The sequence below is a fragment of the Gopherus evgoodei genome, chromosome 1 (assembly GCF_007399415.2).
Source record: "Gopherus evgoodei ecotype Sinaloan lineage chromosome 1, rGopEvg1_v1.p, whole genome shotgun sequence".
Taxonomy (NCBI): domain Eukaryota; kingdom Metazoa; phylum Chordata; order Testudines; family Testudinidae; genus Gopherus; species Gopherus evgoodei.
The window spans coordinates 52,090,362-52,227,884 of NC_044322.1; the positions used below are offsets into that span (position 1 = coordinate 52,090,362).

The 137,523-nt window shown below is 44.3% G+C and overlaps 2 protein-coding genes across 3 annotated transcripts; both read right to left on the bottom strand.

The window, feature by feature from the left end:
• Positions 1–16,573: 16,573 nt before the first annotated feature.
• THSD1 (thrombospondin type 1 domain containing 1) lies at positions 16,574–53,620 on the bottom strand. The gene is made up of 6 exons (XM_030564093.1): positions 53,507–53,620; positions 49,528–49,843; positions 44,428–44,566; positions 33,418–34,380; positions 25,770–25,928; positions 16,574–20,205 (listed from the first exon to the last, which is right to left on the bottom strand). Exons 3-6 carry the CDS (start codon positions 44,483–44,485, stop codon positions 18,809–18,811), a joined length of 2,577 nt encoding a protein of 858 aa, XP_030419953.1. The 5' UTR covers positions 44,486–44,566; positions 49,528–49,843; positions 53,507–53,620; the 3' UTR covers positions 16,574–18,808.
• Positions 53,621–63,165: 9,545 nt separating this feature from the next.
• VPS36 (vacuolar protein sorting 36 homolog) lies at positions 63,166–92,799 on the bottom strand. Of its 2 annotated transcripts, none has more exons than XM_030564114.1 (14): positions 92,604–92,799; positions 91,659–91,727; positions 83,995–84,065; positions 81,409–81,523; positions 80,689–80,778; positions 78,729–78,815; positions 74,736–74,768; positions 74,541–74,618; positions 73,877–74,011; positions 72,754–72,783; positions 69,863–69,927; positions 68,837–68,921; positions 65,687–65,763; positions 63,166–65,604 (listed from the first exon to the last, which is right to left on the bottom strand). In XM_030564114.1, exons 1-14 carry the CDS (start codon positions 92,697–92,699, stop codon positions 65,511–65,513), a joined length of 1,125 nt encoding a protein of 374 aa, XP_030419974.1. In that variant the 5' UTR covers positions 92,700–92,799; the 3' UTR covers positions 63,166–65,510. The 2 variants fall into 2 exon arrangements, with proteins under 2 accessions (XP_030419974.1, XP_030419965.1); XM_030564105.1 differs by having other exon boundaries at positions 72,718–72,783; positions 92,604–92,798.
• Between the last annotated feature and the right edge of the window lie 44,724 nt (positions 92,800–137,523).

Here is a 137,523-nt window from a genome sequence, read left to right on the forward strand (position 1 = left end):
TGGAACACATATCCCTATCTTGGCACCGGAACACCAGGGCACCCAGTACATAAACCGCAAGGGGTACTTTTCAATGGTGCTACAAGCACTGGTGGATCACAAGGGACGTTTCACCAACATCCACGTGGGATGGCCGGGAAGGGTTCATGATGCTCGTATCTTCAGGAACACTACTTTGTTTAAATGGCTGCAGCAAGGGAATTACTTCCCAGACCAGAAAATAACAGTTGGGGATATTGAAATGCCTGTAGTTGTCCTGGGGGACCTAGGCTACTCCTTGATGCCATGGCTCATGAAGCCATACACAGGCAGCCTGAACAGTAGTCAGGAGTTGTTCAACTACAGGCTGAGCAAGTGCAGAATGGTGGCAGAATGTGCATTTGGCCATTTGAAGGGTACGCTGGTGCACATTACTGACTCGCTCAGACCTCAGCGAAACCAATGTTCCCTTTGTTATTGCTGCTTGCTGTGTGCTCCACAGTATCGGTGAGAGTAAGGGGGAGACCTTTATGGTGGGGTGGGAGGCTGAGGCAAATCACCTGGCTGCTGATTACGCACAGCCAGACACCAGGGTGATTAGAAGAGCACACAAGGAAGCGGTGTGCATCAGAGAAGCTTTGAAAATGAGTTTCATCACGGGCTAGGGTACGGTCTGACTGCTGTGTTTGTTTCCCCTTGATGAACCCCGCCGCCCTTGATTGACTGATTCCCTGTAAGCAACCCACCTTCCCACTTCAATTACAGCTTGCTTAAGGAAATAAAGTCACTATCATTTAAAAATCATGTATTCTTTATTAATTCATTATAAAAAGAGGGAGAGAACTGACAAGGTAGCCCGGGTGTGGTTTGGGAGGAGGATAGGAGGGAAGGAAAAGGCCACTAAAAAAATTTCAAAGTAATGACAGCCTTTTGGTTGGGCTGTCCACGGGGGTGGAGTGGGCGGGTGCATGGAGCCTCCCCCCACGCGTTCTTACATGTCTAAGTGCGGAGGATGTGGAACATGGTGAGGGGTGAGGATGGTTACACAGGGGCTGCAGCAGCACTCTGTGATCCTGCTGCTGTTCCTGAAGCTCCACCAGATGCCGGAGCATGTCAGTTTAATCATGCAGCAGCCTCAGCGTTGCGTCATGCCTCCTCTGATCTTCCTGCCACCACCTCTCATCTCGAGTGTCCCTCCTGTCCTCACGTTCACTGGCATCTTTCCTGTTATTTGACACCAGGTCCTTCCACTCATTCAGATGAGCTCTTTCATTGCGGGTCACTTCCATGATTTCCGAGAACATTTCGTCTCGCGTCTTTTTTTTCCACCACCTTATCCAGATAGCCTTCAGGATGGAGGAGGGAGGCTTGAAACATTTGCAACTGCATGAGGGAGGGAAAAAAGGGAGAGAAGTATTTAAAAAGATACATTATACAGAACAATGGTTATACTCTTTCACAGTGAACAACACTATTCACCTTACATAGCACATGTGATTTCACTACAAGGTCGCATTTTGCATCTTAATATTGAGTGCCTGTGGCTCTGGTGTTAGAGATCTCACAGACGCAGGTCCGGGCAGCAGAATTCAGCTTGCATGCATCCATGGTAAGCCATTGTCTTTCGGCTTCTGCAGCCTTCATTAATACAGTGCCCTACTTTCCTAAATACCAAGCAAAGCCCGTTCAGTGCTGCTTCTTTCCTGTTAACATGCAGCAGCAGAAACCAACCTCCCATCCAATTCTCTGGGATGATCGCTTTACCCCTCCCCCCCACCGCGTGGCTGGTATCATGGAAGATCACTGCTAGCCAAACGCGAAAAAGCTCAGCGCCAATCACCACCCCCGTCCCGGCCCCGCTTGGCTACCTGCAAGGAAGGATTTCTTTTAAGCAACAGGCAAACAGCCCAGCAGGAATGGCCATCTCTGTCCGCTTAATTAAATTCCTGAATTTCAACTAGGTTACCATGAACAATATCACTCTCCTGATGATAACACAGCGAGATAAAGAACAGATGTTGCTTGAATGCCAGCAAACACCGGGACCATAGGCAGCTAGGCTATGTCACGCAATGATACCAGATTACTTGCTACAGGCATGGCATGGTCAAGTGTCCTACCATGGAGGATGGAATAAGGCTGCCCTGCCCAGAAACCTTCTGCAAAGGCTTTTGGAGTACCTCCAGGAGACCTTCATGAAGATGTCCCTGGAGGATTTCTGCTCCATCCTCAGACATGTTAACAGACTTTTCCAATAACTGTACTGGCCGCGAATGCATCCCAAGTCCTCAGGGCAAATTAATCATTTAAAAAACACTTGCTTTTAAACCATGTTTTATATTTACAAAGGTACACTCACCAGAGGTCCCTTCCATGGCTTCATTGTCTGGCCTAGTGGCTTGGGAGGGCTGGGAGGGTAATTCCGTCAGGGTGAGAAAAAGCTCCTGGCTGTTGGGGAGAATGGAATGCTGTGTGCTCTCTGCAAGCTCATCATCCTCCTCATCTTCCCCGTCCGCAGAATCCTCAGCCATGGCTGAGATTACCACCCCCACCTCGGAATCCACGGACAGGGGTGGGGTACTGGTGGCGGACCCCCCGAGAATTGCATGCAGCTCAGTGTAGAAGCGGCATGTTTTCGGCCCTGCCCCGGACCTTACGTTTGCTTCTTTGGTTTTCTAGTAGGCTTGTCTGAGCTCCTTAACTTTCACATGGCACTGTACTGAGTCCCTAGTGTGGCCTCTCTCCATCATGGCCTTGGAAATTTTTTCAAATGTTTTTTCATTTCAGCTTTTGGAACGGAGTTCTGTTAGCACGGAATCCTCTCCCCATATAGCGGTCAGATCCAGTACCTCCTGTGCAGTCCATGCTGGAGCTATTTTTCGATTCTCCGGAGACTGCATTGTTACCTTTGCTGATGAGCTCTGCATCAGTGATTTCCTTACACCCCCCCTGAATTTCCCCAATACCCCCCTCAAGTTTTGTGAGCTAGTTACATACCAATTTAGTGACTGTTTGGAAATCTGAATTTAAACTGAAACATTAATACACACTTTAAAAGCTTATACAGTGTATGATAAAATATCTGTAACTGAAAAAGTATAATAGATTTGAAAAGCATGAACATAGACTAGCTTCCTTGCTTCCTTATGCAGCTGTTGTTTTTTATGATGTCAGTGCACTCATTTCGGTGATGTTGGACAACCTAATAATTTCAAATGATGATTTGTAAGCAAAGTCTAAATGAGCTCTCCCTGACAGCTAGTGATGAGCTGGGGCTGTGGGGAAAGGCTTCAGGGCTCGATTATATTTACATTCACACCTAATCTACCTAGGTATCCAGCAAACAGGGCTGTGTTGTCCAAGTGATAGATTTTGCCTGGGGTTGGGTTACAAACCACTTGAATGTGCAGGGAATGAGGGATGAAATGTTGTTCTTATTGTATGAGTAAAGGGCAGTAGAACTGTACTTAGCCTGTGATGATTTGAAGGCATCAAGAGAGAGGGTGGGGACCTGTCCCTCTCCACTGTTTAAAGACAGAGCTGATTAGGCTCCATAGATAGTCTTTTGTTCTGTTAAGTGACCACTGCATCTGAAATCACTGACAATCAGGTCTAAGTGCTTAGTCCTGTTGTGGGGACAGTGTTCCTGTGGGTACAGTGTTTTTGTGTAAGAGACAACCCTAGACTGCACTAGCAGTGAGCGAGGTTCCCACACTGAGAGCTCAGCTGAAATCACTGAGAGCTGGTAGAACCTTAAGAGACCAACTCGCAGAGGTCACAGTGGCAGGTGGCAGCCGAAGGTGACTGTGCAGGGCCATTGGCAACAGAGTGGTGGAGTGAACGGTGGCACAACGAACAGACATGGCCAGAGCGAACAGTGAGCAGCTGGAGGAACAAGCAAGGTGCCTTCTTGTCCCCCACCTGGAAGGTGTACTCACATGAAAGCACCTCTGAACTCTGAGTCTCCATTGACCAAGGACAACACCAGGGAGTGGAGTGCAGTAGAGGGAAAAGTGAGGGGCATGTTAAATAAACATTTGTTTGATGGACTATATTTTAGTCACTTTGCTCCAGAATGCTAGATTTGTGACTGGGAATGGAAACTTATATAAATATGTTTCCTAGTAGGCCAAGATTTTAAAAATGCATTATTTGGCAAGGTTGTTATCTCACATTGTTGCTATCTTGGGAGGTCATTATGTTGGGGAGTTTCTGTACTAAACATTTTTATTATTATAATTAATTTTTACATAAGAATGGTCATAGTGGGTCAGACCAATGGTCCATATAGCCCAGTACCCTGTCTTACAACAGTGGTCAAGGCCAGGTGCTTCAGAGGGAATGAACAGAACAGGTAATCATCAAGTGCCCATGCCTTGTTGCCCATTCCCAGCTTCTGGCAAACAGGCTAGGGACACTCAGAGCATGGTGTTGCATCCCTCCCCATCCTGGCTAATAGCCACAGATGGACGTGTTCTCCAGGAATTCATCTAGTTCTTTTTATAATCCTGTTATAGTTTTGGTCTTCACAGCATCCCCTGGCAAAGAGTTCCCTGGATTGACTTTATACTGTGTGAAGAAGTACTCCCTTTTGTTTTTTTAAAACCTGCTGCCTATTAATTTCATTGGGTGACTGCTAGTTCTTCTGTTATGTGAAGGATTAGATAAAATTTCCTTATTCACTTTCTTTGCACCAGTCAAGATTTTGTAGACCTCTATCATATCCCCATTAGTCATCTCTTTTCTAAGCTGAAAATTCCCAGTCACTTTAATCTCTCCTCCTGTTTCATACTCCTGATCATTTTAGTTGCCCATCTCTGTACCTTTTCCAATTTCAATATATATTTTTTAGGTTGAGTGACCAGATCTGCACACACTATTCAAGGTGTGCACGTACTATGGATTTATACAGATGCAATGTGATATTTTCTGTCTTATTATCTATCCCTTTCTTAGTGATTTCCAACATTGTTTGCTTTTGTGACTGTTGCTGCACATTGAGTGGATGTTTCCAGAGAACTATCCACAATGACTCCAAGATCTCTTTCATGAGTGTTAACAGCTAATTCAGATGCCATCATTTTGTATGTATAGTTGAGATTGTTTTCCAATGTGCATTACTTTGCATTTATCAACATTGAATTTCATCTGCCATTTTGTTGCCCAGTCACCCAGTTTTGTGAGATCCCTTCGTAGCTCTTCGCAGTCTGCCTGGGACTTAACTATCTTGAATAGTTTTGTATCATCTGCAAATTTTGCCACCTCACTGTTTACCTATTTTTCGAGATGAATATGTTGAACAGTACTGGTCCCAGTACTGAACCCTCAAGGATACCACTATTTATCTCTCTCCATTCTGAAAACTGATAATTTATTCCTACCTTTTGTTTCCCATCTTTTAACCAGTTACTGATCCATGAGAGGACTTTCCTTTACCCCATGATGGCTTACTTTTCAAAAGTCAATTTAAATACTTTAAAAAAATTATTTTTTTTTTAGAAATCTATATTTGTTATGTGTTTTGGTGTTACTTGCATTTTCCTTATGTTAAATTTGCATTATCCTAACAAAACATTTACTTTATTCACTTTCTTCACATCAATCAAGATTTTATAGACCTCTAGCATATCCCCCCTTAGTCGTCTCTTTTCTAAGCTGAAAATTCCCAGTCATTTTAAATTTCTCCTCCTGTTTCATACTCCTGATCATTTGAGTTGCCCATCTCTGTACTTTTTGCATTTCCAGCATGTCTTTTTTGGGATGGGGTAACCAGATCTGCACACAGTATTCAAGGTGTACACATACCATGGATTTATATAGAGGCAATATGATTTTTTCTGTCTTATCTATCCCTTTCTTAAAAAAGCAAAGGTTTCAGAGTAGCAGCTGTGTTAGTCTGTATCTGCAAAAAGAACATAAGCTTTCGTGGGCTACATCCGATGAAGTGGACTGTAGCCCATGAAAGCTTATGCTCAGATAAATTTGTTAGTCTCTAAGGCGCCACAAGTACTCCTGTTCTTTTTAAAAAAGCAAACAGAATGTTGGGAACCATTGGCTGCCGCTGCACATTGAGTGGATGTTTTCAGAGAATTATCCACAATGACTCCAAGATCTTTCTTGAGTGGTAACAGCTAATTCAGACTCCTTCATTTTGTATGTATAGTTGAGATTGTTTTCCAATGTGCATTACTCTGCATTTATCAACATTGAATTTCATCTGCCATTTTTGTTGACCAGTCACCCAGTTTTATGAGATCCCTTTGTAATTCTTTGCAGTCTGCCTAGGACTTAACTATCTTGAATAGTTTGTATCATCTGCAAATTTTGTCACCTCACTGCTTACCCATTTTTCCAGATCATTTATGAGTATGTTGAACAGTAATAGTCCCAGTACCGACCCCTCAAGGATACCACTATTTATCTCTCTCCATTCTGACAATTGATAATTTAGTTCTACCCTTTGTTTCCCATCTTCTAACCAGTTACTGATCCATGACAGGACTTTCCTCTTACCCCATGATGGCTTACTTTTCAAAAGTCAATTTAAATGAAATACTTTTTTTTTAAATGTATATTTGTTTAGAAATCTAGACCTGTTATGTGTTTTGGTGTAACTTGCATTATTCTTATGTTAAATTTGCATAATCCTAACAAAAAATTTTCTTTATTCATATCTTTTTTATATATCTCATTGGTCCTGACACCCCCTCTGTAAATTCAAACACCCCCCCTAATTTCAATTCCTGAGGAAACCACTGCTCTGCATGGTCACCTGTGCTGGTGAGCTCTCCATGCTGGCCAAACAGGAAATGAAATTCAAAAGTTCGAGGAGCTTTTCCTGTCTACCTGGCCAGTGCATCCGAGTTCAGATGGCTGTCCAGAGCGGTCACAATGGTGCACTGTGGGATACCACCCGGAGGTCAATACCGTCGATTTGTGGCCACACTAACCCTAGGCTGAGTTCCTCTAGCCCCAGAACCAGATACGCGCACACACACACATACTCTCTCTCTCTCCCCCTACCTGAGTGGACCAGGTCAATCAGCACTTTCAAGCTGACCCCTTATATGTCCCTGGACTCAGTGGGCTGGGTCAAGCCGCACTTTCAAGCTGCCCCCGATTATGTGCCACAGTAATCACACCGGAATAGAGTCAGTCTGAGCAGGCTGGGTCGAACAGCACTTCCAGGCTGCCACTCTTATGTGCCCCTCGACTCAGCGGACTGGGTTAAGCAGCTCTTTCTAGCTGCCACCCTCATATGTCACAGATTCAGCATGTCCCTATCCCCACTTTCACGTTATAATTGTACTGGTAGTAACCCACTTGATGAGCAAATCCCACAGTATTTTTGGGCCCTACAGGGATCCTTAGTTTAGGTAAGAGAAGTGTTGCTACACAGTAAATGGGGAAACTAAAAACACAACAGAGTAAAGCTCGGGGGGGGGAGGGGCAAAGCAATGCTCTTAACCATACAAGTTATTTATTGAATAATAGTGATAACCACACAAGGAGAGCCTAAATAAACATAACAGTTACATTATTAGAGGTTACAAAAGTCATATATAGAAAACTATACCTGCCTAAGGTAGAAAAGAAAACAAAGAGAGAGAGAGAGAGCGCTGGGATCTCACCAATCCATGACACTTGAACTGGTCGGGGTTCCCAGGTGATGATGGTAGCTCAGGGTCCTGAGTGCTGGAGACAGGCAGAGCCCCCAGCACGGTCAGTCAGGAGAAGATGAAATCCCAGTGGAACTGATGCAGAGTTGGATCCATGTATCAGAACACTTACTGGAGTGTGAGTAAGGGTTTTTTTGTAGGGAAACAAAAATGGTTCAAGGGAGAACACTAGATTTGTTTATGGGTAAACTGATGACTCAAGGGTTTTCTTTAGGCTAGACAATAGGGGCTGGTCACTCCTAGCTATGGGTGGTGTTCCTTCCAGGGAGCTCACAATGCAATTAGGCTGCTTTAGTATTTTGGATATCAACCAAGGATTCATTACTAGAATTGGTCTGATAACTGCTAAGCTGATGTGTGCAGGCGTAGATTCATTAACATCTGGAGCAGAGATCCCCCAGGCTGTAGCGCTTCCCTGCTTTTCTGGTCCCAGAGTTCAGTGTGGTTCTTGCCTTGGAATCTCTGTTCTCCATTCTGTATGTTAATGGAGATGCCTCCCTGTCCCATCTTTGATTTAGATGAGGCTAGGGGAGTTGCCTTAATCTTGTCACCCTTGTCAGGAGGGGGTCTTGGTGTGTCTCCCACCGCCCTTCACTGCTCTCTGATCGGTTTTGGTTCAAGCAGATGCTGGGGAGGGTGTCCTTCATGAGTCAGACAGGCTGGATACTGCACCTGGTTCCCCAAGAACACAGAGCTGATTGGTATCAAGGGACAATGATTTACATTGATACACAACTGGTAAATAGCTGAAGCAGTAAACATGTTAAAAGCCTGATCTTGAGCCCAGTGAAGTCAGTGGAAAGCCTTTCATTATTAATGTTAATGAGCTTTGGATTGGGCCTGAATATTGGGTGTGTTTTAAAACACTTTACAGTCTGTAATCAATCTAGGCTGGCCATTTACAGTGGCGAGTTAATATAAAAACTGGTCCTAACACTATGTTACACAGATTAACTCACCAAAGCCCACTCCTGAACTGGCAGAACATTCACAACACAGTGTGGTGGAACAGGCCCAGAGCAACTGGTGACTCACCACCTCCCATAAGTCAGACCTGCCCTCACTGCAGCTGGCTGAGGTAACAGCCAAAAGATGCTATTTGAGTAAGCAGGGAAAGTTTAACCACCTACAACTAAATCCTGAACAACTCCCTCACTATACTATAGCAATGAGCCACACAAGGCTGTGTGTTAGCAGGCTATATGTGCATGCCATGGGTGTGTCTGCCTCATGCCTTCGACAACCCACTGCTCTACTAATGCACACCTGATGTGCCTTACGGGTGCTATCCTTTTAAATTGTTTTCTTTAAAAAAAAATACCAATGCCTTAAAACATTATGTCTCCTTGCATGCTGAAAAATAGCTCCTAGTAAAAGTCTCAGCTAAACTAGGCTGGAGAAGGATATAAATATAATTTCCCCTTCCTAATTGGAACATACTGCTTGTGAGTTCATTTTCTCTCACTCTCTGTTTCTCTCTCTCTCTAGCCCTTTTTCAGGCAGATTCTTTGAAGTCTTTGGATCATTGTCCCTCCTCCTGCTCCCCATCTCTGGATCCTGGCTGACACTTCCTCAGCAATTTGTTGCCATGCCATGCCATGCCATGTTGGCATAACTCATATTTTAGTGTACAAATGATGGTCCTGATTCTGCAATGTATATAAGAACACAAGAATAGCTGTACTGGGTCTGACCAAAGGTCCATCCAGCCCAGTATCCTGTCTACCGACAGTGGCCAATGACAGGTGCCCCAGAGGGAGTGAACCTAACAGATAATGATCAAGTGATCGCTCTCCTGCTGTCCATCACCACCCTCTGACAAACAGAGGCTAGGGACACTATTCCTTACCCATCCTGGCTAATAGCCATTAATTTACTTAACCTCCATGAATGTATACAGTTCTCTTTTAAACCCTGTTTATAGTCCTAGCCTTCACAACCTCCTCAGGCAAGGAGTTCCACAAATTGACTGTGAGCTGTATGAAGAACATCCTTTTATTTGTTTTAAACCTGCTGCTCAATAATTTAATTTGGTGACCTCTAGTTCTTATATTATGGGAACAAGTAAGTAACTTTTCCTTATTCACTTTCTCCACATCACTCATGTTTTTATATACCTCTATCGTATCCCCCCTTAGTCACCTCTTTTCCAAGCTGAAAAGTCCTAGCCTCTTTAGTCTCTCCTCATATGGGACCCATTCCAAACCCCTAATCATTTTAGTTGCCCTTTTCTGAACTTTTTCTGGTGCCAGTATATCTTTTTTGAGATGAGGCGACCACATCTGTACCCAGTACTCCAGATGTGGCCATACCATGGATTTATATAAGGGCAATAGGATACTTTCCATCTTATTCTCTATCCCCTTTTCAATGATTCCTAACACCTGGTTTGCTTTTTTGACTGCCACTGCACACTGTGTGGACATCTTCAGAGAACTATCCACGATGACTCCAAGATCTTTTTCCTGATTAGTTGTAGCTAAATTAGCCCCATCATATTGTATGTATAGTTGGGGTTATTTTTCCCAATGAGCATTACTTTACATTTATCCACATTAAATTTCATTTGCCATTTTGTTGCCCAATCACTTAGTTTTGTGAGATCTTTTTGAAGTGCCTCACAGTCTGCTTTGGTCTTAACTATCTTGAGCAGTTTAGTATCATCTGCAAACTTTTCCACCTCACTTTTTACCCCTTTCTCCAGATCATTTAAGAATAAGTTGAATGGGATTGGTCCTAGGACTGACCCTAGGGGAACACGACTAGTTTCCCCTCTCCATTCTGAAAATTTACCATTTATTCCTACCCTCTGTTCCCTATCTTTTAACCAGTTCTCAATCCATGAAAGGCTCTTCCCTCTTATCCCATGATAAATTAATTTACGTAAGAGCCTTTGGTGAGGGACCTTGTCAAAGGCTTTCTGGAAATCTAAGTACACTATATCCACTAGATCCTAATCTAAGTACACTTGTCCATATGTTTGTTGACCCCTTCAAAGAACTCTAATAGATTAGTAAAACATGATTTCCCTTTACAGAAACCATGTTGAATTTTGCCCAACAATTTATGTTCTTCTATGTGTCTGACAATTTTATTCTTTACGATTATTTCAACTAATTTGCCAGGTGCTGACATTGCCGAGATCACCTGTCATAAACCTAGTCCCAGATTTGGACCTTAGCGTCCAAAATATGGGGGTTAGCATGAAAACCTCCAAGCTTAGTTACCAGCTTGGACCTGGTAAAGCTGCCACCACCCAAAAAATTAGAGTGTTTTGGGGCACTCTGGTCCCCCAAAAAACCTTCCCTGGGGACCCCAAGACCCAAATCCCTTGAGTCTCACAACAAAGGGAAATAAATCTTTTCCCTTCCCCCCTCCAGGTGTTCCTGGAGAGAGACACAGAAGCAAGCTCCGTGAATCTAAACAGAGGGACTCCACCCTCTCCGTTCCCAGTCCTGGAAAACAGAATTACTTCCCTCTTCACCCAGAGGGAATGCAAATTCAGGCTAGTAAATCTAACACACACAGATTTCCCTCTGACTTCTTCCTCCCACCAATTCCCTGGTGAGCTGCAGACTCAATTCCCTGGAGTTCCCCACTAAAGAAAAACTCCAACAGGTCTTAAAAGAAAGCTTTATATAAAAAGAAAGAAAAAATACATAAAAATGGTCTCTCTGTATTAAGGTGACAAATACAGGGTCATTTGCTTAAAAGAATATTGAATAAACAGCCTTATTCAAAAAGAATACAATTCAAAGCACTCCAGCAACTATAGACATGTAAATACAAAAGAAAAAAACAATAACCCTTATTGTTTTTATGAACTCTGTACTCACAACTTGGAAACAGAAGATTAGAAAGCAGGAAATAGAAATCCTCTCATAGCTGAGAGAGCATACAGGCAGAAGACCAAGAACAAAGGACTCACACACAAACTTCCCTCCACCCAGAGTTGAAAAAATCCTGTTTCCTGATTGATCCTCTGGTCAGGTGCTTCAGATACTTCTTTCCAGGTGAAAGAGACGTTAACCCTTAGCTATCTGTTTATGACACGCCCCCCAAATTGCAGACAGTGGGGAAGCTCACTGGCGGCGATTTCCTCCTAGAACTTTAAAATAAACAGATTAATACAACACATGCACCTTTACATATACCACTAAGTATATAACTAACAGACTTCTACATTTTAAGAACACTTTTTAACTACTGGATTCTGGGAAACTCTCACGGGAGAGTGCATCAGCTACTTTGTTAGAAGCTCCTGAGATGTGCTGAATTTCAAAATCAAAATCTTGGAGAGCTAAACTCCAATGAAGAAGTTTCTTGTTGTTCCCCTTGGCAGTATGAAGCCACTTTAGTGCAGCATGGTCAGTTTGTAGCTGGAACCGCCGTCCCCAAACATATGGGCGTAGCTTTTACAGGGCGTACACAATGGCATAGCATTCCTTTTCACTGACTGACCAGTGACTTTCCCTCTCAGACAGTTTCTTGCTGAGAAACACGACAGGATGGAAGTTGTGATCTGTTGCTTCCTGCATGAGAACTGCTCCTATACCACGCTCAGATGCATCCGTGGTTACTAGGAATGGCTTGTCAAAATCCGGGGCCCTGAGTACAGGGTCAGACATGAGCGTCGCCTTAAGCTGGGTAAAGGCCTTTTGACACTCATCAGTCCACTTAACTGCATTTGGCTGGGTCTTTTTGGTCAGGTCGGTCAGTGGGGCAGCGATTTGGCTATAGTGTGGTACAAATCGCCTGCAGTATCCGGCCAAGCCTAAGAAGGATTGGACCTGTTTCTTTGACCTTGGGACAGGCCACTTTTGGATAGCATCCACCTTGGCCTGTAGGGGGTTTATGGTTCCTTGACCCACCTGGTGCCCCAGGTAAGTCACTCTGTTTTGGCCTATTTGACACTTTTTGGCCTTAACAGTTAGTCCAGCCTGCCTGATGCGCTCAAAGACCTTTTCCAGGTGTAGTAGGTGTTCGGGCCAGGAGTCTGAAAAAATGGCCACATCATCGAGGTAGGCAACTGCATATTCTCCCAGTCCTGCAAGTAGACCATCTACCAGACTCTGGAAGGTGGCGGGTGCATTTCGAAGCCCGAAAGGAAGGACATTAAATTCATACACCCCCGCATGGGTGACGAATGCTGATCTCTCCTTGGCAGGTTCATCTAGCGGTACTTGCCAGTACCCCTTGGTTAAGTCTATTGTAGAGATGAACTGGGCACGTCCCAACTTCTCCAATAGCTCATCGGTGCGTGGCATTGGATAGTTGTCTGGACGAGTTACCGCATTTAGCTTACAGTAGTCCACGCAAAAGCATATTTCCCCATCTGGTTTGGGTACCAGAACCACTGGAGATGCCCATGCACTGGTAGATGAGCGGATTATACCCATCTGTAGCATGTTCTGGATCTCCCGTTCTATAGCAGCTTGGGCATGAGGAGACACCCAGTAGGGTAGGGTTCTAATGGGGTGAGCATTACCTGTGTCAATGGAGTGGTATGCCCGTTCAGTCCGTCCTGGGGTGGCTGAGATCAATGGGGCGAAGCTAGTGGACAGCTCCTTGATTTGTCGCCGCTGCAGACGTTCCAGGGTGGTTGAGAGGTTCACCTCTTCCACGCCACTGTCTTTTTTCCCGTCGTAGTAGACACCGTCAGGCCACTCAGCATCATCTCCCCGGACTGTAAACTGACAAACCTGTAAGTCTCTGGAATAGAAAGGCTTGAGAGAATTAACATGGTACACTCTGGACTTTAGTGAGGAATTGGGAAATGCTATAAGGTAGTTCACAGTTCCCAGGCGCTCTTGGACCGTGAATGGCCCTTCCCATGATGCTTCCATCTTATGGGCCTGTTGCGCCTTCAAGACCATAACCTGGTCTCCTACCTTGAAGGAACGTTCTCTGGCATGTCTGTCATACCAGGCCTTTTGCTCTTCCTGAGCATCCTTTAGGTTCTCTTTAGCAAGGGCTAAGGAGTGTCGGAGGGTGTTTTGTAGGTTGCTTACAAAGTCCAGAATGTTAGTTCCTGGAGAAGGCGTAAACCCCTCCCATTGCTGCTTCACCAACTGTAATGGCCCCTTAACCTCGTGACCATATACAAGTTCAAATGGTGAAAACCCTAAACTGGGATGTGGCACAGCCCTGTAGGCAAACAGCAACTGATGCAACACTAGGTCCCAATTATTGGAGTATTCGTTGACGAATTTACGTATCATGGCCCCCAAAGTTCCATTAAACCTTTCCACCAGGCCATTGGTTTGATGGTGGTACGGGGTGGCAACCAAGTGGTTCACCCCATGCATTTCCCACTAAAGAAAAACTCCAACAGGTCTTAAAAGAAAGCTTTATATAAAAAGAAAGAAAAAATACATAAAAATGGTCTCTCTGTATTAAGGTGACAAATACAGGGTCATTTGCTTAAAAGAATATTGAATAAACAGCCTTATTCAAAAAGAATACAATCCAAAGCACTCCAGCAACTATAGACATGTAAATACAAAAGAAAAAAACAATAACCCTTATTGTTTTTATGAACTCTGTACTCACAACTTGGAAACAGAAGATTAGAGAGCAGGAAATAGAAATCCTCTCATAGCTGAGAGAGCATACAGGCAGAAGACCAAGAACAAAGGACTCACACACAAACTTCCCTTCACCCAGAGTTGAAAAAATCCTGTTTCCTGATTGGTCCTCTGGTCAGGTGCTTCAGATACTTCTTTCCAGGTGAAAGAGACGTTAACCCTTAGCTATCTGTTTATGACATCACCTCTAAAACCCTTTTAAAATATTGGTGTTACATTAGCTATCTTCCAGTCATTGGATACAGAAGCCAATTTAAAGGACAGGTTACAAACCATAGTAGTTCCACAATTTCACATTTGAGTTCTTTCAGAACTCTTGGGTGAATGCCATCTGGTCCCAGTGACTTATTACTGTTAAGTTTATCAATTAATTCAAAAAAAGTGACATCTCAATCTGTGACATTTCCGCAGATTTCTCACCTATAAAAGCTGGCTCAGGTTTGGGAATCTCCCTAACATCCTCAGCCATGAAGACTGAAGCAAAGAATTCTATTAGTTTCTCCGCAATGACTTTATCGTCTTTAAGTGCTTCTTTTGTATCTCGATCATCCAGGGGCCCCACCGGTTGTTTACAGGCTTCCTGCTTCTGAGGTACTTAAAAAACATTTTGTTATTACCTTTGGCGTTTTTGGCTAGCCGTTCTTCAAACTCCTTTTTCTTATTACATTTTTACACTTCATTTGGCAGTTTTTATGCGCCTTTCTATTTACCTCACTAGGCTCTGACTTCCACTTTTTAAAAGATGCCTTTTTATCTCCCACTGCTTCTTTTACATGCTTGTTAAGCCACAGTGGCTCTTTTGTTAGTTCTTTTACTGTCTTTCTTAATTTGGGGTATACATTTAAGTTAGTCTTCTATTATGGTGTCTTTGAAAAGTGTCCATGCAGCTTGTAGGTATTTCACTCTAGTCACTATACCTTTTAAGTTTTGTTTAACTAACCCGCCCTCATTTTTGCATAGTTCCCCTTTCTGAAGTTAAATGCCACAGTGGTGGGCTGTTGAGATGTTCTTCCCACCACAGGAATGTTAAAAGTTATTATATTATGGTCACTATTTCCAAGCAGTCCTGTTAGTATTACCTCTTGAACCAGACCCTGCACGCCACTCAGGACTAAATTGAGAATTGCCTCTCCACTTGTGGGTTCCCGTACCAGCTGCTCAAGAAGCAGTCATTTAAAGTATTGCAAAATTTTGTCTCTGCATTTCGTCCTGGGGTGACATTCCCAGTCAATATGGGGATAATTGAAATCCCCCACTATTGTTGAGTTCTTTATTTTCATAGCCTCTCTAATCTCCCTTAGAATGTCATTGTCACTATCTCTGTCCTGTTCAGGTGGTTGATAATAGATCCCTAATGTTATATTCTTATTAGAGCGTGAAATTACTATCCAGAGAGAGTCTATGGAACATGTGAATTCACTTAAGATTTTTACTTCATTTGATTCTACAAATCCTTTCACATATCGTGCCACTCCCCAGCCCACACAACCTGTTCTGTCTTTCCGATATATTTTGTACCTCGGAATGATTGTGTCCCATTGATTGTCCTCACTCCACCAGGTTTCTGTGATGCCTGTTATATCAATATCCTCCTTTAACACAAGGCACTCTAGTTCACACATCTTATTTTTTAGATTTCTAGCATTTGTGTACAAGCACTTTAAAAACTTGTCCTTGTTTATTTGTCTGCCCTTTTCTGATGTGTTGGATTCTTTTTCATAGGAATGTTTCTATAAAACCCCTACTTTATCCTCTTGCATCCTCTCTTCCTGACTAAAACCTAGAGAATCTCTATCAATAGACTCTCCTCTAAGAGAAGTCTCTGTCCGATCCACGTGCTCCTCTGCAGCAGTCGGCTTTCCCCCATCTCTTAGTTTAAAAACTGCTCCGCAACCTTTTTAATGTTAAGTGCCAGCAATTTGGTTCTACTTTGGTTTAGATGGAGCCTATCCCTCCTGTATAGGCTCCGCCTCTCCCAAAAGTTTCCCCAGTTCCTAATAAAACTAAATTCCTCCTCTCTACACCATCGTCTCATCCATGCATTGAGACTCTGAAGCTCTGCCTGCCTACCTGGCCCTGCGCATGGAACTGGGAGCATTTCTGAGAATGCCACCATGGAGGTCCTGGATTTCAGTCTCTTCCCTAGCAGCCTAAATTTGGCCTCCAGAACATCTCTCCTACCCTTCCCTATGTCATTGGCACCTACATGTACCACAACCACGAGCTCCTCCCCAGCACTACACATAAGTCTGTCCAGATGCCTCGAGAGATCCACAACCTTTGCACCAGGCAGGCAAGTCACCATACGATTCTCCCGGTCATCACAAACCCAGCTATCTACGTTTCTAATGATCAAATCTCCCATAACTAACACCAGTGGGGCTCTATGAAGGTGTAGGATCTGCCTGCACATTGTAAATTGCAGGATCTGAGCCTGTATTTGGAATATTGAGCATTTCCAAATTTAGCTTTTCACTGGAATGTGGATTACTGGTTACCAGGGGAGGAGCTGTGAAAGGGAAGCCTGGCACTATGAGGACGGGGTAGTTTCTCTCCCCTACCCCAAACCCTCCCTTCTCGGTCCCCATCTGAGGCTTCTTTTATTTTCTTTGTTTCCTCCATTAATGTATTCCTTCCACCTGTTTTCTCTATACCTTAAAGAGTCGGTTATTCCAATAAATGGCTGGAGTAAAGAACCTGAGGCAAACTGGCCTGCCTGCCACTCTTTGCATCTCCTTTGTGTGCAGTGACTTTGCTAAAAGCGTTGAACAAGTGCAGCAGTGTCCAATTCCATTAGTTTAATATCCTCTGGTGAAAGAAACGTGCCTATGGAGAAAGTTCTCCAGGAATCAAGAGACATGGAAGAGTTCATTTCCTTTTTCCTTTTGTTTGCAAAGTATATCTTAATTAAATAGGCATTTTGTTCCACTGGTTTTGTTCATGATTTATTTGTATCTTGCTGTAGTATCTGTCAACTTGTTTAAGCAAAAATAAAAATACAACATTTGATAAAGGGAAAGAGCATTACAATGAAGGAGAGAAGGTAAGAGGTCTTTCACTGGCTTCTACGGGTTGGTAGAATACTGCAATAACAGTTTTAGCAGTACTCAAATTTGTTAATGAATTTTTCTTGACCACACTAGCAGACCTCATCTGTTCATTTTCTACAGGGCTTTTCTGTTCTTTTCCACACAATTGTGCAATCTCAAGCTTTCCTGGCACCAATAGTATCAGAAATCAAATTTTGAAGTCTTGTATGTGACGAATCACAAAAAACAAATTGTAAACAAATATTCACTCCAGAATTGTTCATGCTCTCCTCATCTAATCAGGAAACAGGAAAAGCACCACATGACTTATCTGACCAGTTGCAAACAATTAACACAGTTCAATAATGTGATGGGGTGTGTCAATGCTGCACTGGCCAAGCAGGGGTTAACCAGTCACTTTTGGCACAAGAGGCCAGGCCCTCTCACCTCTACTGCACATGCTCCAGTTGGAGGGAGCAGATAAAAGGGAACAGCTCACTCCAGTCCTGGCTGGCGGAGGAGGAAGACGGACATGGGTTGCCAGCTCCCGCTGAGGTACCACCAGCCTTCCAGATTACAGAAGTGAGTCTCCCTGACTACATGATGAGGGATCCCCATCTATGAAGGCCGATGGAGATGCCAAGCCTCTGCCCGGGAGGACAAGCCGAAAGTGGACTTAGATGTAGGAAGTGACTAAGGGAATATACTGGAAGCTGATACTTGACTCCTAAAGAGGACGATTATAGGCTCCAGAGGGCCCTGGGTCGGAACCTGGTAGAGCAGGGTGGGCTCAGCACTGGCAGGTGGCTATTACCGCTGGAGACCCCAGCTATAGACTGGTTACTCTGCCCCACCCAAGGGGCCGAAGCCTTGTTTGTGATTGTTTGCCCCAGCCAGGAAGCTCAGGCCTATAAACAGTTCGTCTGTTCAGCCCCTCCCTGTGGGCCAGAGTCCCTGATTGTGTTTGTTTGGCCCAGCTGAGAGTCCTGATGACTGTATGGTGGAGTGTATCAACCCCACACTGAGCAAGCGGGGAACTCAACGGATGCGCAGAACCCCATGACAAATAGTGAATTTTAAAGATATGCTGAAAACTGTTCACAACCTAGGTTAAAAAAACTGAAACAATTAATTAAACAGTGTTGAACAGATGTTACAGGATATTGTGCTCTGCTAGTGGATGGTCCACAAGCAGAAAAAGAGGCTAAATTGACTGGATTCATGATTCAGTATAAATTATTAATTGAGCACTGCTCTTTTCAGTGCTCTATAGAATAAAATCTGTCTGATTTTCTCTGTGTCACAATATCATTTCCATTTGCTTTCCCAGGATATGTATGTGTATTAGACAAAACAATAACATCAAAGCCCTTTCTATTAATTAAAAAAAAATGCATGCTCACAAGTCAGGCCATAGGATTTCCCTCCTGCTGCAAACAGCTGGAACCTGGTTTCCATTATTGCTTTTATTATAAACCACAGGTTCTGCAGCTCTTCTCTCACACCCCCACCCTACAGTGTTGCAATGAGTCATTCAGATCACCAGTTTCTCAACACTTAAAGTACTTGTTTCATCATCTTCATTTGAACCAAAATATCCAGGCAGGTCAATCATCCATTGCTCTGATTCTGTTAAGCCAAAATAATTATTATCGTAAAAGGCAAATTCAGGGTCTGTGGGGAAGCTCTGGCATTTGTCCTTTCTGTACTGGACAGAGCTTAGAGCACTGCCTTGCTGGTAATTATCTTTCAGAGTTGAGATGGGTTCTTTCCTCAAAGCCCCTCGATGATTTGGTGAAGAGCCCCTCCTGTTTCTGTTTGGCTCTGGTTTGTCAGCTCCTGCTACTTGGCTTGCACGCTGATGGTCACTGATCATATCTGGCCTCCTCACTGGAGGGCCCCCTTTGTGGCGGTGTTTTGTGCCATAGCTCAGGGGTTCACCAGTTAACAGAGTGCAATGAGACTGGTTGAACTTTTCAGAACTTGGATCATCATCTTTACAAGTCGGCTGGGACTTGTCTTCCAGTGCCTGACCCCACGTTCTGGTCCTGGCACTATAAAGAGGAATCTGCCGTGAGGTAAGAGTGGACATGCTACGTTCTCTATAGGGCCTGACCTTTTTAGTTTCATGGAAACTGGCTGTTCTTCTGAACTGTGGGTTTCTGTGACAACCTCTCTCTAACGGCTCCCCTTTGTTATCTTGGTATTTCAGGTGAGCTCGTCTAATGAGGGTCTGACTAGGACTTATTACAGGATTGGCCTGTGACAGTACAGAGTCCATCTTAGAATTAGATTTTTCCCTAGAGAATTTGAGATGACTGACTGGCTGATCCAGAAATGGAGATTTGATCCTGAATTTGTGTGCAGCAGCCTCCTCCTGGTTTTCTGTGCCCAGGGGAAGCACAGTCGTGGCATCAATAATGGTGTCAGTCAGAGGCGTCTGAGATACGTGATACACCTTTGTGGTTTCAGTCAGGCCTTTCTTCTTCATCTCTTTCAACTGCTGCTGCGCAAGGCGATAGCTGAAAATTGGAGGGATTATTTTTTGAGCATTTGACTGAAAATTGTCACTGACAGAGGTGTCCTCTTCTTGAGCAAACTGAAGGCTCCTCCGGCAGGTCAAAGGTATGTTAACAGGCTCTCCGGCATGCGCTTGAGGCACTTCGCTATCCTCGGAAAAGCTCTCCTGCTGTGTGCCGGCTTGACAGATGTTCTCTTCATCGGAGTTCTTGTGGAAGCTGGGCGAATGGGCAGAGTTATAGCGCACCGAGGTGCTGCACTTCTGAGCTCTGCAGAGCTTCCTCCACAGGGTGATGAGAACAGTGGCTAGGATTATGAACAAGCACAAGGAGATGCCAGTGATGGTGACTATATTATTAGCTTTCTGGTCTTCTTGGTGCTGTATAGAAGGAGGGGTGGTAGGCTTTATAACTGTAACAAAGAGTGAACACATTGTTATCAAAGTTGCATTTTGATTGGACATTTGGAGTTTTAGATAAGATATTTTACAATTAAGAAAAAGAAAATCAATTAATAAAGTACATTAAATTGTCTGCTTGCCAGCATGTCCTTAGCTCACATTCGTCTTCGTCAGATAAAAGAGGATAAACCTTGATTTGCAGCAGCAAATCCACCTACTTTATATTGAGGTCCCTGCAGACCTGTCTACCTCTTAAACTTCATTTGCTACCTACTTTTGCTAGTCTCACCTCTTTTCATGATGCCAGATCGGGGGAGGTCCCGGAGACTGGAAAAAGACTAATGTAGTGCCCATCTTTAAAAAAGGGAAGAAGGAGGATCCGGGGAACTACAGGCCAGTCAGCCTCACCTCAGTCCCTGGAAAAATCATGGAGCAGGTCCTCAAGGAATCAATTCTGAAGCACTTAGAGGAGAGGAAAGTGATCAGGAACAGTCAGCATGGATTCACCAAGGGCAAGTGATGCCTGACTAACCTAATTGCTTTCTATGAGGAGATAACTGGCTCTATGGATGAGGGGAAAGCAGTGAATGTGTTACTCCTTGACTTTAGCAAAGCTTTTGATACGGTCTCCCACAGTATTCTTGCCAGCAAGTTAAAGAAGAATGGGCTGGATGAATGGACTATAAGGTGTATAGAAAGCTGGCTAGTTCGTCGGGCTCAATGGGTAGTGATCAATGGCTCCATGTCTAGCTGGCAGCTAGTTTCAAGCAGAGTGCCCCAAGGGTCAGTCCTGGGGCTGGTTTTGTTCAATATCTTCATTAGTGATCTGGAGGATGGCGTGGACTGCACTCTCAGCAAGTTTGCAGACAACACTAAACTGGGAGGAGTGGTAGATACGCTAGAGGGTAGGGATAGGATACAGAGGGACCTAGACAAATCAGAGGATTGGGCCAAAAGAAACCTGATGAGGTTCAACAAGGACAAGTGCAGAGTCCTGCACTTAGGATGGAAGAATCCCATTCACTGTTACAGACTAGGGACCGAATGGCTAGGAAGCAGTTCTGCAGAAGAGGACCTAGGAGTTACAGTGGACAAGAAGCTGAATATGAGTTAACAGTGTGCCCTTGTTGCCAAGAAGGCTAACGGCATTTTGGGCTGTATAAGTAGGGGCACTGCCAGCAGATCGAGAGACGTGATCATTCCCCTTTATTCGACATTGGTGAGGCCTCATCTGGAGTACTGTGTCCAGCTTTGGGCCCCACACTACAAGAAGGATGTGGAAAAATTGGAAAGAGTCCAGTGGAGGGCAACAAAAATGATTGGGGGCTGGAGCACATGACTTGTGAGGAGAGGCTGAGGGAACTGGGATTGTTTAGCCTGCAGAAGAGAAGAATGAGGGGGGATTTGATAGTGGCTTTCAACTACCTGAAAGGGGGTTCCAAAGAGGATGGATCTAGAAGGTTCTCAGTGGTACTGGATGACAGAACAAGGAGTAATGGTCTCAAGTTGCAGTGGGGGAGATTTAGGTTGGATATTAGGAAAAACTTTTTCACTAGGAGGGTGGTGAAGCACTGGAATGGGTTACCTAGGGAGGTTGTGGAATCTCCTTCCTTAGAGGTTTTTAAGGTCAGGCTTGACAAAGCCCTGGCTGGGATGATTTAGTTGGGAATTGGTCCTGCTTTGAGCAGGGGGTTGGACTAGATGACCTCCTGAGGTCCCTTCCAACCCTTATATTCTATGATGCTATGAATATTTTATACACCTGACCCTAATGGCTTTTGGTAGGTTTGAGTTTTGCAAATCCAGTGGGAAGCTTTTTGCAAGAGTTGGTAGGGTTTCTATGAAAAGAGCAAGCACATAGAGGCAGTGTGACCAGGTGGAGGGGGTGTCAGGCTCTGCCACTGGTCTTCTAGCTGACCTCGGACAAGTCACGTCACTGCCAGTGCCTCAGTTTCCCCATCCATAAAATAGGGATAGAGATACTTGCCCTTTTTGGAACAGCACTTGGAAATTTACAGATGAAAAGTGCTATCAAGGAGTTAACAATTTGTTATTGGAATTGATATATTAGGTCAGCCTAGTGGTTAGGTCAACCCATCAATTAAAATATTTTTTAACTGATTTTAGGGTTTGTGAAAGGTATTTGTTCTCCTTGTGCCAGGCAGATCCCTGATGTGAAAGGTAAGTGGCTTGAGAGCCCTGAGGTCTGGAGAGAAAATGGACAGCATAAGCAGTGGCAGCACAAGTTTCCCCACGTTGCCCTGAAAATGTTTCTCCAACTCTCACCCAACGTTACACCTCTGAGAGTCAGACAACGGAGTATTCTCCATGCCCATTCAGTTCTGGGCTAAGAAGGGGTCTTGAGGTTTTTGGTATTGGTATTTGTTTGTTATGAACTGGAGAGGGACTTTCAAGAGAAATCATGGTAACAATACTTTGCACAGCTATAGTGCATGTTATGAGGATCTCAAAGCTTTTACAAACATTAATTAAGCCTCACAGCACACCAGGACAAGTATCATACCCATGTTACCAAAGAATAAATCAAGGTGCAGAGAGATTGAGTGATTTTGCCCAAGGTCACCAGCAAATCAATCATAGTCATAGAACCCTGAAATCTTGGCTCTGAATCTACTTTTCTAGCCATTAGACAATACTCCTTTTCTAATTTTTATTTATCTTAGCTTTTTATTTAATGTCTGTTACTATGGTGTCCAAACACTAATTTCTTATAGGCCACTAAACAGTTTTCTGATGGTAGTTATGTTCCATTGCTACTGCCCAGACCTGGATATAAATCAGTGATCTAAAAGTGAAAGGCTCAGGCATCCCTTTACCAGTCCCTCATCCCATCCAGTATCCACTCTATACATTTACATGTATGTTATGGAGTGTCCACCATATACATTCCCAGAATGCTTTTCAGTGTTCCACAATGACTGCTCAGCTAACTGCAGTGTACACGAAGAATTCACAGCCGCAGTCACCAAACCACATGTATACTGCAGAATTCAGGAACAGACTTTTTCCTTCCCACGCCCTTTGTAAAATGCCACCTTGATAATCAGCTTGTTATTTATAACATATTTTTGGCTCAATAGATCCATATGAAATGCAACTGCAGTGTGGCATGTCACTCATTCAGGAAGTCTGGTAGTTCATTTTAATAGATAACACATACATTCATTTCCAGAGTAATGTTAAAAAAGCTGCACTCAGTTGGTCACTAAGAGGCTCGCTGTCCAAGCAGCACTACAAAATTCTTAGAGTCACATGGTGGGAGGTGTGGGGAAAGATGATGTCATCAGAAGAGAAACAAGACCAGAATTTGGTCAAGTGTTGCTGTGACTGTGATTGAAACCCATGGAGTTACTTCAGATTTATATCGAAGAGATCTGAATGTTTTAGTTATTCATTTTTCCTTCTCTCTTTATTTTCTTTTCTCACTTCTGCTTGTTGATCTTTTTTATTTATTTCTACTTCTCCTCTTCAGCCCTTCCACCAGGGTTCCAACCCTCTGTGCTGGCTTCTGTTACTCAGCCACTTGCTCCATCTACTGGACTAAAGAATACAAATATAATAATGCTGAAACAGACTCTCCTAGACGGACCAGAGACACAGCAGAGGACAGTCTGACACTATTATTTACAGCATAAGGTCAGCAGTACTCAGAGCTGGAGCACAATGTGAAAACATTTTTTAAATTCTATACAAGATTAAATAATTCAGGCATAATTCTGTAGTGGCATAAATCTGACTTTGGTGCACGATGATCAGAAAACAGGTGTAAGGGTAACTGGGCAGGGAGACAGTAAGCCTGTGTAACTTGCACAGCTGAGACTTTCTATGGGTATGCAAAATGGGTGCACATTGATTTATACACAGAAGTGAAGAGTGTAGCAGGAACAATGTTTCAGTGTTGATAAATGCAAAGTAATGCACATTAAAAACATAATCCCAACTATACATATAAAACGATGGGGGCTAAATTAGCTGTTACCACTCAAGAAAGAGATCTTGGAGTCATTGTGGATAGTTCCCTGAAAATATCCACTCAACGTGCAGTGGCAGACAAAAAAGCAAACAGAATGTTGGGAATCATTCAGATAGGGATAGATAATAAGACAGAAAATATCATATTGCCTCTATATAAATCCAGGATACATCCACATCTTGACTATTGCGTGCAGATGCGGTCACCCCATCTCAAAAAAAGATATATTGGAATTGGAAAAGGTTCAAAAAAGGGGCAACAAAAATTATTAGGGGTATGAAATGGCTACCACATGAGGAGAGATTAATAAAAATGAGACTTTCCAGCCTGGAAAAGAGATGACTGAGGGGGAATATGATAGAGGTCTACAAAATCATGACTGGTGTGGAGAAAGTAAATAAGGAAGTGTTATTTACTCCTTCTAATAACACAAGAACTAGGAGTCACCAAATGACATTAACAGGCAGCAGGTTTAAAACAAACAAAAGGAAGTATTTCTTCACACAACGCACAGTCAACCTGTGGAACTCTTTGACAGAGGATGTTGTGAAGGCCAAGACTATAACAGGGTTCAAAAAAGAACTAGATAAGTTCATGGAGGATAGATCCATCAATGGCTATTAGCCAGGGTGGACAGGGATGGTGTCCCTAGCCTCTGTTTGCCAGAAGCTGGGAATGGGCAACAGGAGATAGATAAGTTGATGATTATCTGTCTGTTCATTCCCTCTGGGGCACCTGGCATTGGCCACTGTTGGAAGACAGGATACTGGGCTAGATGGACCTTTGGTCAGATCCAGTATTATGTTCTAAGGGAAGTGTAGCAGAAGACTGTTACACTTGGGAGAGTGGGAGTCAATAATGTGGGTTTGCAGGCCCAGATAAAAATGCTAAGGGCTGATAGACAGGAAGTACTCAGCATCCGACAGCACCAGACCCCATGTGGCTATACATATGGTTAATATATTCTCAACCTGTTCCACACAAACGTCCAGTTTTATAGTATTTGAAATACATTTTCATTATTGGCAGTATATTTTTCATATATATTTTGAAATACATTAAAAATGTCTCTCTGTTCAGAAGCTAGTGATAAAGCCGGACTGTCTGTGTGACTTTTTACTGGCTTCCTTTGTGTGAGCAACTGTGACAGACTGAGCCAGCCCAGATTCATCCCTATTGTGACCAGTGACCTCTCCCCCAGCCCATCCCCGTACTCCCTTCCTTGCTGGCAGATGTGATGCCAACGTGGAATCCACCTCCATGGTATAAGTGTCACTGGACTAGTCATGCTGCCTATATCTCTCTATCCCCAGCAAACACACAGATGGACACTACTGCATGGGTTTCCATCAGCCAGTTGGTGGAATTAACTCCGGGGATCCTGGCCACAATGTAGTCAGTGGGAGTTTTCCATTGACCTGAATGTGGCCAGGATTTCATCCTCAGTGAATAAGAAGTCACAAAGACTGGTTTAAATGCTTTAGTTTCTCAAACCTATTATAATAACATGCATTTTGTTTTCTCCAGAGAAAGCAGACACACATCAAGGAGAAAAGCTTTAAAGAAAGCAGGACCACATACTAGAACATTCCTCTAGAGAGCACAGCGAAGTCTCTTTTCGTGTCCCAACACAGCCTGGTTTTGCTGGCAGTGATGTGAGACATTCTCTGTGTCGCTCACGGATACCATCCCCACAGGTCACACTGCAAGGACTCCAGGGCTGCCACAGACTCCATGTTTCTGTGGATACATGAAATCATAGCAATAAGGAATGCAGCCAGACTCATTTCATCTTACAGCAAAGCTTTCAACTATTCCTCCTTTATATAAAAACTACGCCTCTACCCCGATATAAAACAACCTGATATAACACGAATTCGGATAACACGGTAAAGCAGTGCTCTGGGGGGATGGGGCTGTGTGTTCTGGCGGAGCAAAGCAAGTTCGATATAACACGGTTTCACCTATAATGCGGTAAGATTTTTTGGATCTTGAGGAAAGTGTTATATCCGGTAGAGTTGTAATCAACCCCAACTCTGCAATTATAACACTGCAAAGCAAATAGCTACTGAGACCTGTGCCTGCTCCCATTGGATCAAGGGCAATGCTTCCATCGCCTCCAATGGCAGCAGGATTGCACTTACAGTCTGTTAACTAAGGTCTTAGCAGTTTAGGCATTTATAGGGCCCAATTCCTATCTTGTGTATGCTGGTTTTACATTAGCATTACTATTGATTTCAGTGGGGTTACCCCGATTTATACTGCTGGGAGAGGAGGCTGAGGCCCAAAGAGATTATTGAAAAAGCAGTGTTGGTTTCTCTCCTATTATCTTCATAGCACACAAATTCTGTTATTGAGCCACTAGTTTAACAGTTTTTTAGAGGTCCTAATCGTTTATTGTTTCCGGGGGCTCTCAATAAGGAGTTTTACGATGAAAATTTAAGATTTTTTTTAAGGGGGCAGGGTTCAATGCATTTTCATTATTTTAAATGCAACAAAAGCAGTTTTTTGTTTGAATTTCAAGAGCCTCTAGCTGTGTTCATAACTCAAACTTTACAGCATTGAGAATCCAGAAGCTGAAAGTTACCATGCCTGCCAACTTTTGAATGCTATAAATAACATTTTGAAAGAAAAATAGAACCACACCCTTAAACTCCATTACCCTTAAAATTCATTAGACCTGGTGTGATTATTTTGGAGAGACAGAACAATGTGTGATAGATATCTTGGAATTGTCCCTATTAAATATTATTAGTTAGCTTATAGGAACTGATTTGAAATGGAGCAGAAACAAAACCATTACACTATTTTCGTTATCTAGGAGGGGTAAAATGCAAAAAGTAAAACCACATAAATGATGGAAAAGTACATTTTTTTAAATTCTCTCTAATAATTATGGTGTTGCTATTACTAATACAGGTCATGAAATTTGTTTTTAATTACATGATTCTTAATCTGATAGTGTCCCTGTGACTTTTGCTTTAACCCCAACTTATGAACTATTTACATAAATCTAAAGAATTAAAGATTGTGGTTGTATGACAGAGATGGAAGTTATGGTACATTAGGTGTGGTATTGTTCATGCTGCGTTATTACTTGAAAAAGACGAAGGGGAAAAATGCAACTGTATTTAAATATGAGGATTTTAACTGCTTTGGGTCCCAATCCTGCAAATACTTGCAAACATGCCAACACCAGTAAATTTACACAGGTGAGTAGTCCTATTGAACTCATGGGATAACTTTCATGCTTGAAGTTACTCACATGCAAAATGATTGCAGGATTGGAGCCTTAGGTTATCAGTTTACCATCTCTTATGAGCCTCTGTGACAAGTGTGTCACGCATGTGTGTTAGATACACCTTGGTTTTACCCCTGTTAATCTCATTCAGATATAGGATCAGATACTGCAAGGTGTTGAGCTCCCCAGTTGTTGTTCACTTTAGTAGGAGATGAGGGTTCTGGGCAGATCACATGATCAGGTTCAGAGACTAAATAAAATACTCACAATTTAAATAAAAGGTATTTTCTAATCTCAGGCCTGTCCTGTGAGGTACCAATTTGCCTCATCTCTGCAATGACTTCAGTAGGAGTTGAAAGCACACAACTCCTTACAGAAGATACTTGGGTCTGAATCACAAAAGGACTGGGGTATTGCAATGCTGTACTTCACAACACTCTACTTTTAGGCACCTAGAAAATCATAGGAAACCCAAAGTAATCTGAAAAACCTGAGTTAGGTTCCCAGTATAATGAACTGGGAGAGACAGATATCTATCTCATAGAGCTGGAAGGGAGCCCAAAAGGTCATTGAGTCTAGCCCACTGCCTTCACCAGCAGGACCAAGTACTGATTTCCCTCAGATCCCTAAGTGGCCCCCTCAATGATTGAACTCAATATATATATATATATATATATATGAAGAATTTTGATTTTCACATTCACATTCCAAGACACCTTGGAATACAATCCACAAAAGCCAGCATGCGAGGCAAGGAGCTGCCTATGGTAGCTAACAGGAAATGCTGACAAGATGAGTGTCTCCTAAACCCCTCACCTCTCATGGAGTTAGATGCCTAATTCCAGGCACCTATTTCTGCTGGCAATTCCCAGGCAGGAAGCCCTCTCCTGAAGTCAGGTGGGTTTGGTATCTAAGCTGCTGTTTGTCAGAACAAGTGAGGTGCCTGCCTCATGCCACACAAGATGGCTTGAGGAGGTGGTGGTACTGGTACCACCTGCTTTCTGCCCAATGGTGAGCACCCTCACCTGGGATGTGGAAGACACAGGTTCAATTCTCCCTCTGTCTGAGGAGGAGAACACTTTTGAACAGAGACCTTCCTCCATCTCTCAGGAACCTTCTCTAACCACTGAGCTAGGGGCTATTCTGATGTCAGGCCCCCTTCAGTCTCACCTGTTGAAGCTCTTCCATTGTATGTGAATGCTTAAACAGGCATTGGGCCAGAGACAAAGAGTCTAGAGTCTTGTGGATACGGAACTCACCTAGGAGGGGGAAGCCTGCAACAGCCACACCACCCTCCCTCCAATGACTAATTAATCATTTATCCAAAGTGGAACAGCCTCAACAGGAGAGATTGAGGGATCCTCCCCTCACAGAACTGTCCCACAGCTCAGTGGTTAAAGCACTCTTGTGGGAGACCTCTATGCAAATCATTTCTTCCCCACAAGCAGAGGGAGGAATTGAACTTCTATCTCTCATAACCAGGCTGAGTGCTCTAATCAGTGGGCTAAAAGTTTCAAGGTGGGGCAGCACTGGCACCACCATCTTTTCCAGCCAGATTTTGAATGGGACCTGTCTACCAGATTGAGTGCTATGAGTGAAATAGTTGGAGGAATACCTATCTTTCCCCCAACTTATGAATCACTCTGGGGCTTAGACATGAAATATGCGTACACACACCTACAGTGGGGCAGCTGTACACATGAACAGAGGTAGAAATGTAGGCAGTAGGGAACTTTTACAGCAGAAATTTAGGAACCAAGTGAGTTAAGCACCTACAGGTTAGGTAGCAGCCTACTGGGAGCTTTGTGAATTGCAGTGAAGCCTAAAATCAGGGCTTATGCACCTGAGTCTGGGGTTCAGGCTCCAAAGTACCTTTGTGGCTCTGGGCCTAAGCACCTTGCAGGTTTGGAGCTCATAATAATCAAAAGTCTCTCATGGGAGGAAATTACCCAGCTTCTGTGAAAGGTAACAGTTTAAGCTTCTGAATCTTTCTCTGCAATCTACTAGAATTTTAAAATATAAAAACAGGAAAAAATAAAATAAAGCACAGCTCATTTTTCTCCATGGACACAAAATCATTGAAGACAAATGGATCTAAAGAGCCAGGTGAAAATCTTTACTACAAGTGTAGAAGGCACAGACTGTAAACTAACTGTTACATATGAATTTTTAATGTAAAATTGGGGAGCCTATCAACATGCAGGTGTTTAACTGATGAGCTAGACAATTTGAAACACTGGCAATTCGGGAGTCATGAAAAACAAACACAAGTGAGTGACAGTGTTAACTGTTGATTTGTGTAGCATCTCTATCCAAGTGTGTGTGTTTCATTTTCACTTTGCAATGGGACATCTTAATATAGCATATTATCCAACAAAACAGTCAACTCAGATTAATTTTTTCCTCCAAAAGAACTCCTCTAAAAATTCCACATCCAGTGCTCTTGCAAAGTAATTGAAAGAAGTTAATGGCTGTCCATATTAGTATATCACATCAGATGTATAAAAATGTAACTGGAATATGGAGATTAAGAACCTGCTCCTTCTCTTATTGATGTAAATGGGAGCAGGATTGGGCCCTAAGAGACTTGAAAAGCAAACTTGAAAAGTTTGTAATAAGGGAGCAGCCTTGCACATAAGATGATCGCTTTTCTAATGCTGTCATATCTGGTTACTTTGAATCTATCTGCAAATTCTATTTTTATCCCAATTAAAACCACATCAGATAAATGTGTCAGATATGGATTCAGGTGTAAAACTACTTGGTTCTCAGATCTTCCTAGGGATTAGAACACTCACAGAATAAGGAGGTCTAACTAATATAATCTTACTTACACAGGGACCTGGTGGAACAAATTTTGACAGAACTTTATCTGTCTCATCCTTTCCCTAGATACTGCTCTTCTGCTCCCTTACCTTGGTAACTACTGCCCCTTCTTATGGTGGCTCTCCCCCTGTTCCCTTTCACCCTTCTTTGGTAGCAGCTGTACTCTCAAGGTGCTACTAACCACCTTCTCCTTACCCCTTTTTATTTCTAACTAAGAACACTAGGAATCAAAATTCAACCCAGATGTAAGAAAGCACAACTCTCATTGGGGTCAAAGGGAATTGCATGCACGCTGAATTTCATCCTCAGGTATATGGAGTGAAATTAAGACCAGTAAAGTCAAGAAAACCTTCCCAATTATGAGTGCTATTGATACTATTTTCGATTATTTTTATTAGAGGAAAGCCAAGAGAGTTTAAATGGGATCAGGACTAGAACATGGGATATTCTCTCCAGCAAATTGGTGCAAGCCTTGTTGCTTGGAACACTTAAAAGAATACTGGACAAAATACAGGAAAACATGGTGAAGAGAACAAACTTGCAGTGACCCAGGTGATGCATACAATGGCCTAAAAGGAATTTTGTATCTCACACTTCTATGGTATAGAGCCACACTAGATACATATATTAGCTGCATGATTTTACTAAAATCAGCAGAGAAGCAGTTAACATTGACATTTAAGCTGCTACCATTAAGCTTCAGAGTTAGCACCCCATTGAGATGAATGGTCAGAGTGGCCACACTGATCTGAGCTATTGTCTCACTGGCCTCTATCTGCAGGCTTAGAAAAACTGCACAGCATTGGTTCACATCTAAAAGGTTTATTTCACAATTTTAGAAAGGATAGACTTTTTTTTGGTAAACAAAAGCTGACATTGTTTAAAAATGGATGGGTCTGAGATGGGAGTACTGGAATGGTATTTCAGTGTGTTCAGGGTTCCCTAGAGACCTGTGTTTACTACTCAGAGGACGTGTGAGGCACTCTCTCTTCACAGGCATCACTAATGCTCTTGGGTGCCATAGCATAAGAAATGCATCCTGTGCCCTTCCACCCACAATGCAGCACAAGGTGACTTAATCTCCTTGGTATGGGGCCCAGGATCTCAAAGCCAGTTCTGTGCTCAAACTGCCCATTGGGCCAGAATCACAAAAGGATAAGAAGTTAATATTTTTATTTTGTAAGATGTAAAGGAAGAAATGGAGTAACACATCTGTCTTTACTTCACAAATGCAGTCTGTCATGGGATCAAGGTCTTTAGACACAACACAATTCCAAATTAGGCTGAAGCACAGCCAGATCATTCAGGAGCGAGGCTTCATGACAGAGTTCTGACTTGGAATGCCACTCCAGCTCATGCACAGGCAGCAAAGATTTCCATCTTTGTGCTGTCTTCAGACAGCTGCACCCTTTGCAGAATACTTTGTGCACCTAGAATGCTGCCATGGGCCTTTGAAATCCTGCAGACACAGCCACAAAGTCAGATGTGCTGCAGTCTAATTAATTTGAGGTTGACATTTTATTTACAGTTACACTGTGTAGGGTTGCTTTCATCTGCTCTGTACAAGTAACTTGTCAGTCACTTACATAAATCCTTTCTTCACATGTGTAGCCTGATTCTTTCTGCTGAAGTGCGTAATTACAGTACTATAGTGAAAGCAAAAGATACCAAGCAAATTGCAGGGAGTCATAACTTAAAGTGAATCCCACAAAATAAAACAGAAATAATGGGCACTGGAATGTATCTGTGTCATATTGTAGGTATCTGTCTGACTAGATACTTTACGGACCACAGCACTGTAGCATGCAAGCACCTAGGTAGGGTAAAGAAATATAAATAATCTTTCTCCTTCTTCCAGCTATAGAAGAATTGCCTTGAATAATGTATGAATTTCTAGATTTGTAAATGTTTTTTGTGTGTGTGTGTCAGAAAGAGTGTGAAGAGATTAGTGAGGGAAAGTGACGTTAACGAGATGAGTTTGCCATGCAGTGAGATTAGAAGTAATTTTCAGGCTATACATTGATAACTGAAAAAGTTAGTTGTTTTAAAACCTACAAAACAGAATGAAGTAAAACAGCATAGCATCAGACATTATAGCATTTCCTTATGTGACAAACACTTTACAAAGGACTGAAAATATAAAGCTTGTGTTAATTTTAGAGACTTACAATCTATGAGGAGCTCTAAAATTCTAGTTCTGTCACTTCCATGCACAAGAGAAGACAGAGGAAACATTCTTTCAAGAGACTATTACAATTAGGGATGGGCCAGAATCGGAAGCTCTAATCTAAAACACTTTGAATTTTGTGGGGAGTGATGGTTGTTGTCACACCCCTGGATTTGAATTTGACCTATGAATTTGGTTCCAGGTCAGGTCCAAAACTAGAAAGAGCTCATTTTCACATTGTGGATTAAGGTAATCAGAAACTGCAGAACAGCTCATGAAAATGGAGTGACGTCTGTCCCTGGGTTATCCTTGAACACAAATCCCACTCAAAACCCAATCCCCATCTAAACACCACCTCCTTAGCCAGTCTCTAGCTACAACCGCCCTCCATGAATCAGTAGTGATTTTGACACTCATCTCTCCTCTCTTCCTGTCCATGATAGATAGAGCAGATAATCTCTGCTACTGTGACCACTACCAAACCTGGGATTCCCATCTGCCGTTCCCAGTTGAAAGACTGCCAAAGAAACCTATGGGCTATGCACACAGGAGAGAATTCTTCCATTATGGCCAAATCCTGATCACATTAGCAAAACTCCCAGTAATTTCAAATGGGCGAGAAATTGGCCTCTGCCCGCTATAGCAGTTTCTCATGTAATTCTTTGTGATTATCAGATTTCAGTTCCTACTGGGACAAGATATCCAGATAATCCACTAGTCATGGCAGGTTTGGTCTTGTGGTTAGAGTACCACTAATGTAGTGGTGACATTAAACCACTGCAGTACCACCTTTATCAACCATCCTGGTGTTTCTGATCACACACAAACTAAACTTTATTCCATCAGCAGTTAATCATGACTTATTTTGTCTTGTGCTATGAGACTCAAAAACTGTAACTTCATCAATCCAAGTTATCATCCTTATTGACAATATAGAAGGATGGTCATTTTCCTACAGAGTTTCTAATTAAAGACAGAAAAATGTCAGTACAAACCTATATTCCTTCGGATCACCATACATTCCTTAACTCTTGGCGGTGATTGGCTTTGGCTTGAAATGTCAAAAAATTCAAAGCAATATTTATTTTTCCCCACGTCAAACAAAGTGCAGTTAAATTCTGTTCTGTTGCTCCCTGGGTGTAGGAAGTTTTCATCTAGCCATGTCGTTCTTTCACCAGGATGTCTGAGAGCTTCCTTGTACACAGCAACCTTCCCACTGATGGCAATGCATGGAGGGGAGACAGTAAACACCAGAATGGATGACTTGCACATCACTTCTGGTGCTACCACTAGTTTGTATCCAAATTTGTGGATGAGGTCTATGGGCCCTGTTGAGGCGATGACTGAGTTGGTTTCTAATGATTTCAGTAACACAGTGACATACACTTCTTGGTCAATAGGTGGACAGTCAAACTCCACCCACTGGGATCTAGAGAGAAAGATTCTTTTGCTAGTTCGCATTCCCAATGCCTCATCAGAGCTTAATCTTCCTAGTTCATACAGGCTGTTGGTGAATATCACGTCCAGTGAAACCACTGTCTCATTCATAGCACACAATTGTTTATTAGTGAAAAGTCCAACCTGAAGGGAACTCCTGAGCACCTCAGAGGTCCTGTTCAAGTCAATGTGAAATACAGGCCATTTCACATTTAGGAGGGTGCTCTCACCCCTCCAGTGAATTTCAGTGCCATTATCAATCTCAGAGATCATTCTGAACCAATAGTCCCCAGCACTCTTGAAATAGAAACATTCAAACCCTATCATCCCCCGTGACTGGCTTGGTGGAAGTTGTTTTTTCGCAATGGTCTGGCTGGTGCTGGCATCCAGCAGTAGGATGGATACATTCTTTGCTGTCACATTACCACTGACAAAGTACTGAAAATCAACAGACACCGTGTTGTTACTTAAGGCTACATGACCTGGTCGCTCCAAGAGGAGATAGTCCACTTCACCAAGAACTGAAAAAAAACAGTTTCACAAAATTGTTAATAAGCAAAAAGAAAAGTGAATAATACCCATTTCATGGATATTATGGACAATCAGCTGCTTTCAGAAGTGGTGCCCAACCCTTTCAAAGCAAATGAATCAATTTAGTCAAGTAAGACCTTGGCTCTATAAACTGGCGCTTACCTCTTTCCATTCATGCTGAGCTGAGGTTTGGAGCAAGGCAAGCTCCATCACAGATTACAGTGTGCACAACGGGAAGAGCAGAGAACATCAGTCACACAAGCCTGATGTCTAGCAGCAATTGGAAACCACTGCTTTATAATTAATAACCATTTTATTTATAAAGCTTATTTACAGGACAACTTTACAGAAAAGATCCCTTAAAAATTCATATCTTAGTTATGAAGGGCTTATGTAGTTCCCAACTTTAAAATCTATCAAGCAAAAGTAATTTGAGGTCCTGCTTCTGAATTATCCTTCTTTATCTTTTACTCAAAATCAAAATCTCTCCCAGCTCCACAATGTCCTGCCGCTGTTCCACTTACTTTTACTATAATGAAAAAAATAGAATTGGAGTTTCTTAAAGCAGAAATGTGGAAAATACCACTCAAGTTATACAAATTAACAATACTATATGCAGGGGTGGCTCCAGGCCCCAGCACGCCAAGCGCATGCTTGGGGTGGCATGCCACAGGGGACCGCTCTGCCGGTCGCCGAGAGGGCGGCAGGCGGCTTCGGTGGACCTTCCACAGGCATACCTGTGGAGGGTCCGCTGGTCCCGTGGCTTCGGTGGAGCATCCGCAGGCACGCATGCGGCAGGTCCACCGGAGCTGCGGGACCAGTGGACCCTCCGCAGGCACGTCTGCGGGAGGTCCACCAGAACCACGGGACCGACAACCGGCAGAGTGCCCCCCGCGGCGTGCCGCTGTGCTTGGGGCGGCAAAATGACTAGAGCCACCCCTGACTAGATGATGCTTTTTGAAGCCACCTTTCATACTGCTAGTTTACAAATCTTTCATAGAATCATAGAAGTGTAGCATTGGAAGGGACATCAAGAGGTCTTCCACTCCAGTCCCCTCCACTCAAGGCAGGACTAAGCATTATCTAGACCATTCCTGACAGGTGTTTGTCTAACCTGCTCTTGAAAACCTCCAACGACAAAGATTTCACAACCGCCCTAGGCAATTTATTCCAGTGCTTAACTACCCTGACATTTAGGAAGTTTTTAGTTTTAGGAAATTTATTCCAGCCTAAACCTCCCTTGCTGCAATTTAAGCCTCTCACTTCTTGTCCTAGCCTCAGAGGTTAAGAAGAACAATTTTTCTTCCTGCTCCTTGTGAAAAACCTTTCGTGTATTTGAAAACTGTTATCATGGCCCCTCTCAATCTTCTCCAGACTAAACAAACCCAGTTTTTTCAATCCTCCCTCATAGGTCATGTTTTCCAGACCTTTAATCATTTGTGTTTTTCTCCTCTGGATTTTCTCTAATTTGTCCACATCTTTCCTGAAACGTGGCACCCTGAACTGGACACAATACTCCAGTTGGGTCCTTATCAGTGGAGAGAAGAGTGGAAGAATTACTTTCTGTGTCTTGCTTACAATACTCCTGCTACTGCATCCCAGAATGATGTTTGCTTTTTTTTCAACAGTGTTACACTCTTGACTCATATTTAGCTTGTGATCCACTATAACTCCCAAATCCCTTTCTATAGTACGCCTTCCAAGGCAGTCATTTTGCATGTATGCAATTGATTGTTCCTTTCTAAGTGGAATACTTTGCATTTGTCCTTATTGAATTTCATCCTATTTACTTCAGACTATTTCTCCAGCTTGTCCAGAACGTTTTGAATTTTATTTCTATCCACCAAAGGTCTTGCAACCCCTCCCAGCTTGGTATTGTCAGCAAACTTTATACATGTACTTTCTATGCCATTATCTATATCACTGATGAAAATATTGAGCAGAATCAGACCCAGGACTGGTTCGTGCAGGATCCCATTCGATATATATTCCAGATTGACTGTGAACCACTGATAACTATGGTTTTCCAACCAGTTATCCACCCACCTTATAGTAGCCTCATCTAGGTTGTATTTCCCTAGTTTGTTTACGAGAAAGTCAATGTGAGACAGTATCAAAAAACTTACTAAACTCAAGATATACCACATCTACTGCTTCCCCCCATCCACAAGGCTTGCCCCATCCCCATCTTCTAGTCCAGTCTCCTCCACTCAAGGCAGGACTAAGAATTATCTAGACCATCCCTGACAGGTGTCTGTCTAACCTGTCAAAGAAAGCTATTAAGTTGGTTTGACATTATTTGTTCTTGACAAATCCATGCTGTTACTTGTCACCTTATTATTTTCTAGGTGTTTGTAAACTGATTGCTTGATTATTTGCTCCATTATCTTTCTAATTACTGAAGTTAAACTGACTGGTCTATAATTCCCCGGGTTCTCCTTATTTCCCTTTTTATAGACTGGCACTATATTTGCCCTTTTCCCGTCCTCTGGAATCTCTTCTGTCTTCCCCAAGTTTTCAGAGATAATTGCTAATGGCTCAGATATTTCCTCAGTCAGCTCCTTGAGTATTCTAGGATGTATTTCATCAGACCCTGGTGACATTAAGACATCTAACTTGTCTACGTAATTTTTAACCTGTTCTTTCGCTATTTTAGCCTCAGATCCTAACTCATTTTCATAGGCATTCACTAAGTTAGACGTCCAATCGCCACCAACCTTTTTGGTGAAAGCTGAAACAAAAAAGTCTGTTAGCACGTCTGCCATTTCCACATTTTCTGTTATTATTTCCCCACCCCACACCCTGCTTATTGAGTAACAGTTCTACCCTGTCCTTGGTCTTCCTCTTGCTTCTACTGTATTTGTAGAATGTTTTCTTGTTACCCTTTATGTCTCTAGCTAGTAAAATTTCATTTTGTGCCTTGGTCTTTCTAATTCTGTCCCTACATACTTGTGTTATTTGTTTACATTAAGCCTTTGTTATTTGACCTAGTTTCCACTTTTCGTAGGACTCTCTTTTCAGTTTCAAATAATTGAAGATCTCCTGATAAAGCCAGAGTGGTCTCTTGCCATACTTCCCATCTTTCCTATGCAGTGGTTTGCTCTTGTTCCCTTAATAAGGAAACTCATTTTATTTTACTCATTTGCATCACAGAAATGCTTGAGGAGTGAAAGAGCTGAAAATAAAAGCAATGGTAACTGCAGCCTTTTTTCCTGTCTAATATGTGGTGCAGCATGTTGAAATGACATCATTTCATTATAAACTGAGTGGTTTTACTTTACATCTCATTGTGGCATGACCATGCTTGTGCCGGTTACCAAATTATTCTGAAACATGCTTTGACTGCCAGGGAAAGACAGTATCTAAACCACAGGACCTAGAGAGATCGCAGTTCTAATCCCAGTTCTGCTTTAAATCTCCTGTAAGACCACAGGCAACACACTTAGGAATCTGAGGCACAGAGAAGTTATCTGCAAAATGAGAATGACACTTATCTGCCTCCATGAGGTGCTGTGCTGTGAGACTTATTTCGCTAATATCTGTAAAATGCTTTGAGATCCTTGGATGAAGGGTGCTATAGAAGTGCAAAGTATTAATTATAAATGAATAATACTTCACACTTTTAAAATCTGCAGTATGTGTTTGTAATTAAGGCTGCAATTTAGCCATGGAGATCGTGGAAGTCACAAAATCTGTGATTTCCAGTGGGCTCCATGTCTTCAGCCTGCAGTGGTTGGGAGCTGCAGGATCCCCTGCCGCCAGCTGGGGCAGGAACCTGTGGGGTACCTCTGCCATCTCTGGCATCCCCTGCAGCTCCCAGCTGCTGCAGGCAGCGGGGGCACCCCGTAGCTCCCTGTCACTGGGAGCTCAGGGCTCCCCTGCTGCACCACTCCTGCAGGGCAGCACAGGGGAACCCCCTGAGCTCTCTGCTATCTAGGACAGAGAGGGACCCCCCAGTTCCTGGTAGGTGGCAATGGGGAACTCTCAGCTCCCTGCCACCAGGTGCGGCGCTGCTGGAAAACCCCAGAGCTCCCCGCTACTAGGGGTCGCAAGGAACCCCTGAGCTCCCAGCCGCTGCGGGCTGCCAGGGAGCTCCGCGCTTCTGCAGAGGAACCTAAGTTCCTGGACCACACAGGTGGCAGGGAACCCCTGAATTCCCAGCCCCTGCTGCAGGTGGCAGAGGTACCCCGCAGCCCCCAGCGACTACAGGCAGCTCCTAGTCCCTGCAGCTGCCCAGCTTGAAGTAGTGTGGGGATCCTATAACAGGATTCATAAAAGAACTAGATAAATTCATGGAGGATAGGTCTATCAATGGCTATTAGCCAGGATGGGCAGGGATGGTGTCCCTAGCCTCTGTTTGCCGGAAGCTGGGAATGGGTGACAGGGTTGGATCACTTGATGATTACCTGTTCTGTTCATTCCCTCTGGGACACCTGGCATTGGCCACTGTCGGTAGACAGGACACTGGACTAGATGGACATTTGGTCTGACCAAGTATGACTGTTCTTATGATCTGCAGATCCCCAGTTTGTCAGGGATATTTTTAGTAAAAGTTAGGGACAGGTCATGGCTTCTGTTTTGCTCGTGACCTGTTTGTGACTTTTACTAAAAATATCTGTGACAAAATCTTAGCCTTATTTTCTACATTGAAAAACAATGTTGGAAAACATTAAGGTTGCAAAGTCAAGCATTCAAAAGTTAGGAAATGTCTGAAATAAGACTGCCTGTGCAACCTCACTTCAGCTCCATTGTGCATATGCATTATGATTCAATCTTGAATGATATGATTATATACTATTTTCTCCACATGACCATGTTTCACTCTGTGCCCTGGATGGATGGTGCTCACTGAATGGGTAGTTATTGAATATTTCCTTTTATCCCTATCATTCAAAGTGTAGTCCCAGGCCTTATTTACTGTATACCATCCAAACCCTACACTGATCATACAGAATTATTCATTTCCTCATGGGTTTTCCATGGTGCTCTCATCATAGTATCTTAGTGCTTTACAAACATGAATAATAATAAATTATCTTCACAATACCCTAGTGAAGTGAGGTGGTATTATCTCCATTTTACACATAAGGAACCAAGGCACAGATTTAAAAGCAGATATTGTCAAAGGTGTCAGCTTAATGTTGATGTCCAATTTCAGAAGGTTACTGTCTGATTTTTCAGAATAATTAGCATTTTATAGACCTTTCTATGTCCAGAGCAGAGCTCCCATTGACTCAGTTGCAGTTTGAGCACTCAGTACTTTGGCTAGTCAGGCACTCCAAACATGAGGAGCAGACACTGGCCACCTGTGAGAATTTTTGCTTACGTGACTTGCCCAGCATCACAAAGAAACTCTGTGAAGAAGCAGGGATAGAATCCACTTCTCCAGGGCACCATTCAACTGCCTTATCCATGAAACTCTCTACTCTCTTCCTGCAGTTCTCTGCCTCACTCACTACACACCTTACAACTTCTGAAACAATGAGGAAGGGGTCCTACAGAAAATTGCCTCACTCACTACACAGCCCTGATTCATTCCCAGAGTAGGACCAACTTGCGCACTGAATAAGTCTGAGGTCCTGTGGAAAAAAAAGGTATGTGATCATATAATTAAAGACTGTATCATAATTAGGGGGCTACTTAAATTGTGGAGAAACCACATATTTTTCATGAGTTGATCACAGTATAAACAGTAAATTTTGTGGATGTGTTACACATCCATGAAATTTGTTATTCATGCCATGACCAACCCACAAAAAATGTGTGATTTCTCTGCAGAATTTCTCAAATTTGGGGCCCCAGCCCAAAAGGGGATCACAAGCATATTAGGGGGGTCACAGTATTGCCACCCTTACTTCTCTGCTGCTGCTGGTAGCACTGACTGAAACTGGGTGGCAGGAGAGCAGTGGCTGCTGCCCGAGCACCCAGCTCTGAAGGCAGTGCGGCTGCTAGCAACAGCACAGAAGGAAGAGTAGCATACCATGCCACCATGCCACCCATACTTCTGTGCTGCTGCTGGCCACACTGCTGCCTTTAGAGCTTGGCACCCACTCTGCTTTCAGAGCTGGATGGCCGGACACCATATTTCACAGTTCGTGACACAATTTTCATGGCCACGAATTTCGTAGTCCCCAATCACACTGCACAAGAGGGCTACCTTAATTCTGACATTTTCTAATTTCTTTGCAACCATAGTGCTCTTTTAACATAGTTTTATTTTTAAATCTAATTTCTAGAGTTGAGCAGGAAATGGTTTTCCCATCTCATGAAGAATTCTAAGATTTTGAAAACTTTCCCAGGCCTGAATCAGGACGAAAAGTCAAAATTGCAAAAATTTTCACAAACTAAAAATTGAAAAAAAAAATTGGGTTCAGTCACTTCAAACATTTTGTTTTGATCATTTTAAAACATTTTATTTCAGTGTTGATCCTTTTAAACTTTTTTACTATAAATTAACATACATTTCAAAATAAAGTCATTTTTAACAAAAAAATCAACTTTTCATTTAACCTTTTCACACAAATAAAATTTCCAATTTGATAAAATCAACATTTTGCAATGAAAATGTATTTTGTTGAAAAATTCCCAATGAGCTCTAATAATTTCCTAATTTTTTAAATAAATTTAAAAACTGAAAGACAAAAATAATCCATCATATGGAACCATACTGATGCCCAACACAGGTCATCAGCAGGGTGGGGATTTTTAGATCCATAGCATAGTCTCTATTATTTAAGCTAATGGAGGAACTGGTTGCAATAGTAGGCTGTTATCTTCAACGTGGACCAGCCACTAGACTGGGATCAGACACACATTTTGCCAGTGGGTTTCACAAGTATTTGCTGGACAGCAAAGGAATGGTTAGTGTCAGGAATAAAGAGTCCATTCCAGGTTCTCTAGAAGAGTGTAATATAGTGGTTACAGACCCTTGTACCTTGCTCCTTTCCCCAACTTCTCCTAGTCCCTTTCTGCTCCTATACTTTCTTCTCCCTCTGCTCTTTCCCATTACCCATTCTCCTCAGTTTCTGCCTGTCTCTAGGATTTCCCCTCATCCCCCACCCCTACTCCTATCCTCCCTCATCCTTTGCTCCCATTCCTCTCCCTCTCTCAAATCTGTGTTCCTGCCTCCTCCAGTCTTTTGCCCCCCTCTGCTCACTCTCGGTCTTCCACTCCTGGCTTCTACTCTCAGCTCCAATGTTCAATGCCACAATGACCCTTGGAAACCAAGAGGAGCAATTTCAGGGACAGTCCAGCTCTGGAATGGTGCACGCTCAGTCACTCGCTTGTGCAGTCTGATTGATAAATAAGAGTTATGAGAAGCTAAAGCATTCTCAGTACTGGCAGAATCTTTAGAGAATTTAGCTACAAAATTCTAGCAGTCTTTACTTAGCATGGTGATGTGTGATTTTTCAGGTGCTTAGCAATTGGCCAGATTTGGGCAAATATTCACAGGGAACAGCAAAAGGCACATCCCTGACATGAGGGTGTCCTCCTAGCCAAATGTCAGGTTACTGCTCCACAGCACAGACATGCTAGAGTTTCTCAACAAAAGGGTTGAAAAAATTATTTAACTGGGCCAAACAAACAAACAATCTCATTCTTGAAAAGGGATGAATCATTTTAGCTGAAATGTGAAAAATCAGCCTCAGGCAGACATACAAGATGGAAGATTTCAGCCGAAATGATTTAAGCTTGGCAATGCTATAAGCAACTGAAAATAGGGTCTTATAATGGAAAGTATTGGGCAACCTTAACTATATGCATTGCTACCTGTGTCTCTTATAATACCATCCTGATTCCTATTCCCAGACTGTATAGTACGGTAAGGCCTGGTTTACACTAGGAATTTACATCAGTAAAGCCATGTCTCTCAGGGGTATGAAAAATCCACATCCCTGAGAGATGTAGCTATACCAGCGTAACCCCTGCTGTAGACAGTATTAGGTTGATGAAAGAATTCTTCTGTTAACCTAGTTGCCACCTCTCAGGACTACCTATGCATGTGGGGTTTTAGTGACGTACCTGCCATTGACTTCAATGTGAATCGCATGGTAAGTCTTGGAAAGTGGGCATTACGGGGGGCAGCTGTCATTGCATTGGTGCACTTTGACCGGGACTAGTCCAAGTGCACAGTGTCCTTTCCCTATCTTTGTATAAGAGTAGGAATATTCTGATCATACACTGACAAGAGCAGTCACTTCATGACTTTCGGAAGGGCCAGAATATGGGCAGGCAGTTTCCATTGCATATTGCTGCTGCTTTCTGGTATGAATGTGGGTGCATCACTCGCCAGAATTTGGTCACAATAATATGGATAGCCTGCCTTGGGTTGTTTTCAGCCTTTTGTGGGTCCTGGTTGTGATGCCAATGACCTGCCAGTGTGGTTACCGCAAGAATTGGTTGCTATTGCGATCAGAATTTTTTTTTCCTAAGTGAAAATAATTTTTTTTTAAATAATGTTTAAATCAAACTAGGCTTCTCAGCTATCAGTATTTTGCTGGCAGTCAGATTTTTTAAAAGTGTACATCTTAGTAATGATGATAAGATTTAAGAAGAATATTTTATTTTATGCGAGGTAATCTTCCAGATTATACAGGTATTTTTAGTATGTACTTCTGGTGTAGAGAGATGGGAAGGAAACAGATGGGTGAAAAGATGGGTAAAAACAGATGTGTGTGACAATAAATCAAATGAGTGTATATACAAAGTTGCTTGGCAGTTATTTTCTGGACCATGGAGTATTCTTTATATTAGAAATATTGTCACTACAAAAGCTAAAATGATAAAAATGCTATCATGAGGATTTAGCATCCCTAGCCTCGCCTTGTAATTAGACTGATTGAACAAAGTTCCATTTAGTGTAGGAATCATGGCTTTTATGGTTGTGAGTTAACTAGGTAATGGTTGTCCCCTCAAAAAGTTGTAGACGTAATATTTCATTTCACCCAGACATATATGGATTAATCATTTATCTTCACCCTGTCTCTCATTTAATATTGTATTGTTAAGTTTTCTAGTTAAAGTTGTCTGATTAAAATGACAGGGAGTTGACAGCTACATGCCATCACAAAAAACAAACGTCTCCATTTCTACTGTGAGCTAGATTACATCCCAAATTAGTACAGTTGAAAGACTTGTTAAATGTAGAACTGATCTCTTGTCATAGTGCTGGGAGCAAAGATGTGGGTTTGTGTAACGGGGCAGGTGCAGTATTTAATAACGGTCTGTAATTCAGTTTTTTTCGCACATATTTTGAGAGCAAATAGCTGTAAATGTTGCACCATTTATAACTGGTCTTCATCTTTTTGGCCAGTGTGAAGCTTGTTACCACACCACATCCACAGAAGCAGATTAAATCAGGACTCCAAACTTTTCAAGGCTGTACACGAAGGTTGGGCAATTCATGGTTTAATTTTCTTGCTTGAGCTTGAAATTTTACTGAGAGTCAAAATACCAACTTCTCTTAATTTAAATGTTCGGGATAACATTTTCAAAACATCTAAGAGACTTAGGAGCTTAAGCCCCATTTTCAAAGTGAGTTAGACACTTAGTAACTCATGTCTCTCTAAAAAGTCAATGTTCTGTATCACCTAGGTGCCTGTTACTTTTGAAAACTGGTATTTAGGCTCCTACAACACTTAGGTGCATTGGAAAAAAAATTTCATTGCTCTACATTCCCCCACTTCCTTATTATGTGATATAGAAGGTTTGCCATATAACTTTGCTCAGTTAGTTACTGATGGCAGCCAGGATTGCATTTTGATATCCACGGAAATCTGTTCAGTATATTCTGTTTCTTATTCTGAACAAATCCACAGCTGGAGAAGGTCCTCTTTCTGTTCTGATACAAATACAGTCTTTATTTAAGTCATTTACATGTCTCACAAGTCCAAGACTATATTTCTGGGAACTCCTGAGATGGATTCTGTGTATGTTCCCAATGCACCACTTCATCTGTTTAAAAATGTTAATGTGTAGTGTTGTTAATTACTTTAGTTAAATATCTACAGTACTCCTTTTAGAGTTACAATACTCACCATAATCACAGAGCACAACTAACAATAGATTTGAAAAATCTTTCAACGTCTGTTTCATTCTGATCACTGGGTTCCCAGGTCCTTTTATTCCTCATGTCCTTTTCCACCCTCAAAGCACGCACACTTTTTTCAAGAACACCTGAAAATTAAAACTTAAAAAAATTAGAACTCTTTTTGAATTTGCTTCATAAACGAAAAAAACCCTGAACATTAGTTGAAAAACTTTTGACAAATAATTAATGCATTATTATTTAACAATATCTCCTCTTCTATCCACCTTACAATCAGCGATATATGTCCAGTGCACCTAGACATGCATGGCTACAATTCAGTATATAACAAAGTTCACCTCCCAGATGTCAGTTCCTATATTAGAACAATAAGATTTTCTTATCACTTTACCCTTTTAACCAGTCTGTTAAGATCTGGATAGCAATCCCATTGCAATGACTGCTATAGTCAGCTTTTACATAAGAATCTGGATGCGCTAAAGCAGGGGTTCTCAAAGTTCATTGCACTGTGACCCTCCTTCTGACAAAAAAAAAAAAAACTACTGCATGACCCCAGGAGGGGAGATCAAAGCCTGAGCCTACCCGAGCCCTGCTGCCTCAGGTGAGGGTGGGAGCCAAAGCTGAAGCCCAAGTCCCACCTCTCTGGGCCAAAGCCCTTGCTCTTCAGCCCTGGGAACTGGGGCTCAGGCGTTGGGCTGCAGCAAGTCTATCATCAGCCCTGGCAACCCCATTAAAATAGGATCACAACTCACTTTGGGGTCCCAACCCACAGTTTCAGAACTGCTGTGCTAAAGCAACATAATTCACATAAAGTACAAATTGGTTAAAACTGAGAATACAGCATAGATTCTGATCTCTGCACACATAGGTATTGAGGGACTATTGCTAGTGTTCATTGAATCGTAGGACTGGAAGGGACCTCGAGAGGTCATCTACTCCAGTTCCCTGCAGTCATGGCAGGAGTAAGTATTATCCAGATCAGGGATTGGAAACCTTTGGCACGCGGCAGCCAGCACATCCCTTGGCCCATGCCACTTCCCGCAGCCCCTATTGGCTTGGAACGGCGAACCGCGGCCAGTGGGAGCTGCGGTCAGCCGAACCTACGGACGCTGCAGGTAAACAAACCATCCTGGACTGCCAGCGGATTTCCCTGATGGGCCATGTGCCAAAGGTTGCCGATCCCTGATCTAGACCATCCCTGACAGGTGTTTGTCTAACCTGCTCTTAAAAATCTCCAGTAATGGAGATTCCACAACCTCCCTAGGCAATTTATTCCAGTGTTTGCATATATAAAACCATCAATAACTTCACTTTCTGTTAACTGTTTTGTTTGTGTTTAAGAAAATCTTCATTAGCACAAAAATGAATCAATACAAATCTGTTGTTGATTCTGAAACTGCCCTTTTGGTTCAGGTTTATCAATATATTTAATAATCACTGTTAGAGCTACAATTTGTTTGCAGATCCTTGATATTGATCACAGGAGGAAGGTGCTAAGGTTTGGCATTTTCCTCATCTATTTTATTGGTGATATCAGATATTTTAAGTCTAAATTTTGTCAGTTTCACCTGCAATGGATTGTGCCACAATTACAGATGCCATTTTTGAAAATCTGTCCTACAATGCACATTTTTTATTTTCGTTCCACTTATATAGCTTAGAGTAATCACAATTTTGTTTTAAAGTGCATCAAGTAAATCTCCATGAAGCTTGTAGTAAAAATAAGTAGAGGACGACTATGATAGCAGCAGCAACAATTTGTTTGGAAAGGGCATTACACTCAATCCATAAGATAAGATCTTCCCAAAATGCACTATTATCAAAGCAAGGCAATTATTATTATTTGCATTATAATAGTGTCTTCCCCACTATGCTAGATACTATACAAACACAATGAAGAATGATTTCTGGCTCAATAGATTTTATAATATAATTTTAAGATGAGAGAAAACAGGTAGATACAACCAATAGATGGGGAAAGAGCACAAAGATGACAGTTTAAAGTGTCTCAGTCACAATGCAGACCATTCAATTTGTCAGTAATCATAAAAACAGTGAGTTCATTTAATATCGACAAGATTGTTAAAGTCATTGATCTAGAACATAGGAGGAATATCACATAAAAGTTTGTTATTTTCTTGGTTTCGTCTCTTGTGTTCCTCATGTTCATCTTTCCTCCACATTCTCTTACCCAGCAGAGAGACTGATTAATAGTAGCATGCACAGCTTGGCAAAGCAATAAATAAAGGGTAATCTGATAATAAAGCCACACACGTCTGAAGAATGTGATCATCACCGAGTCCAAGACCTTAACAAGATTCTAAAAAGGATTAGACATTGATACAGGTAATGAGAACATCCACAGTTATATTAGAGAGCAGGTAGATTATACAGTGATAATTAAGCCTTATGCCTCAAGGCATAAATCCACTGCTAACTGACAGAGGTTAGGAAACAACTTCTCCTATGGGCAGATTATTCCATCACTGCCTATTATGGGTATTCTTGCACTTCCCTTTGCAACATGTAGTACTGGCCATCATCAGAGACAAGATACCAGATTAGGTGGACTATAGGTCCTGTATGGTAATTCCTTCATTCCTATCATAAGAACATAAGGATGGCCATACTGGGTTAGACCTAAGGTCCATATAGCCCAGTATCCTGTCTTCTGACAGTGGCCAATGCCAGATGCTTCAGAGGGAATGAACAGAACAGGAAAATTGGCTGTGAGTGACTCCAGTGTATTGGGGCGGGGGAGGGGGGGTGAGGGTGTGAATCGGAGGTGAGGAGTGGCTGTGAGTGACTCCAGTGTGTGTGTGCGTGCATTTGTCTTGGGCATAGGGGTGGTGATGATGAGTGCCTCAGTTTTCCCATCTGTAAAATGCGGATTTTGAGATCCAATAATGAATATCATTAGATAAGAGGTAGGTATTATTACTATCTCTCTGTGCCTCTGTTTCCCATCTTAACCTTTGCCTCTCTTGTTTATTTAGTTCATAAACCTATCAGGGACATGATTCTTTCTTACTAGCATATGCACAGCACCTAGCACAATGAGTGTCCCAAAGTTAGTTGGGGACTTTAGGTGCTACTGTAATGCAAATAATAAATAATGATTGCAACCTTCCCTTCTCTGGCCTTCCCTCTTCATGCCTTTCCCCTTTTCATCTATGCAAAATTCCCCTGATAAAATCATCTCCTTAAATCCTTTCCAGTCTTTTAGGACAGTGATTCTCAACAGGAGTATGTGTACCCCTGGGGGTATGCAGAGGTTTTCCAAGGGGTACATCAACTCATCTACATATTTCCCTAGCTTTACAACAGGCTACATAAAAAGTACTAGCGAGGTCAGTGCAAACTAAAATATCATATAGACAATGACTTGTTTATATTTCTCTACATACTATACACTGAAATGTAAATACAACATTTATATTCCAGTGGATTTATTTTATAATTATATGGTAAAAATGAGAAAGTAAGCATTTTTTCAGTAATAGTGTGCTGTTACACTTGTATTTTTATGTCTGATTTTTGTAAGCAAGTAGTTTTTCAGTGAGGTGAAACTTGGGGGTATAGAAGATAAATCAGACTCCTGAAAGTGGTACAGTAATCTGGAAAGGTTCAGAGTCACTGTTTTCAGCTGTACCTACATCAGGGTTTCTCAAACAGGGGTCACCGCTTGTGTAGGGAAAGCCCCTGGTGGGCCGGGCCGGTGTGTTTACCTGCCCCGTCCGCAGGTCCGGCCGATCGTGGCTCCTACTGGCTGCGGATCACTGCTCCGGGCCAACGGGAGCTTCTGGAAGCGGCAGCCAGTAAGTCCCTCGGCCTGCGCTGCTTCTGGCAGCTCCCATTGGCCCGGAGCAGCGATCCACAGCCAGTGGGAGCCACGATTGGCCGGAACAGGTAAACACACCGGCCCAGCCCGCCAGGGGCTTTCCCTACACAAGTGGTGACCCCTGTTTGAGAAACCCTGACCTACATGGAGAATTTTAGAAATTCTCCCACCATTGGCCTAGTAACAATGCTGCTCAACTGGTGGAAGCACTAGTATAGATCAAGTGCCAGCGTGCTTACCACTGATTTGTCTAAATCTGCTCAGAGAAGGCTTCAATACAGTGATAAAAATGTTTGCATGCGGTCTATATGAGTGCTCTCACCTTCGCTAGCACTGCTGGAGCATCAGCAGTTGGTGACCAACTGTGAAAAAACTGCTAAAAACTCTCAGTGTAGTGAAGAGCTTGTCGTCTCACATTTCAAGTTCTGTGTTTCAGTTTCAATCCTACACCCATTTACATCTCTGCTCTCATTTCTTCCTGTTCCCTCTCTGGCTCCATACACATTCCTCAATCCTCTCCCCTTATCGCTAGCTTCATCTTTTTCTCTCCTCTCAGCCTGGTGCAAATATTGACAGACTAGTATATTTAAGTCAAGTGGATTTATGGGATACAGCCTGCTAAATGTACATGGACTGTTTTCACCTATTCAAATGAGGTTTCCCACACACTTAAAATTAAAGGACTCTTGCTTCACAGTAATGCTGCTGACTCTACTGATTTTATACAAAATAGAAAACTCTTTACCACTCAGTGGATTCCTTTAATTTCTGGATCTGTTTTTACAGCAACTGCCAAAGATCCAAGAGCCAGTGTGATGGCACAAATACCTGTTCATTACAAGCTTCTGTAGGTGAATCATTATATTATGCAGCAAATATTCCCTCTTTGTAAAGGAACATAAGGCTTCATATTATATACTACAGATTATATACTGCACTTCCTTTATTAAAGGGCCTTCAATAATTAACCAGATACTTAATGAACACTACTTGAGGATTTAGTTCAGTAAGGTTATCAAATGAACTTGACTTAAAGCAACATCTTTTCACTCTCACAATTCTGACCTACCACAGTGGTAGGAGGGGAACAGTAGTTTTGGTGGCTCCCACACTTCTCACAACAGCAAGTGCTTACCCTCCTCCTCCCTCTCAGATCCCCAGTCTTCTCTTGCTCCCCTCTACGCACCCTGAGAAGCCTTGAAACCCCACGCCTCCTCTACAATAGACAAAGAGATCCACTTATCTCACCTGAGCTATCAGCCACTTCCCTCCTGCTTCTCTGCTCAGATGCGATGCTGACACTATGCCAGTGCCTCCCTGTCCTCAGCAACTTCTTAGCCTCAGGAGCAGGGTGGGACCAAGAAGCGGGTGGAGGAGTGGCACATTGGGCAGACAGGGTTGGAGGATGTGTGGGGTTCCGGAGACAGGCAAGTGAATAGAGTCAAGTCTGGACTGGCTCCTCTCAAGACTCATTATTAGGCCTCTCCTCCTCCGCAGCTCTTTCATCCACATAATAGTGCCCCCTAGCAACTCATCAGGAAACTGGCCAGTTTTTACAGGGACGCTGTCAGGAAAAAAAATAAAAATGGTCAGCGAAAATAAAGATTTACAAAATCTAAGACCCACAGAAATGTTGCCAGGATTTTTTTTAAATCCGGTGAAAAACAGTGTCCTTAATGTTTGTTCATTAACAAATATACTTCAGCAGTCTTTGCAACCTAAACATTGAAGCATCTTACTACTGCTTGAGAACTTGAGAGTGAAATCAACCAGAAACTCTATATCAGCACAAGTATGAAACTGGCTGGCAAGTTCCTTTATATTGCCCAACATGAAAAGAATGCAAACAGTATAAATAGTGAAAAGAAAATAATATTTTTTGAAGTCTCTTAGTTCTACTTATCCATATTATCTGTACTTCCGGAAAGATGATTAATAATTTATAACCACTATCTCTTTAACTGCCTTTAGGATTAGCTGATTTCCTAAGGGTTAACACCTGCTATGAATTTCAGATCTAATATAATCCCCCAACTCATTATTATAAAGAGTAGTCTAGGTGGCATCATATTTTATCAAAAGCTGATCAGTGTTGGACATATGAGCAAGTCAATTTTGCATTGTTATTATATGTGGTTTTATTCAAATTAGAAGTGTTATCTTCAGTTGAAGGACACTGATGGCACTAGAAATGCCATGTGTAAGAAAGATATTACTACAAAGATGGTAAAATCTGCTTCCACCATTTGGGGCCTAATCTTACCAAGTGCTGAGTTCTTATTGACATCAGTGTGGCTAAGTTGCTCAGCAACCTTCAGCCTCAGGACCTCTACAACTAGTTTAGAGATCATATATATGGATGAGATTTCCTTTGAAGGACTGCTGTGAGGAATGAATGATGAGTTTACTATATATCAAGGGCTTTGGAAGAACTTCCAAGCAATAATAAATAATTGTCAAGAATTAAATATACTGTATTGCCTTTAGTGGCATCAGAGATGGAATTCAAACATCCAATCTTTTACCCTTATGAGTTTCTTTTCTTTCCCTTTTAAAATTTTTTCTGTGCTATTTAATTCTTCCTGGACTCCACTCATTAGTGATACTTTTCTGAAATCAATTGAGCTACACTGATTTATACCAACTGAGAATCTGGTCCAGAGTATGAACAATCACAAACCACGAGCATTAGAAACACATAGAGAGAAATGGAAAAAATGATTTAAATCAAGATAGAATGTTTTTCTAAAAGATATGCTGTAGGAATGATCTTGGGGAAGTTCTATGTCTTGCGTTACATAGAAGGTCAGACTAGATGATCACAGTGATCACTTAGAATCTATGGATCCATGATTTCTAGGCTTTCTAGTGATTTTATATTTATATGAATTTTTAGTTATATTGAACTGTACAGGACAGTGTTTTCAATAGTTTTTGGGTTTCTAAAATTTATTATTCTTTTCCCCCTTTTTTTACTCCAAGGCTGTACATTGTAACTAAGGATATTGGAATTTATATTAATTATTTTTATTATTTGTATTACAGTAGCACCTAGGGATTCCAGTCATGGATTGGGGCCTCACTGTTCTGGCCATGTAACAAAACAGATGGTATCTAAACAGCTTGAAATATAAGACTAGAGACCTCAGATTGGTATAACAAACAGATGGGGGAGAATAAGGAAACACTGACAAATTTTAGTCAAAATAATAAGAAAAATGTAGTACTGATAAAATTAATGTTGAACTAAACAAGATTCTAAACTCCCTTTTAAAAACAAACAACACATGGTGGGTATAGAGTTCCGATGAGTACTCTTTCTGGACAACCCCCTTAACTTGGCCCAAATCCATGCCAACAGAGCCTTTCTGCCACTATATACCACCATGTATTCTATAAACATAACAATATGGGGTAGGGTGACCAGACAGTAAATGTGAAAAATCGGGACGGGTGTGGTGTGTAATAGCTGCCTATATAAGACAAAGCCCCAAATATTGGGACTGTCCCTATAAAATTGAGACCTCTGGTCACCCTAATATGTGGACTTTGCAAATGGATAAGAAAAAACAATTAGATCAAATCTGGGGCTTACTGACCTTCAGAGTGACCCTGTAAGCAGGCAGTCTGAGACTTTGGAGATGGAGGGAAACAGAAAGATCCAGAATTGTCAGTAAATGTAGACAGGCAATATGTCTATAATATCATGTGAGGACATGTTAACTAGTGCTGTGTGTTAACATCTACATATTTATCAATTTAGGTACTTCTATGGTTCCCTTCAATGAAGTATTTGGTCATCTCACAGACATCAGTGAAGATCTTCACAACACCATGGGAAGTATGTCAGTTTCACGGATGGAGAATTAAAGTACAGAGATTCAGACCAAATCCTCAAAGGTGTTTAGGCTCCTAATTTCTATTGATTCCAATGGAAGTTAGGAGCCTAAGTATTTCTGAGGATCTAGACCTAAGTGATTTGTCCAGGGTTTCATAAGAAGCCTCTGACAGAACTTGAACACAGATCTCCTGAGTCTCAATCCAGTAGTTTAAATGAGAGGCGATGCTCACTAAAAACAAGAGTCCAACTATAGATGAAATTTTGTTTTGCCTTTGGTGCATTTCCATGTAGGCTGGTTATACATTTTCAATTAGCAGGGTTATCGAAGCTTCTCAGTGACTAAATATCAGAACTCTTCTCATAATACATTTTCAAAGAAGGTACAAGTGGATAAAGGATGAAGGATAAAGACTGGTACAAATATTGTATGTATTGAAATTTGGACTAGCTGGGCTAATTCTAAATTTCCAGATTATCTTTTCTATGCTGTAACATTAAAATATTTTAACCACAAATAGCTGCATTCTTACATTTTTCTGCAGGTCCCATTGCTTTAAGGAACTTCTGTACATGAGGGCACAGCTGTACATGAGTTAAAAAGCAGTGTTTTGGTTTTGGTTTTTTTACAAAAAAAGTAGCGGGTGGTGGAAAGACTAATTGAGGTTGGAAAAAAAGGTGTTAGAGAAATGCAGTGTGTTATATTTTTAACTAGCACAAACATTAGCCAAGGGAATACAAAAAAAAAGTCAATATGATTGTTTGCATCAAGATATTGGAAATATTTTCATGTGAATTTTTTTTAAAGACGACTAAAAGTATTTGTTTAATTAAAATTCATTACTATGAAGAAGTAAAGATCTGTAGAAGTGTGCATTATTGACAATTCTCTTGACAGATACACTGCTACAATCCCATAGAAATGAATGAGGTTGCACCGGTGCCGCTGAAGGCAGGATCTGTCCCGTTGTCTGAAAGAAGCAGCTTGGAGCGCCAGGGAAGAGAACCAAGAGGAACCAACCAGAGTTTAGGTAGCTGTTTGCAGGAACCGGGTCCCTTCTGCCTGGGGAAATTGTTGCTCAGTAATGGCAAGTCCCTGTTAGGAGCATGCACTGAGCCAGCCAGCCCACAACTCTGTCAGAAGCCTGGGGGCTGCTGGCCGGCAGGACACGGACCTTTAGGAGGATCTGCCGGAGCGGGGGAGCTGCTGCCACACCACACCACAGCCGAAGGGCAGGCGGGGGTTCAAGCTGAGCCGGCGCGGGATCCAAGCGAAGGGGAGCAGACGCACCCCGCCCACCCACTGCCCGGGTCAGAGCAATGGTCTGCAAAACCCGCCGGGCGCCCGACAAGAGCCCAAGTCCGGGGGCGAGAAGGGGAGCCCCTTACCTGAAGGGAGGGACACCTCTCGCGGCCAGACATCTGCGCGTCTCTCCCGCGGAGCCTGGCTCAGCAGCAGCCGCCCTGCGGGACGCGCCCCAGCGGAGCGAGGCCCGAGCTCAGGGCGCGCCTCCCCGTGGCTGACTGGCATCGCCCTGTCAACGCCCCCGAGGCGCGGCGCGGCGCTCCCCTGGCCGGGCGAAGCGGCTGGCTGGAGACGGGAAGCCCAAGAGGGGACGCCCTGCCCAAAATCTGGCCGAGCAGGGGAGGGAGGTTCCCGCCTCTGCAGCGTTCCTCCAGCAGAGCGGGCGGGGACGGCGAACAGAGCGAGCCCCGAAGAGTTTGCTGGCCCATGCACCGACCCCCTTAGGACAGGCTGGATCCCACACCCGGCCCCCAAGCGGCCGGGCAGCTTATGAGCCCGACGCTGCCCATTCCAGCACAGCTGGGCCAGGCGGGGCTTAGGGGCAGGAGATGAATTCAGGCAGAGGCAAAATCGTTTAACTCTCGCTCTCCTTATTGACTGTAACAGGGTTCAGAAAGGAACTAGATAAATTCATGGAGGATAGGTCCAGCAATGGCTATGAGCCAGGATGGAGTCCCCAACCTCTGTGTGCCAGAAGCTGGCAGTGGCCAGCAAATGGATCACTTGATGATTACCTGGTCTGTTCATTCCCACTGGGGCACCTGGCATTGGTCACTGTCGGTGGACAGGCTAGTGGGTAAGATGGACCTTTGGTCTGACCTAGTGTGGCCGTTCTCCCTGTGTTTCAGACATTCACATTTGCAACCAACGTTCTCAGTACAAACTCAGTACTGAGTCTTCCTCAGTCCAAGCCTCCCACCTTGAGAGCAACCCCTGCTCCAAATGAGGTCAGCCTGGATAAACTGTTTTAGAGTTATTTTTAGTCCACATGATCCAGGTGGTCCAAGAATTAAAGGTGCATCTCCAGCATCTACTTCAAAGTAAATGCTCCTCTCCTAGGGGAAAAGCAAACACACAGAAAAGGACAGGCTCATGGGGGGGGGCTGGGATCTCAATGCCAAGTGCCAATATTACACACACTCTACCAGCCCTCAGCCAAATGGCCTGGCCCTGTCTTCTCCTGAACTCCTCTGGGTTTTGTACCTTATGCTGGGTCTGGGGGTGTGGAGAATAAGCCGGATACAATACACGTTAGAACCAGGACACAATGACCATTTAAACTGACTCTTCAAAGCACGATGGCCAAAATTTTCAAACCTGCTTGCCAAAAGTTAAGCACCGAAAACATTTTGCTGCCTACATCAGTGGCCTGATTTTCAGAGGCACCATACCACAGCTCCCATTAAAAGCACTGAGAGCCATGAGTGTCAGCACCTCTGAAAAATCAGTCCTCTTCTATTAGGTGCTTATAAATATTGATTTATTTACTTAAGTGTAAGCCCTATGCTTGAATAATGCAGATGTTTTTATTGTTGTCTAAGAGTGGAAGGTACCAGTGGAAGAATCTTCAAAAACCTTCTTAGCGTTGAGGTGTAAAATTGAAGACATAGCAATAAAATGCTTCAGTTAAGCCAGAGCAGCAGCCTCTAATATTTGCAGTGTAGATATGAAGCTGAAGCTACTGCATTTATGAATATTCCTCAGACTCAAGATTTATAGAGAGCACTTAGATACTATTATGAAGGGCACTTAAGAAATAGATACTTAGTAAAACTACCTTGTTATGGAAAGACATTGCAAATTCTTCCTTCTGTTTGTGCAATGAACTGACCTCATGTACCTCAGGTCACTGCTAAAACTAGTGTCCTTATTGCTTGGGTTACATCTCTCTCTCAATCTGCTTATATCTATCAATATCTGTTATATGTAAAGAATATTACTGCTTTCAGGCACTCAGATACTATGGTAATGGGCATGTTATAAGAATATGAACATAATTTATTTTGTATTTTTGTCTGAAAATATGCAAAAAAAAAGTTTGGGGTTTTGGAAGATAAAGCATCCAAAAACATTGAGTATTTCTTGCCTCACCCAAATATTGAAATCATGCAATTGCTAACTTTCATCTAACTATCCAGCAATTCCTTTGGGTTCCCCCCTTTCCCAGGTTCACTCATTGTGAAAGCCTCTCTATTTTGTTCAACGTAAGTTAAAATCTTTTCCACATGCTAGTCTTGGTCCAGGGTGTTATAAGCTTCAAAGGCAGACTGCCATCTGGAATCCTGTCAGAAACATTCAGAAAGCTAGATAAACACTTGCATAGTAATTTGGACAATTTTTTGGAAAGCAGAGAGTAAAGTGTTGCAGTAATAAAGACCTTTCAAACCCATGTTCATCATCCTGACTTAGATAACCCAAGCATAGATACATGCTACTAACATTGGTCATTTCTTTCCCCCTGGAAACTGATGGACATGTGGTTTCTTTATGCAGCCATGATGACCACCCACGTTTTAGTACCTGTAAAAGTTTCTGTTTGTTTGTTTTGGGGTCTAGTTCTCAAATCTCACTTGATGTTGTGGAGTTCTAACAACACTAAATGGCAAAGCACAAGCAGTAGCCATTCAAGCGGTCTCACACTTCTCCAGGGACAAGACTCGGGTGAGATGCCTCAACCCTAATCTAGGAAGGGTTAAAAGATAACTCAGTCTTTCTTGCCAACTCAGTCCTTGGCCTTTCTGATCACTCTGGTAACAAAAATCCAAGTTCATGCCAGCATTGGGGGTGGCTGATATGGTCATGTGCACTGGGAAATGGACTAAGACCACCAGCTCATTCCACAGAGGTCTCTTAAGATACCGGCTACTGTGCTGCCGAGAACAGATGTAACGTAATATCAGAGCGCTTTGTGTGAAATGGGTGATAAGCCACACTCAGTTACCCCTTTTCCCTTTCAGTAAAAAAGTTGTAAAATAATGTTAATAATGACTGAGCAGTTGAGACTAGAGGGATTATGTTGTAAAAAAGTCTTTCTCCACTGGAGGCTCTGTTGAATTCCCAGCACTCAAACCAACGCCTCACTCATGCTACCTACGTTTAACATCTGAAAAACCTTATATTAGTGAATGTTTCACCAAGTTTTTCCTCCATGGATAAGACTTTTTTTCTTAATATAGTCACAAGTACCTAGGAAAACATAAATCTAGTTCTTTCATAGTTATTCAAAGGGTCTGGAAGACCTGGCAATATACTTTACCCACAATACTGCGCACTTCTATAGTGCCATTCATCCAGTGATATAAAAATGCTTTAAAAACAGTAAGTAATCTTCAAGGCACCCCATGACAGAGGTTTTATACCCATTTTATAGCTAGGTAAACTGATTCACTGATTTAGCTGAAGTTACAGACAGAACCAAGAATAGAATCCAACTCTTCTAACCCCCCCACCAAGCCCCTGCTCATGCTTCCTTCATACCAATCTCTCTGCTTATCATCTCCTCTGCCAAAAGTAATATCATCCAAAAGTTTGCAATAAGGAAACAAAATTCTCCCTTTGTGATCATTTGGCTGAAATTGTAAGGTACTCAGACAACAAGAGTGATGAGTGCAGTATGAAAACCTAGATAAGATTATTATTCTGTTAATAGCACCTTGCTTAGGTCTGCACATAACAAACATGTTGTCATGCTAAGAACTGATGTCTAATTTTGTTAAAGCACTAAATTTTAGCAGGAACTATTTTTTCATAGAACTTATTTGATCAGCACTGATTTTTGAGACAGCTGGCTAGCAGCAGACAAAATGTCTAGTTCATTATCATTAAAGCTGGTTGCCCTTAAATAGTTTACAGTCCCTGCTGGAAGTTAGCCCAAAAGAAAGATTATCGCTTTCCCAAAATATTCCTGAAAAACAAAACAAAAAACAGACTGTAGAAAGATCAAAAATAGTAATTATTCAACCATTACTTCTGGTGACGTGGCAAGATTCAAGTTGATGAAATTTCTAGCATATCCAAGCCTACATTTATAAAGGAATAAGGAATGGTCTAGCACAGGGGTCAGCGACCTTTCAGAAGTGGTGTGCCAAGTCTTCATTTATTCACTCTAATTTAAGGTTTTGTGTGCCAGTAATACATTTTAACCTTTTAGGTCTCTTCCTATAAGTCTATAATATATAACTAAACCATTGTTGTAGGTAAAGTAAATAAGGTTTCAAAATGTTTAAGAAGCTTCATTTAAAATTAAATTAAAATGCAGAGCCCCCCGGACCGGTAGCCAGGACCCAGGCAGTGTGAGTGCCACTGAAAATCAGCTCGCATGCCATAGGTTGCCTCCCCTGGTCTAGCAGATAGTAAGAAGCTCTCAAAATACAAAAGCACGGAGTTGATAATAATAGGTGAAGGGAGGCTAGCTAAAGTGAAAAGGAAAGTGGAAATATTACAGAACCATAATTATATATCCCTTCCCACCACTTCATCTTTTATTCATATTGGCTCCAGTTTCCCCTAACTCTCAAGTAACCCTTTGTCTATATTGCACAGGCCAAAACATTTTGTGTTATTTCACCATGTCCTTTAAACAATCCTTTGTTTCTATGGTATCACAACCACTCAATATATTCCTCTTTTTTAAGTGATTAACTCACTGGGGCTTATTATATTACACAATAGGACTAATCCAGCACCATTGGGGTGAATGGGAGTTTTGCCAGAAGCTTCAACAAGTGGTGGATCAAGCCTGTTTTGGGCTTGCAGGATTCTAATTCCTAATTCTGCAGTCCTCACTTGGCCCAACAGGGTTTGGCTACACTGGAGAGTTTCAGCACTGGTGGTGGCTTCACAGCGCTGCAATTCACTCACTGTCCACACTTGCAAGGCACATACAGCGCTGTATCTCCCTGGCTACAGCGCTGGCTGTACTCCACCTCGACCTGGGGAATAACAACTGCAGCACTGGTGATGCAGCGCTGCTCTGCCAGTGTGGCCATCAAAAGCGCTGTTATTGGCCTCCAGAGGTATTCGGAGGTATCCCAGAATGCCTGTTCAGCCATTCTGCTCATCAATTCACACTCTACTGCCCTGGCCTCAGGTGACCCGCCCTTTAAATGCCCCAGGAATTTTTAAAATCCCCTTCCTGTTTGCTCAGCCAGGTGTGGAGTGCAATCAGTGAATCTTTCCAGGTGACCATGCCTCCACACGCCAAATGAGCCCCAGCATGGAGCAATGGCGAGTTGCTGGACCTCATCAATGTTTGGGGGGAGGAAGCTGTGCAGTCACAGCTGCACTCCAGCCATAGGAATTACGATACCAATGGGCAGATATCAAGGGCCATGCTGGAAAGAGGCCATGACCAGGACGCGCTACAGTGCAGGGTTAAAGTGAAGGAGCTGCGGAGTGCCTACTGCAAAGCCCGCGAGGGAAACCGCTGCTCCAGCGCTGCCCCCACGACCTGCCGTTTTTACAAAGAGCTGGACGCGATACTTGGGGGAGACCCCACCGCCAATCCGAGGAGCACGATGGACACTTCAGAGCGGGGGGACAGAAGAGGAGGGGGGGGAGGAGGAAACCGAGAGTGAGGGTACTGGGGTGGGGGAAGACATCCTGGCGTCCCTGGAGACATGCAGCCAGGAGCTCTTCTCAAGCCAGGAGGAAGATACCTAGTCACAGCAGCGGAGCAGCTGGTACTTGGTGGAGGACAAACAGAGGAGTGGGTTCCCGGTAAGTGGCTTTTATTTTCAGGATGGAAATTTTTCGGGAGAGGAGGGAGGGTTAGGGCTGCATGCATGCCTAGATGTGGAATAGCGTGGGCAATGCGCTTGCACAAATTTATTGGGAGAGCCACTGTGGTCCTTGTCCCAGTCAGGCTAACGTGTCCGCGCCACTGTGCCGCGAGGGGTGAGGGGACCATTGCAAGACACAGGCAAGCTGCATAGGGGCCAGGGCGGAATCCGCATTGCTGTAGAAGACCCTCCCGCTCTTCCCAGGTGACCTGCAGCAGTGAGATATCTTGCAGGATCAACTCCTGTAGAAAATGTTGGGCGATTGTTCGGTGTAGGTGCCCCCTGCAGCTGTTTGCTTTCCCCAACACACAGAAACCCCGAGGACAGTACAGCCCTGAAGCAATCAGTCCCTCTTACTCACCATTTCGGGGCTCCTGGGGGTTGTGTGAGCTCTCTTTGGTATGTGAAAATTATGCTATTGTGAAGACTGTAAACTCCTTCACTGTGTGGGAATAACTGTCTGATATAAACAATGCTGCCTCTGTTAACTGTTGCCTTTTTTGCCTTTCCACAAGCAACCTTGAGATCTCGGCTGCCCGTGTTATCAACAGCTCAAAGACTCCAAAACCTCCGGAAGAAGCCGTGAAAAAGCAAAGAAGACATGCTGCAAGTAGTTATGGAGCACTCTGTCACAGAGAATCAAAAACTGCAGGACTGGAGGGAAAGGGAAAACAGGATCTGCCAGAAAAAGGCAGCGGCCAGGAAGAAAAGCACAAAGCAGCTGATAAGCATCCTGGCGCGCCAAGCGGACTCTATCCAGGCGCTTGCAGCCATGCAGGCAGAACACTACCGCGCTGGCCCCCATCCCGTCCCAAAGCTCTTTCCCTTGTGCCCCAATGTCAGCTCAAAATCCCCTTCCCCAGCATCCAGGTTCTTACCACCACCAGCTGCCTCCAACACCTGTAAGTTCACCAACCAGCCCTGAGAACTACGACCCTTACCCTCTGCACTCAACCCCCATCACCATGCAGTATAGGCATCCTGAAGTGCAGCAGTCATTGCACAGCACTCCAGACAGGGCATATTCAAACCTGTGACTGTACAGTTCCCCACCCCACACCCCTGCCCTTTTAGGTTCCCAAAATGTTGTGTGTCTGTCAATAAAGTTATTTTCTTTTCAATAAATGAATTTTTGGCTTTGAAAAGTCTTTATTATTGCAGAAAGTCAAAGATACCTTAGCCCAGGAAGAAACAGACACTGCAAATCAGCTTAGGAAACACAGATTCTTACTAACATTGTAACCACTGCACTTCACTCCCGTGCAAGGCACCAAACATTATTGTTGGTTTTCAGCCTCAAATTCCTCCATCAAGGCATCCCTAATCCTTGCAGCCCTGTGCTGGGCCTCTCTAGTAGCCCTGCTCTCTGGCTGTGCAAATTCAGCCTCCAGGCATTGAACCTCAGAGGTCCATGCCTGACTGAATCTTTCACCCTTCCCTTCATAAATATTATGGAGGGTATAGCACATGGATATAACAGTGGGGATGCTGCTTTCCCCCAAGTCTAGCTTCCCATACAGAGATCGCCAGTGCCCCTTTAAATGGCCAAAAGCACACTCCACAGTTATTCAGCACCAGCTCAGCCTGTAGTTGAAACAGTCCTTGCTCCTGTCAAGCTTCCCTGTATACGGTTTCATGAGCCAAGGCATTAATGGGTAAGCGGGGTCTCCAAGGATCACAACGGGCATTTTGAAGTCCCCTATGTGATCTTCTGGCCTGGGAAAAAAGTCTCTGCCTGCAGCTTCCTGAACAGGCCAGTGTTCCGAAAGATGCATGCATCATGCACCTTTCCAGGCCAGCCTGTGTTAATGTCAATGAAACGCCCACGGTGATCCACAAGTGCCTGGAGAACCATGGAGAAACACCCCTTCCGATTAACGTACTCTGATGTTAGGTGGAGAGGTGCCAGAATAGGAATGTGTGTCCCATCTATCACCCCTCCACGGTTAGGGAAACCCATTTGTGCAAAGCCATCCACAATGTCCCGCACATTCCCCAGAGTCACAGTTCTTCTTAGCAGGATGCGATTAATGGCCCTGCAAACTTGCATCAACACGATTCCAATAGACTTTCCCACTCCAAACTGGTTCCCAGCCGATTGGTAGCTGTCTGGAGTTGCCAGCTTCCAGACTGCAATAGCCACCTGCTTCTCCACTGGCAGGGCAGCTCTCAATCTCGTGTCCTTGCGCCGCAGGGTGGGGGCGAGCTTCTCACACAGTCCCATGAAAGTGGCTTTTCTCATCCGAAAGTTCTGCAGCCACTGCTCATCATCCCAGACTTCCATGACGATGTGATCCCACCACTCAGTGCTTGTTTCCCGAGCCCAAAAGCAGCGTTCCACGGTGCTGAGTATTTCCGTGAATGCCAGAAGCAATTTAGTGTCATACGCACCAGGTGATTCGCTATCATCGTCGGACTCCTCATCACTTTGGATCTTAATGAATAGCTGAACTGCCAAACGTGATGTGCTGGCAAGACTGGTCAGCGTACTCCTCAGCAGTTCTGGCTCCATTTCCCACAGAAATTGCGCTGCACAGAAACCGTTGAGAGTGTCAAGATGGCGCCAAATGTGGACGGAAAAACAGGGATTGCTGGGATGTGAAGTGATGCATCATGGGGTGTTTGGACAGGAAGCAGAATGACCTTCACCCTCCACCCCCTTCCCACAACCCACGGCGCCAAAATGGGATGAGGTGCTCTGTGGGATAGCTGCCTATAATGCACCACTCCCAACACTGCTGCAAATGTGGCCACACTGCAGCGCTGGTAGCTGTCAGTGTGGCCACACTCCAGCGCTTTCCCTACACAGTTGTACGAAGACAGCTTTAACTCCCAGCGGTGCACACCTGCAAGTATAGCCAAACCCTGACATTGTCTTAATTGGTCTAATGAAAAGCATTTATCATAGAGGTGGGAGGGGGGGAAATCTGAAGTTGTCATATTTAAACAAGCATCTGAAAAGAACTCTACCTACATAAAGATAATCACTAAACACCTACAATATACAATATAAAACCAAACTGAATATATCCTTATATATGTGACACTCAGCTATGCCCTGATTTTTCATTGCAAATAGTCCGCTTACTTTAAGAGTGCTCATGGAAATAAGAGAACCAAACAGTTTCTCTCTGCAATCTTTTAAAAGAAAATTTTAAGTCCTATCTTGGAATCAGTCCCTTTTCCTGTGGGTATCTGGATTTATAAATCAAAGAACTAGGAGTCTTGGCCGTAGGCTCTGAAAGTGCCAGTACCCACAACTCTAGAATATGTTTCTGAGTATGTGTGCTCTTTTATATTATTGGGGTGTAAGTCTACCCAAGCAATCAAAAGCAGCAGACCCTGTGCAGACTCAGGCTGCTAGACAGAGTTCCTTTAACTATTAGAAGAGCTTACTGTTGGGGAATTTGCAAATGATCATTTGTATCCTGCTGCTGTCACTCAAGAGATATTTCCAAACACTTCTTTTTTTAATAGAAAGAATCCTTTATTTGTAACAACAATTATGGCCAAAATCAGACCTGAGGTTCCATGTGCTGAACCCTAAACTATGTACCAGTGTGAAGAGTGGCTACTCAGGGACTAAAAAATAAATGTTTAGAGCTCTGCAGAAGTATATGCTTCCTGATGGAAGTGTGACAAGGCACTTATGCTGAGATGTGTCTAACCACTAAATTCCAGCAAAAGATAGACTCATAGACTTTAAGGTCAGAAGGGACCATTATGATAATCTAGTCTGACGTCCTGCACAATGCAGGCCACAGAATCTTACCCGTCTACTTCAATAACAAACCCCTAACCTATGTCTGAGTTATTGAAGTCCTCAAAGATACATAGTAACTTATCCTTAAGGATACAATCTGAGACAGTGAACATTTAAAAACTTTTCCTATCAAACTGCCAGGCCTCTGACTTGTGGCTTCAAAGTTCCCCAAAGCATTTAGAAAACAGAAATAGACAAATTAAGAAAATCAGTTTATTTTTATTACTTTGTGGCAACAATTTCCTAATATATACAATTAAATTCTAAATAAGCAACATAATTTAACCCAAGGAGTTTTCTCTCCCTATACAAAGAAAAAGACCCTATCTTGAAAAAAGGCCCAAGGAAGTACCATAAGGCTAAAGCTAAGATGTATGTTGTACCATTATTGCTCAACTGAGACAAACTAAGGGCTCTATATGGATTATTCCTGAGTAGGGGAACAGACATTAAGAGTGTATATTTGGTATTTTCTTTTTACACTTTCATCATGGTTGTGGAGAGGAAAAGCTGCCCCCTTATGAAGGTTTCAGCCACCTAAACCAGTGGATCTTTTCCTAACATTCATGGCTCTCCAGCGAAACACTGACAGCAAGAACATCCATTTTAGGTGTCCTCTTTGCCTCTCAGTTCTTCAACTCTTTGAGAGCACATTGTCCGCAGTAACCTGTACTGATCTGTCCTGTTGTTTACAGGGGGGAGGTGAAAAAAGAGAATGTGGTGGAGTTCAACTGGTCCCTCCTTCCCCACCCGTAAATCTGGATCTCTACAAAGCTGCTGCAGAGAAAGTACAGAGCATTGAGAATGCCCTGGTACCAGTTCTTCCCCGTGTAATTCCTTTCCCTGCCCAAACAATGAGTTTTGGCTCCCCTCCACTTGAGGAAATGCAAGGAGAACAGTGCCCTAAGAGAGCACGGCATGAAAGCTAACTAGGGAGATGCACTCGGGGACAGCATGTCTTTGCTCCAGATGAGCATCCTACAAGAGCCTGCAATGAAGGTGTGGGAGAAGAACCAAAGCAAATTTAAAGCAGAGGTACATGGGAAAACAAACAGGTAAACAGTAACTATCAAAAACCTGAGCCTGGGTGACCCTTCAACCTTGACCAAACTGTGGTGATACTGTAAGATTTCTATAAATATTTTCAGACAATTAAAAGAACCTCTCTCTTTCCTTTAACTTCTATTTGATTATTATTGCCATATCTTTAATTCAAAGCTACATCAATGTGGTCTTCATCCAAACTTTGAACTGAATTCTGCAATAATATATCATATCTGGTTATGTGGGAAGCTTAAGTCATGTGGGCCTCTGACATCACTTATCATCATCTATGTAACTTTTGCTCTTCTAAAACATATAACTAATATACAAATCCACAGGGGTTACAGAAAGTTAGGGCTGTGTAACTGAATTCTGTAAATCCACAGCATAGGTAAAACCAAAGGGTTTATACCTCGACTGATAAACATGAGGGTTTGTCTGTTCTTCCTTTTAATATTAAAACACTGGTTTCTGCAGACTAAGGTTATGCAAGTTAACAAACCATCTCTCCAAGACAGACACGTGGTAGGCAGCTTTGATCAATGACTTCTCTTTAGAAGTCTGAAAGGAAAAACAGGTCATTATGCTGTTGGACAGGATGCAGTGACAGAATAATTGATTTCCCTCAACACTAGCTACAGGAGCTGGCAAAAGCGCACACAAACAGCAACATAATGAAGCTTTTTGGGGGAGGGAGAGCAAAGAAAGGAGGACCTCTGCACTCACAATACTTCTTGTTTGTCTATTTAGCATTAGACATGACATATTAAACACTACATTTTCCAGATTTTCATAACATAGGTTAGTCTCTATTAAGGCAGGTCATTTATATCTATAAAGAATTCACTGGGCTCTGACTCTCAAAATTTGGGATCCTTGCTAGGAAAAATTTTTATAGTTCCTCGGAAAAGGGAGCATTCAATATTGATTTGTTCCTCAGACCTCAACATGCATAAACCATGTAACATTTCTCATCCCTATGGATATATGTCTCTGATTGAACTCACAGACACAAAAAATACATTGAAGCTGGAGAGTACGGAGAGGAAGCTTACTTTGGCATGTACACACTTCTATTTCCTTGCTATCATCTGTATGCAGTAAATGACAGTGTTCTATGTTCTTTCTGCCTTTGCAAAACAGATCACAAAGGATATTTCCTCCACTTTAACTCTTGTGAAATCATCATCTCACTTCTCCTGAAGTGAAAAGATAAATGGACTATTGAGTAAAACTTATGCTGACTAAGTGTATATCAGCTTGCCAATTTGAGATCAGATGATTCTGACTCCATGATTCCTGTTACTTTCTGTAACATTCCTCTCCATTCCAAATAGGACCACTCAGCATTTGAAATAGCTGTAAAAGCTTTTTCATCACAATATTCACCACTGTTTTGATTAACAAAGCAAAATCTTAAAATCTGTCATTTGAAGGGCTCCCCCTTCTGCTCGCTTTGTTCAACCATTACATGATAAACATACATGAACTACAATATCGTTAACTTTGTGTCATAAATAAGTTTGGATAGAATCTCAAGCCTTCCACTGAATCATCTCTGCAAAGATGGCCCATCTTTTCAGCTAGAAGCAGCCTGAAGAAAGAGAAAGAATATTTGTAGTATTTGGTAAGGGCAATATGATAATCAAGGAGTTATTGAAAATTATCATAGTTACCTCTCTTTGGCTAAAAGAACAGACATCCCCACAAGCTTAGCAAACTCTTCAGCTGTAAGAGAACCTTTTTCAGATACCTATCAGAGAGAAAAGCATGGCATTAAAATAGTGTTGATCTTTTCCTTTCTACTACAGAATGAAATAATTTTCTCCATTATTTTAGTTCAGACTTGGTTCAGAGGGTTAACCGTTACAAATTGGAAACAAATACCTAGTGAAGACTACTGCTTTATCTGCATTTTTGTTTAAAAAAAAAAAAAAAGGCAATTTTCGTCCAGTACACTATTTAGCGTTCCGGAAGTGTGCTAAGATGAAAAAGGAAGAACGCAGAAAGGATAGAAACTAGTCAAACAAATGAAACTGTGTGTCTCTTTTTCATGTGTGTGTATGTGTACGTGTACGTGTAAAGATAACTTGGGAGAAGTGGATGAGGAAAAAAATAGCCCATAAATAGCAACATACTTGTGCAATTAATAGTTATACAGCACAGTTATACTAAGTCTTTCCTAAGTGATTTTGTAAACAATGAAGTTTGGAAAAGGAAATGAAAGGCACCAAAGTTGGAGGGTCTTCAGTTTAGAAGCTGACATCACCCAGAAGCAGGGTGGGAAATTGGGGTTAATTAATTCAAAAAGCCCACTGCTGGTATTAACTTGTGAAAACCAGCATTCCGTTAGGTTTCAGGACTTTGGAAGGCCCAGGAGAAGCCGTGTTTTCATGTAAATGAATTGTTCTTATATTTCTCCATTATTGCAGGTTCAAGCAGCCTTCCGCACCCACACATACATGCCTTCTCCTGCAACCCTCATAATTTGAGGGATTTATTCTGCACTATCCATTGTAATTTCTAATTATGTTGGAGTTATCCTTTACAGACTCTCATATCAAAGTAGGCACTATATTTGGATGTCGTAAAGCTAAACCATTGAAACCTAGGGGTGAAACACAGAGCATACTGAGTAGATTGCACAACTTAATATGACCCATGGGTCATTATAATTTTCCTTCCCAACCACCTATCCCAAGTAACTTTAGCTTCTATGTTGTTGACCCCTTTGATTCTCCTACCTCACCTGCCACTCAAACCATTCCACGCCCTTGTTTCAAACTTCACGCTGGCTTCCTCTCATCTTCCCTCCAAAAACAATCTTACTGCACTTGGGAAGCTATACACAAGCGTGCTCCTAACTAATTTCCAATATCATTTCTTACTCCTTTCCCCCTTATCATCTTCCCCCCCCGCCCATTCACACCTCACTCCTGTTCCTTTTGCAACCGTATCCCACTTGTGTCTTCTTCAATGCCTATATCCCTGAGGCTTCCTTTTCTTGGAAGACATCCATCTTTCTTAATTCAAGTCCATTCCTTACAGCATATTTGTCTATGAAGCCTAGTGTTATGTCAAAAAACTACACCACTTTGTGATAAATCCACCTTCTTCGCTGTATGTCTGACCTGCTGCTTAAAGCTGCCTGAAGAAGGGATTGTGTTTTTTTACAGTGCTGAGCACACTTGCTGAAGACAACAAATTAATACATCATCACCACAAAATTGACTAAAAACAAAAGGAGAACCAATGAATCTATTTTCTTGAAAGAAATGCAGAAAATTAACAAAAATGCATGAAATGTCCTCAAAGAAATCAGTATTTAAATATTTCAGTCTTAATAATCAAAGGTGTTATTTACATTATAGCTATGGCATTTGTTTTGAGAAAGTATTTGATGTTTAAAAGTGTCCCTTTTAATGAAGGAACATTGTTCTGCACATTTGGTTTTATATACATTATTCTGAGGAGTCCATTTCAAGTCTCAAGAGCAAAGGTGAATCTGGTAGCACTAAGTTTTCTAACTTGACAGGACTATTTTCTTTTGGAAACACCAACATGCAGCCTTCTCAGCTTGCGAAAATTAAGAGTGTGTGCTATGTTCTATAACATGCAAGGAAGACACAGCAGATGATGCGGCAGTAACAGCATTTCAGGTATCAAAATGGATCAGAACCAGTATCAGCTAACTATATTGTGCTCTACTACTCCTTTTAATGAATCAAAGCTACCTCTATGCAGTACCCTCTAACACAGGCAGTCTCCTCAAAGTAACAAACTCAATGTAAAATATATATTGCACATACTATGTTCTGTTACCATATACAAGCAAAAACAAGCACACATTCCATACCTACATTTAATATCTGCTTTCAAATATACTTTCAATCAAACCATACACAATCTGAAGTCCAATTTAGTTACTTAATGTATGGGCCAAATACCATGCCATCAAATAAACTCTTCCTACTATGCAAAAGATTTGGGGAAAGACTTTAAGGTAATGAAGTCTGACAAGAGCTCTAAGGCTTGGTCTATGGGGAGGGAGGGGGGGAGGAAATCGATCGATCTAAGATATGCAACTTCAGCTACAAGAATAGCATAGCTGAAGTCGACGTATCTTAGATCGACTTAGAATCACTTACTTCGCATCCTCAGAGCACGGAATCGATGGCCGCTGCTCCCCCATCGACTCCGTTTCCATTTTTTGCCCTGGTGGAGTTCCAGAGTCGACGGGGAGCGCGTTCTAGATGAGACGTGATACATCGATCCCCGATAGATCAATCACTACCCACCAATCTGGCGGGTAGTGTCGACATACCCTAAGAGAGATTTATTCCTTGAGGAGTGAACAGTGATCTAGATCGGGTCTATACTACAGCGATACATTGGCGCAGCATGTCTGGTGTAGACACGGTCTGCCGACGGGAGAGCACTCTTCTGTCAACATAATTACTCCACCTTGGCGAGAAGTGGAAGCTATATTAGTGGTAGAGCATCTCCTGCCAACATAGCGCTGGTGTGGACAGCGCAATACTTCTCTGCCTGGCCGGCAGAAGCGGGGGGTGGTGTTTCCACATCCCTAAGTGATGTAAGTTAGAGCAACTTAAGTGGTAGAGTAGACCTGGACCTGCCCTAAGATGAATGTATGTACAGCTCTCTGAAGATGAAAAATGTTATTTAAGTAAAAAAATATTGTTTTAGGATTTTGGAAGTGGAAAATTTCAAAAGCTCTAAAGGAAATCCTGTACCTCAAGTTTTACACCTAATGTGTCTCAGTTTCCCTAGCAGACAGATTACTGGAGGAAATGAAGTTCACATACTGTCTCTAAAGCAGAAGCCACCATTTCCTCTTCATTGTGGGACTGGAGCTCAATCACCATTACACCGCTGTCAAATAGACGAAGCCTAAAAATCAAAGGAAAAAGACCAAAAAAACCCAAAGCTGCAAATCAACAATGGAAAAATGTGTGTATTTTAGCAGTTTCTTAGTTTCACACATCTAAAATGATAACATGTCAACCAATCTATTGTAATAACTAAAAGAAAAAAATTGAAAGAGCAAAACTGAACAACATAAAAATCAACTGCTGAATCTTCAAAATGAAAACAAAATAATTAACTGAACAAAGTGACCAAGATATTAGCGATGCACCAAAGTGGTTTTATTTTTACATCCTGAAAATATATGTTTGGCAGATAAAACCCCAGGAACTTAAATTCAGCCACATTTGCATTTTTTAGGGATCATATAATTTAGTTTTGCATGAAACATAAGTAAATTCTGTTCACGCTGTAAAACAATGGTGGATGTATGTATGTATTAGTGTTATTAACTGCACCTGAAGAAAGACCCTGTGAAACTATTTCTGAGGGTCACATCTGTGGAAAGGAAGGATGGTCCAATGGGTAGGTTGCAACCCTGGGACATGAGAAATCTGGGTTCAATTCCCTCCTCATTACCTGCGTGACTTTGGGCAAATACCTTAGTTTCTCAGTGCCTCAGTTCCTCATTTCTGAAATGGGGGCAATCCTTACCTATCTCACAGGGGTTTTACGAGGATAAACACATATTAAAGAGTGCAAGGTGCTCACAAAGTACAGCAAGAGGGTCCTTGTAAGTTGGATCAATAGACAAGTGATGTTTATGAACTTAAAGGAAATTACATAGGAAATTGAATGAATGCTGACTGACCTCTTAGAAGATTAAGTAACACACAGAAATAGGTTCACATTTTACATTAAAATGGATTTTGGAAGGTAAGGCATTTCACAAGACTGTGTCTGTGCAAGGGACTCAAGGGTCCACGTTGACAGTTTATTTAGAAATGCACATGAAGGACTCTTACCTTAGGGGCAATTTCAATGCCACTAGCATCTTACAAGCATTTACTAAATCTTCTGGAGAGAGCAACTATTTAAAAAGAAGAACATATTTACTCACATTTTACATGTTAAATACACAGTATCTCACACATGCACAGAAACAAAACAGACAACTACAGATGAAAAAAATAACAGAACAAGCAACGATGTAGTGCACGATTGGATTTTTGCCTTTCATCCCTCTCCCCCTGCAGCCTTCTCTCATCCTTAGGCCTAGTTTACACTACACGTTTATACCGATTTTAGCAGCGTTAAACCGATTTAACGCTGCACCCTTCCACACAATGAGGCCCTTTATATCGATATAAAGGGCTGTTTAAACCGGTTTCTGTAATCCTCCCCGACAAGAGGAGTAGCGCTGAAATCGGTATTACCATATCGGATTAGGGTTAGTATGGCCGCAAATCGCCAGTATTGGCCTCCGGGCGGTATCCCACAGTGCATCACTGTGCTGTCCAGAGCGGTCAATCCGAACTCGGATGCACTGGCCAGGTAGACAGGAAAAGCCCCGCAAACTTTTGAATTTCATTTCCTGTTTGCCCAGCATGGAGCTCTGATCAGCCAGGTGGTGATGCAGTCCCAAATCCAAAAAGAGCTCCAGCATGGACTGTATGGGAGATACTGAATCTGATTGCTGTATGGGGACACAAATCTGTTCTATCACAGCTCCGTTACAGAAGACGAAATGAGAAAGCATTTGAAAAAATCTCCAGGCTATGATACAGAGTCCACAGCACAGTGCTGTGTGACAAGCGTAACGGAAAGCCAAAGAATCAAATGGACGCTCACGGAGGGAGGGAGGGGGTACTGAGGACTCCAGGTATCCCACAGTCCCCGCAGTCTCCGAAAAGCATTTGTATTCTTGGCTGAGCTCCCAATGCCTGTAGGGTCAAACACATTGTCCGGGGTGTTTCAGGGTATATGTTATCAATTTACTCCCCCTCCCCCCCGTGAAAGAAAAGGGAAAAAAAAAATCGTTTCTTGACTTTTTTATATGTCACCCTATGTCTACTGCATGCTGCTGGTAGACGCAGTGCTGGGGAAATGAATAGTAGCATCCTCTCGCCTTCCCTCCCCGGCGGCAGATGGTACCGTACAAAAAGGACTGATAGCTGTCCTCGTCATCCTTTGAGTGCTCCGGGCCGGCCTCAGGTGAGGTCGGCCGGGAGCGCCTGGGTAAAAATAGGAATGACTCCTGGTCATTCCCGGTAGATGGTACAGAACGGCTGGTAACCGTCCTCATCAAAGCAACTGGGGGCTGAGTTCCATCAGCCCCCCCCCCCCCTTTCATGTCTAAAGAAAAGATTCTGCACTGCCTGGACTACCATAGCAGTGGGATGCTGGGCTCCTCTCTCCCCTACCGTTTAATGTCCTGCCTGGACTGGAGGCTGCCTCCCTCTCATTTTATCTCACAAAAACTCAGTGTTTCTTATTCCTGCACTCTTTATTACTTCATCACACAAATGGGGGGACACTGCCATGGTAGCCCAGGAAGGTTGGGGGAGAAGGGAAGCAACGGGTGGGGTTGTTGCAGGGACACCCCCTAGAATGGCATGCAGCTCATCATTTCTATGGGATCTGACACAGAGCGGCTGTGCTCTCTGGTTCTCTGATACACTGGTTCTCTAGTACACTTGCCCCATATTGTAGGCAGGACTGACTCTATTTTTAGATACAACATAAAGGAGGGAATGGACCAGGGGGGTCATTCCCATTTTTGTCTTTGCACCCCCGGCCGACCTCAGCGAAGGTCAGCCAAAAGCACCCATGACAGCAGTAGACGGTACAGAACAACTGATAACCGTCATCTCATTGCCAATTTACAATGGCACAGCAGACGGTACAGAACGACTGGTAACCATCTCTGCTACCTTGCAAAGGCAAATGAATGTTGCTGTGTAGCGCTGCAGTACCACCTCTGTCAGCGGCATCCAGTACACATACGGTGACAGTGACAAAAGGCAAAACGGGCTCCATGCTTGCCATGCTATGGCGTCTGCCAGGGCAATCCAGGGCAAAAGGGCGCGAAATGATTGTCTGCCATTGCTTTCACGGAGGAAGGAATGAGTGACGACATTTACCCAGAATCACCCACGACACTGTTTTTGCACCATCATGCACTGGGATTTCAACCCAGAATTCCAATGGGTGGGGGAGACTGCAGGAACTATGGGATAGCTACGGGATAGCTACCCACAGTGCAATGCTCCACAAATCGACGCTAGCCTCGGTATATGGACGCACACCACCAAATTATGGTGCTTTGTGTGGCCACGTGCACTCGACTTTACACAATCTGTTTTACAAAACCGGTTTATGTAAAATCGGAATAATCCTGTAGTGTAGACGTACCCTTACACTCCATTTTCTGTTCTCATTCTTTTCCACATTACTCTGTTCATGACTTCTCTCTTCAGGTAATTTATTTGATTACTGGTTCTCTTCCCCCCCCCCCCCATTTATTATTTCTGTGTCTGTCTCTCCTGTTATTTTGCCTGTTTTTGTATGTTTCATTTTCTGATGCTAGCTCTCATCCTCCTTTATTGGTACTACAGGAGTGGCACATCAGAATGACATACTATGGAAAATGGCCAAAGATTAAATATTAGCAGGGAGAGGGAGAAGGGAAGGGAGAACCTCCCCTTCCCTCTCTCCCTCCCAAAGCTCCATTTTCTATTACAAGAACAGCAATTCATCCATCATTTTAAGCAGTTAGACTGCATGTGATGGACAGTTAAAGATTTGTTTAACACTTCTTTCTTTAAAGTACCTTCTCAAGCAGATTTTGTCAAAGAATACCACAGACCCAGTCCCTTACCTCCAATCCCCGAGCCCGGTTTACTAGACAATATACCTCTGTAAGTGACATTATTCCCCCTCGTTCCTGTGGAAACATGAGGCCAATAAGTGAAATAGTATTAACCTAGAACACAGAGCACACTAATTTGCAAATAATAAAACATTTGGATGGATGAAAGTTTTAAGCAACACGTGACACATTAAAGCAGAGAAGATAAACTATGAGCTTGATTTAAAAACCTACACAGACAAGACCAGTAATATCTAAATTATAGGTCAGTGTTCAAACAGTAATTTTCTTTAATAATTTCAAAAATTGCAGAATACCAATTCTAAAATTCAAGAAGTGTGAATTATTTCAAGGTTAAGATACACATTAGAGTAAAAGTACATGGAATTTCATTATATTAAATCTATTAACCATTTAATCGAGCTTCTGTTTTTTGAACTCACAGGGTCATAATGTAAGGTTAAAAAAAAAAATAATCTAAGAGACATTATGTGACTTTCACATATATATTGAATGCACATATTCTTTTTCAAAGATGTAAGCTTCAGATATATTAAAAACTGAAATTTTATTGAATTAAACAGAAACACTGAAAATCTGTTTAGTAGCCAGCATTATAGCAGTGATATATATGAAGTTTACATTGAAACGGTTATTTTTAGGTTTCAGAGTTAGCAATCCATTGTGCTTAATGGGGCTGCTCATACTTTTGAGTCAAGGAAGACAACTCTCAATTGGTTTATGCACTATTCATTTATTCAAAGTCAGCATTGCAATCATATAGATCAGAAACATATTTTTTAAAATAATAGCTTAGATTCAGAAGCACAGTTCCGTGGTAAGGGGTGAATTCTGTACCCACAGTCACCAGGGATAGAGACTGCTAATTCAGACCTATGAAGAACTATTACACAAACTCCCTTATGTGAAACATGAGAAATCATTACTGAAAATATGAATTCCCATAGTTCCTTTTAGATATTTGTGCTGAGAAAGAGAATAAATGTTCTTAAAAGACAAAATGACGACTCCTCTAAAAGCTGAATTTGAGGTTGTATTACTGAAGTCTTAGATCTTGAAAAGAGACATTGTCGAAGTCCATGATACTGAAATGCACTGCATTAAAAACTCATCTACATGCACAAAAAGAGCATCTCAGGTGCTTTACCTCTAGTGGTGACTGTAGTATTCCAGCTAGTTGTTTTGCCAGTTGCATATGGTAATGTGTGCCAGATCCATGCGTTTCCCTGGTAACTGGGTTAGCTATACCCATGCTCAACAGATAAGACTTAAACCTGATAGTCTATGTAAAAAGAAAAGTAAGTTGTGTCAATCATTTCATAGTTCTATTTAAAAAAAATTTACACTTTTATTTTTATAGTAGACCTCAATGCATTTTTGGGAGATTTGAAAATACACAATGCCAAATATACGTTTATCAAAATGGTGGCAAGCTGTATACAAGTCTTCAGAAATTTATAAGGGACACTGAAATCTCCAAAAAAACCCAGAAAATTGTCATCTTCTCCTAGTTAATGGAACCTGCATTTCTGACCCTTTTAAAGCAAACTAAGTGGGGAAGAGACATGCACATCCTGTAATCACTTCGTTGTAATTATTTTTTAAACAAGGTCTCAAACGGACTGACTGTCTCTCCCCACTGCTCGGATATATTGTATAAAGAAAGCTTTTCATTAAATAAAAGTCAAGAAAAAATGGGACATTAATAAAATATTATTTAATTGTATTATGAATATTACCACATTAGCTGTTTACACAATGATATTTCACAAAATGCTTTTTTGTCAAATCTAGAAAGAAAGCATATTTACCTCATCTTCCGTGATGTCACCTTGTTTTTCTTTAATTTTGTTAGCTATTGATTTGGATAACTCGACCATTTCCTTAGCCTACCAAAACACCCACAAATATGTCAGCTTTCAGCAGTGTATTCAGACATTTTGATTAAAAGTTAGATAACTGGTATAAATATAGACAGATGTGCTGGTAAATGTCACATCCCATACCTTTTCCATTAACTTGCTGAGATCTTCAAAAGCCTAAAATGAAAATTTGACATTATAATATAGTCTGCCTTAAGAAATTAAATGATTTAATGAAGTAATTTTTCCAATGATCTTCCTAAACTCCAAGAATTCTGAACAATATTAGGGCACCTAATGCTTTAGACCAGGACATTATCATTTCAAACTGTTTAGAGTTATAAATTCACACTTTGGTTTACAAACAGGCACTTTTCCTTCACAGAGAGCTTATAATCAAAATCAGACAAGACAAAGACAACAGAAAGTATACAGGAAAGTAAAACAATTCTATGGTTTCCTGCATGGAAGACACACACTAATTTCTACTTAATACTGATTTACAAAATGTAAATAACAGAGCTGGGAGATAAAGTATTGAGAGTTGAAATAAATTAAATTAATCAAGTTTACCCCTTCTTCCTAAAAACGTTAGGTGTATTTTTTTTATTCATACATATACGCATACACACACCAATAATCTTATTTTGGCCAGTAGAGAGCCTACAATACAACTGTGGAAATGCTCATAGTGACATCACAATTCTGCCTTTTATCAGTAGGCGTTGCTAAAATAGCAGGCAAGTTCACAGATTATTTTGAAATAACAAGGGAGACAGATTGCTAGGTTCATTTCACACCACTCTGAACTGAGAAGACATAAAGCTTTGAAAATTATTTGTGGGGAAAATTTATGCATCTAAATACTTGATTCTCAGAAGCAATTAGGTACATAGATGTCTAACTGAGCTAAATTATGCTGACACAAAACAAGATCCCAGTTAAGGCTTGTTTGAAATCAGGCTTATGAGATGGGTTATTAGATAAAAGGTACCTGTGATAAAATCTGTACTTGCTAGATCTGATAAAAGCAGGGGGAAATTAAAATATTTCTATAGAGTATCAGATTTTTACTATAAAGAACTTTTATGGAACTTTTCCACAAAAACGTGTAAAAATTTGGATTTCCACCACAGGACAGTGATTTATTTCAGGATTTTTAAAATGCAAGTTACTTTAATAAAGCTGTAAAGTTCTCAAATATAAAAATTGCTGTATGGAGCACATAACACTAGATAAGCCCTTCACTTTTTCATATTTTATTTCAACAATAAAAAACAAAAATACTCTCAGTGTGTTAACAAGTAAGCAGACTTACAATTACATAACAACGACCACCCAACAGCATAAAAATAATCATACACATGAAAAAAGTGAATTTAGCCTATCAATATATCAATGCCACAGAAAGGCACTTTTACCCTCTCAGGGACATATCCTCAACCCTCCTTCAAAATCTCTCTAATAAATGGATTTTGCAATGTGTCCAGGTGGTCATTAATTTAGATTATTTTGGACCAAGTGTGTGTGTGAATGCATGTGGGGAGCCCCAGAACCCTAGAACCATCACAGTTAGTTCCGTGAGGACAGCACCTCCCTTTTATAAAGAGGGCAGCCCAACTAGAACACCTCTACAGACCGCAAATGTAGCCAGTCTATGGTCTCAAGCTATCAACAATTTTATAGTCTAATCTGAAGGTAACAAAAGCACGGCAGAGTTCTGTGTGTAACTCAAAAGCTTGTCTTTTCCACTAACAGAAGTTGGTCCAATAAAAGATATTACCTCACCCAGCTTGTCTCTTGCTAGTCCACAAGCAGCTTCCCCTACTCTGCAAACACCAGGGGCAGGGGGCTCAACCCTTGGTCCGCCCAAGCCACCTCTTCCCCCCATGCCCCCATCCTTAACCTGTCTCTTCTTCCCTCCCCCGCTTTACTCCGCATGCCGTGTCCTCGCTACTCCCGCTCCATCCCCTGCCTTCTGCCCATGGAAATCAGCTGGTTTGTGGCATTTGGGAGGCAGGTGAGGGAGGGGGAGCCTGTGCACCGGGTCCTTGTGCCTCCCCCCTCCCTCTTGAATGCCGCAAGCCAGCTGATTGCCGCGGGCAGGAGGCGGGGGAAGGCGCTGATCCACAGGGTCTGCTGGTGGGCGGGAGGCACTGGGGGGAAGGGAGGGCGTAGGGAAGCTGATAGGGGGGCTGCCAGCTCTGGACAAAGCAGGCAGCCAAATGACGTTATAGCGAAGATTTGCACAACTTTAAATGGAGCATGTTCTGTAATTGAGAAGGGACATAAGATCAAAACAATGTTAAGAGAGAAGATGTTAAGTGGAGAGAGTTACTGTAGTCAAATGACAATCACTCTCCAAATATCTTGGCAAAAATTTAATATGGAGTGTTAAAGAAATTATAATATATTTCCATAGAATAATGAATTACCATTGTCAGAGCACAGATATTTGTGATACAGTGTCTTTTCTTGTAAAAGTATTTGTTGACTTACTTGCTAATTTGCCAAATTCAGTAAATTTGTAATGTCTCTCTCAGGCACTAGCATGAATTAAGAAGCATTTACCACATTGAATTTTAATATCAACAAACAAAAAGTTTTTATATCCAGGCTTTTACTGGTTTAACCCTAATCTCAACAACATGCATGAAAACATTATCCATTAAAAAAAATCCTTGACTTAGCTAAATAAATAGCATGTTGTGTATAGTTCCTCCTCTGACCGATTCACTCAGGGCAGGCCTGGAAACAAAGGGGAATGTGCACACACCTAACAGGAACTTCCTCAGATAAACAAAAGGCTAAAGAACTGGATTCTTATCAGCAGCGAACAGCAGACGCAGGAAACCTTTTCGTGGAACCCAGGGCACCACTTTTGAAATTAAGTCATTTATAACATTTAAAGCTGAGGGAAGGCAGGATTTCACAAATCACATTTTTCCTTTGTTCATATAACTCACACAAATGGATTTCTTTTACTCTCTGACAAAGTCAGTGAGGAAAAAATAACGAGACAATACCTTTTGAATTATATACATAAGTAACTTCATTCATTACCTTCTTCATAAATAAGCAGAAAAACAAAAAACCTTTAATGCTAGTAATAATTGAAAGATCACAGTAAAAGTGTTCACAAAACAGGCACAAATTTCCTGTAAACTGGATCTATGAGGTCTTTTTTTTATTTTGCAATGTTATGATACAAACAGTTGCCATATGAATGAATCTGCTATAGTTAATGAGGACTTCTTGATGTTTCAAATCCATCTCTATTACTGTGACAAAACCAGTATAATCTTCTCTTTATTTGTAATCTCGGGATTGTCTCATTAGATATAGTGTCTAAAGCAGTGTTTCTCAGCTACTGGTCTGTGGACCACTGCCAGTCCCTGAGATCTCCCTGACACAGCTGAGGAAGGCAGCAAGCCAGTCCCTGTATCAAAAAGGTTGAGAAACACTGGTCAAAAGGATTTAAGGAGAGGAAGAGAATGAGGTGGGGAGAGGAGAAATAAGCTTCTGTTGTACATGTAATATCTCAAATTCAACTATGGGACTGTTTGTGAGAGAAGCGGTTGTCTTCTCTTTGGCCAATATTTTTGCAGAAATTACTGTGACATCTGATTATTGAACACTTTGCCATACATAATTATAAACTCAAATTAAAATTTAAAAATATGAATTTCTGTTAATTATTACACAGTAAATGTATCTATTTACATATATAAAACTCCTTTGAACAATACACCTGGTAAATGAATACCTAATCCTCAACTGATCTATAATTAGACCTGCTAAGACAATAGTCTTATTGGACTGGTCCCTCTCTGTAGAAGGCTCTTTGTTCTGCTTCCCCCGATGAAAGGCCATTGAACTTTGCTTTTCAATTGTATTGAAATCCATAAACACAGAAAGCATTTGGTGCCAATGAATGTCGTTCTCAAAAGGGAGCATTTAAATGAAATATTCTTAAACACCTGGGATAAGCTAGTTAAACAGACATAACTGTAAGTTACACGCGAGTAATTGGTTCCAAGTTTTAAAACTCTCTACAATGAAACAGTACACCGCTGCATCTAGAAGAAAGTCTGAGAGAATGCAGATGGCTGACCTTGAAACTTGAGCAGTATTTACCTCAGAAATGTTTTTGTCAGTCTCTTTTCTCTTCTCTTCTAATTTCCTCTCAATACCAACAATTCCTACGGCCCTTATTCTTCCTGCCTGCAAAAGAAAATAGTTTAAAGAAAAGAAAAGGAAGGAAATGTTAAGAGTTCTCTCACCTCCCTGGGAAAGAGTTTATATTTACAACAAAGGAAAATGTCCCACAAAGAACTAAGTAAAATGTAATGACTGTCAATGATCTATAATACAGCTAATTTCCTGAATAACATTCCTTAAATCAAGGTCATAGTTTATCTAGAACAACTTTTTACAAATAATAAAAATACACTGAATAGAGATTTGCTACAGAACGCTACATGACAAACATGCTATTTAAACTATTAATATAATGATATAGAACATGGCATCTCTTGTATGATACAGAGAGAGTAGAGATAAGCTGGGATGCTCAAACTGATGCTTTCCTAGTCTAACTGGAGCAAGCCTAGAGGTAGAGCATTTTCAGTAAGGATCCTGGACTTAGGAAGTTGTTCTCCCCATTTCTCCATCACAGTCTGAATAGGTTACCCTGAGGGGAGATTTAAAAGGGTACATTTAGAAAGTTGGACATTCATCCCATTTACTGATAGTGCCTCATACAGATAGCATGTGACACATACATACAACATATGGGGTGATATCCTTTTACTAAATTGGAGAGTCATATGAAATTTATCAGCCTCTTCCTGGCCTAGCCTCCAGGTCTCTAAGTCCACCCTCATTCTCCTTGTCCTCCCTATTGATTTTGACACCCAATAGTTCTTTCCTTAAAACCCTCCAAACTCTTGAGTTTCCATTCGCTCCTGGTTCTCTCACCATCTCTCTGCTCATTCTTTTAGATTCTCCAACTCTCTGTGTCTCAGAAGTCTCAGTCCTTGATTCCCTCCTTTTCTTGGTCTACACCTTTTCTTTGGGAAATCTCATCTACGCACGTGGTTTCAACTACCACCTTTACATATATATGCGCAAATCTACCTTTCCATTCCTGACCTATTTCCATCCAATCTGTATTTCAGCCAGTCTCAACATCTTCTTATAGATGTCTCATGGGCAACTTAAACTTAACATTGCCAAATTGAACTCTCTCCGTCTCCTCCTATTCTCTGTCACCATTGACAACAGCACCATCCTCCCTACTGTAACTCATTTATATGATAGCTGTACTCAAAATGTCACCAGCAGTTTCCAAATACAAGGACGATATTCCCAAAGAGTTTATAATTTCAAAATACAGAAACAGATGAAGGAAAGCAATCCAATAGGCACACATCTTGAAGATATTCCCAATAATCGAAACTGTCCATTTAAATCATAGCTACTCACACACGATGCACACAGGCTTCAAGCAACTATATTAAAGCAATGTCAAGAGTCTAGAACCCACAAAACCAAGAAAGGGTAAAATTAAGGCTGAAACTCCATCCTTCATCTTCCTTGTGTGTCTCATATTGTAGAAGTTTCTAAACAGAATGTGATTATTTTACATCATGAGCTTCAATACCTAAGCATAATTAAAAGACTACAAATGGCACATCAAACCAAACACCATATTCACTCATAAATTAGAATTTCCTCGCTTCTGTGCCATTCCAAGAATACCATTAACTCTATGTTGAATATATTTAACTACATAATCTAAGGGGCAGGTTCCCAATTGTGCCGAAGCTCTTCTCAGATGCAGTGAGGATACCCAACTGCTCCGCCCCAGTACAAAGGAGAACTGCAAGAGAACAGCTCCAGTTTATGCCAGTGGAGAAGCAGCCATGGTGGAATTCCACTCTGCCATGCCCCCTGTCTGACCTCAGAATGCCAGAGGCGAGGGGGAGCTGATATAGGCAATGGCTATGTTGACAGCACAAAATGGACACAATAGACTGGAGATCTGAACCTAAGTCTAACATACAGAAGAGAGTATCAAGGATTTAGTAAGTACCTGTGAACCCCTGTTAATTTGAATGGTCTGAGAAACAGGCATGTTCTCCCATCTCCTCTGTGTCATTTCTTCTGACAACCGTCTATAGAACTGCATATATTTAAAAAAAAAGTCAACTTAAATTTTGTAGAATATTTTTGAGTATTTTTAACATCTCAGTGATTAACAAAACAAATTCCACTGAATATCAAATGCCATAACGTCACATTTATACTGGACTCTTAATTTTTTAGGATTAAAAAAAATGTTACAGACCATGCAATCATATACATTTCAATGGTAGCTGTAACAATTGTTAGTTAAACGGGCATGATTACTTATTTCCATTCTAAACACATTTCCAGACATTCATAACTTTCCGGAACTTTCACTTAATGAGGCTGAAATTTCCAGGTTCAGTATCTGTCCAAAGGTGATTTTTTTAAAATAAAATTGAGCAATGCAGTTATGATAGATAATCTCATGATAACAGTTATTTACTGTTATCATGAGATTATGTTAATCCAGCCACGTGGATGAAATTGCACTGGAGTAATTCCAATCATTTAGTCTGGGTTAATGCTAGCTGCTTGTGATGGTTTATTAACTGACAACAGGGCCTCCTACACACACAGGTCCACAGCAAATACTGTAAGATTAATAGTATCACTAATACTGGGAGAGCAGAAATATTTGTGACAAAACATCCCACCTATATGGTTGCACTGTATGTACACATACCTCAATCTGACCATGTTCTTTGAAAGAAAGTTTGATGTAGGAATATTTGCTGCTCTGGAACGGGCCAGGCTCTTTGTTTGAAGGAGCTGGATGAAGATGAACCACTATTTTGGCACTAAGGAAAGGTGTAGGGAGAGAGCAAGGAGGCAAAAAAAATATATCCCTTATTTATAAAATAATATTTCTTAATTGTGCAAGTCAGGTTTAAAAGCTTAACCTAGTTCTATATTACCTAAGCCCCTAAAAAACTGATCGTTATTTTACATTCAGACCATTTCAGATAATCCTTCAGGACTTTCATAAAAGTCAAGTACATTAAATAATATTAATAATAGAATAATAGAATATAAAAAAGAATATTTTATCTCTATACTAGAATGTCCATATTAAAAATACTGTAACTCCTAAAAAAATGTAAAACCTCAATAATAATAAAACACATGTACAATCAACTCTCAGAAAGGTGATCTAGCATAAATATTAGAAGTTCAAACAAAGATTTCTGAAAAAGAAATGGAACTACAAACTGTCAAGTGGTACCTTTGATTAAGGCTTCCAACCTACAACATAACCCCCAAAGGCTTTACAGTGATTCATAGCTGCTGCCAAAACACACTACCTTTCTCATGGAAATAAAAAGGTCTCGATATTACGTTTAACCTATCTCACCCTGTGTGCCAGCAGAAGAATTTGCATATGAATTCATCCAAAACCAACATCCTAGGCTAACAGATGCATGAAAGCAACATGGTCTAGAATGAAGCCCAAAAGCAAAACAACTCATGAACAAGCACTGTTTCAGCAAATATAATAGCCCCCATCTCACTTCATCACAATAATTCTATTATTCTCGTCCATCTTTAATAATATACACCTCTACCCCAATATAACGTGACCCGATAGGACGCGGGTTTGCATACAACACAGTAAAGTTCTGACATGCTGCTCTGAGCAACGTGTTAATGATGCCGGGCCAGGCTGGGGCTGCGGGGTTTGATAAGGGGCAGAGGGTCTCGGGGATGGTCTGGGGAGCAGGAGCTGTGGGAGGGCACTTTTGGGGGCCCCGCAGTCCCAGAGTGGCCTGAGGGATTAGCAGAGGGCCAAGAGCAGCCCCTTCTGCTCCCCTCGCCCTGGCCCCAGCTGTGTCGCTCGGGGGAGGGAGCTTGGGGGAAGGGATTCCCCCAGCACTCACCAGCAGTGGCGGAAGCGGAGCAGCCCGGCCCCAGCTCGCTCCACTCCGTCAGCTCCCAGACACAGCGCTCCGCTTCCCGCCGCTGGTGAGGCAGAGGGCGTCCTTTCCCCAACCTCCCTGCACTCACCAACGGCGGGAAGCGGAGCAGCCCAGACCCAGCCAGCTCCACTCCGCCACCTCCCAGCAATGGTACTCTGCTTCCCGCCACAGGTGAGTGCAGGACCTTTCCCCAGCCACCTCCCAGTGACACGGCTGGGGCCGGGGCAAGGAAAGCGGAGCGGGCTGGGGCTGCATTGCTCCGCTTCCCACTGCTGGCGAGTGCGGGGGGGAATCCTTTCCCCAACCTCTCCGCACTCACCGACGGCAGGAAGCGGAGCGCCGTGGCTGGGAGCTGGCAGGGTGGAGCAGACTGGGGCCGGGATGCTCTGCTTCCCGCCACTGCCAGTGAGTGCCTGTCAGGGGGCGGGGGAGTTGGATAGGGGTCAGAGCAGTCAGGGGACAGGGGGGTTGGGTAGGGGGTGGGATCCTGGGGGTCTCTCAAGGCGGCGGTCTGGGAACAAGGAACGGGGGGGCAAAGCAAGTTTGATATAATGCGGTCTCACCTATAAAGTGGTGAGATTTTTTGTCTCCCGAGGACTGCGTTATATCGGGGTAGAGGGATATCTATTTTGTCAATACTCTGATTTAGTCACATCCTCTAGCACAAGATCTCGCAAGCCCCAATGTATGGTTCTACCAACTGGGATAATGTCTCCCTGCAGGCTGATGCAATTTGATCTGCTTACAACATCCAGGTCACAGGCATAAGCAGATGTAGACCAGACACACTTCTTCATAAATGCTTTATTTTTCCTTTGGTGTTAACTTCTCTCTTGTTGCATACATATCACACTGCTCTAATTATCAGTCAAAAGAGAGGGCCCCAGTTATTGGTCTCTCCTTCAGAATCAGTTAGATAGTGGTGTAAGTTACACCTGCTGAGAACTGAGCAGAATGCTTCTCTGCTGGGTTCCTACCCCCAACCAGCCTTGCAGAGCAAGAGACCTGGTCTGAGATCTAAATTTGTACACTAGCCTATCACCACGGCACTGCTGATTAAGTGAGATAAAACCAATTATTCATTGCTACAAAGCAGAAGACTGAATCACAAACTTAATCACTGATTACAGAGCAATTATTTAGCAAATCAAGTAACACATATACAATTTTTCATATTTGATCCTATTTGATCCTTGTATCTTATTGTAAGAGAGGAAGAATGGTTTCATGGATTGTGAATCAGGACATCTATGTTACATTCCTGGGCTCTACCACAGACTTCTTGTGTGATCTTTAGTATGGCACATAACCTATGTGCCTAAGCTTCCAAAGTGAAAGAGACACACACACCTTACCTTTTTCCTATCCCAGCTGCTTGCTCTTCGATGAAGACAATCTGAGAAAGAGGGACAGCAATGCAGCATTCCTAGAATAAGCAACACAAAATAACTAGAAATCAAAAGCTATTTTCTTGAATGGTTTGTAGAAAACACATTTTTGTCCTCTTTTAATAAATAACAAAAGTCAACAGCACCAATATTTGTAGGAGGTTCTCCCAAAAGCCATTTCATATAGAAGATGATGCTGGTTGCAATAGAAAATTAGCCTTACACTATTATTTAAAAAATGTAAACTGAAAACTAAAAAGTGAACATGAAGTTATAATTGTTAGATAATCAGACAAGGAAGGGACTTAGGACTGACACAATGTCCTTAACTCAGCCACTGGGTTTCTAGGCATTTTAGGTGGTATACAAAATTTATTATTATTTGTAGAGTGGTCAGAAAGAATTAGATGCTTCACACAGAGGTAAGCCAAGGACCCAGCTACAAAGATCTTACACACTGACATCATGCACGAAAAGACAATGACAAAAGGCAACCATTGCTTCTTGTATATATTCCATTTTTTAACTTCCTAAATCCAAAAACAGTTGAACTGACTAGAAGTATAAAGGTCCCCTTGCAGGTTACACCCCACTGATAAGATGTTCTGATAAAGAAGCAAAAGGAGGCGATAGACAGACAGACAGACAGACAGACATCTGGCTTAAGCGTACAGTGGGAGTCTGAGATCACAGAACTTATTTGTATTTATTTTCTAATAGCCAACATTCTCATTAACACCAGCTTAGAACACAGCTATGCACCAAACTAGGAAGAATTCAGTATTTATTTTGGAAATCACAGTGTTTGCCTGTACCGACCAAATACAGATGGTACATGACCATATAGTATCTATAAAATGCTGCTGCTGTTTGTCACAGTTTTGTTTTCACAGAAGATGCAATATCTAAAAATAATGATCAGTGGGATATTACTAAAGTAGCCTGACATTTCCCATTATAAGACCCTGTTTTCTGCTTATAACTTTGCCAAACTTTAACCATTTGGCTGAAATGTTCTGTGCTGTCTCCCTCAGGTTGAATTACTTAGGAAAATTTCAGCCAGTTTGGATGTTTCTTAGAACAAGGTTATGGAAAAAATATATTGTTTTGCCCAGGTTAAAAAATTCTGGAACCTTTTCTTTAAACAGCTCTAGGATCCCTATCTTGTGGGGCAGGGACTTGAAATCTGGGTCAGAAATATGCTGTTTGCCATCCTTGTGAAAATCCAGCCACACTCAGTTAAGTTACAAGCTTTTGAAGAATCGCAGTTTGCAGATGCTTAGCAGAGACTGTGGAAAAAATAGAATGTCATCATTTATTTAAAGACTATCATAATACATACCCACAAGGGGGTCAAATTAACATTGCACAGGCAACCTTAATTCTGGCTTTCCTAACTGAGTGCTTGACTTTGTAACCTTAATAATGTTCTTTTGACATAGTTATTTTTGTGGATAATACTTGTATAAATTTTACAAGTAACATTACTTTGATACCACGTGAAAAAGAAACAACAGAGACAGGGCATGAACAGAATTCAGGACTTCATCAGAGCTGTTTAACTTCCATTTCTGTCAGCATTTTGACTAGTTTTAGGGAGTTTTGTTGCTCTATCCCTCATTGTTCTGATGTTTTTTAAGGTGAGAAAAAGGAAATGGGAAAGGAATTTATGGCATAAGACCCCCTTCTCAATAGTATCTTGCTCTTGGGGAATTTCAAGGCTGTGACCCAAAGCCTTGCAAACTTGTACGGTTTACAACAGAATTCTAGTCACAACACCAAAATAAGGTTTGTTTTTTTGTTTGTTTGTTTTTTGTGTGGCCTCAGAACTTCTTGTTATCCTGTCTTCTAGGGCTTTGTTAAAGAAGATGCTTCCAATGACAATGGGTTTTTGGGACAGGGATTTCCATCATGATACTTCTGTTTGATTTTGATCTTTAGGAGTTGTGGATTTTTAGTTACTTGAACAATTGGGGATCAGTCTCAAGGATAACAGTTTCTAGTACACAGCCTTAGATTCTCTCTTGCTCTGTATGCTGGGCAAGAGAATAAATCTTAATACTCATCCCGGCCCTTTTTCAGCCATGTGTGTTGATAGTAGAAAAGCAGAATGTGCTTGAACAATAAGAGAATAGCAGTAGGTATATACTACCTGATCAGGATGGTGATTGTGAAATGCTCCGGGAGAAAACACAATAATAATGAGAGATTTCAACTATCTCCATACTGACTGGGTGGGTATATGGCACCTCAGAAAATGATACAGATATAAAATTTCTAGAAACATTAAATGACTGCATCTTGGAGTAGCTTGTCCTGAAACCCAGAAACAGAAGAAGAAATTATTGATTTAGTCCTAAGCTGGAATGCAGGATTTGGTCCAAGAGGTGAAGACAGCTGAATCACTCAGTAATAGCAACCATAATATAATTGAATTTAACATTCTTGTAGGGCAAAAAATGCCAAAGAAACCCAACTGCTAAAAGAGGAACTACATAAAAATGAGGAAGCTAGTCAAACAGAAATGAAAAGGAACAGTCACAAGAGGGAAATGCCTGCAACCAGCATGGAGACTATTAAAAACCCCATAATAGAGGCTCAAGCTAAATGTACACAGCAAATCAATAAAACAGGAAGAGGACCAAAAAATGCCACCATGGCTAAACATCAGAGTAAAAAAAGGTGGTTAGAGGCAAAAAGGTGTCCTTTAACAACTGGAAGTCATATGCTAATGAGAATAGAAAGGAGCATAAACTATGGCAACTCAAGCGTAAAAGTATAATAAAACAGGCCAAGAAAGAATTTGAAGAACAACTAGCTAAGAACACAAAATTAGCAACAAAAATGTTTTAAAGTATATCAGAAGCTGGAAGCCTGTCAAATAATCAGTGAGGCCACTGGATGGTTAAGGTACTAAAGGAGCACTCCAGGAAGCCAAGTCCATTGTGGAGAAGCTAAATTAATTCTTTGCATTGGTCTTCACTGCAGAAAATATGAGGGAGCTCCCCACACCTGAGCCATTCTTTCTAGATGACTAATCTGAGGAACTGTTCCAGACTGGGGTGTCAATAGATGAGGTTTTGAAACATATTGATATTACTGTTTAATCTGGGTCACCAAGACCAGACAGTATTCACCCAAGCGGTCTAAGAAATTCAGATAAAAATTGAAGAAGAACTACGAATTGTGGTGTGTAACCTATTGTTTAAATCAGCCTCTGTACCAGATGACTAGAGGGTAGCTAATGTAACACTGATTTTTGAAAAGGCACCAGAGGTGCTCTTGACAATTACAGGCTGTCAAACTTAACTTGAGTACCAGGCAAATTGGTTGAAACCACAGTAAAGAACTAAATTATCATACACATAGATAAAACACACTATGTTGGAAGAGTCAATACGGCTTTTGCAAAGGGAAATCATGCCTCATCAACCTATTAGAATTCTCTGAGGACATCAACAAGCATGCGGACAAAGGTGATCCAGTCGTATAGTGTATCTGAACTTTCAGCAAGTCTTTGACAAGGTCTCTTACCAAAGGCTCTTAAGCAAAGTAAGGGAGTCACAGGCTAAGAGGGAAGGGCCTCTCATGGATCAATAACTTGTTAAAATAAACAAACAAAGGTTATGCATAAATGATCAGTTTTCATAATGGAGAGAGGTAAATAGTGGGGTCCTTCAGTATCTGTACTGGGACCTGTGCTATTTTACATATTCACAAGTGATCTGGAAAAGATAACAAAATTTTCAGACAATACAAAATTACTGAAGATAGTTAAGACCAAACCTGACTTCAAAGAGTTACAAAAGGATCTCACTAAACTGGGTGACAAAATGGCAGAGGATATTCAGTGTTGATAAGTGCCAAGTAATGCATGTTAGAAAAAATAAACCCAGCTATACATACTAAATGATAGGGTCTAAATTAGCTGTTACCGGTCAAGAAAGAGTTCTTAAGAATCATCATGGACAGTTCCCTGGAAACATCTGCTCAATGTGCAGCAACAGTCAAAAAAAATCCTAACAGAATGTTAGGAACTATTAGGAAAGGGATAGATAAGACACAAACGATCATAATAGCACAATATAAATCTATGCTATGCCCATACCTTTAGTACTGAGTGCAGTTTTTGTTACCTCATCTCAAAATAGATATATTAGAGTTGGGAAAGATGCAGAAAAGGGCAACAAAAATGATTAAGGGTAAGGAACAGCTTCCATATCAGGAGAGATTAAAAAGACTCAGACCATTCATCTTAAAAAAAGACATAATTAAGGGAATATGATAGAGGTCTATAAGATCATGTATGGTATGGAGAAAGAGCATAAAGAAGTGTTATTTACCCCCTCACATAACAAAAGAGCCAGGTGTCACCCAATAAAATTAACAGGCAACAGGTTTAAAACAAACATAAGGAAGTACTTGTTCACACAAGGCACAGTTAATCTGTGGAATGCCATGGGATCTTGTGAAGACCAAAAGTATAACTATGTTCAAAAAAGTATTCAATAAGTTCATGGAGGATAAGTCCATCAGTGGTTATTAGCCATGATGGTCAGGGACACAACCCTATGCTCCAGGTGTCCCTAAACTTCCTACTGCCAGAAGCTGAGACTGGACGACTCGAAATTGCCCTATTCTGTTCATTCCATTTTTGAAGCATTTGGCACTGGCCACTGCTAAAGACAGGATACTGGGATAGGTGGACCATTGGTCTGACCCAGTATGGGTGTTCTTATATAGGTTCTTTTTTGTCTTTTCTATGTTGTTTTTTCGGTCTGTGTGAATGGTTGGGAGAAGAGGGAAAAAGAAATGAGTTACTAAGTGGGCTATGAACACGTTGGTAAATTATCTTAAAATTTCCAACCCCTGTTGATCATACAGTGCAGTCGCATCATACATGCATTTAACTTATAAAAGTTCAATGATATGCACTCAGCAAAAAAAAAGAAAAATAATTTAAATACAGTAGTGTGGGCGATTCAGCCCACCATTCCACTCAGTGAGCGTATGCCCCAGAGTGAGCGTGAGATGGGAGACTGAATCTGCTGTTCCCTCAGTCAGTCTCAGTTCCTGTTCTCATAGTGTGAGCATCTCACCGCGCTGAGTGTGATTCTAGTGTTTAAAGATATGTATTTTTCATACAACATGGCCCCTAAACGCAACCCAACTTCTTCATCTGGTGCTCAACCAAAGAAACAGCAATCTGTTCCAATGCTGGAGGAAAAACTGGCTGTGTTGGACTTATTGAGAGACAGTATGTTGGTCTCCAACATGGCGCGTAAATATGGCCGCAACGTATCTAGCATCTGTGCCATCAAGATTCAAGAGAGAGAAATTCATCAAGCCGTGGCATCAAGTGCTCCAATAACTGCTAAGGTGACGAGCAAGGTGCATGATAAGACTTTAGTGAAGACTGAAAAGGCATTAAACTTATGGCTGGAAGACATGAACTGTAAACGTGTGTCTACCAATGGCAACACATTGTGAGAAAAAGCTCTTAAGCTCTACGTGCTGTTCAAACCTCCTGCTGAAGAGGGACAGCCTTCTGATGAGAAGGAATTCAAAAGCCAGCCAAGGCTGCCTTAACAGTTTTAGGAACCGCTTCAACCTCAAAAACGTGCAGACTACTGGTGAAGCTGCATCTGCCAATGAAGAGGCACTAAAAGCCTACACCGAACAATTAAAGAAAATCATAGAAGAAAAGGCTATCTTCTGGAACAAGTTTTTAATGCTGACAAGACTAGGCTCTTCTGGAAAAAAAATGCCCAACCGCACTTACACTTCGAAATCAGAAAGACAAGCCCTTGGCTTCAAAGCAGCTAAAGGCCGTGTGACTGTGTTGTTTTGTGGCAATGCGGCTGGGCATTTAATAAAGCTGGGCTTGCTCTACAGGGCTGCAAGTCCCTGCGCCCTAAAAGGCAAGAACAAAAATCTCCTGCCTTTGTCCTGGCAATCAAATAAAAAGGCTTGGGTGACAGCAGCATTATTTCTGGATTGGTTCCACAAGTGTTTCATTCCGGAGATCAGGCGATACCTTGAAGAGAAAGGATTTGACTTTAAAGCATTGCTGATCATAGACAATGCTCCGTGCCACCCTGAGGCGCTCTGGTTAGTGCATAACAACACTGAAGTTGTCTTTCTCCCCCTAGTACCATCTCCATCCTCCAACCTCTTGACCAAGGCGTGATTCGCTGTTTTAAAGCCACATACATGAGGCTTACATTCTCACGGATACATAGCACTATGGATGTTGATCCCAATATTAATGTGATAGAGTGTTGGAAGTCCTTTAACATTGCCAATTGCATCACTTATATTCAACAGGCAATGGATGCAATCAAGGCTGAAACAGTCAATGCATGTTGGCGAAACCTATGGAAAGAATGTGTGAATGATTTTAAGGGTTTCCCAACCATTGACAAAGAAGTGAAACGCATTGTGCAGGTGGCTAGGCAAGTGGGCGGTGATGGCTTCATCGACATCCTTGAGGAAGAAAACGAAGAATTAATTGAGGGCCATAGAGAAAAAATGACTAACAAAGAGTTAGAGGAACTGATAAAATCATCTACAGAAGACGAAGATGACGACGACGAACAGGAAGAGCCAGCAAGTTGGAATCTTCATAAATTTGCTGAAGTGTTCCAATCAGCGAAACACAAGAATGATTTAATTTCTGAATACGACTCCTCTATGGAACGAAGCCTCAAAATCACACATAGTATTATGAACAATTTGAGACCATATCAAGAAACGTTTGAGCAGCTCAAGAGACAACAGCAACAGTTGCCAATCACCATGTTTTTCAAGAAAAAACAACCAGCAGCAGATGAGCCTACGCAATCAACTTCTCGAGCTCAACCAAAGCCAACCACTTGCTCTACAACTCGCTCTCCATCACCCAAGCTCTCCGTCACCTCCATCTCCTGGATCAACGTCAAGCCCTGACGACCCCCCCCCCAATAGTGTTGTCAGGGGAAACGGAAGACTTGTCATCGGAGTCTGTATAGCGCCCATCTGCATCGTCTCATCGTTTATCATATGGGCACTGTACTAATCATCATCATCATCATTCACCATTGTTGCATTACCATTGTCATAGTCATTGTATCACCATTATCATCGTCGTCGTAGACTAGCAAGAATATCCAGGATGAATGGTGAGTGGTTAGGTGTACTATTTTCCTTTTTTATTCTTTCATTCTTCCATCTCTCTCTCTTTTATGTAATTAAAAATACTATAAAATTATATTTTGCATATGTACTCTTTATTATATGCCGTACATTACTGTATACATTTATACATATTACTGTACAGGGTTGTATACACAAAACCATGTACAGTATACTGTACTTTATGGGCCATTTAAGGGATTTTCAAGGGTAATTTTGACTATACGCGATTTTCGCCAGACGCGCTGACCTTAGAACCTAACCTCCACGTAAGATGTAATTCCCCTGTACTATATTGCCTCTCTATGTTGTGAGCATAAGGCACTTACACAGGGAGGAAAACAGTTTAGTCTCAGAAAAATTAGTTCTTTCTTGCACAGTTGCATCACTAAAAGTTACCTATGGTTTATTATGGAATTTATAGACAAACCATGTACAAGAACGGACGGGGTACTTACATGATTTTTCAGATCTCTCCATATCAGTCGGTGTGTGCTAAGTAGCAATACCCCAGTATCAAACTTTACCTACACCAGGAAAAACAGATACTAAATTAACAACAAATTTAACAAACAAGCTGGGTAAACATTGATTTTTGAAGCATTCTACGTTGTCATAATATATCACCCTGATTAATCAAATATTTTGAGAACACCCTGTTTTTGCTGGTAGCACAGCGAGCCAAGTTGATGAAGCAACAAAAAGAATTATTACAAAAAGATAATATTGATATGGACAAACTTCCTTTTCAGCTGTTTAAACTTTCCCCCAGGAAACCGGGCAGGATCCTCCCTTCCCTGTGATACCAACGCCCTAGAATATCATGACGTTCCTAACAAGCTTATTGATGTTTCAGATTTTGTTGCCCCGCTGGGAGTGCAGACATGCAGCATGCGACCGAGGACTAACGCGGGGTCCCTTCCTGCCCTACATTTCTGTGATTAGGGAAAGGAGTCAAAACCTAAAGCAGCACGTTGGGTGTCCAGTCCGAACCCCTCCCTGACCCACCAGGTGGTTGCATTTCTTCTAGGCGCTTTACAGGCTAAAGGAAGAGGGTGTTTGTTCCTGGTCCAGTGCAAAGCAGCCCTCGCGTCGCACCCCGCCGGCAGGGCCCAGCTTCCTGCCTGTAAACGCGGGGCAGGTACCGCCAGCTCCAACCACCGGACACCGAGCCGGTTACCGCCGCTGAGGCTGGAAGCGGGGCCGGCGCTGACAGCCCGGCCGGCAGCGAGAGGAGCGGCCAGCGCTGGCTCAGGGCTACGGCGCACTCGGCCCACCCCAGAGGCCCTGCGCAGCCAGACCGGCGGGGGGCTCCTAGGCGGGGTACCGGTGGGGATCGCTGGGCCGGGGGGGTGTCAGGGTCCGGCCGCCGCCGCTAGGCCCGAGCCGGGCGCTGCCTTTACCTTCTCCTCCCCGTCGTAGAGCCGCACCCCGCGCTGCTGGATCACCAGCGTCTCGTTCATCTCCAGCAGGCCGCTGGCCCACGCGAACCGGTCCATGGCGGCGCCTCAGAGCGGCCGGGGACCCCCCGCCACCACCAGGCCACGGCCGCCGCCTCCACTCCGGCTGCAGCTGCCTACGGAGCCCTGACCCAGCGCGCTGCGCCCTCTGCTGGCCGCCGCCGCCGCCATCCGCCCCGCCAGGACTCGGCGTGTGGGGCCCCAGATCACCCAGCCCCCCCGCGGCCCAGAGCGGGCGTGTCTGCCAGAGCCGCCCCCGAGAGCGCCGGGCAGCGAGGAGACCGCGGGAGAGATGGGCCCGGGAGCCAAGCCAGGCCCCGCAGCTGGACAGGCACGTCCCTAATGCGGGGAGGGGGAGGGGTCTGAGTCCCCTCAACACACTCTTGAGAGAGGCTGGGTGCTACAATGCCTCTCTGGGTCTGAATGTGCCCCCATTCCAGCACTTGGGCTCCAGGGTTCTGGCTCAATTTCTAGTCCAAGAGCGCTAGATATTAATTAGAGATTGGGCCAAACCAGCCCCCTGGAGCCAGAATCTGATATTCTAAAGAAGTTCAGACCCAGATCCAAATTATTCAGCTGAGCATATTCTCCATCACACTCCCTCAACTGTGTAGAAATCAACATACAACTCCAAACTTAGCAGCTGGTGAATGGAATGGACCAACCATTGAAGCAGCTGCTGGACACCCTAAACTCTGGGGAAGATCAAACCTAGGTCCAGGTCTATTTTATAAGAAAATGATATGTATGGATAGTAATATGAATAACATATAAGATATTAAATAACGCCAGCAGATCACAGTGAGTAGTAGGGCATAGGTGTGGAGCATAAAAGGGTGTTTTTTTTCACAAACAACAGTTCATATTGCCCATTTCATCTTCAAGGCATTTTACAATAAATAAATGTGATCCAACTGTGACATTGTGATCTGTATAGGCAGACTACTGTGCCTATACAGATCTGTCGCATCTTACACTGGAGTTATGTTCCGCAGTCAGTGCATAAAGCAAAAATTGCGTATAGTCAAAATTACATTGAGTATAATGGCGGGCGGAATCGCCCGCACTACAGTATTAAAATTATTTTTCTCTTTTTTTTTACCGACTCCGTAAGGCTGAAATCGCGCATGTTAAATGCGCGTAAGATGCGACAGACCTGTATACCACACCAGGAAAGACAATGGGGTTGCATGTGGGCACAGCAGTTTGCAGAATTGGAGCCTATCAGATAAACATTCCAACAAAATATGGCCCTGATCCTGCAAACACTTATGCATGTGCTTAAACTTTACTCCTGTGACTATTCAGGGTAGTAAAATTAAGCACATGTGTAGGCAGGGCCGGTGCAAGGATATTTTGCGCCCTAGGTGAAACTTCCATCTTGCGCCCTCCCCCCCAAAAAAATCACATACATTATACACAATACACGGTCTCAGAGTAACATGTTATAATTTAGAATTTATGTTTCCGTGCTTTAAGTTTAGCAAATTTAGCAACAAGTTCCTCCAAGTCAATGCTGTGAGCAATGTCATGTTCTAGTGACAAGGTAGAGAGTCCAACAAGTCTTTGTTGCAACATTGATGTTCGCATGTATGTTTTTATCAACTTGAGCGTCGAGAAGCTTCGCTCACCACTGGCCACAGAAACTGGGAGAGTCAAGAGGATATGAAGAGCAATAACTGTGTTAGGAACACTATCTGTCAGCTGGGAGTCAGGGCTGTGGGGAGGATGGGGTCAGGGGGTTTTCAGCTCAGAGGGACTGGGCTCAGAGCTGGGGGTCAGGGCTGTAGGGGGGATGAGGTCGAGGGGGTTTCCAGCTCAGAGGGACTGGGCTTGGAGCTGGGGGTCAGGGCTGTGGGGGCGATGGGGTCGAGGGGGTTTCCAGCTCAGAGGGACTGGGCTCGGAGCTGGGGGTCAGGGCTGTGGGGGGGATGGTGTCGAGGGGGTTTCCAGCTCAGAGGGACTGCGCTCGGAGCTGGGGGTCAGGGCTGTGGGGGGGATGGGGTCAGGGGGGTGCCTGGGGGCACTGAGGCAGCTCAGCTTTGCAGGCTGCTGTTCTCTCCAGCCATCTAGGCACAAGGGGAGCAGCAGCAGGGACCAGCCAAGGACCAAGGGGGCAGGAGCACAGGCACCTGAGGCCAAGCTGTGGGGAAGCACTTGCTTACCTTTCCCAACGCATGAGCATCGGGGTCCTCTTTCTTCCTCCACTCCACCAGACCACCGCTGAGGCTCTTTTCTTCTCCATGCCCCTCGCTGGGGCTGACGTGGAGGCTGAGCCAGGGGGCAGCCCCCGCTTTCCTCCAGAAGCCCAGGGGCCCCCGTGGGTCAGTGGGCAGCTGGCAGCCCAGGGCCCCTCCTGGCTCAGGGCGCCGCCGTGGCGGTGCACTGACCCAAGGGACACCCTGGGCTGCCGGCTGCCGCGGCGGCGCCCTGACCCGGGGGGGCATTGGGCTGCCGGTTGCCATGGCGGCGCACTGACCCAGAGGCCACCCTGGGCTGCCGGCTGCTGCGGTGGCGCCCTGACCCAGGGGGGACCCTGGGTTACCGGCTGCCCGCTGCCCCCTGGGGGCCCCTGGGCTGCCGGCTGCTGTGGCGGCGCGCTGACCCGGGGGGGCCCTGGGCTGCCGGCTGCCGTGGCGGTGCCCTGACCCAGGGGGGGCCCTGGGCTGCAGGCTCCGCGGCGGTGCGCTGACCCAAGGGACCCCCTGGGCTGCCGGCTGCCGTGGCGGTGCCCTGACCCGGGGGGGCCCTGGGTTGCCGGCTACCGCGGCGGTGCGCTGACCCAGGGGACACCCTGGGCTGCCGGCGGCAGCTCAGACTCCCTCTCTGTCCCAGCAGCAGCGGCTGCTCAACCATTTAAAAAAAAATTGTGGGGCATCGCTTTTTGGCGCCCCCAAATCTTGGCGCCCTAGGCAACCACCTAGTCTGCCTAAATGGTTGCGCCGGCCCTGTGTGTAGGAGTTTGCATTGAGGCCTCTCATTCCAATCCAATCCCCAGTGTAAAAGTGTCCACAACACGCAAAGCAAAACAGAATTGTCACAATGTAAAGGGTCCCTTCTAAGGGGAAATAGGACCAGCCCCATCTCTGCCATAATTAGTTAGAATGAACACCTGGACCTCATCATAAAAGAACTGAAGCACTCAGCAGTTAGAGTAGAATGATTGAGAATGGGTATGCAGGCTTGTTCCTGTGGAAGGTATTAGATTGAGATTTGCTTACTCAGCAAATGAGTCTAACAAATCTTTATTACAAGGCAAAATACTCAGCAAGTAGTGATGAATTATGCACAAATGGAAAACTCCTCTGGACAATCTCATCATGATTGCCTCCAGCACTGGACAATACAGCTTCAACCTCCCTTCATTACACAAACTTATTTATAACTGCTCTAGGAAACTTTGCTGTGCCAAGTGGCAATTACTTCTGCAAAGACCAAAGCAACACCCAAGAGAGCAGCAAGTCACACGCATGCAGGAGATGCAGACTTGCATCTTGAGTTACCCTCAGGAGTGAGATATCAGGTTCAATTACCCCCAGCCTGTGGAAAAGGGTGCCAACATTCAGAATACCCTCCTTAGGTGCATGTAGTGACCCTCTTTGCAAACCACCCAGACCCCTTGTCTCTTCTTACCTATCCTCCCTTCCCAGCTCCCCCACCCCACCGCTCTCACCCTATTTGAGACTCTTGCCTAGCTATATACTAGCAAAGTGATAGTGAGAAAGAGGTGTATGTGACTTTTGTGATTCATGGCTTTGAGTGCACTCAATACTGTCTCTGTTCACTGTTTCTTTGGCTTCTGCAGATGTGTCCTTAAGGACCAACCACTATACACTGGCAGAGCACTTCTGTCAGATAAGGAGGCGAACCAGGAGAATATGTTTAGAGAAGTGTTGCGAGTCAACAGATGCAGCACATAGCTAAACAAGAGCGTAGAGGCAGGACCGGCGCTAGGGATTGGAGCGCCCTAGGCGGACGGCAATTTTGCCGCCCTGCGTGCTGGTCCCGCGGCTCCGGTGGAGCTGCCGCAGTGGTGCCTGTGGAGGGTCTGGTGCTCCGAGGCTCCGGTGGAGCTGCCGCAGTCGTGCCTGCGGGCGGTCCACTGGAGCCGTGCGAGCAGCCGACCGTCCGCAGGCACGACTGCGGCAGCTCCACCGGAGCCGCCTGCCGCCCCTTCTGGCAAAACGGCGCCCACCATTTATTCTGGTGCCCTAGGCGATTGCCTAGGCCGCCTAAATGGTAGCACCGGCCCTGCATAGAGGGAGACAATTAATGAAAATCTTAGGCTGGAGGGACAGCTGGAGATGCTCAAGTCCCTCATAGTGCTGCAGTCTAAGCATGCGTACATGACTCCCACTGCAACCCATACAGAATGCTGTTCCATGCCTTCCCCAAATTCCCCCAACACATTCCTCATTTGTTCCCACCTCTAGAGACCAGTTTTCATCATGAAACCAGCGTTATACACAGCTGTGAAAGCCTGAACCAAGAGACTGCTCCTCATTGCTATGGCCCTCTTTTTGGGCAGTGGGGGAGTGTTTTATTCTTTAGTTAAAGTATGGTATTTGAAAAAAAAAAAGAGTCTTTATTTGTGACATGCACATGGTACTTGCTAAAATTCAGACAGTGGCTGGAGGCAGGAATTTTTGCTCACTATGATTAAAACTCAGGAAGCAAGCATTACAGGGTCATTTAAGTCGGAAAGTAAACACTGCCTGACCAAATGCATCAGATAAAGATGCATTACCAGTGCTGTTATCAAAATGTTCCTTCAGACCCTCCCTGATTCCAATAGCCTCCCACTGAGCCACTCTAATTGCCCTGGAATCTGGCTGTTCAAAAGGCAGCAGCCAGATGATCCATCTCAGTGCTCGACCCCTGGGGAAACTTTTCACCCTTCACTTCACAAGTGTTTTACAGAGCACCCCGGACTGCCATGACCATTGGAATATTTTCCTCATTGAGGTCTAACCTGTTAAAAAGGCAGTGACAGTGACATATTAATCTGCCAAAGGCACATTCAACAGTCATTCGGCTCCTGCTGAGTCTGTTGTTGAAGCACTCCTTGCTGCTGTCTAGGTTCAGGGCTCCCCAGAGGATTCAGGTGGCCTGGGACAGGGCTGGGTCTTTGGCAGCAATTCAGTGGCGGGTCCCTCTCAGAGGGAAGGATCCGCTGCTGAATTGCCACTGAAGAATGAAGCAGCGGCAGTGGAGCAGCCTACGAGCCGCAGAGCGCGGCTTTTTTTTCACCCCCTCCGCTTGCGGCCAGGGTCGTCCTTAGGATTTATGGGGCCCTACGCAGCTGCCTATGTTGCCTATGCCTAAGGACGGCCCTGCTTGCGGCGCTTCTACTCACTGGGCAGCATTCTGAGGCTTCGGCAGCACTTCAGCAGCGGGTCCTTCCTCGCTCCAAATCTTCACTGAAGGACCTGCTGCCGAAGACCCAGAGCGAGTGAAGGGCCTGCCGCTGAAGTGCTGCCAAAAACCCAGAGTGGCTCGCAGGGCCCCTGTGGGGCCAGGGCAAATTGCCCCACTTGCCCCCCTCACCCTCTCCCGGGCAGCCCTGTTTAGGTTCCCAGCATAAGGCTTCATGAGCCACAGGAGGAAAGGGTAGGCGGGGACTCTCAGGATCACTATGGACATTTGCACATCCCAGCTGGAATCTTCTGGTCTGGAAAGAAAGTCCCAGCATGCAGCTTTCTGTACGTAAGATTCATGCGTCATGAACTTTCCTTAACCAACCCACATTGATGTCAGTGAAATGGCCCTGGTGATCCACCAGCACCTGCAAGACAAGGAAAAGTAGCCCTTTTGGTTGATATATTCTATCGGAAGATGGTCTAGGGCCAAAATTGGGATATGCATTCCATCTATTGCCCTGCCATAGTTCGGGAATCCCATTGCTGCAAAACCATCAGTTATTTCCTGCACATTACCCAGCATCACAATCTTTCATAGCAGGAGGCAATTAATGGCCCTGCACACTTGCATCACTGCAACCCCCATGATGGACTTTCCAACTCCAAACTGATTCACGACTAACTGGTAGCGGTCTAGATTTGCCAGTTTCCACACAGCAACTGTCACTCGCTTTTTCACAGTGAGGACAGCTCTCATTCTGGTGTCTTTGCACCTCAGAGCAATGGCAAGCTCTGCACACAGTTCTAGGAAGATGGTTTTGCACTCCCAAAAGTTCTGCAGCCACTGTTCATCATTCCATATATGCATCACAATGCAATCCCATCACTCAGTGCTTGTTTCCCGAGCCCAGTACCAACCATCCACCATGTGCAGCTGCTTCATGAATGCCAGCAGCAATCTTGAACTGTTTCTTTCCATTGCACGCAGCAGGGCAGGCACCACAGATTCAGTTTCTGTATCCCAGCTCATGAAATACTGCAGGACCAGCCATGTTATGTTCATAAGCCTCATCCACAGACTGGTCAGCAGTTCAGGATCCCTGCTTTAAGGCAGAGATGGTGGGCACACAGTTTAGAAGGGCACAAAAAACAGCACAAAATGAAGTCAGAAACCCATGAAATAATGGGACAGAAAGAACTGCATCATGGGATAGTGGTCATAGAGGTGTGCTCACCATGATCCATTCCCAGATCTCCCAGCAGCAGAGAGTGGTGAGTTGCACAATGGGCTAGTTAGCCATGATGCTTTGTGGATGCAAAAGCACCGACTGTGGACATGCTTTGCCGATACAAGGAGCATTGTGTGGACATGCATAAGCAATGTAATTAAAAAAAGAACAGGAGTACTTGTGGCACCTTAGAGACTAACAAATTTATTTGAGCATAAGCTTTCGTGGGCTACAGCCCACTTCATCAGATGCATAGAACGGAACATATAGTAAGAAGATATATATATATACATACAGAGAACATGAAAAGGTGGAAGTTGCCATACCAACTGTAAGAGGCCAATCAATTGAGATGAGCTATTATCAGCACGAGGAAAAAAAAAAACTTTTGTAATGATAATCAAGATGGCCCATTCCAGACAGTTGACGAGAAGGTGTGAGGATACTTAACATGGGGAAATAGATTCAATTTGTGTAGTGACCCAGCCACTCCCATCTCTATTCAAGCCCAAGTTAATGGTATCTAGTTTGCAAATTAATTCTAGTTCAACAGTTTCTTGCTGGAGTCTGTTTTTGAAGCTTTTCTGTTGCAAAATTGCCACCTTTAAGTCTGTTACTGAGTGACCAGAGAGGTTGAAGTGTTCTCCTACTGGTTTTTGAATGTTATGATTCCCGATGACAGATTTGTGTCTATTTATTCTTTTATTTAGAGACTGTCTGGTTTGGCCAATGTACATCGCAGAGGGGCATTGCTGGCACATGATGGCATATATCACATTGGTAGATGTGCAGGAGAACAAGCCCCTGATGGTGTGGCTGATGTGATTACATCCTATTAGGATGTCACTTGAATAGATATGTGGACAGAGTTGGCATCAGGCTTTGTTGCAAGGATAGGTTCCTGGGTTAGTGTTTTTGATGTGTGGTTGCTGGTGAGTATTTGCTTCAGGTTGGGCCCCCAATACCATCATTTGGGCCAAATCGCTGAAAATCTTGAAATCTGTCAGAAAATTCTGATTCCAGTTCTCACATGTACGTTCTAATCTCAACATCAAATGCAGTGCGCTGTTCCATGTGGCATGATAGAGATGTAAGCAGCAAATCAGAACTTAAAAATATCCCAGAACAGTGACTTTGGAACAATTTTTAAGGTGGAGGTGCTGAGCTGCACCCCCTCTTGCCCTGTCTTCACCCCTCACTGCCCCAGCTGGGGACAGTGACCACAGCTGGTGGTGGCTGCAGAGCCCCAGGCCAGCAGCCGGGACCCCAGGCCAGCAGTGGAGCCCCAGTACCGGTGGCCGGAACCTGTGTCCAGCAGCAGGCTGAGCAGGGCCGGCGGACGGAACCCCAGCTGGCAGGAGGCCATTGTCCAGTACCCCAAGCCAGCAACAGAGCCCCCGGAACCAGTGGCCAGGACCCAGGCAGTGTGAGTGCCACTGAAAATCAGCTTGTGTGCCACCTTTGGCATGTGTCGCATAGGTTGCCTACCCCGGTGTAAACAAAGAGTAAGCATGTAGATGGGTGGGGCTCTCCCTCACTCTCAGTGTCTGAGGAAGGCCACACCCCTTTGCTGACATGCTCCTGAAACAGTCTAAGGCCTTGGTTACACTTGCTCATTCCCCGTCCACATTAACAAGGCATGTAGAGTGCTCTGACTCCACAGCCACAGCACTGGTGATACTCCATCTTGGCGAGTGGAATAATGTTTGCTGCACCCTCGCTGGAGCGCCGCGGCGCCAGTGTGAACGTGGTGTTCATTACTGCGCTGTGATCAGCCTCCAGAAATGTCCCATAATCCCCTTAAGTCAAGTAGCCACTCTTGTCATTGTTGTGAAATCAGCTGCAGGAATGCAGAAATGCCCTTTCAAAGCTCCATTTCGGAGAAGCTGTCTGCTTATCAGCTCCTAGAAAAAGCAAACATTTACTGTTTGCTTTGAGTGAGCAAGAGAGAGATGGTGGGGGAGAGAGGGGTCTGAACTTACAAGACAGCATGCTGACACTCTCAGCACCCCAAAAACCCAATCTCTCCCCCTCCACATACAACACAATCCCTGTCACACTCCACCCCACCACCCCCATTTGAAAAGCACGTTGCAGTCACATGCATGCTAGGATAACTGCCCATAATGCACCATTCCCAGTGCTGCTGCAAGCGCCGCAAATGTGGCCAAACCAGTGTGCTTGAAGCTGTCAGCATGGACAGACTGTAGCGCTTTCCCTACTGCTCTCTATGAAGGCGGGTTTAACTCACAGCGCTCTATATCTGCAAGTGTAGCCGTACCCTAAGTAAAGGGAGAAATTAGTAGTCTCTGACTCCAACCCTTAGTTCAGGGTAGAGCCATGAATAGTTCAGGGGCCCAGGCCCTCAGGCAGGGCAGGGCATCTAGCAAAGAGTATAGGGGGCTCAGGCAGGGATTAAGCACCCAGCAAACAGTCTAACATCCCAGTTCAGTGGGCGGTAGACTCACACAGTCCTCCTGGCCAAAGGTGGGGAAGCCACCACGCCAAGACTGGGGTGGCAGGGGATAGGGGCACACAGACCTACCCAGTTCCACCACATTCCAGTCCAGTGCCTTAACAATGGCAGAGTGGTCTGCCACTGGGTCAGCAGAGATCCAGCCACAACACACTGACCCAGACTCAGGCAGCAACCCTGAGCAGACTGGCTAACCTAGTAAGGAGGGCTTTAAACTAGGTTCGACGGGGACAGGTGAGCAAACCCCACAGGTAAGTGGGGAACAAGACCTGGGAGATGGGTTGGAAACAGGAGGGAGCACGGGCTATAATGGCAGAGAGGAAGGAGGGTCAGGGCAAAGCTGGGAGGCAAGATCAAACCAGTATCTTAGATGCCTATATACAAATGCAAGAAGTATGGGTAATAAGCAGGAAGAATTGGAAGTGCTAATAAATAAATACAACTATGACATTGCTGGCATTACTGAAACTTGGTGGGATAATACACACGACTCGAATGTTGGTGTGGATGGGTATAGTTTGCTCAGGAAGGATAGACGGGAAAAAGGGAGGAGGTGTTGCCTTATATATTAAAAATGTACACACTTGGACTGAGGTGGAGATGGACATAGGAGACGGAAGTGTTGAGAGTCTCTGGGTTAGGCTAAAAGGTGTAAAAAACACGGGTGATGTCATGCTGGGAGTCTACTACAGGCCACCTAATCAGGTGGAAGAGGTGGATGAGGCTTTTTTCAAACAACTAACAAAATCATCCAAAGCCCAAGATTTGGTGGTGATGGGGGACTTCAACTATCCAGATATATGTTGGGAAAATAACACCGCGGGGCACGGACTATCCAATAAGTTCCTGGACTGCATTGCAGACAACTTTTTATTTCAGAAAGTTGAAAAAGCTACTAGGGGGAAGCTGTTCTAGACTTGATTTTAACAAATAGGGAGGAACTTATTGAGAATTTGAAAGTAGAAGGAAGCTTGGGTGAAAGTGATCATGAAATCATAGAATTTGCAATTCTAAGGAAGGGTAGAAGGGAGTACAGCAGAATAGAGAAAATGGATCTCAGGAAGGCGGATTTTGGTAAGCTCAGAGAGCTGATAGGTAAGGTCCCATGGGAATCAAGACTCAGGGGAAAAACAACTGAGGAGAGTTGGCAGTTTTTCAAAGGGACGCTATTAAGGGCCCAAAAGCAAGCTATTCCGATGGTTAGGAAAGATAAAAAATGTGGCAAAAATGTGTTAACCTTGGCTTAACCACGAGATCTTGCGTGACCTACAAAATAAAAAGGCATCATATAAAAAATGGAAACTAGGTCAGATTACAAAGGATGAATATAGGCAAATAACACAGGAAAGCAGAGGCAAGATTAGAAAGGCAAAGGCACAAAATGAACTCAAACTAGCTATGGGAATAAAGGGAAACAAGAAGACTTTTTATCAATACATTAGAAGCAAGAGGAAGACCAAGGACAGGGTAGGCCCACTGCTCAGTAAGAGAGGGAAACAGTAACGGGAGACTTGGAAATGGCAGAGATGCTTAATGACTTCTTTGTTTCGGTCTTCATTGAGAAGTCTGAAGGAATGTCTAATATAGTGAATGCTTACGGGAAGAGGGTAGGTTTAGAAGATAAAATAAAAAAAGAGCAAGTAAAAAATCACTTAGAAAAGTTAGATGCCTGCAAGTCACCAGGGCCTGATGAAATGCATCCTAGAATACTCAAGGAGTTAATAGAGGAGGTATCTGAGCCTCTAGTTATTATCTTTGGGAAATCATGAGAGACAGGGGAGATTCCAGAAGACTGGAAGGGGGCAAATATAGTGCCCATCTATAAAAAGGGAAATAAAAACAACCCAGGAAACTACAGACCAGTTAATTTAACTTCTGTGCCAGGGAAGATAATGGAGCAAGTAATTAAAGAAATCATCTGCAAACTCTTGGAAGGTGGTAAGGTGATAGGGAATAGTCAGCATGGATTTGTAAAGAACAAATTGTGTCAAACTAATCTGATAGCGTTCTTTGATAGGATAACGAGCCTTGTGGATAAGGGAGAAGCGGTGGATGTGATATACCTAGACTTTAGTAAGGCATTTGATACGGTCTCGCATGATATTCTCATAGTTAAACTAGGAAAGTACAATTTAGATGGGGCTACTATAAGGTGGGTGCGTAACTGGCTGGATAACCGTACTCAGAGAGTAGTTATTAATGGTTCCCAATCCTGCTGGAAAGGTATAACAAGTGGGGTTCTGCAGGGGTCTGTTTTGGGACCGGTTCTGTTCAATATCTTCATCAACGATTTAGATGTTGGCATAGAAAGTACACTTATTAAGTTTGCAGACGATACCAAACTAGGAGGGATTGCAACTGCTTTGGAGGACAGGGTCAAAATTCAAAATGATCTGGACAAATTGGGGAAATGGTCTGAGGTAAACAGGATGAAGTTCAATAAAGATAAATGCAAAGTGCTCCACTTAGGAAGGAACAATCAGTTTCACACATACAGAATGGGAAGAGACTGTCTAGGAAGGAGTATGGCAGAAAGAGATCTAGGGGTGATAGTAGACCACAAGCTTAATATGAGTCAACAGTGTGATACTGTTGCAAAAAAAGCAAACGTGATTCTGGGATGCATTAACAGGTATGTTGTAAACAAGACACGAGAAGTCATTCTTCTGCTTTACACTGCGCTGGTCAGGCCTCAGCTGGAGTATTGTGTCCAGTTCTGGGCACCGCATTTCAAGAAAGATGTGGAGAAATTGGAGAGGGTCCAGAGAAGAGCAACAAGAATGATTAAAGATCTTGAGAACATGACCTATGAAGGAAGGCTGAAGGAATTGGGTTTGTTTAGTTTGGAAAAGAGAAGACTGAGAGGGGCCATGATAGCAGTTTTCAGGTATCTAAAAGGGTGTCATCAGGAGGAGGGAGAAAACTTGTTCACCTTAGCCTCCAATGATAGAACAAGAAGCAATGGGCTTAAACTGCAGCAAGGGAGATTTAGGTTGGACATTAGGAAAAAGTTCCTAACTGTCAGGGTAGTTAAACACTGGAATAGATTGCCTAGGGAAGTTGTGGAATCTCCATCGCTGGAGATATTTAAGAGTAGGTTAAATAAATGTCTATTAGGGATGGTCTAGACAATATTTGGTCCTGCCATGAGGGCAGGGGACTGGACTCGATGACCTCTCGAGGTCCCTTCCAGTCCTGGAGTCTATGAATCTATGAATCTATAACCCAGCCAGGCTGTAGTCAGCTGTCCCTGGGCCATTTCCTGCCATTGCCTGGGGTTGTACCTGGATCTCAGGGTTGTCCTCCATCTCCCCTGGGTACACTGCAAGCAGTGATCCCAGTTGCTCTTCAGCATCAGGTACATCTGGTAACTCGGACAGTTCAGAGAAGTCCTCAACAGGCTTCAGCTCCAGTAGCAGGGTGAAAGCATCTATCTCCCTTAGCAACTTCAGCCCAACTGAGCCTTGTATATTCCTGTAAAAGCAGCAAAGAATCCTGTGGCACCTTGTAGACTAACAGATGTTTTGGAGCATGAGCTTTCGTGGGTGAATACCCACTTCGTCAGATGCATGTAGTGGAAATTTCCAGGGGCAGGTATATATATATGCAGGCAAGCTAGAGATAATGAGGTAGTTCAGTCAGGAAGGATGAGGCCCTGTTCTAGCAGTTGAGGTGTGAAAACCAAGGGAGGAGAAACTGGTTTTGTAATTGGCAAGCCATTCACAGTCTTTGTTTAATCCTGAGCTGATGGTGTCAAATTTGCAGATGAACTGAAGCTCAGCAGTTTCTCTTTGAAGTCTGGTCCTGAAGGAGTCTCTGGAAAAATTCCACCACGATTTCAACAGCTTCCACCCCACCATCAACCTCAGCCTGGACCAGTCTACACAGGAGGTCCACTTCCTAGACACCACAGTGCAAATAAGTGATGGTCACATTACCACCACCCTATACCGAAAACCTACGGACCGCTATGCCTACACCTTCATGCCTCCAGCTTCCATCCCGGGCACATCACACATCCATTGTCTACAGCCAAGCAATGAGGTACAACCGCATCTGCTCTAACCCTTCAGACAGAGACCAACACCTACAAAATCTCCACCAAGCATTCTCAAAACTACAATACCTGCACGAGGAAATAAGGAAACAGATCAACAGAGCCAGATGTGTACCCAGAAGCCTCCTACTGCAAGACAAACCCAAGAAAGAAACCAACAGGACTCCACTGGCCATCACATACAGTCCCCAGCTAAAACCTCTCCAACGCATCATCAGGGATCTACAACCCATCCTGGACAATGATCCTACACTTTCACAGGCCTTGGGTGGCAGGTCAGTCCTTGCCCACAGGCAACCTGCCAACCTGAAATATATTCTCACCAGCAACTGCACACTGCACCATAGTAACTCTAGCTCAGGAACCAATCCATGCAACAAACCTCAATGCCAACTCTGGCCACATATCTACACCAGCGACACCATCACAGGACCTAACCAGATCAGCCACACCATCACCGGTTCATTCATCTGCACCTCCACCAATGTAATATACGCTATCATATGCCAGCAATTCCCCTCTGCTTTGTACATCGGCCAAACTGGACAGTCGCTACGAAAAAGGATAAATGGACACAAATCAGATATTAGGAATGGCAATATACAAAAACCTGTAGGAGAACACTTCAACCTCCCTGGCCACACTATAGCAGACCTTAAGGTGGCCATCCTGCAGCAAAAAAACTTCAGGACCAGACATCAAAGAGAAACTGCTGAGCTTCAGTTCATCTGCAAATTTGACACCATCAGCTCAGGATTAAACAAAGACTGTGAATGGCTTGCCAATTACAAAACCAGTTTCTCCTCCCTTGGTTTTCACACCTCAACTGCTAGAACAGAGCCTCATCCTCCCTGACTGAACTACCTCATTATCTCTAGCTTGCCTGCATATATATATACCTGCCCCTGGAAATTTCCACTACATGCATCTGACGAAGTGGGTATTCACCCACAAAAGCTCATGCTCCAAAACGTCTGTTAGTCTATAAGGTGCCACAGGATTCTTTGCTGCTTTTACAGATCCAGACTAACACGGCTACCCCTCTGATACTTGTATATTCCTGTTCCTGTCCCACTCACTCTGCTTCCAGGCATGGCTTTCCTAATTCCCCCCACCAGGGGGCATCTGGTCCTCCCTTGCTCTCAATCTTCAAGGGATACCATGCCCCTTTGCTGTGAAAGGCCTAAGGCTTCATCTAACCCTGTATTTCCTATATAACTCTTCTCTTTTCCAATTTCCCAACCAAGTTCCTAACCTTCCAAATTAATGCAATTACCACCACTAATAGTATGGCTTGCACAGTTACAAAGCCCATTGTTATCAGGCTTTTCTGTGGATGTTCCCCAATATTACATGCTAATTCCTGCCATAGGACATCTCCCGGTGTACCTATGTTGCTTTGAATATTTCGACTCTCCTATCTTAAGGTCAACAAATGTTCTGGATGTCTGCTTGTTATGGCCTGCACATTTAAAGGTAATGGTTGTATGACTCAGCTTAGCTATACCACACAATCTAGGGCAGCGCCAAACATAAGGGCAACAGCTGATATATTGTGGCTCTCATGCTTGGGAACTTGAAAAATTACTTGATCCCCTATTGGGTAATCTTTCTTGGAACCAAGCAGAACACTGGCCAGTTATAACAACATGTCTGTGTTCCATATTAGAAGCGTCTGATCCATGAGGTTACACAATATTTGTCTTCTCCAGCCTTTGCAACCTTGGCTTGACCATAGCCTGATTGCCTCAGCTGTATTGCGCAATTTCAGGTTTCTTCATCCAAGGTGAACCCATATGCGAGCAATGCACTCTGCAGTATATCATAATGACATAACCAGGTACCATGCCTCTTGGAACAACGTGAGCTATCTGGGGCTTTTCAGACTCCCCCACCCTCCTTACCAGTATCTGAGGATGAATGACATATTCCTCTAAGGCCATGTCCAGACTAGATATTAAAATCGATTTTAGATACGCAACTTCAGCTACGGGAATAACGTAGCTGAAGTCGAATTTCTAAAATCGAGGTACTCACCCGTCTGGACGGCGCTGCATCGATGTCCGCGGCTCTCCGTGTCGATTCCGGAACTCCGTTCGGGTTGATGGAGTTCCGGAATCGATGTAAGCGCGCTCGGGGATCGATACATTGCGTCCAGACTAGACGCGATATATCGATGCCCGAGCAATCGATTTTAACCCGCCGATGCCGCGGGTTAGTCTGGACGTGGGCTGAGATGTAACCTGCCATGATAGGTTCCAATGTACCTATAGACTGGACACTATACACTCTTAATGCCTCACTTAGTCCTGTGGCCAGTGGTACTGCTAGTACCACAGGAAGGATCCACGTTTCATCAAGCATACACCTTTTCTCAGCATAATAGACCCTTGAGCAGTGCCTAAACCTACACCAATCTTCTCCTTTTATTCTTGTCCTTTGTTCTACCATCTTATTTGTTATAAAGCCAGGCATTTCCCCACCCCGAATTTCCTTTAGTCCTACCTGTAGGTCATGTATTCGGAAGATCCCATACCAAGAATACTTTTGATACATTAGGATGGTTCATGATTTTACCCGTTTCATTTATTGCTACCTCCACTTCCCTAAATAGTTGTCCTGTTATCCCAACAGCCTGGACATCTTTAAATCCTCCCCTATACTCTCATTCTGTTGTTTATTTAACTTTGTTAACAGAATCTGTAACTGAACTCTCATTTTCTGATTCTGGTATCATAATACTATAATATCCATATGATTCTATGCTAAAGTTCCCAATGCCCCGACTGCTAGTACAGTTCCTAGAGCTCTTTTATTTCTCTTCCCCTGAATCCAATCTTTTTCAGGCTATCAAATGTCCTCCAATTCCACCCCATCCACTAATTGTCTGAAATTTTGCACCACATTTGCATAAAGCAGCTCACATATTTTGCATGACAGAGCTGCCATGGTAATATAAAATTGGTTACATTTAATAATATGCTATTTATGATTTATCGCTAGTCTATTGTCAGATCTTGCTTTCATTTAGGAGTAGGAAGCATCATTACTGCAGTATGCACAGGAGTGGTAGTGGTACTCTGCCAGTCCTTAATCATGTTCAAAGAGAAGGTAAAAGTCCCGGTCACTTTCCTGGCATAATAGGTGGACTCATGGGTGGCAATTTAGTGATCTGCTAAAATAACTCATATTTCCTGCATGTGTTAACTGCATTCCATGAATAGTTGGTATGACATTATATTCCATATTCTTTATGAAAATATGCTTTTGATATGAATATGACATAACTAAGATATGTTTTATGCAAGATAACTCTTGTAAGGTATCACAGGAAAGGTTATGATTTACTGAATATGATTATCCTATTTGTATGCACATATCATTTCTGTATCTGAAATTAGGAATATTGACCATGTATCTATATTTCAGCTATGTTGCTTGGGGTGATGCCCCCTGCTAACACTTTAGGTACAACAAGAAAAAGCCAGACAATGCTGATGGCGCATCAGCAAGACACAATGGACTATAGAAGAGCTTAGTCTTCCTGTGAATGTGTGGGTCACCCAGAGGTGAAAGTAAGCCGGTACGGTATGGCATACTGGCAAGAGCCAGTACACAGCCGACCATACCAGCAGAGGGCAGCTTTCCTAGGCTGGCAATTTAAAAGGGCCCTTGGCTCCAGACAGCCGCCGGAACCCCATGCCCTTTAAATTGCTGCCAGAGCCCCACTGGCAGAGCCCTGGGGTAGCAGCAGCTGCAGGGAGCCCTGGGCTCTATAAATTGCCGCTGGAGTGCCGCTGCTGGAGCCCTTGGCACTGTAAATTGCCACCAGAGCCCCAGGGCTCCTGGCCACCGTTACCATGGGGCTCCAGCAGTAATTTAGAGGGCCTGGCCACCGCTAAAGCAGCAGAGCACTGGGCCCTTTCAATTGCTGCTGGAGTCCTGCTGCCAGAGCCCTGTGGTAGTGGCGGTGGCTGGGAGCCCTGGGGTTCCAGCGGTGATTGGAAAGGGCCCAGGGCTCCTGGCAGCAGCCAGAGTCCCTGGCCCTTTAAATCAGTGCCAGAGCCCTGGGGCTCCCGACCACCATCGCAACTACCACTACCATGGGGCTCTGGTGGTGATTTAAAGGGCCCGGGGATTTAAAGGCCCCAACCCTTCCAGTTGAGGCCCATCCCTTCAGGTTGAAGCCACACACACCCCTCGAATCCTGGCCTTGCTTATCGGTTAGTAGTCCCTTAAGTTACTTTCACCCCTGGGGTCACCCTGTGAAGAGTGGCTACAAGAGCCCTGCAGAGGCATGTGACCATGTCATCTGATACAGGAACCCATATTGAATCATGTCCTTTTCCATGAGAAGCTGGGGCGGGTGTCAAACTAGGAAACAAAGGATTCCCACCTTATGCAAATCCTATTTAAGGGTGGAGAGTGAGGTAATACAGGTTATGAGTTCTCCTCTGCTACCCGACCCAAGATGACTGCTGGAAACAAGAAGACTGAACTGGGGGAAAGAGCTGGACCCAGGCTAGAAGGGCATCTGGCCTGTGAAGAAGATTATTAGAACCATATTTAGGGTGAGAACTTACATGTAACCAGTTTCTTTTGTGTATTAAGCTTAGTTTGTGAGCTCTGTTTTATTTTCTTAGTAATTTGCCTTGTTCTGTCTGCTACCTCCTTAAAGTACATTTATTTTTGGTTTATAATATAACCCAGTTTGTGTGATTTCTAACTGAGGGGGTGAAAAGTTGTGTATACCCTCCTCCACATTGAGGGAAGAGGCAAATTTCATACAATTTTGGGTTTGTACTCCAAGTAGGGGTGGATATCTGGGTGCTGTGGCAAGCCCATTAAGATGAGCCTTCCCAGAGTGGATCTTTGTCTCTTTGTGCAGCTGGGTGTGGCCCTGTCTGTGTCCTTGGCTGGAAAAGGCTGGGCAGCCTCGCCCAGCAAGACCAAGTAAAAGAGGGCACCAGGCTGGCAGAATAGTCTAACTCAGTGGCATCCAAGCACACCAGGTGACATCCCAGGGGGTCCAGCCCATCACAGTTGGTTAGCCATTACCATCCCATTTAAACACCCTGCATCCTCTAGGTCCTCCAGTCCAAGTCCTGGCTCCTGAGAGTTGCTTGTGTTGCAGGATCCTCCACCTTAGCTCAGGGCCGCCCAGAGGGGGGACAAGTGGGGCAATTTGCCCCAAGCCCCAGACCCCGCAGGGGCCCCCACGAGAGTTTTTTGGTGCTCCTGGAGTGGGATCCTTCACTCGCCCCGGGGGCCCCGGAAAACTCTCGCGGGGCCCGGGGCCCTGGAGCTTCTTCTGCTCCGGGTCTTCGGCAGCAATTCAGCGGCAGGGGGTCCTTCCGACCCAGGACCCACCGCCAAAGACCCCAGACCCCCTGAATCCTTTGGGCGGCCTTAGCTGTGGTCCATCAGAACCAGAACACAGTAGGCTTTTCTGCTTGATTATCCAGGAACCCTAAGGGTAGGGTGGCATTCTCCCCCTCATGGGCACTGTCACTGCTGTCTCACCAATTTCATGGATCCTGATGCAATTTATTTTATGCCTCCCATGGTGATCAACATCTGAAAGAGAAAACAAATATTCTTACTCCCCTCTTTTTACATCATACTCTGCAGGGGGCTCATTAGATTTCTGTTTAACAGCACAGACAACGGTGATTACTGCATCAGATAAAATTCAGATAATCTTTGAACACAGGAACTGCCACTGTTCATGACTTCTATAGCTCTATGGAACACACAGCTAAACCCCAGAGCCAATTCCTTCCTGCAAAATTCTCTCCCAATCTCTTCTAGTCAGATCACAAAATTAAACCTGCTCTCTAGATTTCATAAACTACTTTAACACATCCTCTATGCCCCTGCCTCTTGGACAAGTACCTATTTCTTTCATTATGGCTGATAGATCCTCTGGTGAAAGATTAACCTTCACCGGTGTATGCATACCACTCTGATTGTTTTGGACTATGGATGTGATTATAGACTCCACAGGGAAACGCACCATAGGGGCAGTTTAGAATCCAGATTGCTCAAGGAAAGAAAAAGAGGATTATAAGGAGGTGGAGCCTCCTACAACATTGTCCAGATTAATCAGACAGTGAAACTTTTGGAAGGAGAGAGCATTAAAGTGTCTGTTAGTTCTGTATTCTCCAATTGAACTGCTTCTAGCTGTGCTTACAGAATGCTATTCTGCTGCTTAAGAGGCTCAGATTCCTGGGTTTCTCAGTCAAAGCCTCAGAACTTGTAACAGGCTGTGCCTGTAGCTCAATGACCTTGTCTCTCAGTTCTTGTATCTCACCCTTCTACATTTCTTTAACATGAGTTTCATATTTTCTGCATTCCAGTTTCAAATGCTTCATTTTGTTTCACAAAAGCTCTGGTTGTCATTAATAAATCCTGAACAACCGCAGCTTTTACCCTTTTCTTGTTGCCAAAAAAGTTGGTTTCCAGAAGTTCCACTGCTTGAATCAGATTCTGGTTTATGAGGATGCCTACCTCCTTAAGGTGACCCCCACCATGTCTAGCCAGATACCTATCTACATATCTCCCCAACGACTCCATTGTCCCTTAAAAATGCCTTAAATCCTTCAATACCCTTAGGCTGCAGTCCCTAGGATATTGGCAGCTGGCCCAATTTGCAAACTGCCTGGTTTACCAGAATGCTGGATTGAGATTCACTTGTTTAGCAGAGGGGTCTAATTTTTATTAAGGCAGAACGCTCAGAAAATTACTCATGAATAGAAAGATCATGAGAATGATCTCATCAGTTGACTCCCTCATCAAACAATACAGCTTCAACCTCCCTTTGTTACACAAAGATAGTTATCATTTTTTCATCTTTTCTTATACATAAGTATTAGTCTCTTGTTTCCATGTTAACTCTCCTCCCCTGTCATTCCATGTTTAGTGTTAGCACAACATTTTTCTAGCTTTTTATTTCTTTTATTTTTCTCACTTGCATGATTACTCTGCAATTTCTTACACATACTGTATACAGTTCTACTTATGCTTATGCTGTTAAATGTTATCAGGGCAAAGTCTGAAAAGCCACAGTAGGCCTCTCTTAGGCCTAAGTATGCCTTTACTTCCAACAGAATTCCCTGAGCCAATGTTTGTCGGTGCTGGGCACTCTGGGTAACTAGTTTGGGGACCCAGCACTCAATATTAAAACAGGGAAAGACAAGCAACACAGGCCAGCATGGGCTGATAATGATACTCTAGTGGAGCAAGCTTGGTAGCCGAGTGCTCTAGGTCAGAGCCAGAATGACTCTCAATAGCAGCCCAGAAAGTGGTTCCTGTTGGAGAAGAAAAGGTGTTTTATTATTTCACTCAGAGAATTGAACTGTGAGGCTGCATGGTGCCCCTGCCTAACCCTTTACCCATTCTGTCACAATGAGCTATGCACCATGAGGCAGTCAGGCATTAGAAGTGGCTGCCATAGAATATGTATTTGTTTTTCTCTATGATCCACAAAGTGCATTAGGGGCAGTAACTGGGGCTAAACTGGAAAACAACAATTCTGTTTTGCAAAATTTACAAGGTTTTGAAATTTGTTTTCATTCCAGTGCAGAAGGAAAATGAGGCCTTTTGAAATTAGAGAGACCCCAGAATAACTGGTAGTTGAGACAGTCTTCTCGGATGTGGGAGGATAGGCACCAACTTCATGTCTAGCCAGGGGGTGCTAACCCCCGCACTCCACCCCTTCCCCCAAGTCGTCAGCCCTGCCCCAGCCCCGCTCAGCCCTCACCCCTTTTCCCAAGCCCCTACGCTGCCTCTTCCCTCCCCTGAGCGCACCCTGTTCCCACTCCTTCCCGCTGCGAAACAGCTGTTTGCGGCAGGTAGGAGGTGCTGGGAGGGAGGGGGACAAGTTGATTAGTGAGGCTACCAGCAGGCAAGAGTCACTGAGGGGAGAAGAGTGGGGACCTTGGCTGCTGGTGGGTTCTGACTGTCTGCTAATTTTACTCCATGAGTGCACCAGAGGAGCACTCACAGAGTTGGTGCCTATGTGTGGGAGACCCCAACTTAAATCCTTGAAGTGACTCAGCCACCACAAGGACTTGCTCCTCAGTCAGGCTCTTACCCACCAGGTTATAGAGTCTATCTTTGTATAAATATTAATTGAGCCAGAAACAAAGTGGAAGATCTCCAACAGGAGAGACTGACAGTATCTGAAGCCAGTATTCTAGCCTTCTAGTTGGATTGTATTAAGCAAGTGGCTGGAGATAACCTTGGAGCTCATAGTTTGTGTCCTGGCCACTTGGAACTTCACAGCAGCAGGGCGGCTAGCTCTCAGATGTAAAGCAGGATGAGCATTTCTTGATGAACCACAAGCTTAATATGAGTCAACAGTGTGATACTGTTGCAAAAAAAGCAAACATGATTCTGGGATGCATTAACAGGTGTGTTGTAAACAAGACACGAGAAGTCATTCTTCCGCTTTACTCTGCGCTGGTTAGGCCTCAACTGGAGTATTGTGTCCAGTTCTGGGCACCGCATTTCAAGAAAGATGTGGAGAAATTGGAGAGGGTCCAGAGAAGAGCAACAAGAATGATTAAAGGTCTTGAGAACATGACCTATGAAGGAAGGCTGAAGGAATTGGGTTTGTTTAGTTTGGAAAAGAGAAGACTGAGAGGGGCCATGATAGCAGTTTTCAGGTATCTAAAAGGGTGTCATCAGGAGGAGGGAGAAAACTTGTTCACCTTAGCCTCCAATGATAGAACAAGAAGCAATGGGCTTAAACTGCAGCAAGGGAGATTTAGGTTGGACATTAGGAAAAAGTTCCTAACTGTCAGGGTAGTTAAACACTGGAATAGATTGCCTAGAGAAGTTGTGGAATCTCAATCGCTGGAGATATTTAAGAGTAGGTTAGATAAATGTCTATCAGGGATGGTCTAGACAGTATTTGGTCCTGCCATGAGGGCAGGGGAGTGGACTCGATGACCTCTCGAGGTCCCTTCCAGTCCTAGAGTCTATGAGTCTATGAAAGGCTTTTTCTAAGGAAAATGCTGATTTGTGGAAAACAAAATTGTTCATGGGACAAGAATGGTTGTGACAAATTTCTTGCTTCAACAAAAAATTGAAAAAATATTTTCAAAATTATCAAGACCCTCCTCCACTTTCATTTTCTAAACACAGAAGTTGTAATTTTTGTAGTTGATACAACTTTGGTTTGAAATGTAAGTTAATTTATAGTAAAAAAAGATTAATTGTTTACATTCAATTTCCTGTTTTACAATGAAACCCATCATAGAGGTGTCTGAACTCCAGAATCCTTTTGTTTCTCTGGTTGGCCTGAAATCCATTCCAGACATAATCAAGGGATTTTCAGAAGGCTGATAAATGCCATACCAGATGGCTAACAGGTAAACTTTTTCCTGTAATGATGTGGAGTTAAGGGACATGGAGAAGAAGAAACCTCTAGTTGGGCTGAGACTAAAGTTAGAACAGAGAGGTCAGGATAGTCAGAGCTAGGACCCAAGAGTGGCAATCAGAAGACCTGCTGTTTTCTATTCCCGGCTTTCTGACCATGAGCAAGTCTCTTCACCTCTGTGTGCCCCTGTTTCCCCAACTATAAAATGGAGATAATTGAGGTTTCATGTATTATCCCCATTTTACAGGATGGGAGACTGAGACACACTTGCGGCCTGTCTACACTATAGGACTGTACTGCATTTGTAAGCTGCTGACTCTCACGTGATATTCAGATCCCACGGATAAAACAGCTCCTAAGCATGTGTTTGTTCTTGGCTTATCCCCTCTATAACACCAGGCCTTTTCCAGCTGTGCTGTAGGGAGCAGGTACTTGGTACTAGGGGTCTGAAGAGGCTCTCAAGAACTAACTTTTTAAAATAATTTTTATCAGTGAATTAGAAGAAAATATAAAATCACTGCTGATAAAATTTGTGGGTGGGTAGAAAATAATGATGAGGATGGGGCAGTCATACAGAGCAATCTGGATCACTTGGTAAGCTGGTCCCATTCAAACAAAACAAGTTTTAACAAAGCCAAATGCAATGTCTTATACCTAGCAACAAAGCATGCAGGCCACACCTACAGAAGGGAGAACTGTATCAAGGAAAACAGTGACTCTGAAAAGGACTTAGGGGCAGTGGTGAGCTGGAGCCAGTTCACACTGGTTCAAGGGAACCAGTTGTTAAATTTAGAAATCCTTTTAGAACCGGTTGTAAAGGGCTTTTAAATTTAACAAAAGCTCCAGCAGCTGCCTGCCCTGCCCCAGCTCACCTGGCTCCAGCTCTGCCTCTGCCTCCTCCCTGAAGGCTCCCCCTCCGGGCTTCCCGCTAATCAGCTGTTAGCGGGGGAAGCCTGGAAGGGCTGAGAAGGAAGAAGCAGCTTCCTGCAGGTGAGCTGGGGGTGGGCACAAGGAAGGCTCTAGGCGCCATGCTTCTGCGGGCGGCCCTGGACCTGGCCCCGACTCTGGCCCCGACTCTGGCTGGCCAGGCAGCGCGGCTGCAGGCCAGCCCTCGGCCAGCCCCTGGTCTCCATCCTGGCCAGTGGCTCCGGGCAGCCCCCGGCCCTAACTTTGGTCCGGCCCCCGACTTCGGGCCAGCCCTAACTCTGGCTGGCTGGGTGGTGTGGCTCCAGGCCAGCCCCCAGCCCCGGGCCAGCCCCCGGTCCCCGACTCCGGCCTGGCCAGTGGCTCCGGGCCGGCCCCCGACTCCGGGCCAGCCCTAACTCTGGCTGGCCGGGTGGCGCGGCTCCAGGCCAGACCCCGGCCCCGACTCCGGCCTGGCCCCCGACTCCGGGCTGGCCATTGGCTCCGGGCCGGCCCCTGGCCCCATCTTCAGGCCGGCCCCCGACTCCGGGCCAGCCAGCAGCTCCAGCCCCTGGCTCTGGGCTGGCCCTTGACTCTGACCTGGCCAGTGGCTCCAGGCTGGCCCCCCGGCCCCGACTGTGGGCCAGCCAGTGGCTCCGGCCCCCAGCTCTTGGCTGGCCCCTGATTTCGGGCTGGCCAGGGGCTCTGGCCCAGCCCCCAACTCCAGCCCGGCGCCCGTGACTCCCAGTCCTGACTCTGGGTGGCACAGCCCCCATCTCCAGGCAGCACAGTAAGGGAGGAAGGGAGCAGGGAGGGGGTGTTGGATAGAGGGTGGGGGGTGGATTAGGGTCGGGACTCGAGGCGGTCAGAGGGCAGGGAACAGGGGAATTGAATGGGGGCAAGGGTCCTGGGGGAGCAGTCAGGAAGGACCAGGGATTGGATGAGGTGGTGGGAGGCAGTCAGGGGCAGGAGTTCCAGGGGCAATCGGGACAGAGAGAAGGGGTGGTTGGATGGGGCAGGGGTCCCGGGGGGCCATCAGGAATAAGATGAGGGGTTGGATCGGGTGTCAAGGGGCAGTTAGGGGACAGGGAAGGGGATGGATGGGGCAGGGGTTCTGGGGGAGGGGTGTCAAGGAATGTGGGGGGTTAGATGGGGCAGGAGTCTTGGTGGGTGGCGGGGGCATGACCCCCTCATGGGGTGAAGAGGAGGGAACCGGTTGTTAATATTTTGGCATCTCATCCCTGCTTAGGGGCCATACTGAGCAAGTCACTCAACATGAGCTCCCAGTGCGATGTTGTCATGAGCAGGCTAAAGTCATCATTAGACATATGAGCAGAGTGGTGAGTAGCATAGGGAGGTGACACAGCATCAGTGAGACTGAAATTGGAATATTGCAGACAGTTTTGGTGTCCACATTTTATAAAGACATTGAAAAATTGGAGATAGCGCAGCAAAGAGCCATAAAATGTTTTGAGGGCTGGAGAAGATGCCTTCTTCTGAGCTGTTGAAAGAGCTCAATCTGTTTAGCTTACAAAAAAGAAGGTTGAAACGTGACTTCATTGAACTCTCTAAGTGCCTTCATGGAGAGAAAATGTCAGGTATTAAAGGGCTCTTTAATCTCGCAGAGAAAGGCATAACAAATACTCATATTTCATGTTTTGCCAGAAGCTGGGAGTTGGCAACAGGGGATGGGTCACTTGATGATTACCTGTTCTATTGCTTCCCTCTGAAGCACCTGGCATTGGCCACTGTTGAAAGACAGGATATCAGGCTAGATGGACCTTTGGTCTGACCCAGTATGGCTGTTCTTATGTTCTTATATTCTTATATTAGAAATAAGGCACAAATATTTAACAGCGAGAATGATACACTATTGGAACAAACTGCCAAAGAAAGTAGATTCTCCATCTCCTGATGTCTTCTAATGAAGACTAGATGCCTTTCTGGTATGTGCTTTGTTCAAAACGTAGCTATTGTGATATACAGGGAGGGCTGGGATATGCCAGGAGTCAGATTAGACGCTGTAATGTTCCCTTCGAGCCATACAATTTACTAATTTATAAAAAACTGAGTGTGGCATGGGGAGCAGCCTCTGGTGCTTTAGTGTGTAGTCAGCTTGCTCTCCAGACTCAATAGTCATTGAGGGGAGTGATCCAGGGGAAGCAACTCAAACATTTTCAGGACCTCAACCTATTGGACGAAGATGATGGGGAGGCAGTGACCTCACAGACAGACCCTGACATCAGCCAGGCAGGACAGAGGTGCAGGGCAGGAGCAACCTCAGAGACCTCTGTGGCTTTGCTGCAGCAAGTCTCCTTCTCGAGGTCTCTCTTGAGGACTGAGAGAGAATTAGGATTCATGTATTAGAGCTTGAGGAGGGACCTCTTTGGAGTTTTCTCCTTTCCTACTACTCATTTTGTAGTCTCCTTTTAGAAGGTAAGAGCTTCAGAGAAATTTGGAACCTGTTCAGTCTGATCTACCTGATGCTGGCTGAATTCTAGGCATAGAAATCTCTGTGTTAAGGTGGCAGAATTTGATTTTCTGCCAAGGACTTTATCCCCTAGAATAACTAGGGACATTGGGGTTTGTCCTTTTAGGTTTCCCTTTTCTTCTTTCCCTCCCTCTTTCTCTTCTTCTCTTGCTTCTTTTTTCCCTTGTCCCTGCTTCCCTCCCTCCATCAAGCAGGTGTGTGTGTGTGTGTGTGCTCTAATTGTGGGAGGTCCTGACAAAGAGGTGGGGCTGGACTAATGCTCTGAGAGTGATCCCCTCTGTTGGTGACTTGGGCCATCCTTTTGGGACATCTGGTGACACCCCTTAGCCTTCCAGCTCTCAGAGTTTCAATGCTGATTGGCTGAGCAGGGGGCTATTGACAGGGAGGACTCAGGTCCTTTTGTTCTCTTTTATGACCAAGCAAATAAGTCATAATAACCAATCATGCATTTGATTAATCTTGCTGCTTCTCTCCAATAATTGTCTCTGAGCAGTTCACGATTCTCTCTTATGTGCTAGTTCTTCTAAAATACTTGATGAATAATGGATATGAACAATGGTTGGTCTGTAGCTCATCTGAGAGCTCTTTATTCTGATCAGTCGTATCCAAAGGGGCTGGCCAGGGGCAGGACATCAGCCTTGCAGGGGAGGGGTGGGTGTGACAGTGACATCACAAAGGCCTTTTGCAGGACCTCAGCCTATTGGGCAAAGGTGGTGTGGAGGCAGTGTGACCTCACAGAGAGACCCTGACATCAACTGGGCAGGGCAGGGGTGCAGGGCAGGAGCAGCCTCAGAGACTCCTATGGCTTTGCTGCAACAAGTCTCCTTCTCGGGGTCTTCTCTCTTGAGGACAGAGAGGGTGTTAGGATTCATGTACATGAGCATGAGGAGGAATTTCTTCAGAGTTTTCTCCTTTCCTTTTACTAGAAAACGAACATCCCTTTTTAGAAACTAAGAGCCTCAGAGAAGTTTGGAATCTGTTCGGTCTGATCCACCTGGTGCTGGCTGAATTCTAGGCATAGAAATCACTAGGTTAATGTAGCAGCAATTGATTTCATACCTTGGACTTTGTCCCATAGAATCACTGGGGACATGGGGGTTTATCCCCTTAGGTTTCCCTTTTCCTCTTTCCCTCCCTCCTTTCTCTTCTTCTCTTGCTTCTTTTTTCCCTTTTCCGTGCTTCCCTCCCTCCACCAAGGAGGTGTGTGGAGACAGGGGGGCGTTTGCTTTCATTGTGGGAGGCCCTGATAAACTGATGAGGCTGGACCAGTGCTCTGAGAGTTATCCCCTCCAGTGCTGACAAGGGACATTCTTTGGGACATCTACTGAGACCCTTCAGCCTCCCACCTCTCAGGGTCTGAATGTTGATTGGCCAACAAGGCAGTTATTAACTGTCAAACCTTAGTCCCAGATTTGGACCTTAGCGTCCAAAATATGAGGGTTAGCATGAAAACCTCCAAGCTCAGTTACCAGCTTGGACCTGGTACTTGCTGCCACCACCCAAAAAATTAGAGTGTTTTGGGGCACTCTGGTCCCCCTGAAAAACCTTCCCTGGGGACCCCAAGACCCAAATCCCTTGAGTCTCACAACAAAGGGAAATAATCCTTTTTCCCTTCCCCCCTCCAGGTGCTCCTGGAGAGATACACAGAAGCAACCTCCGTGAATCTAAGCAGAGGGAGTCCACCCTCTGTAATTCCAGTCCTGAAAACAAAAGCACTTTTCTCTTCACCCAGAGGGAATGCAAAGTCAGACTAGTAAATCTAGCCCACACAGACCTCCCCCTGATTTCTTCCTCCCACCAATTCCCTGGTGAGCTGCAGACCCAATTCCCTGAAGTTTCCCAGTAAAGAAACCTTCAACAGATCTTAAAAAGAAAGCTTTATATAAAAAGAAAGAAAAATACATACAAATGGTCTCTCTGTATTAAGGTGACAAATACAGGGTCAATTGCTTAAAAGAAATATGAATAAACAGCCTTATTCAAAAAGAATACAAATCAAAGCACTCCAGCAACTATATTCATGTAAATACAAAAGAAACAAACCTTTTGGTACTCACAACTTGGAAACAGAAGATTAGAAAGCAGAAATACTTCTCCAAAGCTCAGAGAAAGCAGGCAGACAGAAAAAGACTCAGACACAAACTTCCCTCCACCTAGAGTTGAAAAAAAAAATCCTGTTTCCTGATTGGTCCTCTGGTCAGGTGCTTCAGGTGAAAGAGACATTAACCCTTAGCTATCTGTTTATGACATTAACAGGAAGGAGAAGTTTCCCTAAATGACTCATGGCTTTCCCTTCCATTGCAGTCTCTGCACAAGGTCTTGGCAGACCTCCTGGATGCCATGCTGGGAAACCTGCTGGCAGTGTCCCCAGACACAGGCTGCAATACATCTTGGAGGTGAGCACGATGAGGAGGGGCAGGGGGAAATTTTACCTTAGTGCTAGGGCGTCCTGGCAAGGAGAGACTGGAAGATCCATTTTCCAATCTGTCCTCCTACCTTGCACCCCAGTGGTCCATCCTTGGTCAGGGCAGTCAGTGCAATGCTATGTTGGGTGCTTCCTACTTCAGGGACAAGGGAAGGAATTGAGACTTCAAGACAGGGCTCTGTCTGGTTCTATTGATCAGTAACCACAGGGCCCCTGGCTGGCCTGGGAAATGAGATCCTCAACACTCCCTTCCCTGCCCCTGTGAGATCCAGGAGATGATCTTCACAGAAAAGTCACAGGCTCCTTCCTAGAGAACCAGGAGGGCCCCAGGGAATGAGCCCACCTCTCCTACAGGCACTGAGAGTGGAGGAGCTTGTCCTTACAGTCACCCCCTTCATATGGCCAAAAATGTTAGAGCCTGGGAGTGGCAAGGAGTCTGTCTCCATTCTGATGAGCTGTTCATGAATCAGGAGTATGGAGAGGATCGGACACAGCATGTCAACTTCTGCATCAGGTCCAGAGTGTCCCTCCCAGGAGAGAACCAGTGCCATAAGGAGCAGCAAAGCCCCACTCTGATTCACCATCACCCTCCATGAATTTGATGTGAGTGACCTCTGACCCTAGCTTCCTGACTCCAGGAATAGGTGCGCTGGCTCTGATATGCTGTAGGATCAGCTTCCGCAGGGGCTGTGGGTTGGGAGTGTCCTCCTTGGGAAGGCAGAATCTGAGCAGAGAATGAGTTTGAACTTAACTTAAGCCTTCTTCTCCTGGTTCATTGGTGACCCTGGGCCTTTAAGGGGACTGTGCTCCAGGCCTGGCTCCAGCCAGGTTCGTGCCTGGCCTTGGGCCCCTTTTTGTCATCCTGGAGCAGCTGGTGGTGCAAATTGTCATGCAGGACCCTGCCCACACCCTTGTGCACTAGGATCCCTCGGAGGCAGAAGGAACTAAGGGGCTAGCTCTAGCTGCTCTTCTGCAGTGTCTCCTGCAGAGGGACTCGGGGGAGAGAGACTCCTGGCCCAGGGGAGACAGGGAGCTGACGGTAGAATGCTGATGGAGCCCCTTCTCATTTCCTTCCATTAAAACTTAACACAGTCCCCCAAAATAGGGAACCTTGTGACTCAGCTGGGTGTGTACATTAGTGATCCAGCCGGCAGGCCACGGAGGGTATTTACCAGCTCTATGAACTGCTGCTACACCAGAGAGGTAAATAAAACCATCTGGAAATGGGACTCAATAAAAGAGTGACACTGACAGAGAAGCATGGTGACAGGACCCCTGAAGAAATGAGCCCCATCCCATCTGAGACTGACCCCCATTGGGCAATGGGACCCCAGCCAAAACCCGCCGAATCCTCTGAAATTGACCCCAACTGGATGACAAGTCTGTCTCTCTCCTTCTCCCTCTACCCAATTTAGGATCAACCCCCTGTGACGGCTCCCCAGCATAAGACTTTATGGAAATATGCTTACAAATATATATGACAAAACTGGAATATGTTCTGTGCTACATATGCCATGTAACATATCTATGTAAAGGTTATGATCTACGGAATCTATTAATCCTATTTGTATGCATGTGTCATTTTTGTACTCGAAGTTATGAATATTGGCATGTTCTGGCTTGATTTCTAAGGGTATGGCTACATTTGGAATTTCAAAGCGCTGCTGCAGCAGCGCTTTGAAGTGTGAGTGTAGTCAGAGTGGCAGCGCTGGGAGACAGCTCTCCCAGCGCTGCATGTAAACCACATCCCTTACGGGTGTAGCGTGCAGCGCTGATTACACTGACGCTTTACAGCGCTGTATCTTGCAGCGCTCAGGGGGGTGTTTTTTCACACCCCAGTTGCAGCGCTGTAAAGTGTGAGTGTAGCCAAGACCTAAATAACCTTAGTAGAGCATTTGGTCAGTCCCTGGAGAAAGGAATTTGCAAAGTTAAGTGCCCAATAAGGAAGCACTTACGGAACAATGCATCTTGGAATGCTCCAATCCACATAAGAAGTCTTCCTGGAGACATTCAAGGCTATGTCTACATCTAAAATTTTGCAGCGCTGGTTGTTACAGCTGTATTAGTACAGCTGTATAGGGCCAGCGCTGCAGAGTGGCCACACTTACAGCAACCAGCGCTGCAAGTGGTGTTAGATGTGGCCACACGGCAGCGCTGTTGGGCGGCTTCAAGGGGGGTTCCGGGACAAGAGAGCAAACCGGGAAAGGAAACCAGCTTCGCCGCGGTTTGCTCTCTCGGTCCCGGAGCCACCCAGCAAACCGCAGGGAAGGAGACCTGCTTGCTCGGGGTTCCGGGACCGAGAGAGCAAACCGGGAACGCCGCGGTTTGCTCTCTCGGTCCCGGAGCCACCCAGCAAACCGCAGGGAAGGAGACCTGCTTGCTCGGGGTTCCGGGACCGAGAGAGCAAACCGGGAACGCCGCGGTTTGCTCTCTCGGTCCCGGAGCCACCCAGCAAACCGCAGGGAAGGAGACCTGCTTGCTCGGGGTTCCGGGACCGAGAGAGCAAACCGGGAACGCCGCGGTTTGCTCTCTCGGTCCCGGAGCCAGCCAGCAAACCGCAGGGAAGGAGACCTGCTTGCTCGGGGTTCCGGGACCGAGAGAGCAAACCGGGAAAGGAAACCAGCTTCGCCGCGGTTTGCTCTCTCGGTCCCGGAACCCCGAGCAAGCAGGTCTCCTTCCCTGCGGTTTGCTGGGTGGCTACGGGACCGAGAGAGCAAACCGCGGCGTTCCCGGTTTGCTCTCTCGGTCCCGGAACCCCGAGCAAGCAGGTCTCCTTCCCTGCGGTTTGCTGGGTGGCTCCGGGAATGCGAGAGCAAACCGCGGCGAAGCTGGTCTCCTTTCCCGGTTTGCTCTCTCGGTCCCGGAACCCCGAGCAAGCAGGTCTCCTTCCCTGCGGTTTGCTGGGTGGCTCCGGGACCGAGAGAGCAAACCGGGAAAGGAAACCAGCTTGATTACCAGAGGCTTCCTCCTTCCACGGAGGTCAAGAAAAGCGCTGGTAACTGTCTACATTGGATTACCAGCGCTGGATCACCAGCGCTGGATCCTCTACACCCGAGACAAAACGGGAGTACGGCCAGCGCTGCAAACAGGGAGTTGCAGCGCTGGTGGTGCCCTGCAGATGTGTACACCTTCAAAGTTGCAGCGCTGTAACTCCCTCACCAGCGCTGCAACTTTCTGATGTAGACAAGCCCCAAGATACCATGTGGGTAAGGGCTTCTGCCTGTAAAAACTGAGAGTCATGCATGGACATGTGACTTGCCCAGGTGACTCCAGAACTCCATCTTGGACTGGACTATGCATAGGAGAGAGGAGGGGGTCTCCACCCACAAGAGAAAGTCTATTTCAGCCTGTGGGAGACCCCTCCATTTTGTCTTCAGCTGGCTAAAGAGAGAGCCTTTCCATCCACAAAGATACCTGAAAGAAACTAGAACAAAGGACAGTGACTGCAAGGGGTGTGAGTGATTGCTGGACCCAGACTAAAAGATTAGTCTGTAAAAGGAAGCATTCTGGAACTGGTGAGGATCCTGTCTGTATTCAGTTTCTTACTGTATTAGACATAGACTTGCGTGTTTTATTTTATTTTGCTTGGTAATTCACTTTGTTCTGTTACTACTTGGAGCCACTTAAATCCTACTTTCTGTATGTAATAAAATCACTTTTTACTTATTAATTAACTCAGAGTATGTATTAATACCTGGGTGGGGGGAGGAAGAGCTGTGCATCTCTCTCTCTCAGTGTTATAGAGGGCGAACAATTTATGAGCTTACCCTGTATAAGCTTTAAACAGGATAAAACGGATTTATTTGGGTTTAGACCCCACTGGGAGTTGGGCATCTGAGTGTTAAAGACAAGAAGACTTCTGTTAGCTGCTTCCAGATAAGCCTACAACTGTTAGGGGATATGATTCAGACCTTGGTCTGGGTTTGCAGCAGGCTAGTGAGTCTGGCTTGAACCAGGCAGAGCACTGAAGTCCTAAGCTGACAGGGCAGGAAAGCAGGAGCAGAAGTAGTCTTGGCACATCAGGTGGCAGCTCCCAAGAGAGTTTTTATGATCCATATATATATTCATAAGCATATTTCCATATAGCCTTATGGGGGGGGTGCCATCACACCCCCCTCCCCAAGCACCCATGATACTCCACCCACTGGAGGGAGCCCTGCTATTCTATTGGGCCAGGGATGCAGCGAGGGCTCCGCCCACTGTGTAGCCACCAATGGAAATGGAAGAATACAGGCACCAAAACCAAAAAGAAATCTGAAAAGACAAGCTGCAAACGAACACCTATCATAGGAAGACTGAGGGAATGGAGGCAGGAGCTCACCCTACAATGGGGTGGAGAGTGTTTGGCACTGGGGATCACTAGAGAGGAAGACAAGAGTCCATCCCAGGTTCCAGTTGCCATTAATCCCCCCTGATTCCTGGGGGCATTCAAGACTCTGACAGGTTCTTGTTCTCTTAAGACAGGAGGATATCACAGCCAAGGTGATGCACCAGCTCCACACCATCTGATCCTTTGGCCAGGTGGCCAAGGCTCTGCAGGGGCTACGACTTTTAGGATGGTGTGTATAACCCCACACTGTACCAGGAGGGGTCAGAGAGCAGTCCTGGGCTGTTGTGATCCTGCCCCACTGCACCTGCGGAACCTGCTCAAGCTGGAGGAAGTGTTTAAAATGGAGCCTGTCATGGGGTGTATGTACCTCCATGTTATCCCAGCAACCAAAAGGTTAATAATACAGGCACGGCCAGCCACTGCTGATTGGCAGGCTAACAGCAGCTGGTAGGACAAAAGGGCTGAGAAGCAGAGGAGTGAGCAGGCAGGAGAAAGGAATTCTGATCAGCAGACTGCTAGAGAGCCACCCAGGGACAACGCTCCAGAAAGGGGCGAACAGGCCAACAGACTGAAGAGACTACAGAGGCCTGAGGGAAGATAAGAAAGAGCTCAGGGCACTGTCAGAGTCAGCAAACCCTTGAGGGCCTTGAGCTGGAACCCAGTGGAGAGGGCAGGCCTGGGTTCCCCTACCAATCCCCCTGATGGACCGGAGAACGGAGAGGGTGTCCAGATTACTGGACAGCAGGAGTGGACTGATAGCCCCACTGAGCTGAATGAGCTGCAGCCATGCCCCTTCTCCTCCCCCATTTGGCTAGGGGAGGAACCTTTGCACTGACGCACCCCCTCACAGAGCCATACAGCTCGGAAGGGGGAGAGACAGCAGAGAACAAGAGACTTATCTGGGGAGATCTCTGCAGGAGTCCAGGCTGCAGAAGAGATTCTGCTAGCAGTAGCTACCCCAGGCCTGAGAGGAGACAATAGTCTTTCCCTAAGACTACAGAACCCTTTGATTTAACTCCTGGAGGATCATGGGTGAGGCATTTGACCATATGCCCAGTGGAGAGGGAGGGCCCAGGCTCCCGTACTAACCACCTATTCCATGGAATGGATATAGACTCCTTTTCCTTCCCATGGAGAGGAGGAGAGGGTAGAGAGAGACATTATAAACCAGGGGTCAGCAACCTCTGGCACACGGCTCGTCAGGGTAAGCACCCTAGCAGGCTGGGCCAGTTTGTTTGCCTGCTGCATTGGCAGGTTCGGCTGATTGCAGCTCCCACTGCCTGCAGTTCGCTGTCCCAGGCCAATGGGGGTGACGGGAAGCCGCGGCCAGCACATCCCTCTCTCGCGCCGCTTCCCACATCCCCCCATTGGCCTGGGATGGCGAACCGCGGCCAGTGGGAGCTGCGATTGGCCGAACCTGCCAACATGGCGGGTAAACAAACTGGCCTGGTCTGCCAGGATGCTTACCCTGGCGAGCCACGTGCGAGAGGTTGCCGACCCCTGTTATAAACCATGAGCCAAAGGTTTGCCACTCACAGGCATCCGGAGGTGCGCTGAAGACACTTTCTTTGTGAGGACGTTGGACTGTATACATCTTGCTGGACTATGTTAACCCGGAAATCAATTGATGAATCAGCATGGATCCCCATCACTGACCTTGATTGATACCATGCCTACTATTATCCCCATTTGAGCTATTATACGGGAGGTAGCCCCATAGGATCCTAGATCTGCTCCACAAGACATGGGAGGAACCAGACCTAGGAACAACCAACATGGTACAATACGTGTCCTGTCTGAGAGAAAACTTGGAGACAGTGATGGCTTTCTTGAGAGAGAACCTGCTGTAATCTCAATAGAACCAGGAATGGACCTACAATAATGGGGTCAGGATGTGAACATTTAAGCCCAGTGGTAGGGTTTGTTGTTGCTGCCAACCTTGACATCAAAACTGCTGGCCAAGTGGCAAGTGTGATGGGTTCCCCCCAGGGTGCCAGCTGGAACTGGACCCCCCGACCCACCAGTCTGGGCTCCCTTTACACTATACTGCTGTGCCAAGCCCTCTCCTAGGCTTGAGGGTGACCATGTAGTGTCATAGCAGCCTTCAGGAAGGCTCCCTGGTGGAAGATAAGCTCCTTCAAAGACCTACTGTTTTCTCCTAATGGTTCATTAACCTGAATGGGCCCTTCCCAGCCAGCCATCTAGACAGAGACTTTTGCCTAGTGGGCATTCCCCAGGTGTAAACACATTTGTAATACTGATATATAGTCCATATGCCTAACTTCAGATACAAAAATCATACATACATACAAATAAGATAATCATATTCAGTAAATCATAACCTTTTCAATGACACTTCACGACTTATCTTCCATAAACTACATTGTAATGATGCCATAATCATATCGTAAGAATATCATTGAAGAATATGGGGTGCAGTATCACAGCAAGGATCATTCAAGGTTGTAAAAAGGGCAGAGGCAGTTAATTATGAAATCCACCACACAGGGAAGAGAAAAGAGACAAAGAGTGTACCATCTGAACCTACTGAAGGCTTGGAAGAACTAAGAGGGCCTCTTCATAATTCTTTTTCCATCAGAACCTGAGCTCGACCCACAAGTGCCCTTTATCCATGATTCTGGCCTGAACAGAAACAGCAAATACAACAACTTCCACTTGGTGTTCTTAGCATTGCCAGAACAAACCTACCTAGCCTACAATCAAGTGGATATCAACCTGGGGGAAAAGGTTCCGAAAAATCTATGACCTGTTCGGCAGAATTTGTGGGAAACAGTCCGCCAGAAACTTTTGGCTGTGTTGGCCCTCAGGGGAATCCCGTAGTGCAGCCTTTCTCAAACTTGGGGTCCAAACCCAAAAGGGGGTCACAAGCCTAGTGTAGGGAGTTTGCAGATAGGGTCACCACAGGTCCAGGTTTTCCCAGACATGACCTCTTTTTTGTTCCTCCCATCTCCCTCCGGGCAGATTTTGGAAATATGAAAAAATGTCTGATTTTTCCTTGCCTTCCAATCTGGCCAGCAGGAGAGTGGCGGCTGCTGGCTGGGTGCCCAGTTCCTACAGCAATGTGACCCACCAGCAGCAGTGTAGAAAGAAGGGTGGCATGGTATGGTATTACCAGTCTTCCTTCCGCATCACATAGGTACCGACTCAGTGGGTGCTCCAGCCCTGGAGCACCCACGGGGAAAAAATTAGTGGGTGTTCAGCACCCACTAGCACTAGTCAATTGTTTACAAGGCCCATGGGCTCCATCAGCTGTTCAGCGGGACTGTCGGGTGGCTGGCTGATCAGCAGTTTTTTGCAGAGCCCGGCGACGCCGCCAATCAGCTGTTTCCGGCTCTCAGCTGCTGCGCTGATCAGTGTGGCCAAAACAGCTCTTTCCAGCAGGGCTGTTCAGCTGTTTTTTGGCCACCAGCCAATCAGCAAGTGACCCCACCACCATGGGTGCCACCCTGCCTCCTTCTCCTACCTGCTTCTTGTGGGCAGCAGGCTGCTTTCTGTGGCTTTGCAGCTGAGCAGCTCCCAGCCTCCCTTCAACCTTTCACCCAACTAAAGGCAGTAGCAGCAGCAAGTAAGTGTATTTCAAAGGGGGTCTTGGGGTGAGGGTGGCTCGAGGGGGACTGAAACCCCTTCCCAGGTAGCTGTGCTGAGAGCTGGCACCTGGCTGCTGGTGGGGTGGCTGTCTGCATGGGGGGGGGGCGTGCATTGGCTGCTGCCCAGTTTTCTGCATCTAGCAGGGGACTCAGTCAGAGGCGTCTCCAAAAACATCCCCTGGACCCCTGCAGCACAGAGAGACTGAGAGTACCAGCCCCCGCGGGGCAACTGGACTGGGACGGGGATGGTGGTGAGAGGGACATCTCCTGGGCTCCTGCGGGGTATGGTGCCCCACTGCTTGCCTTCCCTGCCCAGGCAGAGATGTCTGCCTCTCGGAGACAGTGGCCATGTCCATGCAGTGCGCTTGGTCCCCCTCCCTAGCATCTGGGTGACTGCCAAGGGAAGGGCTAGTGTGTGATCCCTGGGGTCCAACCTGGGCTGGAACTATCTCCTGTTTAGTCTATGTGCTCCAGAAAACACAAGTCCAAGCATCATGTTGCGGGGAGGGGGGCATTGCTGAGTTCCAGAGTCGAGTAATTCTCTGGTGGTGATCACTGAATTGCTAATTTGTCATTCATTTGCTGCACAGTGGCTGGTGATGGTTGTGTAACATCCACCCAGCCATTTGGTCAAGTGCCTTGTTGTTTCTGGGGAGTTGCCTTCTGGGCTACTCCCAAATTTGCAGCCTATTTCATTAACACCATACAGCACAATCTCATAACTTTATACACTTTAATGATATACATATTTTGACAGATGGTGGGTTTCAGCAAATCATAATCTTTCCCATGATACCTTACATGGCATTCTTTATAGAAATATAAAGAATATATACAAATAATGAATGTGGGACTTACAGAGCACAGCACACCACTCTCCTGAGGTATAGAGCAGTGGCTCTCAAATTTTTGCACTGGTGACCTCTTTCACACAGCAAGCCTCTGAGTGTGACTGCCCCCCTTATAAATTAAAAACACTTTTTAAATATATTTAACACCATTATAAATGCTGGAGGCAAAGCGGGGTTTGGGGTGGAGGTTGACAGCTTGCAACCCCCCATGTAATAAGCTCGCAACCCTCTGAGGGGTCCCGACCCCCAGTTTGAGGACCCCTGGTATAGAGTGTCACAACTAGAAACTCTAAGGCTTAGGACTTTTAAAAGGAGACTGGACAAAACATGCAGTAAGGATCAGCCCTGTTTTGTCAGGGAGATGGACTGAGCCAGGATGTTCACAGAGGGCTTTTCCCCCTGTAACTTCTATAATTCCGTCCCACTCTCCTGAGAATACAAATTCTGGTGCTAAAGACCTGGTGCCTGGATCCCACTAGGATTGGGAATTAGTGCCCTGATGTGCAACACCTCCTATCATGCCAGTGTAGATTCCGCTGTTAGTACAGCTATTTGCAGGTGCTCTTGTGTTTAGCTGAACCCTTGGACTCAGACCCTGAGTGTATCTCCACTAAACTGAGAACTACACTGACACTACTATCCTGCTGTGTGGATGCCAGTGTGTGCTTGAACTGTGAATTTTTGGCATGCACATGTGGCTATATTTATCTCATTGTGCTGGTAGAGCTACTTCCTTGGTGTAATGATGACATTATGCTAAGATGAATCCTGAAAATAGTGCTGTGGTGTGATAGTCACTCTGTGCTGTTCATGTGAATCGTGCATTTTTCTATGCTGTGTTGTTGTAGTCCTGTTGTTCTCAGGAAATTAGAGTGACAAGATGAGCAATGTAATATCTTTTATTGGAGCAACTTTTGTTGGTGAGAAAGAGAGACAAGTTTTGGAGTTTCCACAGAGTTCTTCTTCCTGAAGAAGAGTTCTGGGAAAGCTCCAAAGCTTGTCTCGGTCACCAACAGAAGCTGATCCAATAAAAGATCCTCTCACCCACCCTTTTTCTCTAATGTGAATCCTGTCATTATGGCCATGTTAGGTGCATCCTAAAATACAGACAGGGGGTGGAGAGGAGTGAGCGGTGGGCAGGGGAAGGGGCAGAGTGGAGGTGGGACTTAGGGAGGGGGCGGAGTGGCCTAGGGAGGACACCCACCACCAAAACCAAAAGTCAGCACCTATGCCGCACCACAGCTGACAGCTGAGCTGCCTTCCAAGATGAGTGGCAGCCACAGGCTTGGTGCCCAGCTCATAAGGCAGTGCCACCATCAGCAGCTGCATAGAAGGTAGGGTAGCATTGTATGGTATTGCTACCCTTTCTTCTGCACCAGTGCTGGTGATGGCTTTACCTTCCAAGCTGAGTGGCCGGAGAGCAGAGGTCACTGGCAGGTCACCTAGCTCAGAAGTCAGCACTACCACTAGCAACAGCACAGAAGGATGGGAGGCATGGTATGGTATTGCCACCCAGGGCTGTCCCTACCCATATGCAAAGTATGCAGCTGCATAGCGTGGGGCACCAAATTTCCTGATGTCCTGCACAGCTGCATGCTGCTCCAGGCCCTGCCCTGAGTCTTCCCACCTCTGCCCCACCCCAGCCCTGCCTCTTTCTGCCCCGCCCCACCCTTTCCCCACCCCAGCCCCGCTTCTTCCTGCCCCAGCCCCGCCCCTTCCTGCCCAGGAGGAGTGCAGCAGGTGAGTGCTGGGGGGTGGTTCCCCCCGTCCCCCAAGCCAGCTCCGTGCCCTCCTCCCATGGGAGGGGGGCTGCGTAGGGCCCCGGATTAGCTAGAGACACTCAGGGCCGGTGCAACCATTTAGGTGACCTAGGCGGTCACCTAGGGCGCTGGAATTTGGGGGGGCGCCATTTTCTTTGGCCATGACCGCAGCAGCCGGATCTTTGGTCGCCCCGGTCACCACTGGCATTTAGGTGGAGGGAGCTAGGGCAGGAGAGTGCGGGGAGGGTCACTTGCAGCAAGTAAGGGGGGGGCAGCACACAGGGGAACTCCTCGTCTGCCCCGCCTCCTCCCTGAGCATGCCGTGGCTACTTCAGTTCTCCCGCCTCCCAGGCTTGCGGCGCCTAAGCTGATTGGCGTCGCAAGCCTGTGAGGCGGGAGAACTGAAGCGGCCACAGCATGCTCGGGGAGAAGACAGGGCAGGGGTGAGCTGCTTCAATCAGCTTAGGCGCCGCAAGCCTGGGAGGCGGGAGAAGTGAAGCAGTGATGGCGTGCTCGTGCGCGGAGCAGGGGTGAGCTGGGGCGGGGCGGTGCCTCAGGGTGGAGTGGGGAGTTGCCTCAGGGTGGAGGCGCAGGGGGGGCGCAAGGTGGAAGTTTCGCCTAGGGTGTGAAACATCCTTGCACTGGCCCTGGGGATGCTGTTGCCACCCTTCCTTCTGTGCCACTGCTGGAGGCGGCACTGCCTTCCAAGCTGGGCAGCAAAGAGTAGCTGCCACTCTCCAACGGCCCATCTGTAAAGGCAAGGAAAAATCATGGACCGACAAAAGTTTTACCGACAAAAAGAGCTACCGCCGCTTGTTGGGGCTAGTTTTATTTTGCTGGCAGGAGAGCTGTCTCCTGCCAGGAAAGAACGGCTACACAGGAACAGCTACCCATGCCACTGTAAGGTATGCAGTGTAGACATAGCCTTAGTGGACTGCATTTGATAAAGGGATGCCAACAGATTTCTTTCCAAAAGCCCTGTTCAATGTGTGAATGCTTCACTGTCTGTTTATTCTCTTTGAGTTTGAATGAAGGCAAAATTACTGTTCAAATCAGTTTAAATCAGCCTTTGTCATGGCAAATAGAGATACAAAAGCAGCCAGTTATCTGTGAAAGTAAACTGTCTGGATAATTGCAAATGCCCCCTTAACACGGGATTGAGAATCTGTCTTCTGACCATAAACTCTGTGTGTGTGCCTTTTTAATGTACTTTCCCTACTCTAATGCCTCATGGTCTACACTGCTATTCATACCTGTGCTGGAGGGTGGAGGGGGCTATGCATGTAAAAGAGGCATGGAGTGTAGACATAGGCTAGGTCTACACTAAGTGAGAGGGTCAAGCTAAGATATCTTAGGTCAATTTACCTGGCAGTGAGGATGGCGGTGAGTTGACCGCTGCTGCTCACCCATCGACTCCGATTCCGCCTCTCACCATGGTGGAGTTCCAGAGTTGACGGCAGAGCAATCGGGGATTGATTTTATTGCGTCTACACTAGATGAATGTGACATTGCGGTTCTAGCGGGACCCAACTGAGAGTGCCAATTCAGGACCAATTGTTCAAACAGGGCAGTCACAGCCCAAGGCTGGGGTTTTTCCACCTCTACGGCAAACCAAACCAGCCAGACAAAAAGGACTTCAGTTTCATCCCACTGGCTAACCACAAGTCACACAAGCAATTTCCTTAGATACTCCAGTCTCCCAGTGTCACCACCAGTGACACCCGTCCTGGGGCTGAATGGTTATGAAAACCAACACCCCAGTAAAAGAAAAAGGTTCTCTCGATCCCAAAGGACCAAGCCCCAGACCCAGGTCAATATACACATCAGATCTTACCCACAAATCACGCTGTTGCCAATCCTTTAGAATCTAAAATCTAAAGGTTTATTCATAAAAGAAAAAAGATAGAGATGAGAGCTAGAATTGGTTAAATGGAATCAATTACATACAGTAATGGCAAAGTTCTTAGTTCAGGCTTGTAGCAGTGATGGAGTAAACTGCAGGTTCAAATCAAGTCTCTGGAGAACATCCCCAGCTGGCATGGGTCATTCAGTCCTTTGTGCAGAGCTTCTGTTTGTAGCAAAGTCCCTCCAGAGGTAAGAAGCAGGACTGAAGACCAGATGGAGATGAGGCATCAGCCTTATATAGGCACTTCCAGGTGTAAGAACACCTCTTTGTTCTTACTGTGGAAAATTACAGCAAAATGGAGTCTGCAGTCACATGGGCCAGTTTCTGCACACCCTTCTGAGTCACAAGGCATATCTGCCTCCTCTTAATGGGTCAGTTGTGTAGCTGATGGTCCTTAATGGGCTATTAAGCAGGCTAAGCAGAGCTAACACCCACTTGTCTGGGATCTCTCCCAGTAACACAGCACAAGTTTGAAATATAGACAGTATAGAGCCAATACTTATAACTTCAACTACAAAATGATACAGACATACAGACAGCATAATCATAACCAGTAATTCATAACTTGGTCTTAGACACCTTATATGACCCCCTTTACATAGGATTTGGTGCCACTACAGGACCTTGGTTGCAACCCATGTTCTATATGGTTCCAGTCTATATCAATAACGTCACAATGACGTATATTGATCCCCGATAGATCTATCACTACCCGCCAATCCAGCGGGTAGTGTAGACATACCCATAGTCTTAACCAAGCAAATCTACATTCAGACTCTCGTTAGTCTCCTAAAGCTGGGTGACATTTTTCAGCCAAAACTGTTTTGCTGGGAAGACCTCAGATTCTGCAATTTTGAAATGTTTTGTGAATTTGACAGTTTAGCTGAATTGTTTTGGGTAAAAAGAAACTCTGAATTTAAATATTATGATATTTTAGTTAGCAATTATGTTTTTGTTTCAAAATGTCCTTAAATTTTATTTTTTTAAACAAAAATACGTAAAAATGGTCAAAAGTGAAAGGAAACATTTTGATTTTGTAATAAGAAGACTTTTCATTTAACTGGCAGTGAAATTTTTTCAACTCTTCAATATGCCAGAAATTTTGAAAAAAATTGAGTTTGGTTCGACCCAGAACAATTTATTTTTTGGAATTAATGCTGACTCCCCCCAGAAATCTGTTATTCACACAGCTCCATTCCAGCCTCCTGACTCTGTTCGTGGGCAGATAAAGTGAGGCTGAAAATGGATTCACTAAAGTGGTGCACAGTGGTGAATTTGGTCCAGCGTTTTCAGATTCAAAAATGACACAATGAACTAATGACATAGGAAACTTCTCCCTGTGATTCAGCTCCAATCACATTACATGCCCAATCAACTTAAGCACAACATGATACCAAGTGATAGAGCATACCAGATGCTAGAATGTAATGCTGATTGATGTTCATGAGGAGAATCAGCGATGTTAGAGCCCTTAAAAGAATTATGTATATTGTAGTGCTGTTTTTTCAACCAGTTACTGATTATGCTATTTAACGCACATACCATCTTTCAGTTGGAGTTTGCTGACCTACACAAGTCTTGCTAAAGCTAAAGGTTTTGACATCAAACTTATTGAATTCTGCCTATCATGCAATTAATCCTGCCACGCTGAGACAAGAATAAAGTGCGTAACTGCCTACAATGAAGTCAGGTGAAGGTGCTGCCTAGGGAATCCCACAAATACCAAACTTGGTCCTTTTCCTATTCCTCTTGATTTGGGTCTCTCTCTTACTTTTGTCCCTCTTACTTTTTGTTCTGTTTAAATCTACATAACATTTTCCTTGGAAAAAGAACATAGAAAGCCATTACATCAGATTAAAGCAATAGATCATCATCTCTATGTGCTATCTCTCTAGTGTTTCATCCTACTCAAAGCACCTGGCCATCCAAAAGGTGGGAGGATGTTAACAGAACTCAAAAGTAGCTGAAGACTAAGCAGAATCCTGTAAAAATAACTATTGAGAGAGAGCAGGGGTGAGAACGCTTGCAAGATGTGAACATGTAGAACTGATAAATGAAATTGTTTTTAATTGTTGACTTTATAAATGTAACTTCTGTTCACCATTCACTACACTTGCCTACACTGTAACTTCTGTTCCATATTGTAATTCAAACCCCATTTTAAAACACTCACTCCATTTTGTAAAAGCTTCCTCCAACCTTCATTTCTGCAAACCCTGCTGTAATCTTATTAGTTTAGTTTAGATGTGTGAATGAGGTATGTATGAATGACGGAATCAATCTCCAGCCCCAGCCTGTCCTGATGAGATAAAGTTCAAATACCAAAGGCTGAAGACCTAGACAACAGCCCTAAACAAAGTAAGAAGCATCCACCCTAAAAAGAAAAGGACAACAGAAGGAAGATCAAAGCCAGGTTCAAGGCTGAAAGTCACGCCTGCAATTGATGGGTGATCAATCTAAACCCAGAGGCAGCGTGACACAGCAAGACCTATAGACTTTGAATCCAAACTAAAAGCCTATAAAAAAGAAGGGTGAGATGAGAGACTCTGGGAACATTCTGCTGCCAACATGGAAGGACATCAGTGCCTGCCCAACAGAGATCCAGCTTGTCCTTATGCCTGGCTTTCCTGGCCGGTTAGCCGCCACAAGCTACAAACCCAAGCTAGAAAATCAAGCTATGAACTTAAGCTATCTTCAGGACTGGTAACTATGCAGCAGCTGCAGAACATCTGGTGTGTGTGTGTATATATATATATAGGTATTAGGTATAATGTGTGTGTATAAGAATTAAGATATTAGTTATTAGTCATAAATCAAATTATCATAATAAATGTGGCATCTTTGTCTTGTCCCCTTTAATAAGATCCTGCTGGTTTTTACTGGTCTAATATAATTGGTATAACAAACATGCACAAATAGGCTAGTGTGTGTGATATGCATCCTAGGGTATTAATTTAATTAGCTCAAAAACTTACTCTCTGCTGTTGGTACAATTATTTATGAAACAGCATGGACACTTGAGAAAGCAGGACCAGATGAAAGGAGAAAAGCAAATGCAGTCATAGGTGCCAACTTTTTCCAGCACCAGTGGGTACCCATGCCCCCAACCCCTTTTCCCACCCCAACTCCACCCTTTTCCTGCCACTGGCCCTGCCCCCATTCCAACCCCATCCCCAAAGTCCCTGCCCCTGCTCCGCCCCCTCCCTACACCTATTAGATCCCTTCCCCAAATCCCCACCCCGCCTCTTCTCCTCTCCTCCATGAATCAGTTGTTTTGTGGTGCAAGTGCTGGGAGGGAGGAGAAGCAGGACATGGCAGTGTGCTTGTGGAGGAGCTGGAGGTAAGCTGAGGCTAATTAATTAAGATGAGGTATTATCAGCAGGAGAAAACCATTTTTTTGTAGTGATAATCAAGATGGCCCATTTTAGACAGTTGACAAGAAGGTGTGAGGATACGTAACATGGGGAAATTGATTCAATATGTGTAATGACCCAGCCACTCCCAGTCTCTATTCAAACCCAAGTTAATAGTATCTAGTTTGCATATTAATTCAAGCTCAGTAGTTTCTTGTTGGAGTCTGTTTTTGAAGCTTTGCTGTTGCAAAATTGCCACCTTTAAGTCCGTTACTGAGTGACCAGAGAGGTTGAAGTGTTCCCCTGATGGTTTTTGAATGTTATGATTCCTGATGTCAGATTTGTGTCCATTTACTCTTTTGCATAGGGACTGTCCAGTTTGGCCAATGTACATGGCAGAGGAGCATTGCTGGAGATATCTATATCTAATCTCTCTCTCTCCCTCTCCCTCCCGTATATATGAATCTTCTTGCTATATGTTCCACTCCATGCATCTGAGGAAGTGGGATGTAGCCCACGAAAGCTTATGCTCAAATTTGTTAGCCTCTTAAGGTGTCACAAGTACTCTTGTTCTTTTTCATCTTGTGCAGAGGTTCTCAAACTGGGGGTCAGGACCCCTCAGGGGGTCATAGGATCATTGCTTGGGGGGTTGTGACCTGTCAACCTGCATTGCAAGCCCCACTTGCCTCTAGCATGTATAATAGTGTTAAATATATTTAAAAGGAGGTT

Bases quoted from the DNA above. Each gene is read 5' to 3' on its own strand.
- THSD1 (XM_030564093.1), bottom strand. From the start codon at position 44,485: ATGAAACAGACGTTGAAAGATTTTTCAAATCTATTGTTAGTTGTGCTC. The intron at 25,929-33,417 runs GTTTGTACTGAC...ATGTATCCACAG, and splicing joins GGTGATCCGAAGGAATATAG to AAACATGGAGTCTGTGGCAG. The intron at 20,206-25,769 runs GTATGTGGTCCT...TCTTTGTTACAG, and splicing joins CTCTCTAGAGGAATGTTCTA to TTATAAAGCCTACCACCCCT.
- VPS36 (XM_030564105.1), bottom strand. From the start codon at position 92,699: ATGGACCGGTTCGCGTGGGCCAGCGGCCTGCTGGAGATGAACGAGACG. The intron at 80,779-81,408 runs GTATGTGTACAT...AAATATATGCAG, and splicing joins AAGAACATGGTCAGATTGAG to TTCTATAGACGGTTGTCAGA. The intron at 74,769-78,728 runs GTAAATACTGCT...TTTTCATTTTAG, and splicing joins CTGACAAAAACATTTCTGAG to GCTTTTGAAGATCTCAGCAA.